This window comes from Haemaphysalis longicornis, unplaced genomic scaffold (genome assembly GCF_048455015.1).
Source record: "Haemaphysalis longicornis isolate Haplotype H1 unplaced genomic scaffold, Haemaphysalis longicornis Haplotype H1 scaffold_8, whole genome shotgun sequence".
Classification (NCBI taxonomy): Eukaryota; Metazoa; Arthropoda; class Arachnida; order Ixodida; family Ixodidae; genus Haemaphysalis; species Haemaphysalis longicornis.
Window position 1 is genome coordinate 189,575,635 of NW_027526445.1, and position 144,179 is coordinate 189,719,813.

The 144,179-nt window shown below is 48.7% G+C and overlaps 2 protein-coding genes across 2 annotated transcripts; one reads left to right on the top strand and one right to left on the bottom strand.

Annotated features, from left to right (window-relative positions):
• The first annotated feature begins 38,945 nt into the window (after positions 1 to 38,945).
• Positions 38,946 to 84,418, top strand: LOC144149731 (protein arginine N-methyltransferase 5-like). The gene is made up of 17 exons (XM_077681383.1): positions 38,946 to 39,098; positions 40,804 to 40,919; positions 44,034 to 44,119; positions 46,475 to 46,606; positions 50,337 to 50,503; positions 52,529 to 52,742; positions 56,046 to 56,129; positions 59,517 to 59,588; positions 64,129 to 64,206; positions 65,303 to 65,358; positions 66,587 to 66,709; positions 70,290 to 70,465; positions 76,255 to 76,364; positions 77,103 to 77,196; positions 78,051 to 78,167; positions 82,651 to 82,715; positions 83,823 to 84,418. The coding sequence occupies exons 1-17, from the start codon at positions 39,010 to 39,012 to the stop codon at positions 83,973 to 83,975; spliced, it is 1,932 nt and encodes a 643-aa protein (XP_077537509.1). The 5' UTR covers positions 38,946 to 39,009; the 3' UTR covers positions 83,976 to 84,418.
• A 6,255-nt stretch (positions 84,419 to 90,673) lies between these two features.
• LOC144149732 (fructose-1,6-bisphosphatase 1-like) lies at positions 90,674 to 119,148 on the bottom strand. The gene is made up of 6 exons (XM_077681384.1): positions 118,976 to 119,148; positions 116,312 to 116,567; positions 116,099 to 116,239; positions 113,876 to 114,013; positions 97,578 to 97,694; positions 90,674 to 90,865 (listed from the first exon to the last, which is right to left on the bottom strand). Exons 1-6 carry the CDS (start codon positions 119,146 to 119,148, stop codon positions 90,674 to 90,676), a joined length of 1,017 nt encoding a protein of 338 aa, XP_077537510.1.
• Positions 119,149 to 144,179: the final 25,031 nt, after the last annotated feature.

Genomic DNA, 144,179 nt, shown 5'->3' on the forward strand with positions numbered 1-144,179 from the left:
TGAAGTGAAGTAAAGTGACTGTTTAGATCCCTTATAGTCTGACTTGCACCGGCGATATTGCACTTTTTCAACGAAGATATGTGTTGGTCGAACGTTTCTTAGCCTGTCTGTCGAAAGTATTACGATCCGGACGTACATTCAGATTCAAATCGCCAGATTTTGCCTGAAAATTTATGCGGTATTAAAGCTAAATCCGCCAGATAAAACAAGCGCTGAAATGGCAACCCCTCACTTCGGGGTGGTTGCGAAACAATGGAATGAGGGCCTGGCGTGACATTTTCTAAAGCCGAAAATAGCATTTTATGAGGTCTAGTTCTTTTTTCTTGTATTTCGCGCACTGACCACATCTTTTGCCTTTATTACTTTCCCTGCCGTGTGCTCCAGCCTGCTCTGGTCAACTGCTATTGGAACCGCGGAGTAACGTAGGCCCTCAATGGTCCGGCGTATCACCGCCGTAGCCAGTGGCCTCTGGACTCACGAGACTGTGAAAAAGCCGCCTGACTACCGCCAAGCTTTTCCCTATGTGCTTCTGGCTCGCAGAGCCTATCCTAAGCCTTGTTTTCTCCGTAGCCGAAAGTGGCCGAAATTGGTTAAAGTAGCCGAAAAAGTCGCCACATTAAAGCGAATGTTTCCAAAGGAGCCATAAAAGTCGCCATTTTAAGCAACGCGATGCTAGTAAGTACCTTCTCATAATATTCGCGATAAAAAAATGAAGGAAGCTCACACAAACCGGTAGGACTTGAAGGTAGCGAAGCTGTACTCAACCCTCACAACCATTTCGAAGCTTTAAGTCCACGATTGCAGCGGATTTGCTTCTTCGTCGCTGCCGTAACGACCTTTACAACATCATTGTTGTTATAAGTTTGAGCGTCTTTCATTTTTTTGGATGTGATAATCATTGGACATCACCTTTGAAGAGCGTACCTATGACGTGTGTTTTTCGTTCTGAGTGTTGCCTCCATTACGGCGACGCTGGAGTTTTCTAGCGTGAGCTACACTGGCCGAGGTTGAGCAGATACGCGTGGCTCCTGGAAAGCCGTGCTGCGCATGCGCGAGGAGCAGTGACGTCGCATGGCGCACAGAACGTTGCCCGGCGTCTCTCACACACCCAACGCGCCCAGCGTCTTTGCCGACCTCCGTTCCGCACGTGGCGGCCCGGTCCTCTTGATGATCATACGAGGGGTGGCTGGGTGTGGAACCGATGGCTCGTGCATCGCAGCAACACCGGCGTGCGCCTGTGGAACCAGCTTAGCTCTGGGGCGATTGGTGACGCTGCGCCGCAGCCGCTTGATAAATATACATGTGTCACACAATGCGTATATCATGTGTGTGTCATTGGAGCAGCAATAAGCATGATAATCAAGCTATTCCTACACAATCAGTAAAGCTAAGAATAACCAGCTAAACCTTAGCTCACGCTACGTATGTCCTGGTATAGCCGAGCTAAGCCACTGCTAATTTTGGTATGCTTGGCTTGACAAACATGCGCCAGGGACGCTGAGCGGTCGCCGCGATGCGAGCAAACACGAGCTCTCGGCATTTTCTTGTTTTTTTTTAACTGCCTGCACGCACGCCGCAATCTTGGCCAATCTCCCTGAGTGGGTATTCTTGGCGTCACAAACGTCCGGAGGTGATGCTGGGCGGTTGTCGCGAGGCACGCACACACGAGCGCTAGACATTTTCTTGGTTTTGTTACTACCGTGCAGTCGCCGCGAGGCTCGCGCTCACCTGAGTGCGCTCGGCAACGGGCTGGTATTTTTAACTGCGGACACAAAAAATTACGATTTGCTGAACAGCTTCGCTGATAAAATGCAGGGTATGGCAAATTTTATTGCTTTGCTGTCCTGTGAAAAAGCGACAGCGGTTGACTACTGCCTAGAAAAAAATACTAACATACGAAAGTTTAAGTAAAGCATTTAAAGAATTATGATCTAAAAAGAGCGTCCGCTACAGACCACGTTTTACCATTTTCGCTGCCTCTATAAATTCCCGTGCCTGTTATCATCATCATGATAACAGGCACGGGAATGTCAAGAGGAATGTGATTCGAATCCCGGTGCCACCTGTTATGCATTGTCAAACTTATTCCACCACTATGCATGAAATCTCAAGCTCTCGTAAAGTACTGAAGCATCACATTTGAACCCACTCGGCGCTGCTTAAGAGTGCTATGACGCTATTCATACGATATCGGGTGCCCGATATTAAAAATATCAAGGGAAATTTAGATTTGTACCTGTAAGTGCACTGTACGGCAGTGTGTTTGGGCGACTGATTCGTCTAGACTTTGCCAGACCGCCGCCATTTGCCTAAAGGTTTGTTCTGTTCTGTTTGTCTCGACGGCCGCAGTGCATGCACGTAAATGTCATATACAGCACCTTTTGTGTTAAGGAGTCATCGGAAGGGCCCAAAAGTATATGAAATCGCCAATGCTCGAAGGAGCAGAAAGTAGCCAAGTCACCACCCAAAAATTGAATCGCCACGAGTCTCGGAAAGTCGCCAGTTTGGCGACAAATCTCCACACTTGGCAACCCTGGGGGTGGGGTATGACGAACATTGTTTATTTTTTTAATTTTAACACCTCTAAATATAGGCTGCGTCTAATCTCACGGCAGCCGTGACAATTACGTCATGCAAATTCTCTAGGTAGTTTCCATAGAAGCTGGCCGGCCTGAAATTGGCTGAATAATATCACCTCCCAATATAACCTACCGAAGGTAACCTAACGTAACCTAACCTACCCTACACAAAGTATTCTACCCTACCAAACGTAACATAACTTGCCCAAATCTAGCTTAACTGCAACGAACCTAACATAACCCAGCCCGACGACACAGAATACAACTTATATTAACCATAATCCTACCGATTACTGAAGTTCTGTGCGTCAAAGTGTTGATATAGTACTAACAACAATTTAGAAAAAAGCAATAACAACATTCAAATAAGCGAAAACTTGGAAAATACCCAAGGCTAAAAAAATTTCCCCGCATTTCCCCGAGGGGAAGAATGTGAAAGTGCGAATGCACGAGTTGAATTTGCGCGGTTCGGTAATGGTCGCGAAAGAGAGATCACACACACACACACAACTACAAAGAAAGAAAGATGCATTTATTCACAGACACCTATTTGTGTTGTCGTTGTACTTGATTGCTAGAGCGGATCTCAGCTTTGAAATTTCGGGTCAGTACTCCTTTAAGCGGGTGCATTAGCCCTTCTCACGCCCGATTCCTGGCCAATCCCCCACGTGGGTATGTGCCATGCAGAGACACCTACTTGTGTTGTCGTTGTACTTGATTGCTAGAGCGGATCTCAGCTTTGAAATTTCGTGTCAGTACTCCTTTAAGCGGGTGCATTAGCCCTTCTCACGCCCGATTCCTGGCCAATCCCCCACGTGGGTATGTGCCATGTCAGCGGCCAGGCAGCGCGCGCCCATCTCCCCCCGTTGCCAAGGAAGACGAGGAGATTCCTGGCCAATCCCCCACGTGGGTATGTGCCATGTCAGCGGCCAGGCAGCGCGCGCCCATCTCCCCCCGTTGCCAAGGAAGACGAGGAGCGCGCGCACCCGCAGCTGTTGCTATGTGGACGGACGGCGGTCGACGGAATTCAGGGTCGCTTATAAAGTGCATTCGCACTTAAAAAATTAGCAGCCGCTTAGCTCGGCTATGTCAGGATATCCGTAGCGTGAGCTAAGGTACAGCTGGTTATTCTTAGGTTTACTGGTTGTCTAGGATTAGCTGATTATCATGCTTACTGCTGCTAAAACGATTTACAATCCAATCCAATCCAATTTATTTAATCCAATCTAATCCAGTCGCGGTGGCGGCGGCTCCGGCGCAGAGCTGTGCGCCGTGAGATGTCACTGCTCCTCGCGCATGCGCAGCACGGCTCTCCAACAGCCAAGCGAAAATGCTCAACCTCGGCCAGTGTATGCACGCTACAAACAACTTCACCTGCCAGACTCGATGCTTAGCCTTTTCGTTTAATAGCAAGTGAAATGCCTCAGCGCCAGAGGAGCAGCTGTAGGAATGAGTTTTTAAGGAATATTTGTCACGCAGAATCTCCAGGTGGCGTGCTAGCCAATCAGAGGCGACTGCCGTGAGAAATTTCTGACCGTAATTCTCGCGGTTGCCGTGATAATAGACTCTACCTTAAATATATATTGTTGCGAGAGATTACCCTACGCGGTTAGGCTTAGCACCAAGGCCGTTTGGTGCATGACTCAGCTCCTTCAGTGCAGAGCGTAGCTCCAGAGGGCTACGTAACAATATTTGAGGCTATTGATAGGAACAAAATTGATATGGAGGCTTTATAAGGGAACCAAATTAAGGGATGGACACAATAAATATCATCAAAGGATATTTTTGTCGAAAACGATTGCGAGAATACGCGCCACGGAAAAGTTCCCGACGCAATCCAGTTCAAATGTATCGTCCGTTCGTCAAGAGCCAGCACTAATGCGTCCCGTTCCGGGTGTCTCGGCAGCGTGGACCATGTCCACAGCAAAACCGGCCCCGAAGGGCCACACAAGTGCGGTGCAGGTGTCCGTTGAGCACAGGATGGGCAGCGCCACACCCACCGTTCAACAACCGCAGCCCGTCAATGGTGAAGGCCAAGTCACTGTCCCACGGAGCGACGCTGTCGCTGTCCACGTCGACCTTAAAGGCAGCACCGACTCCGGCCTTAGCGGTGGCACCAAACAGGAGCGGGGACGCTGAAGCACGCTGCAGGCGAGGATGGCGATGAATATGAGCGTGTAGTTGTGGCTGAAGTGGTCCACCCTCGCCGTGGTCGTCTGCGTCACCTCCTGGGCCGACTTCCGGAGGGGAAGCTTGGTACGGTCGAGGAACTGCCCCCACGGCTGCGCTCTGCGCCGCTGTTCCCTCCGTCGGCAGGCGTCGGTGGGACGCTTGTGGAAGACAGCGACCTTATTTATGGGCCAGGCCAGAAGGCCCCCGCGGGTCGACGTAGCTGCTCCGGTGGGGAGGCCCGGGGGAAAAGGGGGGGGGGGGGGGCGCACTAGGCAGCAAGCGCCACCCGCCCGCTTACTTCACTCATTCGGCGCCTCCTCGCTGCCTCCTGATAGTGCCTGGCAAGTTCCGCTGCCGTTTTGTGGATGGTTGGCGGTGGTCGCAGACGACAGCGCGGTGCACTCTGGAACAACTGTTCAATGATGTGGCGTTCCAGGAAACGAACCAAGCCTGAAAGAACTGAGGCATGTCACGTGCGATGCCAGCGCGTACATGTGGATAATGATAATGATGGTGAGAAAAAGAAGGAGAAGAATAACGCGTGGCTAATCAGAGGATGAGACGACAAGCACAGGGCTTTGAAACCACCCTAAATGTGCCGATCATAAGGAGAGAATTTTTTTGTTGTTTCTGCTTATCAACGTCAGGTTTTTTTAATAATTTATTCTTGAATGCCACATAATGTGAACGGTATTCAAGCAGAATATCCACCTCACACCTTCACTAATCCCCCAAGAGAGTATTACGCACCTTCAGAATGCAATAAAAAACAACGGCATGCCGTAGCATGCGGGACACCGGCTCCGGTCTTTTCGGTACAGGACGTTTCGGTACACGGGCGTTTCGGGACACGGGCGTTTCGGGACACGGACCTTTCGAAACACGGGTGTTTCGGTACAAAGACGAATTTCAGCGAGCGCTTTAGGCTGCGCGCGTTGTTTACGGGGTGGTTACAAACAGGGAATTTGTACCTATTTATCACAAATGTTCTTGTTCGAAATTTTGCGTTATTTTAGGCCAGCAGTTGGTTATGCGGCCTTCACAAAAAACCCTCTGTTGATGTTTTAAATATTAGCTGCGATATTTGTAGCATTCAGACAACCTATAAGTGTTCATTATTTTGTTTCTTAGCGACGTATTATCACCAGAATGTTATATAACAAATCAGTGACAGTATCATCGTGTTTTTTTTCGCTCGTTTTTTGGCGACTTATTATCACCTATTTATTTTTTGGAAAACCAGTGAGGTAAATATTTTCTTTTTGCACTTTGCGGAAACCCTTCGACAACGGCTGCGGGAATGAGTCCCACCGCACGGGGAAGGAACCTCTCCCTTTATAACGTAATGACGAAGAAGTTGCAATTTCTTGTGTTTCCGCATTTGTGTGCGTTGCTTTCTTCTGATAACGCAAGTACTTGAGGTGTTATTAGCAATGCATTACGGAAGGCACCTATTGTACCTTGCCACACGCTTCCGTCCCGACTTATTCGTAGTTAGCAGGGACTGCGGCGGGTTTATTGTGTTTGTGAATCAAATTTAGAAATGCTGTGTAATGACGTTGAAAGCACTCTGCAATGTTTTATGCAGCATACATACAGTTATTCATCTTCGCAAGGACTGCTCAACCACGGCCCCTCGATCAAGCACACACGTGCGCTTGATCGAGGGGCCGTGGCTCAACTGTAATTCTTGTCGTTTTGCTATGGTCGTGACCTGAGACCAATGTCATCTGCTGCTCTCCATAATCAGTACTTTTTTGAGCCGCACACCGTTAAAATGATGTTCGCAGAAGCAGGTGTCGACACGACATTATACATGGCATATATATAAAAAAAACAAGGGCCGACTGCAACAGGCATGCTGCAGGTTAAAATGAGCCGCTGCAACGCAAATCGCGTGGGATGATGTAAGTGAAAAACCCAGTGTAACACTTTAGCGCTACTATTCCGACGGATAATGTTTCTAACGGCACTGTTAAACCATTTCATTCTTATTTATAAGATGGGTGTTTACTTAGTTTAACAGCACGGAAGAGCGCTTAGTGCGTACGAAATATTTCCCGCAGCAAACATGCACGTCAAAGCAGCGTCCCCGAATAGGAGCCACGTTGGATCGCGGCTCATTGGTACCTCTGAAGTTTACATACGGTACTTTTGTGACAAAGAACTTCGCTACTCAGAACAAAATTTGAAAGAATGTCTAAGTAATTGGATAATCGATTCAAATAACATTTATGCCAAAAGTAAACAAATGAAACAGGATCGAGGAACTATCCTCAACAAATATTTACAGGAGAAATCGCTTGAAAAGTATGCGGATTCGTAAGTAGGCGTTAAATAATCACAATATGAGCTCAGAAGCCGTCTTAAAAAAATAGATCCTAGAGATCCTGTGCAAAATCAAATCAAAACAAAAACAAAATAAAGAATTAACTGATATGTTCATGCAGCAAAAACTACTTAAACCCGTAAATTTTTTATTCTGGACCAAAATTTTGGACTGAAGGGGCTGCGGAATCCCAATGGAGGTTCCCCGTGGGGTCAGCCACCTGTCTTCCCAGAATTTCTCTGGACGCACGGGGAGTGGGGAGGAGCGTGCATGGCTTGCGGCGGAGCTTGCCTAAGACGCTCGCCCAAAGATCGGCCTCCCGCTGCCGCTAACCATTCGGGGTACCAAGGCATGGTTTTTTTCGCAGAATGCGCCGAAGCGCAAGAGATCACGCGGGCGACGACGGGATGGGAAACGCGAGGGCGCAAATAAAAAATTCAGCCCCGCCAGAGGACGAATATTCAGTATTTCTTTTTTTATTGTAGTGTTTTAACGCGCCGTCGCAACGCAGGGGTTGAGGCGCGCCGTAGAGTGAGGGCTTCGGATTAATTTTGACCTCCTGAGAAACTTTAACGTGCGCCGAAATCTCGTACACACGGGTGTTTTGGCTTTTCGCCTCCATCAGAAAAGCGGCCGTTGTGGCCGCGAATCGAACCCGCGACCTCGTGCTCAGCAGCGCAACGCCTTAGAAAATACGGCGGGTAGAAAATACATGATGATATTGTCGCTAAAGAAACGAAGTAATGAACGAGCTATACGTTTTCTGGCTACGGTTACGCAAATAGGCATTTTTTTGGCAAGGCTGCATAAATTTCTACTGGCCTAAAGTAAGGCAGAAATACAAGCAACAGTTGTAATAAACAGGTTCGATTTGCGTGCTTGCAACTCCCATGTTAACAACGCACGCGAATTTGGCCGCCTCGCCTCAAACGCTCGTTCGAATTCGTTTTCGCACCGAAGCGACCTGTACCGAACCGCCCTGTACCGAAATGTCCTGTACCGAAACGTCCGTGTCCCGAAACGCCCGTGTCCCGAAACGCCCGTGTCCCGAAACGTCCGTGCACCGAAAAGACCGTACCGAAACGCCCTGTACCGAATCGCCCTGCACCGAAAAGACCGAAAAGGGATACATTTAAGGTAGACCCCTTTCCAAGAAATGTACATCCACAATACAATGTAGGGCGCCGCATGGCTCGGTCTCCATCTCTATTGAACTTTGTCGCGGGTCCTGAGCTCGCGATTTTTGTAGACGCGGCTCAGTACGGCCACTCGGATTGCTTTGTGGTGGTCGCCGTAGACCACCGGGGCGGGATGCTCAACTCTGCCTCGGTCAGGAAGGTCTCCGTGGCGGTGGCCGAGCAGGACGCCGTCCCCTTGCCATTGAAGGACCCATTGCGTCCGAATATCCTTACGGACTCGTGGGCTGCGGTTCGAGCTTTTGTCTCGGGATCGATCTCGCGGGAGGCTGCAGCAATCATTTGTCGTGAGGGGGCCGGTGGACATCACACAATCAAATGGTTCCCGGCCAATATGGGAATCAACGTCCATCCCGACGTTTCCAACCATGCGCAAGGATTTCTGACCGCGGCGATGCCGGCGGATTCGCGCGCGGGAGGGGGGACGTCGAGAGGTTCAGGGATCCCCTTCTAACATTTCACGAGGTTGTAACTCACTATCTTTTCTCTCGGAGGATCTACCCACCCCCTCATCCAACGCTTACTCGCGTCGTCGGCCTTGAGAATGCTCCAGATGGGGTCCTTCCCTTCGCGGGGCAGGTTTAGTCATTTTGCGCCCAACACGACCCGCACTGTCTGGACTGCGGACAGGCATATTGCTAATTAGATCACATGCTCTGGCAATGCCCTGCAATACGCGACGTTGTGTTTAGGTGCCAAGAGAATCGGGAGGAAGCCCTCAAAAGCGGCGACCTCTCCGTCCAACTCCTGGCCGTCCAGAGGGCCTGCGAAAGGGCGGAGGGCCACAGCCTCCCTGTCCCTACGTGGGAGCGGCCCGCAACTAGAACCCCAACGTAGTTCCTCAGCACCAAAAATACAAGTTATCTGCCTGCCTGCCTGCCTGCCTGCCTGCCTGCCTGCCTGCCTGCAGCTGCCTGCCTGCCTGCAGCTGCCTGCAGCTGCCTGCCTGCCTGCCTGCCTGCCTGCCTGCCTGCCTGCCTGCCTGCCTGCCTGCCTGCCTGCCTGCGACAGCGCGATCACAAAGTGATTTTTACGACCATCACATTTTAAGCAGTAAAAGCTCTCTCATCTGATACTCTCATCAGTGGTTTAGCGATTTTCAATACTCTCTGGATATTATCTTTCTGGGGGCCGGGTAGTCTACTAAACATTTTTATTACCGCTGACCGCCGACGCTCCATCGGCTGTCAATGTTTTTCATCGAAGCCTGGGAACATGGATACCATAAGATATTGGGCAGACCACACACGGTGCGGTCGCATCCTTTGGCCGCTACTACTCATGTCTATGGAGGTAAAAGTACGTTCCAGTGCTCTGACCCGGGATCATATACTTGTAACGTCAGTCCAGTCACCGCATCATGCGTTCGGACATACATAATCCACTAATACTCAATAATTAACCAGTGTTACCTACTGGCTAATCACGTCGAGACACAAGGGCTGCGCTCCGAAATTGCCCTTAACCCGACCCCCATTCCCCTATGTGACATTCCTTCTATGTAGTACCCAGCTACGAAATCGCACCGTACGCCTTTTCGCATGTACCGATAAAAAGCTCATGTAAAGAGTGCAGGCAATGACGCAGGGGCTATTAGACTACCCGACATATGCATATAGGAATGGCATGAGACGGCCCACCCTCCCGCTTTCACTGTACGCCATCCTCATTCCTTCCCTTACCTTCTGTCTTGAGTGCATGGTTTTTGATTTTAGGCCCCAGTGTACAACTAGGCGGAAGCCTGGATATATGCGGAATTGCACTGTAAGCCGGAGAATAAACTTGTACGAAGAACAATCTTTACTTAATTCGGGCCACAAGGTAAGTGCTTTCAAATTCCATTTTGAGGTCGAATGAACCCTACAGAAAACGCGGTTTAGTGACAATCCGTTCTCCTTCACGATGGCACATTAAACATGTACGCGTTCTTATAGAAAATGGTCCAAATACAAGCTGCGGCTCACTGAAGAGCGCCACAGTACGGGCGAGTACGGGCGAGTGGGGCCTCTATATAGTTGAAAAGTAGTACATCCAGGGGATTTAAGAAAGCTGTCTGTAAGCTCAGCCAGCTTAAATTGCAGGGCAAGGCTTGTTTGATAGCCGCAACTTCGCCAGGCGTATTGGCCGGCGGGACATTGCAGTACTGCAGTGAACACTCCGTCCATCGCCACAGCGTCCACAAATGCCTGTACCACCACGGGTTTGGACTCAGCGGGCAGTACTTGTGCGACCGCGAAAAGCTTGCCAGTATTTCTGTTGGATCGATTGTGAAGTCTGTCACTTGATGGAATATCCAGGGTTGCTTGGTAACGACGCAGTCTGGGGATGTGGGTATGAACAGCAACAAAAGTCAGTTTGTTCAAGCATGGTCAAGCAAGGTGTTAACCTGAGCTTCAGCCTGAAGAGAAGGGATCGGTGTTATCCTAGGGTGGCAGGTAATGGTACACATGGCTGCTTTGTTAATTGCATCACGCCGGGTCCATTCCGCCTGGTTCAGGCGTCGTAATTGAGCCTGTAAAGTAGAGGCTGAAGTACAGACCGCAGCAACAGATGGGCCAATTTGGAACGGGATCGCCACCAGACTTCTGGGAGATGCGTCGGGTGAAATGAAGCATCTGGCCCCTTTTCGATTTCATAGCTATTTTACTACTTTCTCGGGCAATAACATATTTTCTGTGAGTTAATTTATTTTTATTTCTGTTTATATTCTCACTGTTTCCCCTAAACGTTTACCTGAAATTCGTTCTTCTATGTCATTCCGTTATCCCTGAGCATCGTTTATCTCTATGAGCGCCCCCTTTCCTCGCCGATCCCCGTGAGTGAGTATCAGTCCTTCCTCTGGGCACCAGCCCTACCACCACATGGAGGAAAGAAAAGCTTAGGAGAAACACTGACGTCAAATTCACTGAAGCTCACAACGGCTTTTTGTGATTGTTTTTTTTTTTTTTTTTCAAATATTTCGCGCGCAGGATAACGTACCCCACCTTCATTCACTTCGCTGTCGTGGGCCATGTTTGCGCCACTCAACCATTGGATACAGCAAAGTCCGCGCTGTGACGCAGATCATCTACGGTCTGACTTATAGAGAGGCCGTAGCAGTGGCATCCTGAGAGCTTAAAAAACCCGCCCGACTTCCGTCATAGCTTTCCCTATGTGCATATTGCTTGTGGCCCTATCCTGGGCCTACTTTCTACATGTACTATGACTAACGTGCCTATTTGGTATAAAATTTTTAGGTCTCTAAGTAAATTTTAACGTCAATTCAGGACAACAAAGATACGTAGGCTTCACAAGGATCAGAAATCTTTATTGAAAACGAATGCGGAAATACGTGCCAGGGAAGAGTGACGCCGAGCGCCTTGGCACTTGGGAAATTCCGCCACTAGGGCTTCAGCTGCTGCTGTTGCCGCTGCTCTTTTGCGGATGCTTGGCGGTGGTCGCAGGCGGCCGCTCGGCGTGCTCCGGAACACCTGCAAAACAATGCGGTGTTCTAGGAGACGAACCAAGCCTGAAGAACGCACGGGAAACACGTGCGATGCCAGCGCATGCAACTATGGCACTGACGAGAAAGAAGAAGACAAAAATAAGTAAAAACTATCATCAGCCGGTGAGTCGCCAAGGGGGAAAGTTTCAAATGGGTTAAAATGTGTCGATGTTAATGAAAGTAATTTGCTTCATTGTTTCGTGTCATTTGCTCTTTGTGCTTAATTACGTTGTTCTTAATTGTCATCAAATCAGTTGGAATCGAATTTGTTCTTAATTACCATCGAATGTAAGCAATATATATTTAATCACAATGAATCAGCTGCGACTTTAAACTTTTATCGGTTCGTCAGTATCTATGCAACATCTTGAGAAGACCCCAGAAAATAACGACGGGAAGTCCCAGCACCGGATATAAAAGAGTTCGCTTGCAGTTGCTAAAGAACACATGGGGTAATTGTAATTTTAATCATAGGGAGCTTTCCCTTTATGGAACTCGTGTTTCTGGACATAAATTAGTGTTTTATTGTCCTATCGAAGTAAAACTAGGTTATTATCCCTTGCCAATCCCCCCATTTTGGTACGTTACAAAAACATTGTGGCCATGATAATCATCATGACTTGAAATACACCCCATAATTTTGATATCGTCTTCGGAAGTCCACTATTACAGTAGATAATCTATTTTCGTATCGGTTCTTCGACAGGTTATTTCAAAACAAAGCTGAGAACTTTCGAATTGCCCATGAGCACGTCCTTTCGTTCTGTAATAAGCTGCGCCATAAATTAGCGCACATTCAATGCAGGGGCACCGAAAGGAGGTTATTAAACAGTAATAAAAAGCCTGAACAATTTTTATGGCACTTGGTATTACTTCACAGTAAGGATATTTACAACGCTCAGGAATCGCATTAGGAGTTGCAGCACCCTCTTGGAACAACAACGCTCTCATTTTTTCTCTTGGCTGAAACCTCCCTCCGAGGTGAAAAAAAAAAAAAAAAAAGAACGCAGTGTTCGGCTCCTTCAGTGCCTCTGGCCGTTTTCCAAGATGTTAACCGTTTCTACGTCGGTGTGCATGACGTCGCCGATGATATCTTCTCCCTTCATAAGCGCGCAAACTGCCGCAAAATCATATTACATATGCAATTCCAAGATTTTGCGAGCAAGAAAAAGAAAGTGCAGAAGAGATTTAAGTGCGCCTATGTGGGAGGGTGTGAAAGCGTAGATATGCTGAGCAGTGTTTTCGAGGTTCTTTGCTATATGGCAGCACAAATTCATCAATATTGCTTGGATACCATGGAGTTTCAGTGCTGAGGCAACGCGTTCTTCGAAATTCACCGTGTAATCTTCCACGTCTTCCCTGTGCATGAGACACCAGGAGTGTGGCTGTTAGCACACCACCCCGTTTCCCCCTACCGTTCCCTTCCAGCTGTTGAGCTCGCCTTTTGGTAAAAATGACGCCCTCCGTCGTGATGTTAGTCTGCCGGTGCCTACCCACGTCTTTCCCACTCTCCGTGCCGCCAGCTGATCGGCTGGCCCCTTTGATGCCGTTGTTGCTATTGGACCATATGACGCATTTTAACCAATGAGGACATCGGACGTTCGCATACACGCGTTTGCAGCCAATAGGGATTTTACAGTGACGCTCAGGTTAGCCCCTACCGGGATTTTTCTATCTGCCCATCTGCGAGAAAATACTCAAATAGTGCTAAATTTCCCCAGAGCAGCCCGACCTCGCAGGGGTGAACTGGCCAGCGGTTTCGTGTAATTTTCCTGATGTTATGCGTAACTGTAGTATTGTACGTCTAACGGCGTTATCAGGTACCTTGTACCCGTAGTAAAGGTATAAATAGTTTGGCGTACGATGAGTTCGACGGTGCTTGGAATGCCGTTAGGCTTATCGTGACATCTACCGATTGTTATGCCTAACGAGTGCCATATGAACAAAAAATGGTATGGTACGGTAATTATAACGGTAATTATAAAACGGTAAAAAACGGGGTAATTATACCGAGGATTATTTGTTTTGCGCGAGACCCGCTACTTCGGAACTGTTACATGCCAGTAGAACGATATTGCGTAATTTGTCCGAAATCTCCCGCCCTGTGTGGGTCCTATTACACGAGCAATAGGATTCACATGACACTTGATGGCAGGATGATGATGATTATTATAACGGTTATGATGATGTGGCTTTAGGTAGCTTCGAGGGTGTCCAATGCTGGTTTATCACTTGTCTCAATCACGCCAAAGCAAGACTTACTGGCTTTTTGAGTCCCCAACCACAAACTGTCCCCAAGCACAAACGCCTAGGAGGCATTGCCCCAACGTATGTCTTCTTTTGAACGTCAACTACACACAGGAAGCTCCGCAGGCGTGCGACTCCCCTGGATTCTACTTCGGCTGAACCATGTACGTTTCTCGAGTTGAAAAGCTGCAACATCTTCGCGATCGGTTGAAAGTCCCAGAAGTATAGCCACCTTGCAACTTGAAACGTACGTGCAGGACGCCACTCATTATGGGGAACTTCATTTTGTTTGTTTATTTATTGCGGGACTTCACGGCGTTCTTGTGTAAGAACACGCGCTCGACATTGGCGCGGCTGAATGGCATAGACAAAACGACAGAGCGAGCTCTTCTTTTTCCTTCAAATACGTCAAATCTAACCCATCTACCCGGAATGATCTTCGACATTTTGACGAAGAACGAGGCAGTGGACGTGGCGGGTGCTACACCATGGCCTTCACTTGCTTCTCTGTCATAAGCTCCGTCTGGGCCTTTCGATCACCAGATACAGCTAAGTCTGCGCTAAGACGTACGCCTTCGAGTCTTCCATATATCGACCGGCCGTGCCACTGGCCTCCGAGAGCTTGAAAGACCGCCTGACTTGCGCCATACGTTTCCCAACGAGAAGTACTTTAACGTCAGATCAGGATACTGAAGATACGTAGGCTTTAAAAGAGGCGTAATTACTAAATATTTACAATGATGTCAATTAAAACGATTTTTATCAAAAATGAATGCGAAATTAGACGCCAAGGGAGAGTAGTGCACTAACTGCAGTTCAAATGCATCGTCCAATCGTTGAGAGTGCCCGCTAAGACATCCGTTAAGAATTCGTTCCTGGGAGCTCGGCAGCGTGGACAATGTCCACAGCAAAACCAGCCCCCGGGTGGCCGCACGAGTGCAGTGCACACGTCCATTCCGCACAGGACGGGCAGCGTCACACCCTCCGCTTCGGCGACCGGCCGGTCATTGGTGAAGGCCACGTCACCGTCCCACGGGGCGACGCACTCGCCGTCCGCGTGCACCTTGAGCGCAGCGCCGACTCCGGCCGTAGCCGTGGCACCCACCAGGAGCGCAGGCGACGAAAGGTCACAGTAGCCGAGAATGACGGTGAATATGAGTGTGTAGTCCTGGCTGAAATGGTCACATTCACCGTGGTGGTCTGCGTCGCCATCTGGGCGGACTGCGGTAGGGAAAGCTTGGTAGGGTCGAGGAACTGTCCCCACGGCTGCACCCTGCGTCGCTGTTCCCTCCGCCGGCAGGCGTCGTTTGGGCGCCCGTGAAGGGCGGGGGCCTTCTTCTTGGGCCGGGCGAGGAGGCGCCAGCGGGTCGACATGGCTGCTCCGGTGGGGAGGCCGTGGAGCAGCGCTCGTCACCCGCTCACTTTGCACAGTTAAGCGCCTTGTCGCTGTCTCCTGATCGTGGTAAGTTCCGCAACCCGGGATACAAGTGCGGTTTTGCGGATGCTTGGCGGTGGTCGCAGGCGACAGCTCGGCGTACCCCGCAACAACTGTTAAATGAGGCGGCGGTCCAGGAGACGAACCAAGCCTGAAAGAACGCAGGGGAGGCACGTGCAATGCCAGCGCACGCAACTAGGTGATGATGGGGATGGCGAGAAGGAGGAAGAGAAAAATAAGTCGTAACTGTAATCAGACATGCATGTATCCCCGATGTCTGGCGTCTCGCCAAAATACTTCCTGCACTTAAGAGTGCTGGTCAAGGCCTCTTGATTGAAAACGTCAGGGCTATCGCATTGACACCGAACGTGGTTAAATTAATCGAACGGATCTTACAGCAGCGCATAATGCAATTGGAGTCCAGTTCTAGAATCTTTAGCCCGAGACAAATTGGTTTCTGCCCTGGGTGTTCGATGTGGAGTGCGCACATGGACCTTGAAGCCGGGTTAAACTAGCCCGTCGCACTAACCAGTTTCCAGTTCTGGTGACCCTAGATGTATCAAAAGCTTTTGATAGCGTGGAATACCCCGGGTTGTTGTCCCGGTTACAAGTCTTAAACTTCCCGCGGTACATTATAGCTTGGATTTGCGAATTTCTGAGAGACAGGCAGTTCAGTTGTGTAAAATTTAATATTACTTCCTCACAGCGGCCACTGTCTATAGGTGTACCGCAAGAGGCGGTCCTTTCCCCTGTTCTTTTTAACATCCCTGTAAGCGCTATTCCGGTGGTTTCTGGTGTCTCTACATATGTCTATGCCGACGATATTGCGTTTTTTTGCATGAGCACCTGACATTCAAGCACTTTACGCATTAATGCAGTCATATCTGAGCATTATTGCCTCCTGGTTGGACAGTATTTGTCTTTCTATGAATGTCAACAAAGTTCCTTATTAGTTTTTCCGATCTCAACCACTATTAACATTACACTCAGTTACCGACAGTGCATAATAACTCAGGTTCCTTCTTTAAAGTATATTGGCATAATATACACCAGTGAGCTTGACTGGACCCCACATACAACCCTCATAGAGGCCAAAGGTGCACGTGCTGTTGGGATGTTGAGGCGTCTCAGTCATAGAAAGACGGGTATGCGCAGAGAGACCCTCCTTATGATATACAGAATGTACGTTCGCCCCATTTTAGAGTTTGGGTGTGTGGTATTCGCGGGGTCTGCGGTGTATAAGCTACATCGTCTAGTTATTCTTGAGCGTCAGGCTCTTCGCTGCTGCATAGGGTTACCTAAGAACGCAGCTAATGCAGTAGTTCACTTCGAAGCGCGCGTTCCTCCTCTGCCTAATAGGTTCCGGGTAATTACTGTGGAAACTTTTCTGGGAGCAGTTTATCTTTATTGCTGAACCAGCTGCGTTTCTGGTGAACCAATGGCCCAGATCCTTATGTCCGCAAAGCACTTTGGTACAGAGCTTGCTTTCTCCATTGAGTGTAGCAATAAATCAGGTTATTTTATATTTTGCAGGAGTTCTCTTTCTATCAATTTCCAAAACATTTTTCCCAAAAATGCTAAACTGTTACCAGCCCGACTGCTCAATCGTCCTCTCCAAGATTATTTGGCCTCCATGAAGCCAGGCGCTATAATATATACAGATGTCTCTCAACGAGAAGAAAAATCCGGTATAGGTATATTTTCCCTTTCCCTTAAATGGTCCTTTTCGGTTCGTCTGGTTGATTTTATCCCCATATTCTTCGCGGAATTCCTGGTAATTGTCCTGGCACTACGAAAGCTGGATGCATCGATTACATCTCCAATCATAATTTCAGATTCTTTTTCTGTATGCTGCGCCCTTTCTTCCTTTAAAGACACTCCCCTTCTGCGGACGTTTCGGTCACTCCTGCCACCTCACATCACTTAAATTAACCTTCTTTGGGTTCCTGGTCATGCGTAGATCACACTCAACGAGACCGCCGACTCTTTACCAAGTATCGCACTTTCTGGCCCTGTAGTAGACGTCGTTGAGCCGACACCTTTAATAACCGCTGCTAGGTACCGTAGGATGCTGAAACTTCAAGAACAGCTAGAGTCAGTTTTATTGTCTTTAAGAGATTTTAATCATCTGAAATTTTCATAAAAACCCGAATAGTGCCTTTCACGCAACTTAGAGGTGATTATTACAGCCCTACGTTGTCGAGTACCCCAGCTAAATAGGTACTTGCACAGGTCTCGTCTGACGCCAACAGCTCTGTGCAGCTATTGCAACGAAGACGAGTCTGTAGAACACTACCTTTTGACATTTCGACGTTTTTCAAGTCTCAGACGTCAGTCCCTGGAGGCACCGCTTTGTAGTTTGGGGATATAATAGTTCGGGGCATCCGAAACGGGGTTCGGCCGCCGGGATGTATGCTCTGTTTTCCTGCGCTACATTGAAAATTCCAATAAATTCACTTTATGATTGCGATTGGTCACCCTCGCCTTGATTTTTCCAGTTTTTTTATCTCGTTAATGGTACCAAAACTCTTTCCAACCGGTCTAAGTTATCTTTTCTAAGCGTCTCGTGATTAGATAAGAATTCCATTTATTTTAACCATCCTCTGTTGATCGGCCGATCACCTGATTGGGTATGTGCCATATTTAAAGGCCAACAACAAAAAAAATCAGTGGGTGGGTCGCTGAGTAGGGAGAAGAAGAAGACGACGAAGAAGAAGAAGAAGAAGAAGAAGAAGAAGAAGGAAAGAAGAAGAAGAAGAAGAAGAGAAGAAGAAAAAGAAGAAGAAGAAGAAGAAGAAGAAGAAGAAGAAGAAGAAGAAGAAGAAGAAGAAGAAGAAGAAGAAGAAGAAGAAGAAGAAGAAGAAGAAGAAGAACAACAACAACAACAACAACAACAAGGTGATGATGATGATGATGCCCTCAACGTTTTTTTGCGCGTACCCACAAGTGGGATTGGCAGGGCTAACTCAATTGTTGAAATTCGTGAGGACCTCAAAATACTAATTTATTACCGGAAATACAGAGGCCGCAAATCGAAACTTCGTTATGATTAAAACCCGAATTACCCATTAATTAGTCTAGGATCTTTTTTGCAGTCTTTGTTGTAGATAAACGTCCGAACTGGGCCGTGCGTTGTGCCTTTTGCTATCTCCTTGACGTATTATGGACTCCTAACTTGAGGAAGAGCGGTGCGCTTATAGAATCAAACAGGCATATAGCGTTGACTTGTAGGACCTTCGTATGATGTCGTTGAGCGTACTGATTAATGCTTTGGCCGGTATTTCCCGTTTTGTGGGGGTCCTGTGTAACTTGCGCAATGGTACCCACATGGAATTCCAAAACAAACTCAGAACCTCGTGCCAAAGCACTCCGGATGGCTTAGACAAGACGATATCGTCCGTGACTTTACCGTTGACGTTTCAATGCCAAACCTGGCAAGTAAGCTTGCTCCCCGTCCATTATCAGGGATAAATTTGGACTCGCTTAATAAGACGATCCAAATCCAACAGCCACGCAGTACACTGCACATCAAGTGGAGTTTGGCGTTATAGCCAAGTACGGATGCTGATTCATCGCAGAATCCACCACGGTGTGTACCCCAGCGACCACAAAGTAATTGTTTACTTCCATTACATTTATAATAATAATAGGGGATTGCATACACCGACCACTAGTTTAGTGATTTTTAACATCGCTGGACCACCTTTGGGATGGCCGGGATGGCGACTTAGCACTTTTATTGCCGCCGACGCCGTTTTCTGGCTTCACAAGTCCTCACGAATTCGCACAAAACGTGCTAACACGGCAGCATGCCTAAGCTTCCTCCCAGTCCACGCACGGTCGTATCCTTTGGCCCCTCCTATACCAGTCTATCACGAAGGAGAGAGAAAGCGAAACTTTATTTTACTGAGGTAAAAGCTTTATTTTTCTATGGAGGGAGAAGCATGTGTACCAGTGCCCTGCCCCAAGTTGATGACTTCTAAGATCCCTCCACTCACCTCGACTGAGGCACGCACATACCTCGGCCGCCAAGCCCCAAGATTAACCTATATGTTAACTTCTGACGAATCACTTCGAGACGCACGAAATGCTCGCCAAACGTATCCTCACCATCATGCCTCCTCTTCTATATTGATTGATGGCACTCCGAATTAGTAAGCCAACCACGAAATCTCGCCCCACCCAGTCCGTCTGTACCGTTAAGAGGCGCCAATAAAGCGTGCATGCAGTGAGGCAGGCACTAGCGACAGCAACGTCCTGCATATGACATGGGACTTCCCATTCTTCGGCTCTCTCAGTATGCCGTCAAAATTCTACTCCGTACATTTTGTGTAGAGTGGCTTTAAAATCCACATACAACTATAGCCCTTACGGCCCAGCCGGAACTTGGGCTATGCGCAGTTGCACAGTAGGGCGGAGGCTGAACTACTTCTAAACATAATGTTTACTTCATTCATGAAACAAGATTACTTCTTGGGGACTGCTGTCTCGAATTCTACCTTGTTGTCGAATAAAACCTAGAAGCGCAGATCAGTGGCACTACGTTCTTTATCACGATGGGAAACTAATAATATCAAAGTTATCTCAAAAGAAAGGTTCAAACACAAGCTGCCGCTGATTGAGGTAACACGGCGGGCGAATTGCTTTGACGAGTGCTCGCAGAGGCAGAGGCAGAGGAGACGAGGGAACACTCGGGTCCCACGAGCGATGGGTCGGGCAAAGGCAAACAGGCTGGCCGTTTGTCGTGCAGAGCCAGCACGGTGCCGCACACCATGTTCGCGTGCATCACCCGGACCCAGTGCAGAAAACCCCGGGAAAGATGGAAGTAGCCGTGAGCGCCGCAGTACCGAGCCCCGGACGCGGTAGACAAGGGTCCTTTTATAGACGAAGCAGCCGCAGATGTCTTGCCTGCGGATTCTGCGTCCACCAAGGGCGAAAAGGTTGAAGCGCTTGACCCGCTGCAGGTTCGCGTCATCGCGGCGATGATCTTGGTGGTAGCCCAGCAGCGCATGTTTTCGAGTGTCTGGGAGCTGCGGGTGGTGCAGCGGTTTGTCCTGGTCGCCTTTTGTTTGGAAAGAGCAGCAAGGCTCACTTCCTTGATCAAGTAGCCTCTCTGGAAGCTTTATGAGGGGAGCGTTGGGCCCGCCCGAAGTCGACGTGCTGACCGAAGCTTGGAAGAGGGCTCTTCGTGCAGGGTTAAAAGCCGCCGGCGAGAGACGTAGCGGCGTTTCTGGCAGGAGCGGACGTCTGCGGCGCAGTGAGACGGTGCTTCCTCACTGAAATGGAACGCAAAGGAACGGGTGCACTCAGTGTTCCAGCAGGGACTGCACGCGTGCTAGCTGAATAAGCTGATGACGATATCACTGATGCCACTGATGCCCTAAAACGTAGAGCGGACCAGCAATGGCGATTGGCCAATGTTAAACTGCCTTCTGATAGGCATTTCAAGTTTGGATCACAATAAGTAATATATAAGAGGTAAAATTAAACAAGACGTGGCCTATTTCTACCTGCAGATCTAAATTTCGAGATAATTGTTGCATGTTTAGTGGTTCCAGTGGTGTAAAAGAGAAAGCAAAAATCAAGGCCCTTTGGTAAGGGAACGGTGGTTATAGCACGAAGCTTTCTCCCATGCAGCCTGAGTCAAAGTCAAAGTCTATAATCTGGACTGCTTTCACCGTGTCGGAATGGCGCATTGTATAGGCGACGGCTTCATAACGTGAGGGTATCATGAGGTGCACTTCCGACCACGTGAAGGCTTTCTTTTTTTTTCACATCTGGGCCTCATGCTCGCAAATAAAGATTTATCAATCAATCAACCAATCAATCTCGAGGCTCTTGGTGTGCCTTCACTTATCATCATCGTTTTGTGAAACCCACGCTGTAAAGTTGGCTTTCCTGCGGTGAGTTTTAGCGCGACATTGAACGCCATCTGTGAGGCACAGAAAGGTTTGCTTTAAAAAAAAGAGTGCTTAATTGCTTGCGTAAACCACCGAATATTGCGCAAAAGCAGTGTTAATTTTTTTTATATATTAACCTGGTTTATAGGCACCGGACACTGAAGGTCGCCCGCGACTGCAGCGCCGCTTCTCGCCGCCGCTTAACAACTTTGTGTCGGTGGATGTCGTGGTGACCAGCCGTTCAACGCACGTGAAAACACGCGCGCTGTGTGCGGTTCCACGCTGCGTGGCGGAAGTTTTTTTAAGAAACATAGCTATAATGGCAGGTTGCAGTGTCCGAAAGGATCAAAATGCTGCAGGAACGAATTTGTGGCAGCACCGCTACTGCTGGGTGAAGGACTGCCACAATCGCGAAGGGCAGCCTGGCATCCTTCTGTACAGGTTTCCCGGGCCGCCGTGGGAGAAGGAGCGTCGCAAGAAATAGATTTCTGCAGGATGAAGAGTCGAGTAAGTAAGAAAGCCATGACATTTTTTGTCAGTAGAAGGAGTAAAATTGTGAGTACGAGTACATTAAGTGCAGCGCAGACGCGAAGGGCCGTAAAACTAAAACGTTTGCTTTCAGTGTTTCATACACATCGCAGACTGCGATATTTGTGAATCGCATGCCGTGGTGTTTGTATAACACAAGGTATTAGTTTCAGCCACTATTGTTTTATCAGCAGAGTTAACTTTCAAAAGGTGTGACCCTCCGTTGATCGGTCGCCCGATGATCGACGAAACGACGACTGCTGATCGCTGAAACGATGACTCGCTGGCTCGTTGGCCGACGGCACATAGCCGACGACCTGCCGAACCTAACGAACCCGGCAAGTAAGCTTGCTCCCCGTCCTTTATCATGACAACTTTGGACTCGCTTAATACGACGATCCCAGTCCACCAATCACGCGATACACTGCACATCAAGTTCGATTTGTTCTTGGGGAAGTATGGATTCAAAGCCGTCGGAGAACTCACCGTGGTATTTACCCCTGCGACCAAGAAGTAATTGTTTACTACCTTTACATTTAAGCAATACAGGATTGCGTATACACCCATCACTAGTTTAACGATTTTTACAAGGGCAAATAAAGATGTTTCTCTCTCTCTCTCTCAACATCGCTGGCCATCAGCTTTCACAGGGCCGGATGGCGATTGAGTACATTTATTGTCGCCGAAGCCGTTTTTTCGCTTGAGAAGTCCTCTATATGAATTCCCACAAAACGTGCGAACAGGGGAACCATATATATATATATATATATATATATATATATATATATATATATATATATATATATATATATATATATATATATATATATATATATACACAGAAAGAAATGCCGGCAGTCTACAACGCCAAGAAGACATAGGGGAATGGTTGGAGTATTTTTTACCGTTAGTGACGTTACAATATCTTTATTTTATTAATTAGGTGAGAAAGAAAGAAAGAAAAACACGCGCCCAGAGTGGGGACCGAACCCACGCCTTTCGATTAGATCTCGAATGACTTACCAATTCGGCTATCTGGGCGACTGTGTTCTCCATCACTTTCTGGGGTATTTATACTTACTGCAACTGTATCTGAAGCTTGAGGGTGGTAGCCAGCGCCACTCAGACTACACGGGGAGAAGGGGACCTTCTTTTTAACCCCCGGGGCGTGACGCGAACGTCTACAGCCTGTCATAAGCGGGTAACTGGCGGGAAACCCTCTTATGCTACCTTGGCATCAAGGCTGCCATTACCGAGGCCCTCGCTAAGCTTTCGCACGATAATAGGTTTTTGGAAATGAGGGGCTCGTTTGGAAATGAGGGGGAAATGAGGCTGTAGACGTTCGCGTCACGCCCCGGGGGTTAAAAAGAAGGTCCCCTTCTCCCCGTGTAGTCTGAGTGGCGCTGGCTACCACCCTCAAGCTTCAGATACAGTTGCAGTAAGTATAAATACCCCAGAAAGTGAAGGAGAACACAGTCGACCAGATAGCCGAATTGGTAAGGCACTCGAGATCTAATCGAAAGGCGTGGGTTCGGTCCCCACTCTGGGCGCGTGTTTTTCTTTCTTTCTTTCTCACCTAATTAATAAAATAAATATATTGTAACGTCACTAACGGTAAAAAAATACTCCAACCATTCCCCTATGTCTTCTTGGCGTTGTAGACTGCCGGCATTTCTTTCTGTATTTCCTAACGAGCCCCTCATTTCCAAAAACCTATTATCGTGCGAAAGCTTAGCGAGGGCCTCGGTAATGGCAGCCTTGATGCTAAGGTAGCATAAGAGGGTTTCCCGCCAGTTACCCGCTTATGACAGGCTGTAGACGTTCGCGTCACGCCCCGGGGGTTAAAAAGAAGGTCCCCTTCTCCCCGTGTAGTCTGAGTGGCGCTGGCTACCACCCTCAAGCTTCAGATACAGTTGCAGTAAGTATAAATACCCCAGAAAGTGAAGGAGAACACAGTCGCCCAGATAGCCGAATTGGTAAGGCATTCGAGATCTAATCGAAAGGCGTGGGTTCGGTCCCCACTCTGGGCGCGTGTTTTTCTTTCTTTCTTTCTCACCTAATTAATCAAATAAATAAATTGTAACGTCACTAACGGTAAAAAATACTCCAACCATTCCCCTATGTCTTCTTGGCGTTGTAGACTGCCGGCATTTCTTTCTGTATTTCCTAACGAGCCCTTCATTTCCAAAAACCTATATATGTATATGTATATGTATATATATATATATATATATATATATATATATATATATATATATATATATATATATATATATATATATATATATATATATATATATATATATATATATATATATATATAAGGTTAGTAGAGACTGAGACACACGAGAAAGACGTTGAAAATAGAAATAAGTTTACTGACGTTTCAGGAAGAGGATTTCCTTTCTTCAGAGTACAGAATAAGTTCGTTTCAGTTTCTCGTGTGTCTCTGTCTCTGCTAACATTATTTCTCCGCGCTCTGTGGGAGTTTTTATCTTTCCAGACTATATATATATATATATATATATATATATATATATATATATATATATATATATATATATATATATATATATATATATAGATAGACAGAATAAGGGTTGGCAGTCAAGAACACCCCGGAAAGCAAACGGGGGAATGGGGAATGCGGTAGGTCATAGAAACAGATGAAAAATTTGTCGAGTCAGAAAGAAAGTGGTGAAAAAATGCCCGCCGGATGGGATCCGAACCCACGACCTCCAGGAGGCCGTGGAGGTCGTGGGTTCGGATCCCACCCGGCGGGCATCTTTTCACCACTTTATTTCTGACTCAAAAAATTCTTCATCTGTTTCTATGACCTACCGCATTCCCCCCTTTGCTTTCCGAGGTTTTCTTGACTGCCAACCCTTATTCTGTCTTAATTAACGGAGCCCCCCCCCTCAATTCCCATTTCTGATTCGCTATATATATATATATATATATATATATATATATAGGGTCCTGTCAAGGCAACGCATTGCCACGATCGTATCGTTTGGCGCCTACTATATATTCTATCAAGAGAGAAAGAACGCGAAATTACAGTTATGAGAGCGAAAAGCTTTTTGTATGAAAGCATGTGTACCGGTGCTCCGACCAAAGTTTGATGATTTCAAGATCACACCACTCACCGCGACTTGGGCATACACTATACCCAGGGAGTGAAGCCGCAAGCTTGACCTTTGTAAACTTCCGGCCAATCACTTCGAGATGCTCGAGGTACTCGCCATAGTTATCCTCACCGTTGTGCCGACATCACCATATGGATGGTAGCAATATCGGTCCCTATGTACCGTTAAGAGTCACCTATAAAGCGTGCATGCAGTGAGGCAGGTACAAGTGACAGCAACACCGTCCAAATTCCCCTCCATACCTTTCGTGTACAGCGGCTTAACATCTACACACAAGCATCCCTTACGTCCCAGGGCCTATGAGCAAATGCACAGTATACGGCGGAGGCTAAACTTGTTCTAAAAACAACATTTGACTCGTTGCACATTATACCTGCTGTTTTGAATTTAATCTTGCTGTCGAATAGATCCTATAAACGCCTATTAATGAACAATATATTCTTTATCTCGACGGAATATTAATCATTGAAGCGTTCTTACAGAAGAAAAGGTCTAAATATAAACCACCGCTGATTGAGGTCCAGGCGAGTTTCTTTGAGGAGCGCTCGCAGATGCATGATGTAGGGGAGACGGGGAAACACTCGAATCCAGCGATCGATGCGTTGAACGACGGCAAAGAGGTTGGCCGTGTCTTGTTCAGAAGAGTCAGCGCGGTGCCGCACACGATGTTCGCGTGCATCAACTCGACCCACTGCCAGAAACGCAGGGCAACATGTTGGTAGCCGTAATCCCCGCCAGACGAGCCCCGGACGCGGCAGGCAAGGGTCCTGTGGTAGATGACGCAGAGGCAGATCTCTTGCCTGCGGGTTCTGCTTCCGCAATGCCCGGGCAGGCTGCAGCGCTCGACCCGCTTCAGGGTCGTGTCGTCGTGGCGCCGATCTGGCTGGTAGCCCATTAGCGCGCGTCTTCGAGCGCCCGAGTGCTGCGGGTGGCGCAGCGGTTTGTCAGGGATGCCTTCTTTTGGAAGGAGCTGCAAGGCCGGCGGCTTCCGCGGGCAAAGATTCTCTCTGGAAGCTTCATGAGGTGAGCGTTGGGCCCGCCCGAAGCCGACCCGAGTTCCAGACCTGCTGACCGGAACTGGAAGAAGGGCTCTTGGAGAGGCTGCAGTGTTAAAAGCCGCCGGGGAGAGGCATAGCGGCGTACCTAGCAGGAGCGGCAGTCTGCGCAGTGAGATGGCGCTTCTTCGCTGAAATGGAACTTGAGGAAACGGGTCCGTTCAGAGTTCCAGCAGGGACTGCAAGCGTGCAAGCTGATGACGATAACACTTAAGCCCTTAACGAGTTGAGCGTATTCACAGTAGAGATTGGCCACTGTCAAAGGGTCTTCTGGTAGTCATACGGAATTACAGTGGAGATTGGCTACTTTTAATCGCCTTCTGATAGGCAGGTAATTATGAAGCAATAAATAGAATATAAAAGAAAAAAGAACACGTGACCTATTTCGACCTGATCCAAATTCCGCTATAATTGTGGCACCCTCAGTGATTAAATGGTGTGAAACAGAACAAAAATTCAAGATGGGTGAAACAAAGATGATTAAAATACGAAGCAAAAAATTCCCCCGATGCAACCTGAATCAAAGTAAAAGCCCAATATCCAAACTGCTTCGACGATGTAGGAATGGCGAAATTAGTATCACTAGTACCCTCATCTAGGGATAGGGGAAGCGGGTTGTGACGCTGCCCAAGCTCTGTTCCCCAGCTTGACCTGGAGAAAGCTTTTCATTGTGTGTCCGATAAATTGTTGTTGCTGATTTTACATCACGTGGACGTAGGAGCAGTCATCAAGGAGAGGCTGGGGTGGCTCTGGCGTACGGGAGAGGTGCAATTCGAGATTAATTGGTAGCAAGGTGCTGGGGGTCCCCATTAGCGTGGAATGGTCGATGCTCCAGGGTTTCCCTCTAAGCCCGTTTCTTTTCTGCCGGTGTATTGAGACGCTCTGCTTGAATATAACTGAAGATGAACATATTCGCGTGTTTCAGCTGTGCGAGGCAGTAGTGAAATTTCTGGCCTACGAAGACGACATTTTTGTTTTCTGTATGCAACCAAGGAAAGTGTTACAAACGCGGTGGACACTACTCAACGTTTTGGGTGAATCACATGTACTGGGGTAAACTGGGGGAAATGTTTGGGTTTCTGGTGGCAAGGGGACAGGTCATCGACACCGTAATCTTTTGCCAACGTGAGCTGGGAAACTAACCCCGTTAAGTATCTAGGAACGCCGCTGGAGTGCTACCACAACAGCGAACCGTATTGGCGTGTCCGAGCGCAGAATTTCTTGGGTTTGGGCGAGTTGGTTCATATCGACTTGTAACTCCAGCTCGTACGAAAAAAATACAGGACGTAGTAAGAAAACACGGACACAATGCTTGTGTCCGTGTTTTCTTCGTACGTCCTGTGTGTGTTTTTTTTTTTTCGTTCAAGATGAAGTTACAAGCCGAACGCAGGATGCATACGCTAGAGGACAGAAAAGTGGAAATGAGATTATCTGTCGATGTTTGCGAAGGCGACCATGTGTAATTTATTTTTTATTGCCAAAGTGTGGTACGTGATGCAAGTGTTGCGTTCCTCGCGGGTGCATGTGCAACAAAAAAATGCGTCGAGAATTCGCTGTGTTTATCTGGTCTAGTTGGGAAAAGTTCAGTAGAGATAACCTATTCCAATTGACCCGTCAAGGAGGGCGCTCTTGGATTGGCCTACCTGTTTGTTTGCCAGTTGGTGAACAGGTTCCTTTATCTTCAGGATACAAGCGATCCTTTTTGCGTGCAGTTTGCCAAATGTACTGTCACACAAGGGGCCACACATCTTGCATTGGCGGCCATTTTATTTTTATAAGTATAGGTTTTAACAAATATTCCGCGCAATGGGGTAGTCGGGGTCCTGACCCCTATGATTTACGCCGCTGGAGGAGGGACACTGCATACACAAATACGCTGCTTTGTTCGACGGGCTCACCTAATTAGTAGGATGCTTTCTGGTTCGCCTAATACGTGTTCAGTGCTGGGCGTTTACGGAAAGCCTAACCAGATGTGTTCGCACTTCTCTCATATAGTACCTGGTCCGTGCTCTCGCATGCAACGATTCATTGGTAAGGCTGACAAAATTTTGTCGGAGCCTTTGCCTCAAATGTTCGCTAATGCTCGGAACAGACTTTTCGTTTGGAAAACTATGATAGCACGCTCTTGCTTGCTGTGCATTCCGCCGAAAAGGAGGAGGGTAAACGTTTACGGAACCGTAGTCGTCCTTTGGTGGGAGGCCTCATTCCAGGAAGCTTTGGTACTTTGCTGCCCAGTGAGCCAAAAGACCAGAAGCGCGACCGCAAAAAGAAAAAGAAAAAAAAAAACTCCCACCTCCCCTCGTGGGAACCCCTGTGTAGATGTGACGCATAGGGGGTCCATGTTGCAGCGTTGGACAGCGGAGGAACGGCGCTGGAACGATGGAGCGGAGCGGCGCAGGCACCGCGTTTTATACCGCGCATAACGTTGAGGGGACTGCGTAAGCCGGTCAATCAATCAATCAATCAATCAATCTGTCGATGATGACGTTGGCATACTTGTAAAGCGACGCGGACTCTAGGTGTTTGAGCCAAGCGTGGATGTTGCTTCGCCGGAGAACGGCACACCGGTTATATGTGCAGCGCGCCCGAAGGAGAGGAAACCGCGGAAGAGAGAGTACTGCACATGCGCCGGCCAACCTCCTTGGCCGGCCCCAGCGCGTCTGCCGCGGCTATGACGCAACACAATCCACTTTAATCCAATCCAATTCAAACCAATCCAAGCCAATCCAATCCAATCCAATCCAATCCATGCCCCTCGCGAGAGAGTGTTCGCTATCGGAGAGGAGAGGGGGTGAGCGGCGGAGAGCGAGAGCGCAGCTGGCGCGGCGAGGAGAATGGGGGAGGGGCGGACAACGCCGACGACGACGCCGGAGGGACAAGGCGAGTGAATCAGATGCTCTGCATCTAAAAACAGCCACCAGACGCTGAGCACAGGCAAAGGGAGAATCAGGGCTGTAAGGAGCACTTATGGGTTTGTGGAATTATGGGTGGAAAAAAGACACGGTTGGGAGTGGCCTATCTGTGGACAGGGAATGACGCCAGAGAACAAAATAAAGAGTGAGAGAGAGAGAAAGACTTTATTGAATTGTCCTGCGGGGGGAGGTGGGCGGGAGCCACTCAGGGCCTGCCCCCTCCTTGACGTTTCCTAAGTCGTCCCCGAGACAACGCCTTGCGGGCGTCTACGAGGTCGACGCGCGGAGGGTCGTCGGGTGTGATCCCTCAGACCTCCCGTCGGCGCCTCCCTACGCTTCTGCCCTGCAAGAGCAGCCTCGAGCCGCTGGACTGCCCGGAGTTGAACATAGTGGTCAGACGAGTCCATAGCACTTGTGATATTGTGGACTGCCTCAGGAAGGACATAACGAAATTTAAAGAATCCGGCGAGGTGATATTAGTAGCCGACTTAAATGCCCACATTGAGGATCTAGATGGATATACGGACTACAGCGGCTCAATGGTTCTAGATATGTGTGAAGAACAGCAACTGGTAATAGTTAACCAGGAGCATAAATGCGACGGGCAGATAACGTGGCAAAGCGGCAATAGACAGTCTTGCATAGACTACGGCCTGGTCTCAGAGCACACGTACGAGCGGTTGAACCAAATGACGATAGATGAAGAAGGAGAACACAGCCTGGGCAGCGACCACAGGCGTATAATCCTGAAATTTGACAGCGCGCGGAGGGGCTAGGCAGGAAACACCGGAGGGTGGGCTCCCGAAATTGAGCGAAAAGCAGATAGCAGACATCGTCAATAGCATCGAAAGAGAATTAGAGGCTCAGCCCACGAAGGTGTGGGAATATGACGAGGTTGTGAGTTGTATACAGAAGGAAATATACAAAGTAAGGAAACAAAACCGCTGGAGGGGTAAAAGGAAACCACGAAGCTGGTGGGACAAGGAAATTAAACTGGCTATTGAAGAGCGACAACGGGCTTCTAGATTGCACAGAAAGGCAAAACAAATGGGATATCAGGAGGAAGAGGTGCAGTTACGGTGGAGCCGGTACCGAGAAAAGAAATTTGAGGTGCAAAAACTAGTACAAGCAAAGATTAAAACTGCGAGTGAGAAATGGGTATCAGGTATACGTAAGAAGGATAAGAGCGCCCCCCAAAAATTCTGGAATCATTTAAAAGCATTGGGAACGACGACTAAAGAGGTGCAGTCTCAGATACAGGACGGGGACGGTAACGTTCTCCTGGGGGACAGCGCATTAAAATACCTACATGGAGTCATAGCAAATACTTTCGGCCAAACACGCGAGATATCGGCTACCCGGACACATGTGGCCAATAGAAGAGCGACAGAAAAAAAATTCAATATCGAATTTTTGGATTGGAAAAAGGCAGAACACAGTGTTCCCAAAAGTACGGCAACAGGACCGGATGGTATCCCAATAGAGATTATCAACCATTTGGGACCAGCGGGAAAGACGCACTTGTATAGAGCCATCGAGCGCGCTATAAAATCCGAGAGGATTCCCACGCAATGGCGCGAAAGCAGAATGAGTTTGATTTATAAAGGCAAGGGAGAGAAGGACAAGGCGAGCTCTTACAGGCCGATTACAGTCACGTCAGTGCTCTATAGATTAGCTATACAAGCCATAAAAGTCGAGTTGTTGAAGTGGGTGGAAAGTAACGGTATTTTAGGGGAACTGCAAAATGGATTTAGGCCGGGTCGGCGCCTAGAAGACAATATTTTCGTAACAACCCAGACCATCGAAATTTCGGCAGCACAGGGCAGACCAACATGGCTACTGTTTCTGGACATAAAGGGAGCCTATGACAACGTAGATAGGGGATTGCTGTGGCATATACTGGAAGAAGAGGGGATTGGGTCAGAATTTGTGGGGCTGCTAAGGGCAATATATGAGGATAACAAGGCGCATATTACACGGGAAGGACGTACAGGCACAGAGCCCGTGTACATTCGAAGAGGTTTAAAACAGGGGTGCCCCCTTTCGCCATTGCTGTTCACACTGTACATTAGAGGAATGGAAAGACGATTGGAGGAGAGTGGATTAGGCTTTGACTTGTCGTACCGAAGTAATGGAGAGTTGGTGGAGCAATGGATTCCGGGATTGATGTACGCGGACGATATAGTGTTGCTGGAAGATAATGCGGAAGACCTTCAAAAACTGGCCGACATTTGTGGGGATGAGGCAACGTACCTAGGCCTACATTTTAACCCACAGATGGTGTTCAACGAGGAAGCTCATACAGCACCAATAAGAATACAACAGGAAGCCGTACCATTAGTAAATAAGTACAAATACTTGGGGATCTGGCTTAATGAAGGAAAAGGCTACCTGAATGCCCATGAAGAACACCTCAAACTGAAAGGGAGACGAAATGCGGCAGTAATGAAACATAGAGCACTTTGGGGATACAATAAGTACGAGGTAGTGCGAGGCATCTGGAAAGGGGTAATGGTGCCGGCGCTCACGTTCTCTAATGCCGTATTATGCTTAAAGTCCGATATCCGGTCGGGACTGGAGGTTAACCAAAAGGCAGTCGGCAGATTAGCACTGGGAGCTCACAGTGTGACAAGTGTGTGGCGCCCCCCATCCCTGATATTCGTTGGCCGCTAAGTTCAGTGGCCCCACTAGGCTCGGTGGGCAACATTGTGGGTGGCCGGGCAATAAACACCGCCGAGCACGGCTGCTCAGGGGTCAGTCACCGTCACCACCAGCACGCTGCATGTCGTCTCTCGGCTGGAGGGTACCCCTACCCTCACAGGTTCACGAACGCGGGTCTAAATCGTGACACTGGCGACGAGGGAAGAAGCCCTCGGAGCGGCCGAAGCCACCGTGAACGCCGCCACCGAGAACGCCGAGACACCGCCTCCTCAAGCCAGCCGCCATTACGCCATGCCGCTGTACGGGAGGCTCGAGCCGTTCGAGGGTGAAGGGTCCGCCTGGCCGGTCTACGAGGAGCAAGTCGGCGTGTTTTTCCGGGCGAACGATACACCCGAGGCAAAACAGCGCGACATCTTCCTGGCCAGCTGCGGGACCCGCGTCTTCGCTCTCCTGCTCGACCTGCTCAAGCCGGCCACGCCGCACGACAAGTCGCTGGGTGAGCTGCTCGCGACGCTACGCTCGCACTACAGCCCGGCTCCGTCGACGTTAATGGAGCGTTTTCGCTTCAATAACCGGAGCCGCCGAGACGGAGAGGCGCTCGGGCAGTTCGTCGCAGCGCTGCGAGGGTTGGCGAGCGGCTGCGCCTTCGTGGAGCAGCTCGACTCGCTGCTCCGGGACCGTTTCGTCTGCGGCATTAACAACCCCGCCATGCAGGCGCGACTCCTGGAGCTTCCCGACCCCTCGCTGGACGACGCCGTGAAGGCAGCGCTGGCGATGGAGGCTGCGGCCAAGGACGCGGGCGAGCTAGCACGTGCGGCCGGCTCACCGTCGACGGCGGCGGCGGTGAACAAGATGGCGGCACGGCATGGCAGGTGCGTTCGCTGTGGTGGTGACCACCCCCCATCACAGTGCCAGTTCGCGCAAGCGGAGTGCTTTGCGTGCGGAAGAACTGGGCACATTGCTCGGGCGTGCCGAGGGGGGACGACGGCGGACGGACGGAAGCAGCAGCCGGCGTCGAGCACAGGTTCCGCGCCAGCCCACGGCCGAGGGAGTCGGCGCAAGGGTAGGCGGCGGCGGCGTGCGTCAGCAGCTTCGGGTGCAACAGCTAGGCTTCACGTCGTGGCCGACGACCTGCAGATTTTCGACATGTGGCACGCGGCCACAGTGCAGCTGCCGGTGCCACCATACTGGCTGACCGTCGAAGTCTGCGGGCGCCCCATCTCCATGGAGCTGGACACAGGGGCCAGTGTGTCGGTCATGGCCGGGAAAGCCTTCAAGCGCACCTTTCCTGGCGTGGCCGTCGAGGCGTCGGGCGTCATGCTGCGCAGCTACTCCGGACAGCTCGCCCAAGTCGAGGGTCAAGCCCAGGTCAGCGTCCGCCTTGGCGACAGGGAGGCCACCCTGCCCCTGTACTTGACCAAGGGATCGTCACCGACGCTGCTGGGCCGGAGCTGGATCCAGGCGTTGGGAGTGAGGCTGCCGGAGTACCAGGAAGCAGTGCATGCAGTGGCAGACGTCCCCGGCCTCCTGACCAAGTTCGAGGCCCTGTTCCAGCCCGAGGTGGGGACATTCACAGGCATGGCGGCAAGCATTCAGGTGCCAGAGGGAGCACTGCCCCGTCCAACCCGACTGCATGGACGGCGTCATCGAGCAGCTGCTGCACCGGCGAGAAGCCGGCACCAACGGCGGCGGGGTGCTGGGCACCAGCGGCCGCCTGCTGCACCTGGTGGAGCTGGGTGCCAGGGCCAGCGCCCAGCAGGTGGCGCAGGCTATGCGGCAGGCGCTCCCACAGGGCTTCCGGCTCGACAAGGCCCAGGACGCGCTGGATTTCAGGATCATCGACGGCGACGTGGGCCTGCCGCAGAACTCGTTCCGCACGGAGCCCCTGCCCCAGGGCTGCCTGTGCGTGTACGCCAGCCAGCCGGGGCTGGAGTACATCCGCGAGAGCCTCGAGAAGACCCTGCTGGCCAACCTGGAGCAGGAGGACCGGCTGCCCTTCCACGGCCTGCTCCTGGTCATGGTGTTTGCGGGCCAGGGGGACTTCCTGCGCGAGGAGGTCATCAACCGGGCCAAGAGCCTGCAGTGCCCCTTCGTGGACGGCGGCGGCGGCCTGGACCCCGTGCGGCTGGAGCAGGCGCTGTGCGCGCTGGTGGAGAGCATCGAGCGGCTGCACATCTACCAGGCGCTGCCCGCGGTCGCGGGGCCCCGGCCAGACCTGCGGCTGATGCTGTGCATGCTGTGCGGGGACCCGTACGCGCAGGTGCTGGCGCCCCTGCTGGCGCAGCCGGGCTGCCTGGCCACGGGCCCGCTGCACTGCCTCAGCCTGGAGTCCTTCAAGGGGAGCCAGCTTCACCGACCGCTGCCAGCACAGCACCAGGGGCTGGTGCTACTCGCGCCACTGTGGCGCCACGCGCAAGTCCTTCGACACCGGGAAGGCTGACAGCTGGTGCGAGTGTGACACAGGCAGCACCCAATGCTGCCACAACGGCCTCGACACCTGTGCTCCGGCGGAGTGAGAGACTGCGGAGACCTCCGGACCGGTACTCGCCGGGGGGACAGGTGTTTTGTGTTTGTGTAGGACAAGCAAACTTGGGGGTGAGGGGTGTGACAAGTGTGTGGCGCCCCCCATCCCTGATATTCGTTGGCCGCTAAGTTCAGTGGCCCCACTAGGCTCGGTGGGCAACATTGTGGGTGGCCGGGCAATAAACACCGCCGAGCACGGCTGCTCGGGGGTCAGTCACCGTCACCACCAGCACGCTGCATGTCGTCTCTCGGCTGGAGGGTACCCCTACCTTCACAGGTTCACGAACGCGGGTCTAAATCGTGACACACAGTAAGACTACAAATGAGGCGGTACAAGGCGATATGGGTTGGGCTTCATTTGAGGCGAGGGAAGCGCAAAGTAAGATACGTTTTGAGGAGCGGCTTAGACATTCAGATGAGAAGAACTGGGCAGCCAGAGTGCACAGGTACATGTACCTTAAAAGTGTGGACACCCAATGGCGGAAGAGGACGCGAAAGCTGGCGACTAAATATACCTTGACCGCGGCAAATAAACAAGGGGGGGGGGGGGGGCAGTTAAACAGCAAATGAAGGAAACAGAGACGCTCATGTGGAAAGAGAGGATGGAAAAGAAGGGATCGCTGGGAATCTACAAAGCAAGCAAAAAAGAGATCCGGAAAGAGAACTTTTATGACAACAATAAAGGTAGTGCGTTGCTCTTTGAGGCGCGGGCTGGCTGCTTGAGAACTCGAACCTACATGAGCAAATATTCGTCCCAGGATGAGACATGTGTTGTATGTGGCAGGGATAAAGAAACAATCGACCACATAGTAATAGGATGCCAAAAGATTCAGCCGGATAGAATTGGGGGGAAAGTCCTACTTCCTGAGGCACTGGGCTTCGCAATCATTAACTGGTCAGCAGTAGGTATTACTAAGCAGCGGCTAGAGTATTGGTGGAAAAAAAGCAGGGAAGTCGATAAAATAACATCCCAGCCAGGGGTAGCGGCAGGGCAGAATTAAAAAGAAATCCGAGTTGAGGGACTAAATTTAAATTCAAACTACCAAGATAGGCTAGATGGCGCACGCCGTTACCTCGATTCAAAGGGGAGGCCTTTAATCATCATCATCATCATCATCATCGTAAGGCTTTTCGTCATTTCCGTTTTACTTGCTACCTTTCAGTTTACTGATATCCGCCAAACGACAACAAATGCCACGGTGGCCAGAAGTATGTCAGCGCGAGCGTTCGACCATTGCTATGGTTCGACTGAGGTGCTGTAGAACAAAAATATCTGCCCAGTACAGTTTTGTACTTCTATATATGTAGCAGCATCAAACTCTGTGATCTATGCCCTGGCTACAATAAACGTTTAGTTCGCTCTCCCTACTGTACCCTAGTTGAGCCCCAGTGAACGATGCTCGCTGACAGACAGACAGACAGACAGACAGACAGACAGACAGAGAACTTTATTGAGGTCCAGAAAATCCGTGGCAGTCTTAGTGACTGCGTCCTGCGGATGCGGGCCGCACTTGCGCAGGGGGCGGAAGTCCTTGTTCCTCCGCTCTCTCGCAAGCAATCTGGACAGCCCGGAGTTGAGTCATGTACTCTTCACTTTGTAGGGCTTCTTCCCACTCTTCTTCTGTTATAAAGTCACCGCGCGGTAACGCAGGGCATTGCCAAAGCATGTGGTTTAACGAGCAGGTGGTGCTACTACATTTTGTGCAGTGTGGTTGGATGTCGTGCGCGAAGTGGCTAAATACGCTTCTCGAGGGGAATGTACCCGTTTGGAGCATTCTAAAGGCAGTGGATTGTGATCGCTGAAGCTTGGTGTGCGGGGATGGATATTTCTTTCTCTCTAGCTTGTAGTGTGCCGTGATCTCGTTGAAAGTTTGTAGCGGATCTCTATACTCTTCCCAGTCGCTGGTCGTCGAGCGTCCTACGCTGCCGCGGCGGGTGATTTCACGCGCGCAGTCGTGGGCCATCTCGTTGGCGTTGGGAATGTTCTCATGTATTTCATGTCCCATGTGGGCAGGGAACCACGTAATGCAGTGATAGCAGTCCTCGCTTCTGTTGTTAATGATTCGCGCTGCTTCCTTGGCTATCGTTCCTTTGAGGAACGCACGGACTGCTGCCCTTGAGTCCGAGTATATGTTCGGTCTCGAAGGGTCGGCCATAGCCAGGGCAATCGCCACTTGTTCCGCGATAGCGGGTTTGTGGGTAACTACGGATGTTGCGTTCAGCAGTTTGCCAGCAGGGTCGGTCACGACCGCCACGTATTTGCTGGAACGGCCGTATCGTGCTGCATCCACGAACGTCGACGTTCGCCGCCCTTGTTGTGCAATTTTCAGTAGCGCCTTGGCCCTGGCCGCCCTCCTGCCTTCGTTGAATTGCGGGTGTATGTTGCGAGGGATGGGCCTGGTTTCGAAGGTCTCCCTGGTTTTCCCATCGAGTTTTACTTGGTATGCTTCGAAATCTTCGGGGATGTGCCCCGTGGTGAGGAGTATGGCTCTCCCTGCTCTCGTAGTTAAGAGTCTTTGCTTTTGGGCTTCTCTTTGTGCCTCGATGATCTCTGTTAGTTTATTGTGTACACCCGGTCTTTCAACCTTTTCAGTGCTGGCACTAATAGGGAGACCAAGTACCCTCTTGACGCATTTCCTAATGAGCGTGTCGACTTTGACCACCTCGGTTTTGGCCCAGTCTACCGCTGCTGCGACGTAGTGTACGTGACTCATTAGGAAGGCGTTGTAAAGTCTTAGGAGGTTGTCTTCCGTTAAGCCCCCTCGTCTGTTCGATACTCGTGCGATGAGTCGGATTGTGTCTTCCGATTTCTTGGCGAGCTTTTCTATAGTTCTCGTATTCTGTCCTCGGGATTGTATCATTAACCCGAGGACCCTCAGTGTGTCTACTATGGGGATGGTTTGCCCGTATTGTGTTTCGATTCTTATGTTCGGTTGGTTAGGGGGTGGTTGACCTCTACCGCCCTTCCTGTTAGACCTGTACAGGAGCAGTTCCGATTTCGCCGGCGACAGGTGGAGACCCGAGTCACGGATGTAGCTCTCCGTTGTCTCGAGCGCAGTCTGCAGGGCGTGTTCGGTTTCTGCTTCCGATCCTCCAAGACTCCATACCGTGATGTCGTCTGCATAGACGGCGTGGTTGATTCCTTTAATTGTACTTAATCTGTCTGACAGTCCTTTCATGGTGAGGTTAAATAGCAAGGGAGACAAGACGGCTCCTTGGGGTGTTCCTTGCGGCCCCAGCTTGAATACTCGTGATTGGAGGAGTTCGATCTTGATCGTTGCTTTCCGGTCTCTGAGGAACGACTTAATGTACGAATGGAATTTCGCCCCCAGGTTCTCTTTGGAAATGGCTTCAAGTATGAATTTGTGCTTAACAGTGTCGAATGCCTTGGTTACGTCGAGTGCTAGGACGCCTCTCACGTCTTTGGAGTAGTTGTTCAGTATCTGGTGGCGCAGCATTAGCATCACGTCCTGGGTCGATAACCCAGGCCGGAAACCCACCATGTTGTGCTTGAAGACATCGTGTTTCTCGATGTAGTCCGATACTCTGTTTTGTACGACGTGCTCGAGTACCTTTCCAATGCAGGAAGTGAGCGATATGGGTCGCATGTTGTTGGGGCCCAGAGGTTTGCCGGGTTTGGGGATCAGTATAACTGATGCCGTTTTCCACTCATCAGGAACTTGTCCAGTTTCCCAGGCCTGATTGGCCGCATTCGTCAGCGTTCTTACTGACTTAGCATCCAGGTTGTGGAGGAGCGTGTTGGTGATCCCATCGGGTCCCGGAGCCGATCTACAGTTTAGGTTTTGCAGGGCTTCCCAAACCTCTTGTTCCGAGATCGGCTCGTCCAGACCGGGGTTCGCTTCGCCCTTGTACTCCGGGTAGTCCTCTTCTCCGCTCGTCCCAAGGGGGAGGTAGGTATTCGCTAGTTCTTCTAGGATGTCGTCGTCTGTTAGACCTTTCTCGCGCTGTTGATGTAGGATCCTGTCGATCGATATCTGTTGATTGCTCTTGGTTTGCGTACCGTCGATGAGAAGTTTGAGGAGATTCCATCTCCCCCCCGCTCTCATACGGCCGTCCAATTGTGTGCATATTTCGTTCCACTTCTGCTGGTTAAGTTCCCTGGCATACTTTTCTAGTTTGTTGAGGAGCGCGATTTTCTTGCGAAGTCTCCTATTGAGCTTCTGCGTTTCCCACCTCTTTCTGAGCGCGTTTTTGGCTTCTAGCAGGTGCGCTAATTTATTGTCCATTGCTTCGTACTCCGCCGGTGCTTCAATTTCTTTAGTGACCGGTTTGACATCGTCTTTTATGATCCTGGTGAATTCGGTGAAGGTATCGACCTCCCGCTTGTCATCTTTGCGTCTTTTTCTGAAGGCATCCCAGTCTATGATTTCGTGCTTCCTGGTACCGGGGTTGGCAGTTTCTGCTTCTATCTTTGTTTGGAGTATTATGTGGTCACTGCCCAGATTCTCCTGCAGGTTAACCCATGTGGCATTCCGGCTGTTCCGGACAAATGGTAAGTCCGGGGTCGTGTTGCACTCTACCGAGTTACCTAGCCTAGTCGGGAAGTTGGCGTCAGTGATTAGAGTTAGTGAGTGGTTGATTGTGGCGGAACACATGCTTTTGCTTGGGCGCGGCCATATTTCGCTCTTTGTTGTCATAGCAACGGAGCAACGATCGGAGTTGGTCATACGTATGATAAATTATTAAAAACTATGTGGGTATAGTAATACTTGAAGATTTTGAACATTAAACTTTATTTCGTTTAAAATTGTCTCCGGAGCGAGGCTAGTGTATGCCCTCCTCCACCTCCTCCTCCACTCTTTCCCGGCGAGTTCGAACATGGCGGGCCGCAAGTCAGTCTCGTGTGGAATTGACCTGCATTTTGTGAAAGACCTCTCTCAAGCACTTATTTCTGCTGGACAAGATGGGTTTGTGCATCACAATTTTTGTCAAAGTCATTGACAGTTGGTGTTGAAATGCCTGTTTTGTCTTGCCAGTTTTGTTCGCTTAATTTTTGTAGTTCGCGTCTGAAGTCGCGTGCATTGTTGGTCGTTCTAGCTCGCGTTCTAATTCGCATTCATTGTTGTGGCGGATCTACATTCGCGACGCGATGTCGTAGGAATAAATGTAGTGCAAGTAATTCATAAATAACGTTATCATGCGCTCTGCTTATCTACGTTCATACGCTGCGCGCTTGACATGTGCGTGCTTTGAACGCACATCAACGTTAGTCATTCATTTGGAATTTGTAACATTTTAGCTTTAGAATTATTTCTGTCGTATCTTATTCAATCTTGTTGCAGTTTTGTTGAGTGCGAGGCCCCTGACAATGCTGCGTATACCTGTTGAATCTTGCAGACTATCTTGAACGACTTGCCACGTTGAGGGAATAGTTTGTTGGTCAAATAATAATTTCATCGATCAGTACGAAATAACTCTTTCAGCAATGTTAACTAAAAAAAAAAAACACAGGTCTTCATTGCAGTCAAACGCCAGATTTCAGTTTGCAAAGGTTGGTTCAGGGTATATTGGTTGTCATAAACATGCTAACATGAGTGAAATGCCACGAAGACGATTCCGATTCCGTGCCTTGGTTTCTTTGTTAATGTGTGTGCATACATTTGATAGTAGCATTCCACCACAAATAGATTGTTTAGATTAACTTTGGAGCATCGCTCTTTTTTTTTCATTATGCTTGAAATTTTGTACCCACTATAATAACAACGATTTCATTCACGGATGCAGGAGGCTAGGTTTGCTTAACCAAGGCACTAAACACGGTTCTGGCAGGATAGCCGTTCATTCTGATATTGTAATTCTCAAAGCACAAACGATTGTCCAGTGCGGCAGCAATTTTTCAGCCATTTCTAGAACCATACCTGAAGACATAACTCAGTGCAAACCTTTCAAGTTGGGCCAATCAAAGCACATTCGAAAAGGGCTCTGTGGCACTGTTCAAACTGTCACAGTGACTCCACCATCGACTCATTATCGGACCGTCACCCAAGCACCTTCATTTCATTGGCAGGCACGAGGGCAAGTGACTAAGCTTCATTGAGCTTCGGTTCCCACAAGATGGAGAGGAAACAACAGGGCGAACTGTTTCTAAACAAGATGTTTATGCTTTCTTTTGTGCTGTCACTTTTCCTTGCTATGTCATTTTCCACCTCCTTGACCGTTGCTGTGCTCCAAGAACAGGTTGCCATCAGGTTGCATAGGTCACAGTTTAAAAAAAGGTTTACTGGCAGCACAAGAACGATCGTGAACAGGTGGAAACGTGTACCTGCATAAGCTGAACTTATCAATACTGCTGGTTGTTTGTGCAGCAGAAGGGCTTGGCTTGTGTCACTAGAGACGACACTGTAATGTCATGTCAAATGGATGTGGAGTCACGTGTGTTGGCAGTAATTTCATAGTTGCGGGCTAAAAATGGGATTGTTTCTATTGCGAAAGGTGCACTCACTTTTTTTCAGGATGCTTGCCAAAATGTCTTTCATGTTCCCCCCATAAATACGTATATGCACACATGCATGCTGTAACCGGGCTGGTAAGTTTACTGTTTTGCTAGATGAGGTTGAAAACGGGGATCCATTTGCATTGTTTGAATTCTTGTACCACCCGTTCCATTCGTAGGTTCAAGTTTGTGGCGGTCCATGTCAGCCACCCACGGGCGAGGCGAGGGGTCCTCGATTCCAATGACAAGACCGAAATATCGTCGTTGCGACCTGACCTGGTGCTCCCCTCTCAGGGTGGGTTGCTCGGTTTACAAGTTATGGGTAAGCGCAGGGTAGTTTGGCCAACAGCTGGCGTTCAAGTTGGATTGCTTTAATTCAAATTAGGGGGGGGGGGCTAACGTGCCAAAGCTACCCTTGGGCTATGAGGCTCTGAGCGAAGGCCTCCGGATTAATTTTGACCACCTGGGTATCTGTAATGTGTGCTGAAATCTCGACACGCAGGTGCTTTCGCTTTTCACCTCAATCTTTTGAAAAGCAGCCAGTGCGGCTGGTATTGAACCCGTGTCTCTGGGCTCAGCAGCACAACGCTTTAGCCACTGAGCCACCGTGGCAAGTAATGCTGAATTCCTCGCAGTAAAGTCTGCGATGATTGTCTTCAAGATGAAGAGGGTGCCTTGCCAAATTGCATTATAACATTGCATTATAATCACTTTATTATTATTATCACTTATTATTGCATTATAATCACTTTATGAGTTTAAATTTTATCTTGTATAGTTGATCTTAGTTGATTTGATTGATTGATGTGCATCTTTCGTGAGAAAAGTGCATTCTGGAGGGCCCGTACTTTTGTACTGTTTGCTCCTTGCCAACTTGGCGACTACGACTGTGATAGCACATTGGCATGCCCGCAGGGTGGAATACAGCAAATTGCTATCACATTTAACCCACGTGAACCATGCATATAGAGACAGAGGGTCGCAGTCGACCACAAACTAGGTCGGAATCGTAATTTTGACGACTGGGGTAGCGTTGTACCACAGTGGAAACCCGAATTACATCACTGCAGAGGGCCGTGACGTACCTCTGCCTTTTTTCCTCTAGATCTTGCAAGTAGGGTGGGATGGTAGGCTTTCGCTGAATGATGAAATATCAGATTACAAGGCCACATTGTCCATCATTATTCTGGTTGAAAATTTAACTGCTTCACACATCTGTACACGTTAGCACCTGATAGACTGATCTACACAACTGAAGGGCAGAGTGCTACGGCCATGTTCATTTTAGCTCCAAGTTTCACAGAATGGCCGCTAACTAGGGGATGGATATAGTAAAACGGTTTCTTGGCTTATTTTGCTAAAGGCAGGAGCATGGGGTACGAAAGTGATGTTAGAAAAACATATGTAGGTAGATGTGGACATTAACTCCTTCGTGACTGTGAAAAAATGGCTGATTTTGAATGCGTCCAGAAAACTTTTTTTCTCGTGAGCTACTGGACACATTTAGCATTGCTATGCCTGAAATTGTAGCTTATAGGTTTCTCTTTCAAACACAAACCAGCAGTTTTGTGAAAGGTGTAGTTATTGAGAGTTTATTGGCCAACAAAACGAAAAAAAAAAAAATCTGCAAAGAAAGTATACTGAAAACACAGGGGTTTTACTGAGCCTAAAAATTATTTTGGGAATACTAAGATACGCGAAAGGTTTCTACATTCCTAAGCTATGATTCAATATATACATCAACGCTGTACACCAAGTTCTAGATTTTTGCGGGCCCACCAACCTAACGGCCCTGACGGCTGTGCCACTTCGTGAAGCCACTCGAGAGTCAGTCAGTCTCTCTAAAATACGCATCCAAGCGTGCTTGTTTCTGGCCTCACTCAAAATCCTTATCACTGCAGTGGCAAAAAGCAAGAAAAAAAAATGAGCGCTCTTGAGAAGCAGCGTGCATCGCTCTGCAGCGCTAATTTTACGCGAGCGCCAGGCTATCTTGAAGGTGATAACGCGATACGGCGCGGTGCATTTGGCAGAATATCCCCCCCGCGCATTGTCCAGACCTTACACGTGAAAGTAATACCGCTGTCGTCAAATATTAGGCACGTTTTGCTTATAAATACAGCGCGAAGTCAAAAACGAATTTTCCCTGGCAGCATCTGCAGAAGTCTGAGGCTGTTGAATGGGACAGTCTTCAATCAGAACTGAAATGTGAAGAATTCACATAGATACCGCTGTCCACCTTTCCAGAGCGCGCAGTGAAACAGGACGCCATTTTCGCCCAACTTGCGGGTACCTTGGGTTCAAATTCCGCTCCCGACACCGTCTACCCACGTGAAATGTAAACAACCGTCAATGAAACTGAAAAAGGGGTTTCCAATGAACGCGCCAGATGGCTTCGGTTGTCCAAATAGCACCGCTTTTACTTTATGTGGGAGGTTTGAAAATCATCGCTCACCTGCGAGCGATGGCCTATATGGCGTGGTCACGAAAGAGCTGACCAGCTGATGTATGCCGGAAGGAACAATTATAAACGCAATGTTGAGTGGGAGGGTAGCAAAAAAAGGTAGAACTAAAATTAGTTACCTGACAACAGTGTTCTGATGGTACCACTGATTTAAATTTACCCCAGAAAGGTCCTTTTTATCGGGATGATGAACATGCTATCAGAGGAGTAATGGCAGTGATGTATTAAATTCAGCCGCTTGGTACGTATATGTAAAGGATACAGTGTGGAGAGAGGACTAAGCAATAGAATGTAAATGAGAATTGTTGGGGACAAGTCGCGAGAAGGGTCTTTCTCTTGTGCAAAAGCAGTAGTAACTTCTAGTGTTGTCGGCAGTCTGTATGCCGCTGTTTTCACTTTTTTTTTTGTGCGTAGGGAAACAGCGATGTTTTTATTGGTGTTTTTATTGGTACTTGCGTCCGATTTCATCTGGTAGAAATTATATGTTACCCAGCATAGTAGCTTAGTGCTGTTACTGAGCATCTCGGATTTCCAACCGGGCGGGTCAGTTTACTGACAAAGATAGTATGGATCAAAGTTTCAGTGTATACAAGATATTGCCATACATTGACTATTTCCAGGTAGCCAGTAAATTGATCCGCAGCCCTCCACTATGGCTTCACTTATAATAAGCCCAGGTGTACCAGCAGCACATAAAACCTGAATTGAGATTTCAAAGTTTTAGCAATTCAGTAAAAATTTGGCAGAGCGTGTGCCAAATTTTGAATTTTATGACACAAAGTCCACACTTCTTTTGCGTAAATTCTACAAATGTCCGTGTTGCCAGTTTCGATATTGTGTTTCACTGCAAAGCCGGGGTCGCGTTCTTCACGAGACACAACAAATCTTGGCGCTGGTGTGTTGGTGGCAGATTCCCTCTGTTGAAGAGCACCTCTACTTCAACTGCAGATTGGGGCAGCCTGGTGACGCTCAAGATATCGGAATGGATTGACGTGGACTCGCCGGCCGAGAATTTCCGAAAAATGTCTGAGAAGGTACGCTCGATTTCTTTTGTATGTTGTAGCCATTATTGGGTTGTAGTTGGCTCTCGTGGAGCACACTTCAGTAGCGAGGTTTTCATTTTGAGGGTTGTCGTCACCATGTCGACTTACTATAGGAAAACGAATTCCTAAAAATTTAAAGCCTGTGGCCTATCATGTCAAAGATTGGTTGATTGATTTATTGATTGATTGTAGGGTTTAACGCGCTGACGCAACCCAGGTGATGAGGCGCGCCGTAGTGGAGGGCTCCGGATTAATTTTGACCACCTGGAGATTTTTAATGTGTGCCGAAATCGCGAACACACGGGCGTTTTTGCTTTTCGCCTCCATCAGAAAAGTGGCTGCCGCGGCCGCGGATCGAACCCACGACCTCGTGCTCAGCAGTGCAACGCCTTAAACACTGAGTCACCGCGGCGGGTAAACATGTAAAAGAAACTCCTAGCCTGTAAGGTGCATTGTAATGGAAGGTCGCTGAATTAGTTTCCACTGCAAAAGTTTTTCGAAGAACACATTTTAAGCGATCATTGATGATGTAGGCATACTCTGGGTCCCATGGAAACTTTGTAGCAATGCTTTCAGAAATTTTTGCACGTTCCACGTTGGTTTGGCTTCTCTTTTTTCCACATTTTCTCGCTATAGTTTTTTTTTCTGGTCCCTGTAAAGGAGAACTAAGCATTGAACTCGGAGACTTGGCTGTACTCTTTCTCGTGTTAGATGCTCGTTACAAGAGGCCTCTCTTAATTTGTCCTTTTGGACAGCTCCGAACGGCCTTATAGCAGCTTCGTACTTTATTTTTCAATAGAATTCCTATGGCAGGAGCAGCTTTGGGCTGCCCAGGAACTGCTCAAAGCTGCTCTGGGCAGGCAAATAAAAGCTCCAAAGGGACAGACAGCTGATTTTTGCCGAGTACTTTTTCTTTATCCTATCCCAAATGAAAGAACATCGCCTAAAACACCTTAACCTGAAGTGGTTTGCCTGACGACTCCCTAGAACTTTTCAAATCACAATTTTTGGATCTACCACCCATGCATATAACTGCTAAGAATGCTATCAACTGTGACAGTGAGCCATGCGGCAACATACTTTTAACTGTACGTTAGATTAAAAGGAGGGGTTTAAAAGCTTGTTCCTGGCTAAATCGATAATAATGTGCAACCTTGCCTGTTTTTTCCTGTGGTTTTTAAATTGTGTGTTAAAATTGACGAAGGTGTTTGGGCACGTAGACACTACGTGTCGCCACCTTTCGGACTTGAGAAATTTTAGGGCCAAATTGAAGTTATTTTTTCCTGTTTACTTGGAAATTTTTTGCGGTTATACCCCACTGTATAAAACTTTGGCTTTCACACAAGCTAGGTGACGTGCGCTCCACAAAAATCGGTTGTCTGTCCCTTTAATGCTGGCCTTGCCAAGGTGGCAGTGCTTGCGAAAATGAATGAGAGAGAAGTGGGGAATTCGGTGTACACAACATATTTCCCGTCGTGCTCCGCATGGGAGCGGATGTTTCTAGGCCCGTGCGAATAGTGATGTTTTAGTTCGAAGCGAATAGTCCTCGGGGCTGAATACTTTCAAAGTGAATTAGAATAGTTGTCAAATGTCCGAAGAACAGAACTGAACAGTTTCAAGTTGCTCTATGCAAAAATTTTTTATTTCTGAGGTTACAGCATACAAAGGCATCACGAGAACTTATGATAACATATCTTAACCCGTAAAAAAATTTTCTTTATAAAGACAAGTTGTAGAAGGTGCTCCCTTCTACACAGATAACACCCTACAACACACACGTGCATAAAACATCACAGAAAATCGTTTGGTTACATATTTTGTAGTTTCATGCCGGGTTGGCACCCGTGGTTGCATTGGCCGTGTCACTTGACTGATTGAAGCAACTGATGCACTCTGAAGTTCAAGCGCAGAGTGCAATCAACACCTGCTCACCGCGTACATGCCACACGAGTTACCGTTTCATTGTTTGGAACAGTGAAACGAGAGCCTTGACTACCTTGACGAACGTGCGCGCATAAGGTGGCTGCGACCACGCTCCCAATGTGAATTAGCTTTTCTTGGCTCCGCATGTAGTCAATATGTAAGCCTGATGCCAGTGACACTGTGGCTTGCCTAACGAAATCGAAACACCTCATAGTAGGTGAACGAACGCAGTTTTGATATTCATTCGCCCCCAAATACTTTGAAATGTCGGGAATTTTAAATTCGGGGTGAAGCGAATTTGAATACTGTAATACTCATTCGAATGTTCACTGTAATACTCGTTCGAATGTTCGAAGTGGCCGAACATTCGCACAACCGTAGACGTTTCAAGACGTTCCGTGTGCTGGCTGGCCCCTTTCCCAGGTGTTCCTGCAGGAGCTGTCGTACGCGGCCCACCTGGGCGTGCCGGCCGTCCTGCTGAAGGTGGAGAGCCGCCGCTGCGTCAACATGGCCCGCATGCTGGCCGACTACCTCGTCAACGCCAGCGGCTACCAGGTGGGGGAGGGGGGGACGTCTTCCGACAGAGGAAACGCAGACTCCAGTGGCTGCTGGGGGAGAGCAAGGAGAACCATGCACGTAGTGCATTGAAACATTTGAGGGGCACTTTTAAGGATATTTTTCTCTGAACACGACCTCATCACTTTTATCCCTTTGCGACACGCATCAGGATGTCGCCGTCAGAAAAATTTGTAACTCCCTGTGTATGCTTTCGATGACCAAAACTCCACTTAAAAACCATAAACAACTTGATCTCATGAGTAAAGCCCATTCTACATGTTGCGATTTTCCCTGCGAATTCACAGATGCGGCGCCGCTCGTGCGGCGAAACAAGCTTTTTTTGTTGCTGCAGCAAAGTGCCAAATGTTTGGAACGGTTGAGCATCCCCCGCGAACGCCGCTTGTGCGGCGTAGAGGGGCCAGACCTGCGGCCCATGGGAACACAGCTAGGGGAACGTCACAGCATCACCATCTGCACGCTTAGCAACCAGATGGCGTTGCTTGTATATGCGCGGCGTAAGCAAGGGTGCACAGAAACAAACACACTCGCGTTCACAACACGATAACTAGGGGTGTGCGAATATTCGAAACTTCGAATATTCGATTCGAATTTTTTGGTATTCGATTCGATTCGAACGGCACTTTTATTGTTCGAAATATTCGAACCACCCAAAACTAAAAAAAAAAATAATAATAGTTTCAGAGTGTGTCTCAGCAGCAAAGTCGCGAAGCATATACACGGCGAACGGTATACGTTCTTTCGCAGACTGTATCCGTGTTTATTCGTAGTTACAGTGGACTCTCGATGATACGATTCTGGGGGTGCGAATTTCGGGATGATACGAATTTCCGGAAAGTCCCGGCGAAATTGCATTGTTTGCAATGGGAAAAATTTCGGCTGTTACGAACGGACCTGCGCGGCCCGGCGGAAGATACGAACGAGCCGGCGAGGCACCCGACTGCCGAACGAGCAAGTGACGGCTCTCGCTCCCCTGTTTGTCACTCTTTCTCCAGAACCGGCCGGGCTGTTGTTTTCTGCTCGCGAAAACGCTCTGCGCACGCCCAACGCGCGCTGACACCGCCGCGAAACCATTCCCACGCTGCGCGCGGCGCAGCCGGCGGCATCAACATGGCGTCGGCTCCAGCTGCGAAGTGGCGCGGGCGCTCGAGCGACCGCTTCTAACCGCTCTTTAAAATGCGGCTCAATGGAGACACGAAGTTGATTGTGCGGTAAAGGAGTTGATAATGCATGCGAAAACGGTACTATAAAACATCATCCACGCCGCTAGTGAAAGCGCCCATAAAATATTTGCCGGGGTGCTAAGCCTAACCATCTCCGGCGGAGCCAAGCCGGCTGTCTTGATCTCATCGCAAGTAGTCAGCCTCCTCCATTCTGCCGCGCGCGTCGTGCGTCATTTTCTGACCGAGGTAGGCGCTACCGCGGGCGCGAAATCGTCGATGCGGGCGTCAAAATACAGCGCTCGCCGAGCCGAGGCGAGCGAATCGCGTGCAAAAACGCACCATGCGGTTCACGCTTGACTGTTGCGGCGTGTAGCGAGCTTGGGCACAGCGAGTGAGGAGACAAGCGCGAAGCCACTCCAGAAAGGGCTGCTTTGCGACATGGAGGTTAAAAAAAGCAGAAAAAAATCACAAATTTCTTCACGCAAAAGTAAGAAAAGAAAACTTTTTTCAGCGCCCAATTTTTTGGTCTGTGTGAACGTTGGTTCATACGAATTTAGGATGATACGAATATTTTTCGCGGTCCCGCGAGATTAGTATCATCGAGATTTTACTGTATCAGCGCGCGGCAATGTGCACGGGCTCGGGCATGCCTCGCTGCGCGTCGATGAATGCGAGCAGAACAATGAATGAATGAAACTTTATTAATGATACGGGGGGCTTGTTAGCCTAGTTGGGGAAGAGGGGAAAGGGAGTGGGGTAGCCGTACACTGCTCCCTGAACATGTCTAGCAGTTAACCTTTCTCCATATTAACATTTAAGGTAGTGCAGACCTTAACCTGCTGAGTGCAGTGGCATTGTGTAATTCCTAATTTCACTTTGTGTGATTTGTTGTGCAATAAAGTTGCAGTTTTTGTGTCTCTAGATGTTGAAAACTTTAATTTTACAAAAAACAATAAGTATTCGTATTCGAAAAATATTCGAAAAATATTCGATTCGATTCGAACGTTGTTTTTATTATTCGAATTCGCTTCGAAATTAAAAAATTGATATTCGCACACCCCTAACGATAACCCTTATCTTCCTCCTTCTGGCATTTCAAGCTCAATGAACCAGAACATGAAATGAACCAGAACATTCAAACAGAACAAAGTTCATTTGACAAAACAGGCCTGCATTCCTATTTTTTAGAGGAAGGATGTGATCTTTGTCTGGTGGCTATTCACAGCACTGAGCAGGATGGAGTTTTCCACGGTGACATTAATTAAAGGGACATTTTCTACTTCTGTAGTTTCGGACGCCAGTAGTTTTTCCAAGTTGCTTCTCAGCCTACTAGCCACATATTTCTTCTTTTGTATCGGATAGCGCGCGCGGATCTCGCAGTTTCACTTTCGTTATAAAAGAATAGTGCCGTTGAAATGAAGCGTGAGCAACCAAACTTTGTATTGAGTTCGCTATAGCCAATGATTCGCTGTATGAGTGTTCGTTATATAGGGGTTCAACTGTATTGATGTTACCAGAAATATTAGCACTCTGGATAAGAAATGCATGAAAAGCAAACACCATGGCATTTCATTTGCCGATGCCCAACTGTGCATGTCACTTCATTGACTGCTTCTTCGTCGCTTGTCCTGTCTTCTTGTTTATTGCAGAGCACAACTTCGCTCCAGTGAATGTTAGCTTTGCTTTGTTCTACACTGCATGACAATACAGTCCTACCCATTTATAACAATACCGGTTATAACAAATATATATATTGGATATAACAGTGAACAGTCGTGGCACCACCAACTTTGCTATATGTTGCATGGTAAAATAAAGCGCTTGTAACAATGGTCATTTTCCTTATTGTTGGTTATAACAATTGAGTCTGACGGTGCGAGCCTACGTAAAGTGCAGTATTTGGAGATCTGAGAGATCACGGGTGCATTGTGTGTGACCGAGCATGACTTTTTAAGCGTGAAATAAGTTGCGGCATTTTCTTCTATCTTTCCAACACTCGGAAAAAGTTGGTGCCTTTTATGCAGCCATATGCCATCCCTGAAGGAGGAGACCTCCTGACTGCCCCTCTGATCTCCTCCTGTCAGCCCTGGCCCAGGCAGTGAGAGAGGCAGGGGGCAGCCCTTTAACACTGTCCAGATTAGAGTAAAGCTACGGGGGGGCAAAGGCCACTGTTGATCACCGATGTTAAAAAAGGCAGGAAACAATGCCACTTCAGTAACATGCAATCTGCCAACCAGAAAGAAAGGAATGGTCAAAGATTTGATGCGGAGACTTCCTCCTGATGTGAAAGACTGTGGTCTTTTCTAGGGGCACCCGCTTGGCTAAGTCTGGGTGCTCGGCCGTGCAGTTCCATTTCCGTTTTGTAAATTCTGGGTGAAAACCTGTAATGCTTGCAGAAGCAACTTTTTCTGCTCAACACTGTTATAACAAATACTGGTTGTAACAGTGGCTTTTCGGTGGCACTTCAATGTTGTTAGTATACCCAAGTGGGTTAGGCTGCATGTTCCGAACGGGCGCGTTCTGAACCAGCTGTGGCTGCCTCGCAGCTGATGTTCCAGCCGTGGATCCTGGTGCCCATGGACTCGGGCAGCGCACAGACCCGCAGTTACCTGTGCCAGCCTTCCTCTGCGGAACAGGGACAAGGGGATCGTTCGGAAGACACCATTGACGAGAAGGACAACGACCCCACCGGCGTCGACGACCCTTGGGAATGGTATATGCCCCACCGTTCTGGAGTTTCGGGCGTGCTGCGAGCATGTTAAAGGTTGGCCAATATGCCCCCTGTTGACGCATGGGACTTGTGCATCCCGTTTAAGGGGGCACATGGGTCTTTGATGTCCAAGAGCTGTATTTTTACAGTTATGATGATGGAAATTGAAAAACGTATGTAGTTCTTCATTCTGATTGTAAATATGAATGAATGAAAAGTCTTTATTGTGGAATGGCTCTTTGGCCTAATAGGGGGGGAAGAAGGGTGTCGGAGAAGAGACAGAAACAAAGAAAGAAGTGCGTACACACATGCGTGTACATGGTATACATTTGCAATCACATGCGGCGATCGATGCCTGCCTCGTGAGCGAACGCCCAGAGGGAGAGCAGGGTGTCGCGGCTGTTGTTGTTGGGAGTGGTCCATTGATGCAGAGTGCTGATGTGCGGTGGCAGGTACTGGGCACGGAGGTCCCGGTAGCCAGGGCACTCCCACAGCATGTGGGTCACTGTTGGGCACACTTCCATGGTGCATGTGGAGCAGCTCACTATGGGGCCCTGTTCGTGGTCGTCGTCGTCGCTGTCGTCGTCGGCAGCCCCGGGCCTGCATCGGTGGTGGGCCCGCCATTTGGCGAGCACGTCTGCTGTTAGTGCGGCCCCCGCACGTGTCTTGTGGATGAGGACCTGAGCCCCCCGTGGCAGTCCTCGGGGCAGTGGGTGGTGGTTGGTGGGGATGTGCTGCCAAAGGGCGCACCTTCGCTCCCTCTTGGCTGCCAGAATTTTGGCTCTTGGGTCAGGGTCGTCTGGTGCGGGCATAGTCTGGGTCACCAGGGCGGAGCGGTCGTCCATTAGCTCGCTCGCCAACGCCTGTGCGGCTCCATCGCCAATGCCACCGGCGTGACCTGGTACCCAGTCCACCCTCACCTCCACTCCATATTGCTGGTACAGCACTGTGCTTGCCATTTTGATCCTGTGAGCAAGCGTGCCAGTCCTGGGGCTGCGGCCAAGGATTTTTATGGCCTCTCTACTGTCTGTGTAGACCACCACAATCTCCCCTGTTTTTGTGTAAAATGTTTTTTGTGTAAATTTGTTTTTGTGTAAAACGACTACATTCAAATTTATTCGAACTTTTGTATTTGATTTTTGGACAGCCTTTGTAAAATAACTGCTGGAGGGATGCAGCTGAACAAGGTACCCGTGAACTGTGCACAAATCAAGTGCAGTAAGACTGACATCATCATTCTACCAGGCTTGTACCAGAAGTTATGACCATTCGAAGTTTGGGCCTGGAAGGCAAAACCAGTTTTTCTAGTTCCCACATTCCAGGCCCAAACTTCAAATGGTCGTAACTTCTGGTACAAGCCTGGTACAATTGTAAAATTTTAAAATTGTACAATTGTTTGTAGCTTTTAAATCACGTAATGTTTGTAATAATAACGGTAATACTATTTACGAAATCGGCGAGATTACGTGATTTAAAAATTAAACAAAGTCATCTTCACCACTAGTAATAAATTATACTGCGTATTTCAATAAAGGAAAAGGGGCTTTTGTTCCAACATTAACACGCAAAAACGTGGTGCTAGCGTCGCTTATTAGTTTGGACAGGAAGGTCGCCTGCATCGTTGCTGACTTTCATGCCGTCTCCTCAAAGCAGTCTTCATTGACTGCTTCGTTCGAATTGAAATGGGGCTTAAAGGAGCACTGACACGAAAATTTTATGTTACACTTTTATTGCTTTTATCGATGCTTAATGGTCTGGCCAACCTGAAACAGCACTTCAAATACTTCAGCACGCGATAGTTAATTACATTGAACTGCCTGAAAATCGTTTGTTTCAAATTCCCGCACTTTCATCCCGAACGGCGCATATGACAGACTCCCTGCCTGACCTCACCGCTTTGTGCGGACGCCGAAAATTGGTGTCAGTGCTCCTTTAACATGGCGGGCTGCCCGCGAAGGTGGCAACGAAGCTGGCTAAAGGGGAGATGATCTCAGCTTCCGAAAATCCGACCGCGTTCTCTCGATCCAGGTGGAACGTGTTCCGGGGCGTGTGCGGAGCGGACAAGCGCATCGGCCTGGTGCTCCGGCTGACGGCGGACCTCCCGTCGGAGCGTCGGCTGCTGCGCTGGCTCGGGGAGCCCGTGCGCTGCGTGGTGGTCAGCACCACCCTGTTCCTGACCAACAAGAAGGGCTTCCCCGTGCTGTCCAGGCCGCACCAGGAGGTGCTGCTGCGCTTCTTCAAGGTACCGACCGCCACTCGGTGGAAAAACACCCTCGGGCTGCTTACCTGCTTTGTAGGCGAAAGCGTTGCAGGGCTTCCTCGATTATGAGTCCCGGATCATCCGCGGACTGCCTGAGATGTGATCCGGCGCTCGATTTTCCCATGTATTCCTGTGAGACTTCCGGTCCGAACGCCGTCCTTGGACTCCCCGCGGACTGTCCAGGACTTGTAAATCGAGGATGCCCACAGCGTTACTTGCCGATGCTTATCGTAGACTTCCTTACTGCTGTATCGTGTTTGCGTCCCTTTCTTCGTTTTCGTTGGTTCATCTTCTGGGACGTGGTGTTACTCTGACGGGCAGAATGGCGACGCGTCACGCCACGGCTTTCTCAGAATCAGAGTTCTCTGTGACTGGCATGCGACGTGTTTAGCTTGCACGGTGGTAACTCACTGGACTCCTGCTGTGGATTCCCGGGTTTGATTCCTATGCGAACTAAGGTGTTTTTTAAGAGCAGAGCCGTTTAGGCCGAGCTTTTTCCCTTCGTCGCACCAAAAAAGCCCAAGCCTCAAGAAAAAAATGTGTTCAGGGAGGTCCCAGGAACCGAACCCAGGACCTGTATGCCGTGAAACCAGCAGCGTAACCACAACCACCCCAAAGGCTTGACGGGTTCAGGGTTGGCAGCAGCGGGGCAAAATAACATGTACAGACAATTTGGAAAAAAAAAAGCTTACCGTGGTCGCAATCAAACCTGGTTCCCTCATGCTATCAAACCGATGTCTCTCCGAATGAGCTGTCGTCACATTCCAGGCACACAGCATTTCCTTTGGGTTTGTAGTGCAGGCGTTAGGCTTTGGACTTGGCCGCAGGTTTTAGTGCATGCTAGCGCGGTGCACTTTGGGAGAGATCTGAAAGCCTGCGGACGAAACGATCCGGGTCTGCCAGTCATGGAGAACTTTCAGCGGCAAGTTCGGAAGTCCATGGGAGGTGCAACAGCTGGGTATTCGACGAAGGGAGAGGGGCCGCCAGCTACGCCGTTTCTCCAGCTGCGCCAATTTTTATTTACAGTAACAGTGGTGGTCATCTTCTGTAGTGGATGGGGCACTTGAGGCTCTAATTTCAAAGGGGGCTGGCAACCCTTGAGCAGAGTTTCACAAGGGGCGACTGGTGAGACGTTTGAACTTACTGGCGCTCACTACTTAGTTGATTATTCTCGCCACTTCTGTGTTATTTCTGGCGACTTCAATGCTTTCGATAGCAGGTAAATTTTGTGTACATGTATTCAAAAGGGATTTTTAGCAGATATTTGGACAGCTGGTTTGTGAACGGGCTCCAGAAAAGAAGAAAAAGGACGTATTTGGGCACTGTTTCAAAAGATTCTATTATTGCTGGAGCCGGGAAGGCCAGTTTAGCCCTTTGAGGGGCGAATTTTTTCGTCGAATGCGACCCCCCCCCCCCCCCCCCCCCCCCAGGATCGATTTTTTTATTGCTGATTTAAATTCTTCCAACGAATCTATTTCGAGAAAAAGTTATCGTAATTTCTTAATGGTGACCATAAAGGGACAAAAAAATCGTTAGTGTTGTTACGTACATGTGGTTAATTCATGAGTAACACAAAAAAAATTCTAAATAAAAATGAGAGAGTAACAAGCCGGCACCTTTTGAGTGAATCGAAATCAAATAGACATCAGTTTCGCGGGTGCAAAAAGCGGGAAGCGCCCCATACAAGCGATGACGTACATGTACGTTATTGACCATTTTGAAGGTGTTTGCAGAGGACGTGCATGTACGTCCGTGACCCTGAAAGGGTTAGATACCAGATTTGTCCGTGGACAGATTTATAGTGCAGTCAAATCCAGCTACAATGAAATTGACGAGATGAACAAAAAATTTAATTAAAGCGGAAATTCGTTGAGGCAAAGTGTGCCCCAACACACCACAGAAGGGCGAGAAAAGCCGCCCCATGTATTATCCACATCATTGACCCCATCATGCTATCTTTAGGGTAAGGTGTAACGCACAGTCATGTTGTGTTTATTCAGATAACCAAAGTACCAGTGGTTATCCGTTTTTTACCGTGACGTAGAGGGCATGATACGAGGGGGGAAGCAGTCGCAAAACATATCGCTGTATAACAAAGCACGTCTACCTAGCAGGTAACTGCTGCCCTGTCAGAAGCCCCCCTCTCCCTTGTGGCAGGAGCAGCACCCGTTATCTTATCCTCTGACTGGGCACGGTGGCATCTGGCCTTGGAAGGCAAGCCACGCGCGCTTGCATTTATAACGAATGTACGCTTGCCATTAAAGGAGCCATGAAGAAAAAATACAACTTCGTTTAATTTGAAAGAAGTAGGATTCAGTATCTCACTCAGCTCCATTACAGCCACAAAAGATGTTTTTTTAACGAAAATAAAACAACAAGTATTTAAAAACTTTCAAATTTTGCGCCACAGTGACGTGTTATGAGCAAGAATGACGTCATACGGGCCAACAATAAAACGTAATTTTCAGCGCGTTAACTGCACGTTAGCATTCAAGTGATGCGGTCAAATGGAACTAGAGGCCCCATTACAGCCGTCCAGTCAAGTGTCGTCGCGACAGGTCAGTGAGGCGGCCACCAATCGCACAAACAAGGTTCCGTGACGTCATAGAAAAGTTGCGGGAAATTGGCTAGGGGGTCGCGACTGCTTTCTTCAATATCTCCGTCATTTGTTCGAATATTGCGATGATATTGGTTATCGGGACTAAGCAGTCTTTCTATTAAACCCAACTTGTATTTTGTCTTCATGGCTCCTTTAAGGTAGGATGATGCGGGTTCAAGACTGAACATGAATTGGTAGAAGGAAAATTGTAACTACAGCTGCTCACTACGGATGTGTGACACTGCAGCGCAAGCAAGGCACATTTGTGTGATTTCAAATGGATACCGATTGGCTGTAGCTGCGGCTAGGCAAACCGGGCCTGTGCCTCTTGTAAAAATGGCCAGCCACATCGTTATCACCAGCAAACATATGCGTTTTTTGTTTGTGGTTGGTGGTGTGGGTCCCCTGAAGGTATAAAAAGCTACAGATGAATAGCGTTATGCTCATTTTATCGTAAAAATCAATGTCCAAACCCAGCCCCATTGAGCGAAAATGTCGTTGAAGTGGGAACAAGACAGACTAATAGTTTGTCGTGGGAAATACTTTATTGCATTGACTTCTATGGCTAGCTGGAAGGCAGTTGGAAATATTTCGTTGGAGCAGAGTTTGTTGTAGTGGAGTTGGACTCTGTGTGCATAGTATTGATTGTGCTGCTTTTTCTTTTTTTTTTCCATTTCACCACGCAGCTCAACTGCCAGGTGATGGTGGAAGGCAACTGCCACCATGAGCACAGGCGGCTCTACTACCAGTACCTCGACCACCTGTACACGGTGAGTGCTGCCGCTGGCGCTGCACCGAGTGGTGTGCTCGCTGCGGAAACAATGTGTCGCTTACGGGAAAACGATACAGTTAAAGTTCTCTGCTTTGCGCTCCGACATCGTTGGCTTTTCGCGTCATCTCTGATGTTCTAGAGCGGATGTTCTGCGCACGCTGGGATAAGGTTTTTAGACAATTTTTTGGCACTGCTGTGCGCTGCAGTGTTTAGGGGGGGGGGGGGGCACTGGTATTAAAACAGCTTCCTTTTTAATTTTTAAGTAAGCCCTGTGAAACTTTTCAGTCTTGCTACTTCTTTCCCCACTGATTTCAAATGTTCCATTATTTTTTTCAGCTGGTCAATTAGTTCCCAAGATAATTAGAGATAATTAGCCATTTTCAGGGGAACAACAGGCAGAACAGTGTTAGTCATAGAACTGCAATCTTTATATTTTGCAATACTATGAGCCCTGGTGAGTGCAATAAGAGAATCGGTTTTTTGATGCACCGCTTGGAACTAATTTCACAGCTCATTAAACTTTGGTGGCACCAGTGGCAAGGAACCATTTTGAACGCCCATTCCAGGCACGAAAGTTTAATGAGCTGTAAAATTAGTTCCAAGTGATGCATCAAAAAACCGATTCTCTTATTGCACTCACCAGGGCTCATAGTATTGCAAAATATAAAGATTGCAATTTTATGACTGGCACTGTTCTGCCTGTTGTTCCCCCGAAAATGGCTAATTGTCTCTAATTATCTTGGGAACTAATTGACCAGCTGAAAAAAATAATGGCACATTTGAAATCAGTGGGGAAAGAAAGAGCAAGGCTGGCAAGTACGAAAGAAGCAAGGTTATGGTTGGCCTCGGCAGTGAGCACGGACTGCCAAAAGCTTCTTTGTGCAATTTTCCCATGCAAATTATGTAAAGAAGGAAAGATGAGAGGTGAAAAGCAGGCACGAAGTAAAGAGAAAAAGGAGGAGTGAAAAATCAAGGGTGGTGAGGAAAGCAGGATTAGTGGTAGGGCAAGTCCATGTGAATGCATGTACTCCAGTTTTGAGTTTTGTGCAAGAATTTGTGGGGACCAGGGTTCTGACAGCGGCCTAGCTCGATCCTCGAGATCCGGCCGCAAGGCTAGCTCCACTGAACACCGCCACGGATCGCCAACTTGGCGTAGCGGCAGCGAACAGCAAGGAACACAGGACACAGAATTCGCCCACTCCGACGTTTATTGCAATGCAATAAAGGAGACGTCGGGCACGTCGTTCTACACCGCCAAGACCACCTTAGCCAGGGCGGGAGAGACAGGCGCGAGGGCGGACAAAGGCAGGCCAAAAAGGGGCGAGTCGTACTTACGGCCGCTCCGGACGATGGTTCGCATCCAAAGAGGCCCTCTCCTTGTGGCCCGTCCTGGACCAGGCCGCCGGAACTTCCGGGCAAAACCTGTCACGTGAGGGGTTCGGCAGCGCCCCCCGCTCTCACGGGCATCCTCCCAAAGGGGGAAGCGCGCGACCGCGGAGAGAGAGGTACCACCCCTCTCACCTCCGCGGCGGGCCGAGAGGGATAGGAAAGATGGCGGAGCTCCGCAATTCCCACAAATTGCACTGAAGGCTTTGTGGACCGGTGAAAGGGCTTTGAACTGAACAGCAGCAGTGGGCCCAGAGCAGCTCGGTGCCGCTGTGTGTGTGCTTGACAGGCGCGCGGTACGAAATGGAGCACCAGCTTTGAAGTAGTATGGATGTTTGAAGTGCTTAACTATCAAAAGCAACATTAGCGCTCTGTGCATTAGTCACTATTTTATGCACCGCTATCCCAGCAGTTAACGCAGGAAAATGAAAAACTCGTCTTTGTTGAGACTTGGCGGTTTAATTTGGGCATTCTGAAAGTGCGGGAAAAATTCAATGCATTACAAAAGGGGTAGTATTTGAAGGTGAAAGGGTGGGCTTAGCTGATAAGGGATAGAGGCGGAGGAAAGTGACTGGAGGAGGCTTTCAGGCTGCTGTGGGCGTCCAGCAGGTGACGGTGATGAGGACGGTGGCGACAGTGATTAAAATTAGATGTGCTCTGCTGTGGTGTGTCTAATAAGCCAGTTGCTTCTCCGAGCAGCAAAGGCAGTAGTGTCAAATTTGAAGTCTACTAGAAGGAGACTCAGCACTGCCCGTACTTTTTTCACAAAGGGACGTAGCACTGTATCTGCTTTCTGCATACCGGGTGCGCGAGGTATTTGAGGACACTATTCCTTATCGCCATAGGCTCCAGCAGGCTCATCATATATGTTTAGGCATACGGCTTCTTATTCGTCGAGCCCTTATGCTTCATGCTGCGCAGTGTGTTCAGAGGTGGAAGTGTACAAGTTGAAGCGGGAAATAAAACGCCATGCAGTCCTCGTCGCCCTGGCCGCGCACCACAGCGACTTGGAAATTGCTACCTTCCTGAAAGGAGCGAAGTCTTTCGTTTACAAAGTGCGGACGGAGGGGGTGTGTAATGGCGGTGATGTGGCATGTGTAGCAAAAGGAAAAAGCACAGTCAGCGTTCAGACATCGTCAGAACCCCTTAATTTCTCCGGCGTTGGTGTTATCCGTTGTCCGCAATGAGGGTGACGGCATGCTGGCACACTTTTTTTGGAGGACTCCGCATTAATGCTGCCGGTTACATGGATGTGCTTGTTACCGTTGTAAAGCTATGGATAGAGAGTGTTTCGAAAGAAAGATATGTCTTTCAGCAAGATTCAGCTCTTGCCGACACCGCCTGCATCACCCATTATTGAGTGCCCGGCTGACAATGTCTGCGACCTCGTCACTCCCAACTTGTGGCCTCCTAGCTCTCCAGATTTAAATCCTCTTTACTACTATGTCTGGGGCGTCGTTGAGGGAGAGGCCAACAAAGGACCGCATAATACAAAATACTGGCTGAGGGCTGCCATTTCTAACTCAATGGCCGACATCTCTAAGGAGCACCAGCTCCGTGCATGCAGCCGTTTGCGAAGCCGAATTGAATCACTTATAGCTGCTGATGGCAGATTCATTGTGTAGTTATGGAATTAAACTATAACAGAAGTACTTCGTAAGTTTGTTCAAAAAATGTCTGATTTTGCTGGAGATATTCTGTTGTGCCTGACGCCAACGTTCTGTTCTCAAATACCTCGTGCACCCGGTATACCATTTGAAGCATTTGATGAATTGGGCAAGTAGATTTTCTCCCTGCTGTTACGAGGCTTGTGTCTTGGCATTTGTGCCAAAGGCAGGGCGCAACATATTATAAGAAAAGTTTGTGGCACATTTCCAGCTTTATGTTAGTTTTGCTGTTGTTGCCGTCCAGTTTAAAAGCTGAAGGCTTAGACCTGCACGGTTAATGTTGCACCTCGTGTTTGCTGTCCTGTTCTGCTTACATTTGGTGCCTACTGCAGACTATGCCGCACGACGACCCGCTGGGGAGCTTTGTCAGGGGCTTCGAAGACTACCTCCAAACTCCACTGCAGGTGAGTTCTGTGTCATGCTTGCTGCTTCCCATTTCAGGTAGACGCCTCATTGCTGTGTTTAAAAGGCTACAGTTTTTAAGGGGGGACACTTCACTTCTCTTAAAACAGCAACTTGAATTGTTAAGTAAACCGTGAAACTTGTTAGCCCTGCTGCTTTTTTTCTACTGATTTCAAATACGGCCTTATTTTTTTAGTCAGTCAAGTAGTTACCAAGATAATTAGAGATAATTAGTCATTTTTGGAGCAGCAATAGACGAAACAGTGTTAGCCATAAAACTGCAATCTTTATATTGTCCAATACTCTGAACCCTGGTGAGTACAATAAGAGAATTGGTTTTTGGATGCACTGCTTGGAACTAATTTACAGCTCATTAAACTTTGGTGGCACCAGTGGCAAGGAACCATTTTGAGTGCCCATTTCAAACACCAAAGTTTAATGAGCTGTAAAATTAGTTCCAGGCGGTGCATCAAAAAACGGATTCTCTTACTGCACTCACCAGGGTTCGTGGTATTAGAAAATATAAAGATTACAGTTTTATGACGATTGCTGTTTTGTCTATTGTTCCTCCAGAAATGGCTAATTATCTCCAATTATCTTGGGAACTAATTGACTTGCTCAAAAAATAATACCATATCTAAAGTCAGGGGGGGAAAAGCAGCAAGACTGACAAGTTTCACAGAGTTTACTTAACGAATAAAAGAAATTGTTGTAAGAGCCATGTCCCCCCTGAAAGTGTATGTGCTCCTGCTGTTAGAGCACTGGATTTCATTGACAGCACTGTGTTTCTTGTAAAAGAAGTTATTTGGAACGCTTATAGACTATGGTTCGTACATTACTGCATTCAGTTGCACGCCAGATAGAAGGGTTCATGCGCGCAACTAGTGGGAAGGAAATTTTTGGCTAGCTGCTTGGTTCGGGTCTTTCTCTTCATTCCTGCGCTCTGGTTTCTTTCCAAAGGGAGTTCGCATCATCACCCCTAGATTGCACGTAAGTATTTGAGAAACTTTTTTTTTTTTTTCTTCACGGGTGACGTCAACTCTGTGCTGCCTGCATGCTGTGGGGCTCAGTTCTGTGTCTGCTGTGTTGTTGTCATTGTCTTTTGTTGGAAATGAAAGCCCAGAAGCCAAGAAGGCTGGAGGGGATTTCTGGACGGGAAAAATAGCTCTCCTACAAGTCTTAAGGGGGGACGCTGGTCTTAAAACAGCTTCTTTTAATTTTCAAGTAAACTTTGTGAAACTTGTCTGACTTGCTGCCTTTTTCCCCACTGATTTCAAATATGCCATTATTTTTTCAGCTGGTAGATTAGTTCCCAAGATAATTGGAGATAATTAACCATTTTTGGTCAAACAGCAGGCAAAACATTGTTGGTCATAAAACTGTAATCCTTGTGTTTTCCAGTTCTACAAACCCTCGTGAAGGCAATAGTCGAAGCAGTTTTTTGATGCATCGCTTGGAACTAATTTTACAGCTCATTAAACTTCGGTGTTTGAAATGGGCACTCAAAATGGTTCCTTGCCACTGGTGCCACCAAATATTAATGAGCTATAAAATTAGTTCCAATTGGTGCATCAAAAAACTGCTTTGGTTATTGCATTCGCCAGGGTTCATAGTACAGTGTAGACTGCTCATAACGTATGTCGCGGGAGCCGCAAAAACCCGCACTGTAACCAAAACATAAGAGGCAAATACACCAACCAAGGGCGTTTATTCAAAGCGGTCCCAACGTTTTGGAGCCAACTCGGCTCCTTCATCAGGGGTGACTATGTACGACAAGAAGCAGCGGTTATATAGGTGTCTTCTTCTTTTTCTTTTTTCTTACTGTATTCTTTCCCTTGCGCGTCGGAGGCCGTGGGCGTAGATGGTGGGAAGGGCTCCGAGGGATCTGTTCAGGCCTTGCCGGTTCCCTTGTATGTGCCAAGACTCAAGCAGTAATCTTTGTGAGTAATTCGTTTCGGTGCCAATCACCTGCGCGCCGTCAAAGTTAATCCGGTGGTCAGCTTTTTCGCAGTGCTCGGCCAATGCACTGCGCTGAGTGTCGGACTTGCGAACGTCGTTTTTGTGTTGGCGGAGGCGTTCCGGGAAGTTCATGGTCTCCCCAACATAACTAGCGGGGCATTGTGCACAAGCAATTTTGTAGACGACCCCTTATGATTTTTCTTTTGGCGGCCGCTCTTTAGGTCGAGGTATGAGCCGTCCAAGAGTTGACACTGGCTTGTGGGAGATGACAATGCCTTCCTTGCGAAGAATGCGGGATAATGTTTCACTCGTTCCTTTAACATAGGGGACGGAAATACGGGTGGGTCGGCGTGCAGAGGGGGTGGGGGGGCAGACGGCGGAGACAGGAGAGGGGTTGTTGACCGGCGGCGTCAGTGCAGAGGAATTTCCTTGGTTGCAGCCCGGCTGGGGGAGACGGCGTTTGACGCGTCGTATGAAGTTGCTCGTGTATCCATTTTTCTTCAGGTCGGCGATTACGGCTTTTTCTTCTTTCTTGCGGTCCTCTTCTGTTGAGCATATAGTTCTGGCTCTAAGTAAGAGAGCTGAGACCACAGAAGATTTGTGGGAATTTGGGTGGCAGGAATCGAATTGCAGGTAGCGGCCGGTGTGGGTGGGTTTCCTGTATACTGTGAAATTTAGTCCGTCTGGCTGTCTTTTTATCAAAACGTCGAGGAATGGTAAGGTGCTGTTCGTTTCTTTTTCCATGGTGAATTGGATGGCTGGTTCAATCGAATTTAGCTGCGACAGGAAGTTGTCTGCTGTTGTTTCTTTGATGACACAAAAGCAGTCGTCCACGTACCGGAGAAACACCTTGGGCTTTTCGTTGAAATTTTCCAGAGCGGTCCTTTCAATTTTTTCCATTACAAGGTTGGCTGTGCTTCTAACTGCTCGCTGAAATGCCGCACGAGGCGCAAGCGAGGATGCTCATGCAAGAAAAGAGCTGATAATATGAGCGAAAAGAGGCATATAAACTGCCATCCACGTTGCTTGTGAAAGCGCCCATCAAAAACCACCGCGATGGTGGGCCTAAGCATCTCTGGCGCGGCCAGCCAGCTGGTCTCAGCGTTTCGGATCTCCCGCCATTAGGTGCGCATCTCCCCATTGGTGCAAATCGCGAGGCTCCTCCCACCGCGAGTGCAAAATCATCGGCACGAGCGTGAAAAAAAAAAAAAAAAAAAAAAAACGCACGCGAAAATCGACATGCATGAATCGTGTGCGAAAATGGGCCATTGCTGTGCGTGGACTTGGACGGGGGTCGCTGTCTTCCGAGGTGCGTCAAGCAAGGTCAGTTGTGGTTATCACGTACGCGTGAATTAAAGGGTGCCTATTCTTTTCTTGTGTATCCAAGTTAGAGGAGAGCAAGGGGTGCGCGCTGCGTCAGATGGCCGATTTCATCCTTTATTTTTTCTTTTGCTACCCTAAGTTAATGCCCCAGCTGTGCCGGTCGATCAGCAGTCCCGCCAGAAAACCGCACTATAAAAGGTATTGTGCTTCGGCCAACCGCATTCTAAGCTGTATGCTTATGCATTGAGTTCTATGGGAGGTGAACCAGGGGTCACAAAAACCCGCGTTTTAACCAGTCCCGCACTATACGCAGTTACGTTATAAGTGGTCTACACTGTATTGGAAAATACAAAGATTGCAGTTTTATGACCAACACTGTTCTGTCTATTGTTCCTTCAAAAATGGCTAATTATCTCTAATTATCTTGGGAACTAATTGACCAACTGAAAAAATAATGGCATATTCAAAATCAGTAGGAAAAAAGCAGCAAGGCTGACAAGTTTCACAAAGTTTACTTGAAAATTAAAAAAAAGCTGTTCGAAGACCAGTGTCCTACCTTTGAGTCTAAAAGGATGTCTTTTTTTTCCCATCTCAAGCCTGATGTTTCTGGTAATGGGAAGTCACGTTTATGCCACGGACAAAGCTCAGCTACTGACACACCTTGCTGCACAGAATATGCTGTTAAAGTGAATGCATCAGAACCGCAAAATTTATTACGTAAGTCGTTAGCCGTGACCTAAACTAAGGAAATGTTGAAACGGAGTTCTTTTGCCATGTGTGGAGTCCTATCAGATGCAGTGTTGTCTTCTGCCTCCAATCGTCGATAGCATTGCTCTTGCTATTTAAAAATCAGGCACTGCCTTTCTATGATGCAAAGAAGAGAGAGAGAGAGAGAAACAACATCTTTATTGCCTGCGAGATGTTACCTCTGTCGCCGGCCTCCTGGGGGGGGAGGCAGCGTGTTCGGCCGCTGGCGTTCAAGGGCCGCCAGCGCAAGCTGAACGGCCTCCCGCTGTAGGTTGCAGTCTGTGCTGGCCACCGAGAAGAAATTATTGCTTCTGATGCTGCTCTGTTGTGATGAGGTTAGACTCACAAAATGACGAGTTTTGACTGGCAGTCATCACCCACGAACGAGAGAGTAACAAAAGTGTGTCTTGTCTGGTAGTGTGAGCCAGTTGACTGTGTAGCTGAGTTTCTCCATGCACTTATCTGAACAGTTCTCATTTTCCTTTTCTTCTTCTTCGTCTTCTCCTCCTCTAGCCGCTGGGTGACAATCTGGAGTCGGTGACGTACGAAACCTTTGAGAAGGACCCCGTCAAGTACACAGAGTACCAGCAGGTGAGGGCGTGGCGTTCCTGATGCAGTGTTTAACACTGTCAATACTCTACAAGTAGGGGCTCTTGTTGCACATTGAAAACACGCTGCCTGCGGTGTGGGAGCTCAAGCCCGTTCTACGTGGCGCGAATTTACCGGTGAATTTGCAGCTGTGGCTCTGCTCGTGAAGCAAAATGGCCTACCGTAAAAGCCCGCGTATAGTGCAAGTTTTCTTCTAAATTTTACCATGTAAAATTTCTGCCCTGTGTTATATACCCACCAAAGTTTTCAGCCGAAAATTTGCAGTTTTGGGTTTCTTTGAAAGTGCCATTGTCAAGACTCGTCGTGGAGGATGATGCGCCATCTTGCGGTGGTTTCAGCGGTCTGCTGCTTCTTTCAAGTGGTGCCATCTGGACTACACCAAGAATCGGCACGCTCATTGAAAGTCTATCTATCATGATGTTGGGACTGCAAAAGCGCTACTCAGCTGCCTTTGAGGGGGCGTATTGGTCTTAGAGGTTTTTTTTTTTATTTACTAACCAATATTAATGAAACTGCGCAGTATTATGCAGTTCTTTGTGCTGATTTCAAATCTGCAATTAGATTTCTGAAATTTGATCTTTTTTTTTTAGATAATTAATGATTGATTGCCATTATTTTGGGTCGCAATTACAGAATAACCATTCCATAAAGTGGAGCTGACTACAGCTGAACAGTAACTGCAATGCAAATAAATGATCTCTCTCAGCTTTTTTCCTCGTATTATATGCAGATTTGAAATTACTTTATTAATGTTGTTGTTGTTTTTATTGTTATTATTATTATTATTATTATTCATGTTTGCTTTCCTCAAATTACACCTGGTATTATATGCGGGTTTTTACGGTATTTTCGTGTCCCAAAGCTACGAAAATGAGTTGTTTTGCCGCACGAGTGGCGCTGTAGCTGCGAACTCGCAGGTAAACTCACACCCTGTTGAACGGGCTGCAACAACAAAAACCAGATATGCATGTACACAAATACTGTATGAAACGGAAATATTGGTTGAGGTTTTTTCCCCCGAAACTGCAAGCTTTTTAGAGCAGCTGACTGGATTTTATTTGCTCCCTCTCTACCACAGGCCATATACCTTGCACTCATCGACAAGGGGGAAGAGCTGGGCAAGGACAAGGAGATGTGAGTGGTATCTCCCTCTTTTCATTTTTTTTTTTTCCTTGTCGCATTTATCTGTGCTCGGTGATTTGCCTCCCTGCGTCACAAGCAGTTAATCGAGAGCTTGGAGTCTGTGGTTTGGCAGATGCATTCATCTGCCTTCTCCCTCTTCTCAACACTGTTCTTAAATTTGACCCATGGGTGATGCTTTGAGAGAGTTGAAAGCTGGTCATTTATCTGGTTGGTGGTTACTAGAGGTGTGCGAATACCGAAAAGTAACTTTCGAAGCGAATATCGATTCGAATTTGGAAAGAAAGCCGAATATTAAATCGGATATCGAATATCAATTTTTTTTTTTTTTTTCAGGCCTTGATTTTTTATACAAGTTTTTGCTCCAAAGTAGAAGCTACTTTGCATGTTTGGGAGACATCACTTTCTTTTTTCTTTTTTTCAACCTGGAGAATGCATTTTTTAACTCGCATTGGTGCTACTCCAAGAATCCGGAGTGGGCACGATACACATTTGAAAAGAAAAAAAAAAACTACTTGCACTGGAGTTGCTGTACTGCAATCATGGGCAAAGACTATACAGCGTCTCGTAACTCAGAAGCGAGCACTTTGCAGGCATGAACAGTAGGATGCGAAAACACGGCATAACCACAATCATGGATCACGATGAGGTACTTCTTTGGAAGCACATGGGCAGCATGGAGCGGGAATAATATGTTGTGGACGGAAAGCTCGCACTATGGTCGCTGTGGACAAGACTATCGACTGTGGTCTAAAAAACAAGTAAACACGCAGTAACCATACACCAACCACGTTCAAAACAGCCACAATTGCTGTCGAAACAAAACAGCGGCAGTCTTTACCGGAAGCTGCCCGGTCGCAAAATTCAAAATGGCGGCCAGAGTTGACGGCAACGGCACGAAAGAAGGATCGTATCGACGCAATCGCAGATTACTTCGTGCAGTGGGATAAAATTTACGGCCTCTGCAAGGTGCGCTTGTCGAAAGCGTGATTTAGATGAAACTTGCTCAGCAGACTGAGTAGCAGCAGTGTTCTCTCTCTTTGCCACATGTCAGTAAGAGGCATTTGAAAAGTTTGAACAGGCATTTCGGCGGCAGCCTAGGCACTGAATGGTGACGCTGCTCGGAATAATAATTAGTGCCGGCTGCAAAACGCGAGCTAATCTCGCCAAAGGCGAAATTAATTCCTTTCTGCCTCCTTCCTCTTTGACATGCAACTTGCAGCGTCGTCATGGTTGTCGGAGCTGGCAGGGGTCCCCTGGTGACGGCAACGCTGAATGCTGCTCGGCGCGCCGACCGAAAGGTTCGCGTCTACGCCGTCGAGAAGAACCCCAACGCGGTGGTCTCGTGAGTGTTCACTCTTCACCTCTTGACTGACCCTCTGCCTTCCACCTACCTGTCTCCCTGCCTCTCTCTAGAAACATGCGTAGATGCTTCCCTCACGCTCGCAGACATGCCTTTTGTCTGTAATTTTGCGCCATTGGTCTAATGCATGTTCTGATGACCACACTGCTTTAATTTGCGGTAAACGAGTGTCATGGTCGTTTTGAGTGGGCTTGACTGCATAACCACAATGAGTACTATGTTCGTGATATTACGACTGATGTTTCACAGTTATTGAATAAGTGGGAAATTTTGTCCATCCAGACCTTTTTTATTATTGCTATTTTCTTCTTGAAAATTAACAATCTTTTTTTAGGGGGAAAGTACATTTATAATCATTTTTGTAGCTGTCGTACACCTGCGGAGCTAAAAAATTTAAGATGTGACATTCCAACGCTGCCCCGAAATTTAATGCTTCTAAGAAAGTTCCACTGAACTGCATCTTAACAACATTCTTTCTCTGTTACTATTTTTCCAGTTCTTTTTATAGTATTGGCTCCAATCAATGTTCTTTCATCCCCCAAGCCCCCCTTCTAAACCCGTCTTGCTATTCAATGTATCATACCCTCAGTTCATTTCAACCCTACTTGTGCTTTGTGTTTATGTTTTGAGGGATGTGCATTTCTCGGCGTCCAGAAGAACGGTGGCTGCAGAAAAGGAAGCAGTCCGGCCTATGCCGGCGAGACAACGCAAGCGCGTTTTTTTTTTACCCCACATTGCTTTTGTGATGCCGAAGGGGGTTGCTTATTGTAATAAGCACAACGTGCAGGTCGTGGAAACCTCTGGTGCTGCGGCTTGGCTCACTATCTCCAGATGTTCGAAAAAAAGGAAAAGGGTGGCTGCTTATCTGCACAAGGTTCTAATCGCAACAATTACTGCACCCACAGTGCAATGCTGGGCTCCTTTCTAATCTTCAGAGGTGTGCTGAAAGCAAAAGCAGTTGTGGTCAGCATGCAGGTGCAGACAGAACATACGAACTAAACGGTGCCTAATTTTTTTATTTTGTGTGTATCAAAGTCTCTAAGTAAGAGGAGAGAAGGAGTGGGGGCTGCCTGGGACGGCCGAGTCCATATTTTTTCTTTTTTTTGTTGCGATTGTAAAGTGGTGCCCCCGCTGCACTGGTCGATCAGAGGACCTGCCAAAAAATTGGCTGGCGATTACGATACTACCTAAGCGATATTTGGGCGCAGCAGCAGTGTGCTGAGGCAGCACTCCCTCGTGGGTTTTCTAGACGGCAGTGGTGATGAGCCTCTGCGTCGGCGGAGCAAAGTTCCTCTCAGGAAGGGACCGCGAACTGCGTCTTAGCAGGGAATGCACATCATCGTCACACGCACGCCCCCTCACGTCTTCCCTGAGCGTCGCGCCGTCGAGCGCCTCGTGCAGGGCACAGCATACTGCCCCCTCCCCTCCCCCACCGCACACTTTGGGAGAGGGCTGGCTCGCGCCGCCGTGGCGAACCGCCCTCCCCTCCCAATTTCGCGACACTCTCCTCCTTCGCTTGCTTTGCTTTGATCGCTTGCTTTTTCTTTCACTCGTCGGTCCAGCCATCGTCCGCTCGGTCACATGATGGCGACATGGCTCAGCCCACGAACAGGCGACAAAGGGCTGCGCCCTAAAAACTGCACTATGAACAGCCTTGTGCTTCGGGCGACCGCATTATGAGTGGTACGCTTATGCATTTTGTTCTGTGGGAGGCCTACCGGTGGCCAGGAAAACCTACATTATATCCGGTCCTGTGCTATAAGTGGTTACGTTATAAATGGTCTACACTTACAGGCAATATTCTGGAGATCTTATAAGATACCCATGTGGGCATAGTTGATCTGTAGCTCCTCATTGCACTGCACATCGTGTGTTTCTTTGGCAAGTAAAAAGCAACTGGTGCATCGTACAGTTAGTCCTAAGAGTGCATTTCAGTGAAACCTGTGTATAAACCGTGCATAGGTTGACCCTCATTTTGACATGAAAACAGCTGAGGAAACACACGGAAAAGATCATTGGAAGTGTTGTTTTATTCATTTTTGGTCCTGGTCTGTTGTCTATGTGCCTGTCTGCTCAGGACACTCATGAGACCTGTCTGAACATGCTTGCCCTTTGAGAAAATGTGGCCCTGTCGTTGAGGCACGGGTGACGAGCATACCAGTAGTAGAATTCTTGTTCTGTTATGGTTGCCAGACTAATAGTGACATTCTGCCAAAGACCAGTATAGCCTGTATTCAATAGCGAGGCACGCATGCAGGCAACCATGTGAGTGCGCCGTCACTGGTTACGTCATTCTCCGCAGGATGGCGGTACTTGTCCGTGCTAAGCGAATGATATGGGTTGGACATTCGAAGCTCTAGCCCGCCGAACGCAAATTAATGTCTCGACTCCAATGTGAGTGTGATTAATAACATCTCAGTTGACACCACTGTTGCGAATTGGGTTGAAATGGAGCAGACGATGCACGCCAGTGTTATTTTTTTCTTCGGCCTGCGGTCACAGTGGCACAAGCCGCTCCATGTTCGTGGCGCTTCAGCCATGTCTGTGGCCGTTTCCAGTGTTGCCAAGTGAAGAAATTGGCAGCTAGTATTTTCAGTGAATACCACCTATAGGGACAAGTGGATACTTTCATGCACATTAGGGAAGAGAGGCAGGAACTCAACTTATATTCCAGTTTACTGGGCGTTTCTCGCTTAGAATGACATTTTCAGGTGTTGATTTCATTGATATTCCTTCAGTTTTAAAGACAATAGTCTTTCTTGGGCTACTTAAACCCAGAAATTTTGGTCTGTCTGTATGTGTCTGTCTGTCTGTCTGTCTGTGATTCGATTCAACCAGCCGGCCAAAGTGAAACGAAGTCTGTGCGATAGTCTTATATACTCACAGCCAAATGTTCATACTTGTCAACATTGTTCAACAAGAACAAGACATTGCGCAAATATAGGACAGAAAATTAATACACAAGGGATATTTACAGTGTTCCTTCATAAAAAAATTCATGCATGCTTGATTTTTGCGAAATCAAATACTATATCCAGTTCAGAAAAAAAAAAAAATTTAACCTGTGGCCTGCTGTCGCCCGCGCCAGTACAGCTTCTGGCGGCATTTTAAGAAATCAAGCGGACACAGTTACCAAAGGTTCCACTGGATAGGTTCTACGTTCTGCTTGGAACGCATGTGGACTAGGGCAACGCGGCGCTATAAACGTTAAAAGTGGGTGCCTCGATTCACGCACGTCTCCGCCGTACGGCAGGCACCCAAACTGGAGCAGTGGAACGCGGTAAATTTAAAATGATTTAAGCAAACGTTTAGCGTGTTTACCTTGGCAGGAGCGCAACGCAAGAGGGACAACATGAGAGGATAGCGGGATAACGAAGGGAGGCATTTACTTGGCAAATGTCGACAAAGACTATCGTCTTTTGTTGACATTTGCAACGAAAGGAACAGATACGCGGCCAATTTTTAGTTACCAATACTCGCCCGCCTTGATGGTGCCGTAGCAGTGGGGGAGGTGTTCATTTCCTCTTCCTCCTCCACTTTTTCTGTCTATACACACTTGCAGCCTGCTGTGCCAGAAAGAGGAGAAGTGGAAGGATCAGGTGACGGTGGTGTCCTGCGACATGCGTGACTTCCGGGCCCCCGAGAAGGCGGACGTCCTGGTGTCCGAGCTGCTCGGCTCGTTTGGGGACAACGAGGTGTCGCCCGAATGCCTGGACGGCGCCCAGCGGTTCCTCAAAGGTCTCCCTCTTTCTCCGCTGCTTTTCATTTTTTTTCTTTGGTGTCCGCACACGAGAATTCCCCACACTTTACCTTTGGTGCACAAGGCGTTCCATAGCACTCGCTCTAACTTGGCAGTAGCAAAAGGGAACGAGCAGCTGGGCAGTGCTTTGGAGACGGATTAAGTTTATTCCAGGGTGCAATGCGGGAGCCCTGCCTGAAGTGACGCACAAGTCCGTGTTCCTAGTCGGTGATTGCAGTGCGGATGTATTGGAGAAGACTTGGTATCTGTGAGTGAGGAAAACTGCATGAGGGAGGAATTTAACTGTGAGTGAATTTAGCTTATTTCTTTGCAGTACATGGCCCGAGCACACCTTTTAGGGAGCTCCTGTGATATGTAATTTAATAGCTATCGCTTGCTCTACGTGAGGTTCGTGTGTGAAATACCTTTTCAGTTTGTGATCTCGCTTGCAGCGGCCATCGTTAGCTGCTTGGTTAGCTGCTCCTGTCTTTGGCCTGCAAGAACTTGCTGAAGATAGGGAGATAAGAGCATTGCCTTGTACACAATTGGCATTACGAACGGCGTAGCTGGTACCCAGTTAGCGTTGCCTTTCATGCAGGAGAGACCTGCTTCAGCCTTTCCCAACCATGGATGCTGCATTCATTTAGTCTCCTCTTCAGCCGGCAGAGTTTCCGGGGCTTTTGACGGCTGACGTAGAAAACTGGGCGTGTTGTTACACGATCGAGGGAAAAAAAACAGTGCAAGAACGAGACAAGGACTGCACTGCACTTCCAGCTTTATTGCGAATGAATAGATAGCTGCCCAACCGGTGACTCATCTGTGCTTGCGTAGAAATTTTAGTTCTTTTTCAGACAGCATGATAGAGGCCGTGCTGACGCATGCCTCACCAAGTGTTAATGGAGTACTGACACGAAATTTTCGTGTTACGTTTCTTTCACTGCCATGGGTGCCTATTAGCCCACTAATCATAGAGTGGCACGTTAGACGGTTGATTGCAGCGTAAAAAATCATTTACGGCATCGTTTTTTTGTGTCAGTTTCGGTTTTGACCAAACGAGCACCGAGCGGCTGCCATGACAGGAGGGTGATTGTGACGTCACCATTCTTGTTGCACCGCTGACGGTCTGGACGTGCGCGCAAGTGAGCTCACTGTCCCCACGCACCGGGGCAGCATGACGGCAGTTCCAAAACCATGATGTGTACACTTGGTGTAGCAGCACGTGCCAATTGCAGCCAGCGCGTTGGCTACGTCACAGGCGCCCGACGTCGGCAGTTTGGGGCAAGTAGCAGGTGATGTCGTGTGAGCCCGCTCTGGGCTTTCTCGGGCGGGCAGTGATTAAAATGGATTTGAAATATGTTATGCTGAATGGCTACTGTTGAAACTTGCTTGGAGATATCTCCTGATAAAAAGGAAGCATTGTACATACTAGTTATCCAGGCTTACTAGTTATCCTGTAAAATTCGTCCCGATTCCACAATTTCACGTGACAGCCATGTTTTGCACTTCCTGATGATGGGAGTGTTTTGCCGATCTGGCGAACAGTCTTTGCAGTTCAAGCAATGGCTTGCCAAAAAGCCTTCCACATCTTTCTCCTCCTGCACGTTTTTTACATTGTTCGCATGCTCCGACAGCCTATCGTTGACGCATCTCCAGGTTGGGTGGCTATCTGTATAATATTGTGCTCAGGGTGTCTACCAACCTGGAAAACGGGGAAAACCTGGAATTTTCAAGGAATCTGGACACATCTGGAAAAGTCAGGGAATTGTCAAGGAATTCTTCAAAAATGTGGCTCGGACGTGGAAACTGAGATGGTTGATTACTTCTATCTCTCAGCTGACTGCCAACAGCTGGCACATCCCTACGCGCGAGCTAGACGATGCTACAAATTCTCTGGGTGCTCTAAAGGACCTATTGTCCATAGTGCTAACATCAGATGGAAGAATGACTTGAACAGGAAGTCGGGACATGGAGGTGGTAGCCAAGGTTCGGAGCAGCTATCATAGTATGGTTAGGTGCATAACAAGGCTGAATATCAAAGGAGAAAGAGGGGAAAGTTGCAGAGCGTGGGGAACCCACCGTGGGTTCGGGTGGAGCCAGGATGCAGGAGCTGAAATGACCCTTCAGAACAAAGACAGTGTTGGCACGCTAAATAACAATCTAACAACGGCAGCAGCTGTGGGTGGAGCAGCATGCAGAAAAAAACTGGAAAACTAACACTGAAAGCAAAGGAGCTTATTGCCAAACGTAAGAACATGAAATTGTGAGTACAGTGGATCAAATTGAGTTAGCAGGTGTAAAACTACATTTGTGCGTACAACATGGTAGTGATTGAGGAAGCACTGGAAATAGGAGGAAGCTTAAGAGCAACTAAGAGGAAGCTGGCTATCAGCGAAGTCAGTGCACGCACTGAAATACGAGTAGGGTAGCATTACGCACAACATGGACGAGATAATAAAAGTAGCGGCTATGTATCCATGTGACGCTACACCAGGGGAAACAACTTAGAGTACAGGCTTAGCTCACAAAGTCCCACTAATAACCAAAAATGAAGTTGAAAAGGCTCTCAAGAGCATGAAAAGAGGAAAAGCTGCAGGTGACAACGACATAACCATTTGCCTTTTAAAGGAGGGAGAATATGGCGTTGTGGAAAAGCTTGCTAAACTAATCTTGGAATGCTTAAGGCCTCTAAACTGCCCATAGTCTGGAAAAACGCCAACATAGTTCTGATTCACAAAAAGGGGGACACCAAAGACCTTGAGAATTGCCGAACAAGCAGCCTGTCAGTTGTACACAAGCTGCTTACCAAAGTAATAGTTAACTGCATAACTGCCAGCCTAGATTTCCAACAACCCAGGGATCAGGCTGGGTTTAGAAAAGGTTACTCTACAATGAATTGCATCGTGTCATCAATCAAGTAATAGAAAAATCTGCAGGGTATAATAAACCTTTTGACATGACATTTATATTCTATGAAAAAGCATTTGATTCAATAGACACCACAACAGTATTAGGAGCATTAAAGAACCAAGGAATGGAGGAAACCAACGTAAGGCTCCTAGACGAAATATATGAGGGATGTACAGGCAGGATAGTCCTTCACAAGCAAACCAAAATGTTCCCGAACCTAAAAGGAACTGCGACAGGGAGATCCTGTCTCGCCAGAATTGTTCACAGCATGTCTGGCGGGGCTGTTTAGCAAGCTTGACTGGGAAAATGCAAGTCTATGGATAAATAGGGAATACTTGAGCCATTTCAGGTTTGCAGACATGCTTTTTTGTTCAATGAATCTGCAGAACACGTGCAAAAATGCTTGAACTACAATCGGAAAGTGTGGCCGTCGGGCTAAAAGTAAATATGAATAAATCTGAAGTAAGGATGCGACAAACATGCTGAATGTGCCCTGCTCAGCATAGGTAACAAAACACCTGAACAAGTTGAAGAATATAACTACCTCGGACAGGTGGCCAGTGCTGATTCCAACCACGAGAAAGAAATCCGACGCAGAATAGGAATGGGTTGAGGTGCACTCGGCAATCACTCACAAATAATGAAAAGTAAGCTACCTCTATCCCTAAAAAGAAAGTTCAACGAATGCATTTTACCGGTGATGTCAAACGGAACACTGTCCAACGGGCCATGAAGCGAATAATGATAGGAGTAACACTTAGGGTACTGGACAGGGTAATGACAGAGTAACACTTCGCATCCTAGATCAGGGAGCAAACTCGAGTAGGAGGTATCGCTGTTACAATAAAGAAAAATAAATGGACTTGGGCTAGCCATGTAGTGAAACAAACTGACATCAGGTGGACCAAGAGTTTAACGGAATATGTACCCAGCGACGGAAGGGGAAGGCCAATAACACGATGGAGGGATGAAATAACGAAATTCGGGGCAAAGAATGGACTCTGGAAGCGCAGGACAGGATCGGGTAGAGGTCAGTGGGAGAGGCCTTCGTCCTGCAGTGAACCTAAACAGGCTGTTGATGATTATGGTGGTGGTGAGGGAATGGTTGTATTTGTGGGACATCGAAGAAAGAAGAGAACCGCTGCTCTTGTAAGAGAACTTGCATTGAAAATGCAAAGGCTCAGGAAAAATGCAGTACTTCAGACTTTCCTGCTGCAGCAAGAAATCAAGTCTCTGGAAGAGTGGAAGGTGTTCCATTTGTTATCAGTTATTGTGATTCTTTAGTACTGCATTTTCTGCTAAAGAATCCTCATTAGCAACAGATTGTAATCAAGTAGTGTGTTCATGATTGACAATCCAGCGCGCGAAAACACGGCACAAAAAAGAACGAGAGTTAGACAGGACAGCGCTGCTGTCCTGCTCTAACTCTCGTTCTTTTTTGTGCCGTGTTTTCGCGCGCTGGATTGTCAATCATGAACATTCACCAACTCGCCCAAATCACAGTCCTCTTGAAGTAGTGTGTGTTCTGCAGTTAATGCAAGTGCCCTGTCCTTTTTTCACCGCTGGATGGCTCGCTTTCTGCATTTAAAGTGTTTGTTGAACAGGCATATCAGTCGGGGATTATGCTTAGAATTGTCAGGGGAAACCTGGAAAAGTCAGGGAATTTTAAAATGTAGAATTGGTAGACACCCTGTGTGCTTCATTCGCAATAAAGCCAGTTGGGAGTTCAGCGCAGTCCTTGTCATTGTTTCTGTTATGCGCTGTTCTTTCTTCGTTTGACGGCTGAGCTAGCTTTGCTTGTGAAGGCAACTGAACATTTCTGTCTCAGCCCCAACATTGTATTTGGTGCACTCTTGTGGCCCTGTGGCAGCAGCAACGACCCAAGAAACCCGCCGCATGGCTGGAAAGAGAAACCTCTGCGCTAGAATACCTCGCAGAGGATGGCTTCTCTGTTGCACTGAAACTGGAACTATGCAGGTCTACGTTTAACTGCGCCCGATTTGAGCAGAGAAAATCGGTCGCATCCTGTGCATACTTTCAGTGTGCAAATTTAAAATTGCAAAGTTTGGAGGAAAGGAAACAAGAAACGCGGTTTGTATGCCAGTGCTTGCGGTACTGTTTTTAATTTTGAAGACGAACGCTTCCCATAACCTTCTTCTTGCACCCTGCATTTTGGTACAGTAAAAGCTTGTTAATTTGAACTCGAAAGGGACCGTGAAACTGTTCGAATTAGCGGGCGCGTGGTAGAATGAATGTACATCGCGCCACACCGCACGAGCAGAACGCCAAGAGGCCACCTCTGGACTTGTTATCACTAATTAGGCGGTACTGCACGTTTGTGGCAGGTGATTTTGTAAATAAGGTTCGTGGAGCTCCAACAGTGAACATAATTAATTGATCAGTCAGTTATACGCCACAGAAACAAACACCGACATGCATTCATGTCAGCAGCGAGCCATAATGTCGAAATAATGATGCTGAAAACACGTTTATTTACATGGAAGGGTCGAGGAAATCAAAGTTAAAAGTAATCGGTCAATTACTTTTAGTTTTGGGCGGACTTATTCTGCGAGGAGCGAAGGAAACCAGGGGATCCCACTTTGAATTGACTGTCGTGGACACCGACGCCTTTGAATTATTGGGAGATTTTCCCCCATTGAAATATACAGGGCTGTGCCGGGACCGGGGCATCAGTTCGAATTAACAGGAAGTTCAAAATAACTGAGTTCGAATTAACGAGCTTTTAGTGTATTTAGAAAAAGAAAAAGAACACCTTTCAAATCAGTTCCGGAGCGTGTTTTGCCCCGATGTTTCGCCAAGCAGCTGTTTGTAATTCTGTACTCTTGTTTTGCGTGTTGTCCCCTCCCCCCCTGGTGGCCAGATGACGGCATCAGCATTCCGCGCGAGTACACCTCCTACCTGGCCCCCCTGCAGTCCCACAAGCTGTACTCGGAGGCCGTGGCCCAGCGGGAGAAGGACAAGCACCCGCTGGTGAGACGCATAGGCTGCTTGCTGCCCATCCTTGAGGAGAGACCATCGTGAAATGAACGAATGAAGTTAAGGGGGACACTGATTTGAAAACAACTTCTTTTAATTTTCAAGTAAACTCTGTGAAACTTGTCAGCCTCGCTGCTTTTCCCCCACTGATTTCAAATATTGCATTATTTTTTTAACAAGTCAATTAGTTACCGAGATAGTTAGGGATGATTAGTCATTTTTGGAGGAACAATGGACAAAACAGTGTTAGCCGTAAAACTGTAATCTTTATATTTTCCAATACTATGAACGCTGGTGAGTGCAATAAAAGAATGGTGCTTGGATGCATCACTTGGAACTAATTTTACAGCTTGTTAAACTTTGGTGTTTGAAATGGGAACTCAAAATGGTTCCTGGCCACTGGTGCCACCAAAGTTTAATGTTCTGAGTAATGTTCGCAGGGTTCGTAGTATTTTAAAATATAAAGATTGCAGTTTTATGACCGACACTGTTTCGTCTACTGTTCCTCGAAAAATGGCTAATCATCTCCAATTATCTCAATAACTAATTGACTTGCTACAAAAATGATGGCATTTCTGAAATCAGTGGGGCAAAAGCAGTGAGGCTGACAAGTTTCACAGAGCTTACTTGAAAATTAAAAAAAAGTTGGTTTAAGAGCAGCATCCGCCCCTTCCCTTAACACGTATAAATGACTGCGCGGTGAAGTTTCCCGTCTCTCTTGTGTGCTTTCAGCATTCTGTGGAGACGCCCTACGTGGTTCGCCTGCACAATGTGACCATCCTGACGGAAGTCCAGCCCTTGTTCACCTTCGTGCATCCAAACAGAGGTCAGTGGAATAGATGCTCTCCCCGGCAACCTTATTTTGGACTCCCTTTGTTTTGGAGACTCGGGAAAGAGTTTTCAAGGTCTCAGGCCTCTGCGCTTACATCCAAGTAGTCACTAGCACCTTATGGCGCATTTCTAGTTTGCTGGGCCTTGCTTTCGCCTGTGCCGACATTGTGGGTTGTTGGGCAGGAGCTGTCAAAATGGAACTGTGCAACACAGCAAACAAACCGGTCCTGTTTTTTCTTTCTTTCCTTTAAATGGGAACACGAGCCTTGGGAACATTATTTTTCTTTTTTAACCTATGTACTTGAGATTTATACTCCTCAAGAGTGTTTTAACATCCTGAGCGCAAACATGCACTCTTTTTTGTCTGTGGTGATAGTTTAGAGTTGTGCAACATGTTATGACATTTCGTTTCGGGCAATTTTTTCGATGTGTACCTATGATATACTTTAATACTTCTTATCCTGTTGGGCTTTAGAAACACCATGAAGTGCAACTGTACCACAGCAGTAATTTTACCATTGTTTCTGCAGACGATGTAAACTCGTTAAATTTAAACATTTAGCTTTACACTGCAAAAGAAATGATCTTTCTAGCCGCTTTACATGCTGGGATGTACCTCTAAATGATTTCCTACCACTGCAGTACCGCTTGAGGTGAAAAAGGTGGAAATTATGGAAGGATTGTTATTCTTTTCATTGAAATCGGGCCTCTACAGCTTTTACAGGTACCTGGTACTGTTCAAGTGCCAACTTTTCAGGGGAAATATTGTGCGCACTAAGAGAAAAGTGCTTTTTTGGGCAATTTCCGGCCCTTCGGGAGTAGTGTCAGCCGTTCCTTGACTCCTTCCAGATACTCCGATTGACAACAGCCGTTACAAGGTCCTGCACTTTGACATCGAGGACAACTACTACCTGCACGGATTCGCAGGCTACTTCGACACGGTGCTCTACAAGGACGTCAAGCTCAGTGAGACCATCCCGTTTGAAGCTCTCACTTCCAGTGCATGCCCGGATTGCTGTTGGCGCAGAATGGGGCATTTCTCATTTGTGGTTTAGAGCCACTGAGACGGTTAAGGGGGCACGAGTCTTTGGCACGTACCAGTACTTAAAAAAGGAAATAATCTCCTCATAACCAATTACTTAAGCAAGAACCGCATGGAGCATTTTCTGCTTGCGAAAACGCGCCGCGCATGGCACAAGCGTGCTAAACGCTACCTCGGAACCACCCGCATTGTGTGCGCGGTGAGGCCGGCGGCAGCAACGTGGCAGTGGCTTCGGCCGTGAAGTGGTGCCGGGAGCTCGAGCGACTGCTTCTAAGCACTCTCTAAAATGCCGCTCAAGGCACGCATGAAGTTGCTTGTGCGGTAAAGGAGCTTATAATGTGGGCGAAAACGGTACTATAAAACATCATCCGCGCCGCTAGTGAAAGCGCCCATTCAATATCTGCCGGGGTGGTAAGCCTAAACATCCCCGGCAGAGCCAGCCAGCTGTCGCGAGCGCTTCGAAATCGCCGTTATGAGGTGTCCGCCTCCCCATTGGCGCAAGGCGCCAGGCTCCTCCCACTGCCGCGCGCGACACGCGTCATTTCTGAGTGAGGAAGAAGCTGCCGCTCGGACTGAATCGCCGACGCGGGCGTCAAAAAATTGCACGCACAACGCTGACGCGCCCAAATTGCGTGCAATAACGCGCCATGCGGTTCACGCTTTACAAGCACATGTTGTAAACTGCTGCAACACATCATCTCAAATTACATTATCAAATTTTTAGACGCGCGGAATGTTCTATCGCCATTCCAACACGGCTTCCGTGAAGGTCTTTCTACAACTACCCAATTAATTTCTTGTGTCCATTCATTCTCCTTGGTACTAGATAAATCAGGCCAAACCGATGTAATTTTTCTTGACTTCAGCAAGGCATTTGATTCGATACCGCACTCCAAACTAATTCCCAAACTTAATTTGATAGGTTTTCCCTCTACAATTGTTAAATGTTTTGCATCATATTTAAGTTCACGTACACAGTTTGTTGACATAAACGGTGTTTGTTCTAACCCTCTCCCTGTTAACTCCAGTGTTCACCAGGGAAGTGTCCTTGGGCCTCTGCTTTTCCTTATTTATATTAATGATGTTACAACATGTGCTAAACAAGGTGTAGAAATCTGCCTATTTGCTGATGATTGTTTTCTATTCCATTCAATTAACTCCTTAAATGACCAGGTAATGCTGCACCAATCTGCCAACGTGGTGTGACCGCTGGGGAACGAATGTAAACCCTGATAAAACTATGTTCATGCGCATCACTAACAGGAAACAGCCATTTATTTACCCGTACAGTATAAAAGGAACCCCCATTTTACTAACAGAAAGTTGCAAATATCTTGGCGTAACAATAACTAGCAAACTAACTTGGTCTTCTTACATGGAAAAGATTTGTTCATCCGCACGTAGGAAATTAGGCATGCTAGGCATAAACTCAATAGTTCTCCCCCCAGTACTAAACTGCTAGCATACAATACAATAATCAGGTCTGGTTTGGAATATGCATGTGAGGTGTGGGATCCGCATACTAAAAAAGATATTAACAATCTAGAGAAAATCCAAAGGTTAGCCATCCGTTTTATTTTCAACCGATTTCACCAGTCTGATTCCATGACTGAACTAATGAATGATAACAAAATTCAAACTTTAGAATGTCGCAGGAAAACAACAAGACTAAAATTTCTATTCTATCTATCCAGCAAAAAAAAAGTGTACTAGACCTATAAAACATACTTGCTCCGTTATCTTCGCGTCCAACTAGATGATATCATTTAGAAAACTTATCGTTGCTCGAACTAACAATTTCAAATACTCTTTCTTTCCTCGCACAATAACAGAATGGAACAAACTGCCACATCACATTTTTTAATCTGGAAGCATGTTAAGGTGTATTGAAAATTTTTTGTGAAGTGACTTAGATCTTGTACCGTAATATGTTGTATATTGGCTGTTAGTTTGTGCCACCTGTATTGTTTCCTTTTTTGGTCATGTTCTCATTATGTACCACCCCCACTCCTGCCTGGGCTCTTCTTAGCGTGCAGTATTTTCTAAATAAACAATTAATTAAAACAACATCTTTTAATTTTCAAGTAAACTTTGCAAAACCTGTCAATCTGGCTGCTTCTTTCCCACTGATTTCAAATGTGCCTTTATTTTTTCAGCTGGTCAATTAGTTCCCAAGATAATTGGAGATAATTAGTCATTTTTCGAGGAACAATAGACGAAACAGTTTCAGTCACAAAACTGTAATCTCATGTGTACTTTGCTGTACTATGAACCCTGCTGAGTGCAGTAAGAGAATCCGTTTTTTATTTTAATAGAGCGCTTGGAACTAATGTTGCAGCTCATTAATCTTCGGTTTTTGAAATGAGCACCAAAGTTTAATGAGCTGTGAAATTAGTTCCAAGCGATGCATCGAAAAATTGCTTTGATTATTGCATTCACCAGGGTTCATGGTATTGGAAAATATAAAGATTACAGTTTTATGACCAACACTGTTTTGTCTATTTTTTGACCAAAAATGGTAATTATCTCCAATTATCTTGGGAACTAATTGACCAGCTGAAAAAATTATGGCATATTTGAAACCAGTGGGAAAAAAGCAGTAAGGCTGATAAGTTTCACAAAGTTTACTTGAAAATTAGAAAAAGTTGTATGAAGACCCTTCACTTTCGACGGCCCCACGCGGCAGCAGAACATAAACGCGCCGACCAGTGGACCACCAATTTGAAGCTCCCGTCTTAGCCGACGAATGTGCGAACTCCCACTTTCTTTGCCCGCTCGATCCAAGTGTCTTCTTTTAACGATGCTCTCTCTTGCCCTGTTCGTTTTTATAAATGCCAACCGTCCCTTCTTTCTGCATTTTACCGCTTTTACCGTCTTATCTCTGCTTATCAGTGTCTTTCAAAGCCGCGTTGTCGCTTTGTTTCCTTCTTTCCCGCCCTTTCTTTCCTTGCCGTATCTTCGTATTATTTATTTTACCTCCCCTTTGGTCACCACTAAATTGGTTGCCATCTCTTCCCGCATTTACAGTAGCCGACCGTTTTTTCGGACTCCAAAAATTTGGACTTGCTGGATATTCCGGACTTTCCCGAGGAACCGCCAGTTGTCCCATAGGAGTAATGTCCCACGGATTTTTTAGATGCTCTTTTATTCGGACTATTTTTCGTTCCCCTCCAGGTCTGAAAAATCGGTCGGACGCTGTAACTGCTTCGGTTTTTGCCAGGGATGGTTTTCCCTCCCCTGTATGACTTGCTTGCAGCATTGCCAGCTCTGCACTCTCGCCTCTTCCGGCCTTCCCCACTTTACCTTGCATGCAGCGTGGCGCTCGGCTGTGAAGCTAGCAGAAATGGCATGGGGAGAGGGGCACAAAATGGGTGTTCCTTTTTTAGATGCGACGCATCTCTTGTCGGCGGCCCTGTCCTTCCTGCGTGCGTCTGTCGTCGTCGTCGGCGTCCGCACTCTCCTCCGCTCACCCCCTCTCCTCTCCGATAGCGAACACTCTCTCGCGAGGGGCATTGGATTGGATTCGATTAGATTAGATTAGATTGGCTTGGATTGCATTTGGATTGGAAAAAAGTGGATTGTGTTGGATTGTGTTGCGTCATAGCAGCGGTAGACGCACTGGCGCCGGCGCGTGCCCAGGTGAGAGCGAACACTCTCCCTCAACATCTGCGGGTGTGCGGCCCAGCGCGCTCTCACTCCGCCGGTGGGCGGCGCGGTGCTGCGCATGTGCAGTACTCTCTCTCTCCGCGGTCTCCTCTCCTTCGGGCGCGCTGCGCATATAACCGGTGTGCCGCTCTCCGGCGGCCTTTCGGTCGACGGTTGCTCTCCGCTTGCGCTTGAACCCCCCTCAGCGTCGCATCACACCAGGGTTCCCGCGAGGGGAGGTGGGCGTAATTTTTTATTTTTAAAGAAATTTGGGATTTCAGTTAGGGGTCTGCAAATTGTGTGAGACTGCAGCAGCTGTAGTAGTTTTAATAGGTTATTAGCCCACCTGTCGCGTGAGAACGCCTACTAGGGCATCATTTACCTGTACCGCGGTCGTACGACATGCCGTTCATACGACTTTTTTGTGCAGTCCCTTGAAAGTCATGTTATCAGGGTTCCACTGTATAATAAGATACACACGCCACTGTGGCCTTGGGCTAAATCGTCTGCTGCCCACCAGGCCTCTAGTTAGCTGCATCAAAAGTTTCACCGCGTGGAAAACTGTTTTCTTCGAGTGTCTCTAATAGTACCCGTTCACGATGTGGGCACTGAAAGCTTGCTTAGGTGAACAACCCAGTGGAAACTAGTTCACTGAAGATTTTTTGTTTTTCCTGTTAGATGCACCAAACCTTGTGGAAAAGGATATTCCCCATAATGTTGCATGTGACATTAGTTGTTTTTTTCTTCTCACCTTTTTTCCAGGTATCTGCCCCAACTCCCACTCTCCGGGGATGTTCAGCTGGTTCCCCATGTATTTTCCCATCAAGGTAAGATGGGAAGCCCTCCAACGCCTCCAGCCTTCAAGGTTCTGTTTGCAAGCAGCTGTGCCTAATACGAGTCTTTGGCGTGGGCACTGTTCAGGTGTCAAGGGAGGCACTCCTATTATCACTGGCACTGTTATGGCAGCAATACACACATACATTTCGTAACTACAAGCGTATAAAACAGGGAAGAGAACTGGATCGCACGAGCACTAACAACACATGGTTGATTGAAGAAAACAGCATCCTGTTCACACAACTGAGCCAGAACACCTAAAATTGAGCCTGGAATCCCTGTTGAAGATAAACTTGATAACTAAACAAAAGTATGGTCATGGTAGTATAGCCGGTATTCATTGAAAAGTTTAGCTGTCAATTTCTTCATTTGGCAACACGGAAATGGCCACGGACATGGCCGAAGCGCCACAAACATGGCGCGCCTTATGCCACTGCGGCCGCAAGCCGAAGAACAATAACACCAGCGTGCGTCGTCGTCTGCTCCGTTTCAGCCCGATTCTCAACGGTGGTGCCAACAGAGTTGTATATTGCACTCTCATTTCAGTCGAGGCATTAATTTGCGTTCGGTGGGCTAGAGGTTGCAATGTCCAACCCGTATCATGCGCTTAGCACGGACACGGACAAGTACCGCCATCTCGCGGAGCCCGACGTAACCAGTGAACGGTGCATTCACATGGTTGCCTGCATGAGCGCCTCGCTATTGAATACCGGCCATACTTCAGAGCTGCTTCAATCGCATGATGACGTGTCTGAAGCACTAAAGCCCCTTCCTGAAGCACTAAAGCGCCATCTTGAAATGGCGATGGCGATGGGTGGGACGAAATTTCCGCTGTTTCGGCAGTTTCGGTTTTGTATCCGATTCTAACGCGCATGCGTTTTTTCGACATATTTTTTCGGAAAAAAAGTGCGCGTTAGAATCAGGTAAATACGGTAACAGATGCATTCAAATTATCGGGAGTTTTCCCCCATGGAAATATACAGGGCTGTACCGAGACCGGGGAGTCAGTTCTAATTAACTGTAAGTTCAAATTAACAGAGTTTGAACTAACGAGCTTTTACCGTTAACGAACTACCCGTGCCCTGATCCCTTTGCAGGAACCCGTGCGTCTGCCCAAAGGCTGCAAGCTGGAGGTGCACTTCTGGCGGTGTGTGTCACCGCGCAAGGTCTGGTACGAGTGGCTGGTAGCCAGTCCGGATGCCGGCACCGTCCACAACTCGTGCGGCCGGTCGTACACCATCGGACTGTAGTCAGTGCCTCGGAGGGAGCGGCCACTCGAAGACCGTGCAACGACAGGTTGTTCATGCAGTGTACAGAACCACATTGCTCGCTTTTCACAACCGAAGATCAGGTTCATTCACCTCAACGCTCAGCACAGGTTGTTTTGAGTTCATCATGCAATGTACGGGGTCCATCAGAAGTGGCTGTAACGAGGGGTTCCTAATTTAAAATATGAATTGTAGCAGCTTCAGCAACTCAATTTGAAACGCACACAGCTAAAGCGCGTGCTTTGTGGTGTGGAGAAATTTTGCTAAAATCTGCGACCCTCTGTTGCGCCTGCTTTCGAAGGAATCTCGACAGTACTGCTGCCTTCTTTGTATGAGCGGAGACATCGGTGAGTTGCTGGTGCTAGTCTGAATGCTTTGCGTTGATTGTACATCATTGTGAGGTTAATAAACTGTTCACTGTTGCATCCTTCGTGACTGTTCCTCTGCTGTAAAAGAGGGAACAGAGGTTGCTAGTTTTTTCTTTGTGTATAGGGAGAAGAGGGCACACATTTTTTTGTTCATGGTGTATCCGCTTTTGGGCATTGCTGGCTGCAAGGCCACAGAAGCGGGAAAAATTCAGGCTTACGTCCTCCTTTGAAGAGGTTTTGGCTGTATTCGTGCATGTGCAAGAACAGCAGTTTTCCTTAATTTGCTCCTCACTTATGCGAGGAGGAGATGATGGCCTATTCTCCGACTTCTGAGATCTTGGCCCAGTTCCTAACTTCGGCCGTCGGTTTACAAAATTGCGTGTCCTCAGAATCTCAGGGTCAGTACCCATTCAATTCATGCATGCATTTTAGAGTGTGTAATTAGTTTTTTTTTTCAACGCATTTCTAATTCATCTACCTTTTTAAGCACACTCGCTATCTCAAGCTGCTGTGAACATCGGCTATTGTCCTCGGACAAGCCTGCCAGAGGAGAGAAGGGCAAGTGAGGGCTATTCACTTGGGAATTTCAGTCGCGTTAGCCAGCTTCTAATTGCCGCTAATGTTAGGATGGAGGCAAAAAGCAAAAACGCCCGTGTGTATGAGATTTCGGCGAACGTTAAAGATCCCCAGGTGGTCCAGATTAACCAAAGCCCTCCACTACAGCTCAGCTCATCGCCTGTGTAGCATCGATGTGTTAAACCCCACAATCAATCAATCAGTATTTGCCACTAATGGCGCCTTTGCTTGGGAAAAGAGTTCTGGGAAATCATTGGCTTAATCCTTTGGAATAATGAACCACAAGCTACCTCTGTTGCTACAGGGAATAGTGAGGACCTCGTGTGTGAGGACCCCAGGGTTGAATTTGTGAGGCAAAACATTGGGGTTAAGTATGCGCCTCAAAATAAAACTTGGGTCACTCCAATGAGCTGTGTCAAAGAAGGAAAGCAAAAGTGACGATTGGGGATTTGAAACAAACTCTGGTAGAGAACATCGTGGCGTAGGTGTTTTTGTAGTTCCAGGATAGGTGCTCCTCTTAAAGGCCAACTGCACTCAAAATTTCGACCTCTTGAAAACACTATTTTTGTATAGTGTGCCTAAAGAAAGCAAGGGGCAAAATATAACAGCTGAAATATGCGCATAGACACCGCTCATCGGCAAAAATCAGCGATTTTGAAACCGAAACTGAGGAGAGCGCGGCCATTGAAGTGACGTTGCAGCCGACCAGCGAGCGGCCATACGGCCAACAGGTCGGGAGCAAGCCTGCGCGCAAGCTCTACGCGCGCACGAGGCAGCAAATGGGTGAAGCATTCACAGCAGAGCTCGACCGGCTCTCCGGCTGCGTAGCTGGCCAGAGGAAAAGGTTCCGATCAGCTGGAGCGTCCCAGGCGCATCATGGCTGTTAACACGATCCGCTGGCAGGTGTAGCGTGGTCTGCGGCGGAGCTTTCTTAATTAACCGCTTCTGACTGATTAATGGGGCTTTTCACGGGGCTGCCACTCTTGTCCTAGCTGATTTGGTGGCACATATTACAGGTTCAATATAAATTTCATCGAGGTGAAATTTGAGGGCAGTTGGCCTTTAATGGATGATTTCGTTCCCTCCTTCAGCAAGAGCGCAGTTTTTGACTGAGAACGGGGCATCCGGTGGCAGCGATGCATGCGTAGCTGTCTCGTCAACCAAAATAGAGAAGATTTCGGTTTTTGGCATCCTCTTCCAGTGAAGATAACATGATTCAGATATTGTTTTCTTTTTTTTTTTTATTGTTAACGGAAATAAAGAGGACTGGGATGACGCAGAGTGGAGCAGTTCTCCTGGGGATGATAAGGGATCTCTGAAGTGAACACTGCGAGTGCTGGTCAGCCACTGTACACCATTCTCTGCATTGAAATTTGCAATGTGATCAAAAACTTTAAAAGTGAAATCACCTAAGTTTATTACCCTACACACACGAAGAATAACCAGGCATGCACAATGTTTTTTTTCATGTGGTTTGGATTTTTATTAGCAGAGGCAGCTCCTTTCTTATGTATAGTACAGATACAAACTGTATTCAGCTGATTTGACTTGTTATCTAGAGTGAATATTTTTTAACATTGAATAGTTGTTTTTGTGCTACAATAGGTGTCGAAATTAGAACTACGGAAATAGGGACTTGTGATGGGGAAATTTTCAAAAAACACTTAAAGGGGTCCCCGCAGCACTTACCAACAACTATTCGGAATGCATTTTGAGATGAAGCCTATGGTAATCTCCTCCTCCCGCAAGAACAATACATTCAGTATATCATGGAGCTATGCGACATAAAAAATCGCTCATAATCTTTTCTCTCAACTTTACCTTGGACTATGTGATGAAGGCTGCGCACTATGTCGGAGAAAGGGGTGACTCGGGAGTAAACTGGGGAGTTTACTCTTTTTCTCCTCAGCGTGGAGTAGTTTATGTCCGGTGTGGCGCAGTACAATGCAGGCATTGGTGCCTGCTCACAAGCAAGTGTGCTCAAGCTGGTAGGGTGTTTTTGAAGCAATAAACACTTGTTGTCGAGTTGTCTGGTTGAAAGGGAAAGTACTGAGTTTGTCACTCCAACTCCTTTGGCGCACTCAAAATACGAAAACTAGGTACAGGTTCAGGCATGGAAGAGGTTGGTGTGCAGCACTGATGACGCCGGATCGTCACCGGAAACGCGAGAACTAAACAGTGGCAGTGATGAGCAACAGCCAATAGGACAGCCACTGCTGTAATGACGCAATTAAAGCAGTGCATAATGAGGTAAGTTGAAGAGAGCGTGGTTGGTTTTCCCGCATCTTTCAGAGATTTGGAAGCTTGCCGCTTCATGTGCGCATGTAATGTTTGGTTCAGGTATTCCTGGCAGTGTAATTCAAACTTCGCACAGGTTTATTTGCACTGCTGAAAGTGTGCTACGGGGTTCTTTTACGGGGTTCTTTAGAGAGCTTTGGCATACCGGCTAGCACACGCTGTACTAGCGACTTTCGGTACAGGGACCCGACTGCTCGGGGGCGCGCGGCACGGCAACTAGGGCCGCCCGTCACCGGAACTAATGCGCACATGCCCAGTCCGGTCCCGGTTCTCGACGTCGCTAACGTACCATGCGCTAGGCGCTGTGCTAAAACTTTCTAAGAAGTAATGCAGCGATGTCACAGTTTTGAGGGGTGCTGCCGAGAAGAACGAGTTGTCGAGTGTGCTGAGAAGACAAATCCATTGACTCTACAGATCATCAGTGATGTGGGGGTGGCCGTCTGGTGTGCGGCTGGCGTCGGCATCAGCGGGGAGAACGAGGCAGACCCTGGTATTCTGAATCATTCCTCCCCTGGAGTCTCCAGTTTCCCCATGCATAAGCATTGCAGAATCCTTCCCTCAGCTGACTGGAGGGATCAAATGGAGTGGAGGAGGGCTTCAGAATAGAGCCCTGAATCCAAAAGCAGAGAGAGGTTTATATTTAAAAAGAACAAGGCCTCGTACAAGCACGAGAACATGAACGTATGCGAAAGGTAACTCAAACTACGTCAAATATGAGCAAGGCAAACGATACAGAAGTAGTATACAAGCTAGGAGAGTTAAAGCGGATGTTACAAAGTAAAAAAAAGTTAACCAGAACCAAAACAGTGCAATGCATATGTAAGATGTCTCCCAATATTTACCAACTGCGCCAATAAGGGGTCGCCATCTTGGTGGTGAAAGTGGCCACCTTCCAAGGGTTTCTTCCACAAAAGGTGAAAATGCAGCAATTCAGGAACCCAGCAGCACGTTGAAGCCCATACTGAAGCGGACAGTTAAGGCCGACCCATGATCACATATAAACAAAAAATCAAATCCCCTCCACCTAATGACGAAGATAGTTGAAACACGAAGCTTTCTTGCGTGCGATAATCAAATGGGGAAGTGCGAAGTCAAAGCTGCTGCAATCAAACCTCAAAGCGTCAACGATCGAAGTAGAAACCACCTGCAAGTCAGACGAAAGCATCATTGATCATGCCGGAATGGCGCATTGGGATAGACGTCGGCTCCATATTTGCGGGGGACCCAGATTCAGTTCTCACTACGAGAAGTGTTATTTCTTGCGTCATATCATCCCATTGTGTAAAGTTGACTTACCTGCAGTGCGTTTTAGATGACGGCACCGCCATGAATGAGACTAAGAAAGCTTCGCTTTAAAATCATGGCATCACGGCATCCCCATGAGACTACTTGGTGTCCCCAGGGACGCGCTTTTATAGCCGCGCTAACAAGGGAGAAAAACAACAAAACAAAACGTCCGCCGCAGTCGGACAGTCGGTCTTCCTTCTCTCCCCGCGCTCGAATCACCTGTTGCTTGAAGGACACTGACGACAGAATGGGCCTCTTCGATTTACAGTCTCGGGCTCACCGCGGACTCCCCGAGAAGCAGTCCAACATTCGATTTTCCCGTGTATTCCTATGGCTTCGGGGAATCCTCGGACTACCCGCGGGCAGCCCGCGGGGAGCCAGAAGTGGAAAATCGAAGAGGCCCAATGCCAGTTAGTTTCAAAGTGCGACCTTCCCATAGCCATTTTGACGTTGACTCAGGGCCCAAAGGTGCTTTGATTGCTGAGACAACGCTAATAAATCAAAGAATTTCCCTTCCTCATTTCCAACGCAGTGATTTCATGGCGCAAGCAGTCTATATGCATCCAACAATAAGATAACGTGTAGTCGTGGCACGAGCGGGTAGCGCCGGTTACCAGTTTTTTTTTTTTTTAAATAAAGTGCACATGAGCGGCAGTGATCTGTACTCGGCAAAAAGCAAAATCATGCACCCCTCCGTCTAACGACGATGGTAGTTTAAGGCGAAGCTTTCCCGCGGTGGATCCTTTGGTTGGCCGCATGCGCAGTAGAGTGCGGACGACGGACAAGGGAGGGAGGGACACGGCCCCGAGCATGCGATGCTCCGCATCTAAAAGCGTGCGTGTGTGTGTGTGTGTGTGTGTGAGAGAGAGAGAGAGAAACATTCGAACTGCGTTGTATCCTGATAAGGAAGGACAGCGTTGTACTTTTACTTTTCGTAATTTCTTGCTCGTGTTGTCGATGAACTGTGTTATCTTTTATGTGCGACAGCAACTGAGTGGAAAGCAAGCGAGGGAAGCGGCGCAGCCTTTTCTTTGTATAGCATTTGAAACTCGCTGATATTCTGTACCACTTTGCGCTGCGACTGACAACCGTGAGTTGTGAAATTCGAAGAGCATATGACGCATATGTTTTTCCATTTTCTTTTTTTCCGCTCCTTGTGTGAACGGATGTTCTTTTTTTTTGGTTATCAATGCAACTAGTTGATGTATCTCTTTATGTTATCCCCCCCCCCCCCCCCTACCCCACTGTAATGACAACAGGAGCTGTGGGTACCAAAAAAAAGAAGAAAAGCTGTGGTTGATTCCTCTCTCATAAGAATCGGTAAAGCACGAAAGTGAAATGTGCAACGAAATCTGCAGCGAAATCAGCATGATTCGCGGGTCGGCGGATGTCTTGTGGGTGTGCTTGGCGAGCGACGTCTTGCTGTCTGGCCGCTTCGGAAAAGGTGTACTGGCGTCATTTCCGTGATGGATATGACGTCAGTGAAATCTTGATATATCCTGGCATAAAACATTTTCGTGTTAAAATATAACACCCGAAAATGAACCCTACGTATAAAGTTCTCTTTAGAACTAAAGGTTGCTTCCCCACAAGAAGACCCTGTGTGCAGGGGTGCACCCTTTACAGGCCGCTTGCTTTGTTGCACTGGCGTCACTTCATGGCGCCACGCCATGAAAATCTTTGTGTATACCGGAATAAAACACTTTCGTGTTAAAAGAAGAAATTTACTCAGAGGACACCCCCCCCCCCCCTCTAATGATAATCAAATGCAATCACGCAAGAAATTAATCCTTCTTCGGAAGGCCCGGAATGTCTCCCGTGTTAGCCGAGCAAGGAGAAGAAATGGCTTCTGCGTGTTAATAAGTAAGGGCCATGCCCCTTGAGGCGCGGCACAAACGTATGGTGGAAATTTCGGAACGTACTTGTTACGTACTCGTCAGCACCACATTTCTGGACTGCATTTTACCAACGAATCAGATTGGCTCCACATCTGATCCCCGCAAGACACCTTACCCACTGAGATAAGGACAACGCCAAAGGAAGTGACAAGATCGCGAAGTCCTCAACGTGCGAAAATGTAATCAGAAATAGAGACAGCCCACAGATGCAGGCCGCAATTTAGCGCAGCATGCCAGCAGCAGCAGTGATGGATCAGGCCAGGTGGTGCTTCTTGTAGAGCTCGACCACTTCGGCCACGTCGTCCCGGGAGCCGAGGAAGATGGGGCAGCGGCAGTGCAGGGACTCCGGCTGCACGTCCAGCACGGGCTGCTTGCCCGTGTGCGCCATGCCGCCCGCGCGCTCGCACAGGAACGCCATCGGGATGCCCTCGTACAGCAGCCGCAACTGCATGCAGCGACCATTGCCGAAACACTCGCCCCGTTAATCGTCCCGAAGTTTATTGAGGGGAAAAGTGGTTAAAACTCGAAGCTTGCTCTCGCGCAATCGCAGTCAAAGTCCGAAATGCCAACTTCTTCGACCCTATCGGAATGGCGCAACCGGGAAGACGTCGGCTTCGATTCCCACCACGGGATGCGTTTTTTTTTAAATTTTGAGTCGCTTGATAAGCCTTTGTGGAAACCCACTGTGTAAGTGGGTTTTCCTGCGTCGCGTTTTGGGCGTAACGATCGATGGCACCACTGAGGCGCAGAAAGCTTCGCTTTAACGATTCCCCCTTAAAAAATCCGCCAATTCCGTCGAAAATGATCGCCTTTTGCCACCGGAGCACTTTGTGCTCACTAGCCCTATGGTACGGTTCGGTAGCATTTCGGCTAGCGTACCCGCCATGGAGGAAAGAAAAGCTTAGGAGAGGCCCTGACGTCACACCCAGCGCAGCCGGAAACGCCATTTCTGTAAGTCGAATGGCGGACCATTGGCCCTCCATGCCATTGGCGGACTCTTTTTGCCTCTCTCTCTCGGTGCACCTTCTCCGCCTCCTCCGTTCTGTATCGCCTCTCTTGTCGTCTGCATCTGCCAGCGCCGAGCCGGCGGAAATCAGCTGATAGGCAGGTAGAAGGCCGTTTTGCAGCGCGTGACCGTGAACCTAAACGCGCGGTTACACTGTTACACGTCTTCAGTGTGGCCGCAGCAGGTTTGCGAAGCGGCTCGCTCTAACAATGCCGCAATGCTCGGTGCCAGGCTGCAAGTCGCGATCGGTACCCAAGGAATTAGGCGTCACTTTCCACCGGTTAGTGCATCATTCCGCTGACAAGTATTGCTGTACATTGGTGTGCATTCATCCTTTGTTTGCAATCGCCGCCGTTTATAGGTTCCCAAGCGATGGAGAACGCCGCAAACAGTGGGCGAACGCCGTGCGGCTACCGGACTGGAAAGTGCCCAAGTTTGCGTTGCAGTTTCACTGGCAATCCCAGAGATGACTAGTCAATTAAACGGCCGTTCTATATATATAGGTAAGCGTACTTCATGCAGATTTCACGCTAAAAAATTGTGGAATGTTTTTACCGTTGTTCGCGTGCCTTCGATAGAATTTTTTGCGGAGGAGGAGGAGCAGGAGGAGGAGGCAAAACGTTTTATTGAGTAAAAAAAAATGAGAGGGTGGGTGGCGTCAATAAACTTTTTTTCGCCAAGTTTCAACTTGTCTCAGTGTCAATAAATTCAAGGTGATATCAGTTGAAAACGTTCATACACTAACCTCGCAGTATGAAGCGTTGAAAAGCGAAATCCAGAGCGAGACCACAAAAAGATCCAGATTCCAGATCCAGCACTCTTCCAGTCAACAGACGGACACCTACTAAGGTAATAGGACGATGGAATTATATCAACTGGGAATCTACCTTGTAACAGTTGCAAAAGCACTGCCGCGCATTGCCGGCCTAGCAAACTATATATTGCAGCGGCGATAACCAAACAATTGAGTTGCGAATCGTTCGGTTGCAAGTCGCCTACGTACTGCACACCGTGTATCACTTCCCGAAAATCTACCAGACGGGTGTCCGCGCGTACGACGGGACGGCGCGTTCACGATATCTGCACTTCAATAGGCGCGTCGTGATCGCGACCGGAGCAAAAGCTTGACGCTGTACAAGGTGCACTTGCAAGTAGAAATTAAATTACATATTCACATCGGCGCAGCTGTCGCAACTCGCAGCATCCTTTTCGAGTTCCGCAAGACCACAGCGCAGCAAAGCGAAGCAGCAATCTTCGCAATCGGACGACAAGGCAGGCACTGCCTTTCCTCCATGACTGGCGAACGGCGGGCGGGCCGTTGCTAGGACGCCGTTGCTACGCGACTTCCAATGGCCGCCGAAAACACGTGACTTCCTCCACACTTTTGCCAATGCGCGGGGATAGCTGGGGGCCTCTCCTAAGCTTTTTTTTCCTCCATGGTACCCGCAAATTTTCCCGCCATTTTTTTTTTGCGGGGCTACCATGGTTGCCAGACCAGGAATGCCCTCCCCGCTAAAAGAGCGGCTGCAGGTCAAAGAAAACCTAAACCAAAGTTGGGGAAAAGCCCGCGCACCAGCAAGCTATCGCGGGCATTCTGATTTAAAATAAATGAACAGCGGCACCGGCGCCCAAGTAAATTTGTTGAAAAGAAAAAAATACCTACGGAAAAGATAGAGAAAATTTAAAGAATAGAATGCATACACATTTGCGGGTGATAAACCCATGCAAGTTTAACACCGTCCGTTCCAATGGAGTCATCTCAAACATTTCTCCGTGCGGCCATTCCTCTCTGCATTTCTCCCGCTCTTCCATTCCCCTCTTGAACCATCTATGATAAATATAATGCAGACTTCTCAGTTCAATTGAATCCTCCCGCGTTCGCAGTGCTCGCGCACCATGTGCTGGTACCTACCGTTTCTTTCGTACTGTGCTTTCTTTTATCTCGCCTCTGCTCGACGCGGTTCTCCAACGCGCTGTTCCTGCGCCTACCGCGGTAAAAAATGCAATGCGTGGTCTTATGATGAACGCGATGAAGGCTTGTCAAATTCAATTTATCTAGGCTTTGCCTGATTCGGTGGCTCAGTGCATGGCTAAGGCGTTGTGCTACTGAACACGAGGGCGCGGGTTCGATTCCCGGCCGCGGCAGCCGCTGATGGAGCCGAAAAGCAAAAACGCCCGTGTGTACCAGATTTCGGCGCACGTTAAAGATCCCCAGGTGGTCAAGATTAACCCGGAGCCCTCCAATACGGCCCCGCCTCATCGCCTGCGTTTCGTCGGCGCGTTAAACCGTACAACCAATCAAACGGATTCGATGCAATCTTCCCACGTTCGCAAGGCTTGTGGGTCGTCTGTTGAAACCTATATATAAATTTTCTTTCTGTTGTGCTCGAAGCCGCTAGAGCCGAGATGTTTTGTTTCAGTGTCTCATTTTATTTCGCTTTTCTCGTAGACATTTTTAATGCGTTGTTTCTTAATTCAACGGGTAGTCGTAATTAGTCTGGTACTGTCGGCTATGTAGTTATACCGTGCCCCAAATACGTCTCAGGTTTCCTTAGCGCTGAATAAAGTGGGAATACATAACCCGTGTACACAGCTTTAGTATTTTTGAACGGTTCTTTCCTAAACATACTACGTCTTCAAGCATCGCATACGTATATTTTAAGCTTGGGTGGTTTGATGGAGTGAAAGACGACCTCAAACAAACATTTTCGTGTTTTGGCAGCCCGACGGAGGATATCGCCTCCGAAATGCGTCTATTTTCCATCGGTACACTCATTAGGTCCAAGTCACCCTACTTGCAACGCAGGATTCCAGTAGCGAGACTCTTGAGTGGTTACTATTGACAGCAGAAAAGAACTTGGAACGCACAATGAGAGGGATTAATGGCGCCGCTCTTAAAGGGACTACTAATGAGGCAAATTACAAGTTTAGTTTATGGAAAACATTGCGCAGTCCAAATAACGATCGTGACGATTTTTAACGGGGGCTTTGAAGAATGAATCAGTAAGTTATTAATGCGTGAGTCCCTCCTCCTCTTCCCCCTCCCTTGATCAGCCCAGTGCGCACTGCTTTTTGCGGCTTTCTTTACCGCGGCGTTTCTCGCACGCCCCTCCATGCACAGTGTTGAGCGTGCCCAGCTGTCGCTCTCGCCGTCTACTCAGTGGTTAGGCTTGCTCGCGTATATATCAGCGGCACTGGCTGCCTCCCTGCACTGGCTGCGCCCTCCGCTCTACAACGCCTCCAAGCAGTGGCGGGAGTCGCGGGGTTTGTCTAGACGGAGTAGGGGCAGGGGTTGAGCCGCGCTTCGACTTGACGTTACCATGGCAACGCCAGGGGCGTTTCCAAGGCAGCCATCTCGTAGCCAGCCTTTTATACGCGTTCTATGCCGTCTCTCGATTGGTCTCTCCCGCCTCCGGGTGGATCGACGCGTGTCTGCTGAGGGACCGTCGCGAAAATTTTGCCCACGTTGTCCGCGCATTTATCAAAAGAAAAAAACGTAAGAAGTAGCGGTAACTGATTGGCCTCTTTCTTTCGCTGCCTCTACGGCTTCCGTCAAAGTCCGCGCCAAGTAAGGATTGTGCATCGATTGCACCACTTGAACACAAACAGTGAGCTAGCTCACTGTAAAGCCTGTTTTGGGTATCAACCTTGTGACACCACCGCTGATTTTTTGTAGCGCGAAATTTGCAAGATTCTAATTTTTTTCTTGTCTTTTTTTTTTTAAAGCAGCGTAGTTCTGGACGGCGAAAGAACACTTACGAACAGTTACGAAAGAACACTTTTGTTAAACAATGTAACATTTTCTGTTCATGTCCACTTAAGCAGCACAGTTACACTGCCGGCTGTCTCAATTGTGGCTGGCGCGGGGTAAGCACTCGGCAGCAGCGTAATTCACGCTAGCGTGCACCAAACAAGACGACGACGGCTTCTCGCTCTGTCTAAATACCTGTATTTGCGAGTAGGTAAGTGGGGTTCCTGTGTTTGAATGTGCAACATGTAATGTGGACTCAATAAAGAAGGGCCTAATGGCCTTCTTGTTAAGAAAAGGCACTTACGTCGCCCCTAGAAAGTGCCTTGGGGCCAACCCATTTGGGCATAGCAGTAAGGCCGACTTTAGAGGAAATTGGTGTACAGAGCACCCTAGACACAATAAGTTGGTTATTTTAACAATGTTCAACACGCAGAAAAGTCTGTTAAGACCGGGTGTTTCTAGCAGAAGGAGTTTTGTTTTCTATTTGTATTGCCAGATAGCTTTAGAGTTATGAGCTTCATCAATTACGGAAGGATGGCTGTTACAGAGAGATATTTTAAAAACAGCTCAGGGCCTTAGCGCTTTCCTATGGTCACTTATACTTAAAAAACGTCTTCTTAGGAATTCATATTTGTGTGAAGTTGTGACGCTGGCATTGTGGGGACTCGGTGTATTGCGCTTCATACCTTCATGAAGGTACGTGTTTAATAAAAGCCGTTCAGGTGACCATAGCCTGTTCCCATGCTTCTGATACTGACTCTACAAAAATTTCCTTCCCATCAATGCGGTTGCGCTTAGAAGCGAAGTCTACTGTGCGTGCTCGGTGTACAGCAGACAAGATTAAGAATTTATCCGACAATTCTGACTTGACAGCTTTTTCAATCTTTACCTGTCTTCTCGACCACTCCAGATAAGCATACCAAGAAGAAAACGTGGTCACAATGGCGAGAAAGAAGTGTTTGCTCTTTTCTCTGCCTCCTATTCACCTTCAAAACTTCTTCCTCCCTGGCACATCCATTGTATCAGTGGGCTGTGGTAGCAGCGCTGTAACTGGTGGAGTTGACGGAAAAAATTTAGCTGCGCATGTGCAACACAGGCAGCAACATGACGTGCTCTTATCAGAAGTCACTAGTCGTTTTTAACCGTGAGCTAGGGCTTGTAAGAGTGATGAGGTACCCCACGATGATTTGTGTTCATTCGTGTCACAATGTCAAACAGTTTTCACTTGCAGATAACGTCGCCTACATGCACATTCGTTGCCCGACTTTTGCGTGGGACTTTCATGGTGAGGCATGTCATATTGTCACAAAAGTTGCTTTTGCAGCCAAAAGCTACCGAAACACCTATATACTGCCCTTTGTATGTCTGGCTTTTTCGCAAACCTCGAGTGCTGTGCAAAAAGCCAATGCTGCACGACTTGCAGCGAAGCCACCGCTTTTGCATTGCCAGTAAGAGGTTTGTAAAACACGATAAATGGATGGGGGAGAGGTTCGGAGAGGGCGTTACGGTTCCTCTGACTATGTACTGAACAATTCTTCTCTCAGCAAAGTTACGTCTTACAAATATCTTGGTGTTACAATTTCTGACGACCTTTCCTGGCAGACTCACATTGACAATATTAAAAATAATGCTAACCGTACGCTCGGCTACTTACGACGTAACTTCTCTCTTGCACCGATGCAGTTGAAACTTCTTCTTTATAAAACGTTAGTGAGGCCTAAGCTCGAATATTCGTCATCTGTATGGGATCCACAGGTTAACATTCATGTCATAAGCTTAGAATCCATTCAAAATCGAGCCGGCAAGCGTAACTCACATGAAATCAACTTTGAATTTACCCAGCTTATCACATCGCCGCAAAATTTCACGCCTGTGCTTCTTCCACAAGATTTATCGTTCTATGCCTTCGCTAAGTAGCTCGCTATTTTCGCCGCCATCCTACATTTCATCCCGCAGCGATCACCACTTCAAAGTTGGAATTCCAAGCAGCCGGACAAATCTTCATTTTAACTCATTCGTGCCCACTACAAGCTCGGATTGGAACCACCTCCCTGCTTCCGTCGCAACAATCACCGACACTACTAACTTCAAGATGACCTTACACGCGTACCCGTTTCTATGATGCTCCATTTTGTTCTATTATTTGTAAAACGTTTTCCACCACTCCTCTCTGTAATGCATTGCCTTGAGAGTAAATAAATAAATAAATAAATAAATAAATAAATAAATAAATAAATAAATAAATAAATACGGTTCCCTGAAATGGCCTCGGGGACCTCCCCGGACTCCCTTTGAGAACCACTGGTCTATACGAACACCCGGAATAGGCGTCTGAGGGAATGCCAGACGCAAAGGAGTGCCTTCGCGCACACCACAACCCTGAAGGCGCAGGCGTCCTACCTTCCCGGTGGGGGCGTTCTTGGTGGCAGGGTACAAGAATATGCCGCCGTTCTTGAGCGTCCGGTGGACGTCGGCAACCATGGCACCAGTGTAGCGGGCAGCGTACGGCTTCCCAGACTGCGGAGAATTGAGAACACTCACGGTTTCCGTCACAACAGGCACTGCATGGGGATTATATACAAGGTGCTCCGCCTGGTATAACCGCTTAAAGGGGCCGTGCAGACGTGCAGACGTATACAAGCTCGCTCAATTTGAAAGATCGAGCCTTTTATAACTCACTAAGCTCCACTCTTTAGACGCGGAAAATGTCTTTTAACATCGAAGCTGTTTAGCAGTTCGTTGATTCAGGCGTTTCACAAAACTTAGTATAACAGTATGAAGGAAAGAAATCACCGGCAGCGGCAGGATTCGAACCTGTGTCTGGTAAATCAACGAAGTTATAGTCAGTCCTCTAACCCACTCGGCTGCGACCATTTTTTTAAATATTGCCGTTTTTTACATACTCAGCAACATTACAATGCAGGGCAAACCGACACGCGTACAGCGCCAGCATGCGGATATGTTGCCGGACTTTGGCATAGGAACAAAAGCAACAACGCTAAGCAGTGGAACAGAAAAAATGATGATGATGATGATGCTTAGCGGCTTCCCCTTTGTAACGGGGTGGCGTTGTACAGCGGCCTTAGTCGCAACGCCACTGTACAATCACCTCGCAAAAATACAAACAAACAAAATAAACAAAAATAATATACAAATACAAAGAAAATACTTTTACGAAATTTTTGTGTTAGTCTGACTTCTTTGTTTGCATGTCTTCACAGATTGCTGTCTGCTCTTTTCCCACCAACATTATAACCTTCTTTTACTAACCTCTACTGCTGTCCAATTCACTTTTCGGCTAACCTTAAAGCCAAGGGCCTCCGAAAGCTGGATGGCTTCCTCACTGAGGACAGGACGGAAGAAAGTACAGTGCCACCATGTGGTTCCCCCGGCTGGCTTTGTTATAACATTATTTCATCATTGCCAATGGTTCAACACGTGCCACCCAATCAGGTACCGAGCCTTGAATTTTAATCCCCTCAATAAACAGCGCAACACACTCGCGGAACGCCTGCCTCGCCGGCCTAGCTTTCACGTCGCCATGGAGCCAGGCCGTGTGCGCTCTCCACATACTATGGAGGCCCAGGAGCATCAGTAAATCGTACGGTACTCCATTCTCTTGTTAAATAAGGAGGTAACGAATGCCGTGTGGGTCTAATGGAAAGTCGTTATGCAGAGTTCGCTGTATAGCACATCTCAGAAGTGGACCGCAATCCAGCAGTGTATGAACACACGATCAATGGTTTCTGCAGTGCTTACATACAGTGCAATCCGTGCCCCACAATACCTCTGACCCCTTGTTGAGCCACGTTTTAACTGTAAGTGTCTCGGTATGCAACTTAAAAAAAGAAAGACTTTGCCCCCGCTGGAACAGGCATTCTTTTGACTCTTTACGACCGTGAGTTAGTACCCGAGAGTGAAACGGTTCACTCACTCTGCTGTGACTGTGGGGAGAGGAACCACGCCACCTGTTCGATACAGAACACGTGATAGGGCACACGTCGCACCCGCGGGCGCCTTGTTTTTAAGTATGCGCGCTTCGTTCGTTCATGCTGCTTCTTCGATTTGCTTCTTGTTCACCGTTGTAGCAACAAAGATGTAGCAACACACAAATTATCAACTACCTGGAGGATCATAACATCATACATAAGTACCAACACGGATTTCGCAGAGGATATTCTTGTGACACACAGCTCGAAGGTTTCATTCATGACATTCATTCATGTCTCGATGATGGTTCCCAAGTTGACGCCATTTTTCTTGACTCTCGACCGTGTTCCTCATCACAGGCTCATCACAAAACTTTCTCGGCTTAACATTCACTCTAAGATTTTATCATTGGTAAAATATTTCCTTCCATCACGCCTGCGGTTCACGTCAATAACACTTGTGCCTCTTCTTTCAAACCTGTTACTTCCGGAGTCCCCCAGAGCAGCGTACCAGGACCACTACTGTTTTTAATCTATATTAATGACTTACCATCCTGTGTCTCTTCCCGAATAATAATTTTTGCTGATGACTGTATGATTTACCGAATAATTTCTTGCGATAATGACCGTGAAGCTTTGCAAACTGATATTAACGCTATCAGTGCATGGTGCTCATCTTGGCTAATGACCCTAAACCATTCTAAAACTAAGTATATGTTCTTCACTAATCGCGCCTTCCGCTTTCCTACCTGCTACGTGCTCAATAACCGTGAAATTGACCTCGTATCCACTTATAAATATCTGGGAATTCACCTACAACCCGATCTGTCATGGCATTATCACATAAAACACACCCTGGCTTCCGCTAATCGCTCTTTCGATTTTCTAAAACGTGACTTTAAACATGCTCCTTCTGAAATTCGCAAACTTGCCTTTACTACACTAATACGTCCTAAAATTGATTATGCATCAGCCATTTGGGATTCCCATCAGGTATACATCGTAACATATATTGAATCTCTGCAAAACTGGGCTGCTCGCTTCATATATTCAGACTACTCCCCTCATTCTAGCGTGACACCACTAAAACGTCGCGCCGAACTACCTGGTCTAGCACATCGCCGCCAACTTTCCCGCCTATCACTGTTACATAAGCTGTATCACCACGCGTCACTTCACGATGATTTTTTCGAGCCACATCCAGTCATTTTCCCTCGCCGAGACCACTCCTACAAAGTTAAACGCGCAAATTGCCACTCATCTGCCTTTGCCCGGCCTTTCATTCCACGTACCATAGTCGAATGGAATAATCTACCATCTCATATCGCTTCTCAAAAAAAAACAACAACACGAAATTCCAGGAAATAATTCAACAGCTAACCTACCACTTTCCTCTTCTTTTTGGGTTTTTCTTTTCCGTCCTTCAAAATGTGCACTGAACATTTTTATTTTTGCTCTGTATTTTATTTTAAATGCAGAGCATTTCTTTAACCCGTTCTAGGCGTCCGTAGTAGTCCGCATCGCTCACAGGTGCGCCCTCTCCCCCGCTCCTCCTCGCCTACTCTCCGCTCGCATCGCGCGCTCTCTCCGCGGTCGGTTCGCGCCCACCAGGTGGGGGCGCGCGCGTCGCGGGATCAACATCTGTGGCGTGATCGTGACGTCAGCATCGCGCGCGCGTGGCGCGATCGTGGCGTGATAAAGGCGGGTGTCGGCGAGGCTGGAACGCACTCATCGCCGCGCTCTCTAGTCAGCAGTTGCCAAAAGTGCAACAACATTAACGTAACGCAAACTACTTAACGTCGTGCGCCCCCGGAAATGCTCTGCATTTGATCGTGCCCCTCGCGAGGGGGATGTTTTAATGCGTCGCCATGCGAACAGTTTGCCACGCTTTAGTTTTTTGTTGTTGTTGTTATGATTGGTTGTACATCGTGTCGTGCGGAAAATTGAGAACACGCATGGTTTCCGTCACAACAGGCACTGCATGGGGATTATACGTATACAGGGTTCTCCGCCGAGTATCATCGCTTAAAGGGGCCCTGAAGACATATACCAGCTTGCTCAATTTAAAAGATCAAGCCTTTTATAACTTACTAAGCTCCACTCTTTGGACACGGAAGACGTCTTTTAACATCGAAGCTGTTAGCAGTTCGTTGATTCAGGCGTTTCACAAAACTTAGTAGAACAGTATGAAGAAAAGAAATAACCGGCAGCGGCAGGATTCGAACCTGTGTCTGGTAAATCAACGAAGTTATAGTCAGTACTCTAACCCACTCGGCAACGACCATTTTTTGATTACTGCGTTATCACTTTTTAGGGGCGAAGCTTCTTAAGTCATGGGTCCGTCCATCCCTTGTGTCTCGTGGTACGTGACCGCCGCATTCTTTCGGAGATGTCGCAAAGTGGGCCGCGTTGCACGCGCAAGAACCGGCTGCAACCGGCAGCGCAAACTCGGCACCGGGAGCGCGAGCTTGTCTGTGTTCGCCAACGGAGGCGCGAGCGCACGTGCACTGCGAGGGGGAGATCACGCAAGAGATCACGCCACGAACGCAGGCAGTCGTTCTCGGAGATCGAACGAGACGCAAGGACCTTTGCTCGTTTCCTCTCGTCTTGTTCGGGCACAAGTTCGCCCTAAATAAAAGTTCTTTCTTTACCGTTGTGTCCCATCCTACGTGACAAATTGTGGTGGAGGTGCGGGGTAGTCCTCGATGGCGCGGGGTCTTTCACCAGGTCTGGGCCTGGGAGCATTGACTCCAAAGCCCCGTAGCCCGAGTTCCCTGTAGGGACACCGACGGTACATGTGTCCTGCCTCGCCACAGTGGTAACAGAGGGGGAGTGCGTCACAAAGAGGGACTTCACAAACGAGGCACCTGCGCGGCAGCGAGCAGCAGCAACAACCGTGGGAAGGCGTGAGCTGGGCCGACGCCGCCAGCGGGAACGGGCACAAGAGAGGCAACCAATGCTGCGAACAGCTGAGAGCGGCCAACGAGACTATGTCAAGGAAGCTCGCAGATATGGAGAAGAAACTCTGGAGCATGCAAGCGCTAATACAACAACAGCAGCAACAACAGAGATACCACCAAGGAGAAGAGCTTCAAGAAAACAAAGCGGACCAGACGAGCGCGCCACAAACGCAACAGCTACAGCAGCAAAAGCAACCGGCCCAGCAGAAGCAGGTACAACCGCGACAACAACAGCAGCAAAAGCAACATCAGCAAGAGGAGCAGCCAAAGAACGACACGGCGATGGAAATTGCGAAAGATGAGGATGAAGACGAAGAGGCGCCAAAGAAACGAGCGAGACCGTCGACCAAGAAGAATTACGACGCCCAAATCTAAAAGCTGACGACCACGGTGGGCGACTTAAAGGGGCCCTGAAAGGCATTTTGAGCACACTAAATGAACTAGCGCAATCGCTAGATTGGGTCGCCAACGTCACCTGTGCCAAGTATTACTCTTTTACGCGCAGCGGAAAGCTCACACTTTTGTTGCAAAGTTTGTCGCTTTTTTCTCACCCTTTCCTTCGTGTTTTTGGACGCCGCCATCTTCACATGTCTACATCATCGATTCCCAGATGTTCGTCATGAGCTAGACATCCTGCTATTGGGCGGCTTTTTCACGCACTTCCGGCAAAGAGATGAGTCGTCTGCTCAGCGTCGGCTCGCCGGCTGATCTGCCAGCGGAGTGCCGGAGTGCTTTGACATTTTACGACAAACGAAACAAGTGTAAACAAACGCCTAACCGTTTGTATTGAATGCAACACGGCCATAACACGACGTGGATTTTATCTTACGTGAGTACGTACCATAAAGAAAGTCCCGTGGCACTTCTTTGGTGCAATCGCAGAGAACGCCCTGAGCCGAATGCCCGGGTTTGACGCGTACATTTTATTCAACTTCAAAACAATCCAGAGATGCGTTTCGAACGAACGCAACGTCACAACATGCGTTGCAAGTCTGAACCGCGATTGACAGACGATGAGTTGCCTCCTCCTGCCCGTCGTAAATACGGCACTCACCTCACACCCGGTTTGCGGGGACGAGCAGCAAGTCACAACTCTGGCGCGCAAGCGAGAAGGCTTTTAGCCAGGCACACTGCACATACCCCATGCGAGGTTGAGTGGTACGTCGTTCGAGAAAGATAATCCAGACCATGGGAAGCACTATCCACCCGCAGAAGTACAATGTCGCATTTCATCGCGAAACGAACGCGTCCACAACACACAGGAGGCGATGCACACACACACACACAGCTTCGGTCGCTGCATTGGCTTAGCTGCAAGCTTCGTTCGGACAATCAGCGATGCTACGACGTTACAGAGCTGCGTGAGGACGACGTGCTAACCACTTCACGTATTTAAAAACACAGGGGCAAAGAACTAGGTTCATCGGAAGCAAAAAATCTTTCCTCCATTATAGTGCCTGAAATATACTGGCTAGTGTGCCGAGGGCGGGCTCCAGGCGGGCGCCGGGAGCGATGTACGCGGCCGTCTGCCGCTTGGGGCGCTGCCGTGCGGGAGTGTGCGCGTTCATCCGGCCCCAGCAGATCGCGCGGTTACCTCCGAGCTGCGTAGCAGACGGCAGCGGCAGAACTTTCCATTCCCGCTTGCGACGAAAGCGAGCGAAAGCGACGGGAATTCTGTCGCGCAACCAAAATTTGTCCCGACCATTCGACAAAAACGATCGTCGCGCGACAAAGCGACGGAATTCCTGCCGCTCTCACTCGATTTCGTCGCAAGTGCGAACGGGCCTTTATGCGCAATCTCCGCCCCACATAAAACAAGCTCTTGCTTGTCGCCTGAGCATACGGTTGATATCTGACTACGTTACACTGTGCTTGCCAGTGTATTTAAACGATGTCACTAGGTTTGAAACGTACGCGCTCGGCGTGCAGCTTTGTAAACGCAAGCGGTTTCACATACGCACGCTATTTTGCTGCTAATAGAGTTTTAGTACAGCGTTTGTGGCCTTTGCATACGCTAAACGCTAAATTTTTGCGTCCCGCTACGTGACACCGCGATGGGAGTTTTAGTAGAGCGTCTCATCAGTTTTGCGTAGCGACACACTGATGCATACGGCGCCATCTGTCAAATGTTTTCCGAAATGTCTCGCCGGCTGATCTGCAAGCGGAGTGCCGGAGTGTTTGGACATTTTACGACTATCCAAACAAGTGCAAACAAACGCTTTCCCGCCAGTGTTGAATGCAACACATGGGTGCAGCTTGTCAGAACACGGGTTCTCGCTGATCGAGTGCAGCGTTGGTTTGCTCTTCGCCTTCACGTTCATCGCCGCTGATAAAGCGATCCGATCCGGCGCGTTTTGTGCACGGGTTCTGTGTCGGTTGAAAATGTCTTTTTTCACATGCCGCCGGTAGTAGGAATTACAACCACCGCAAAATAACACCCGGCACCAGCGGGGCCACATCTGAGACCGCGCTTTTTGGATAAACAGTGAGCGGTGCACCAAAGGGAACGAGCGCACGATTCTCCCCACGCGGCTGCGAGTTCGCCGCCGATACCAACTGCAGCCCTGCAGCTACGTACACCGCGAAAGGGCAAGGCCAGGCCGCACACATGCGGCCAGGTCATTCGTTCGCTTTTCCAGCCTGTCTCCATGGTGTCTACAGAGATGAAAAAGCCGAAAGAGCTGGCCCGTAGCAGACGGCAGTCTGTGGGAGCGCAATAGCGGAAGTACGTCACCGCTGAGGAGCGGAGCATCATGGGAGGGGAGGCCAACAGCGAAGAAACAGTTGAAAGGAGGAGGAAATACGGCGCGACGATAATTCGCGGTTTTTGATTTACGATTTCTCAGCTAATACTCATCGCTTTAACAAAATTCTTGCAGGAGGAGATTGCTAATACATTGCTTTATTTGGTTACATGTACATCCATGCATCGGCGGAAGGCATTTCAGGACCCCTTTAACGGCCACGGTGGGCAACCTAACGACCACAGTCAAAAACCTGGCGACGGCAACGGAACAGCGCCTCGCAAGGCTGGAAGAGATGCTCTCCACCCTGACGGCGTCCCACAGGAACCTGTGCGAGCGCTTCGAGATCGTCGAACAGACGCAGAAGATAATGATACGCAACCCGATATTCGCGGCGCAGTTCGCCAATCATCCCGACATCCAAGAACAGGTGCAGCAACCCACCATGCAATAACAACAATGCCAAGACAACGCACAGGAAAGCTGGAAACCGAACCGTTTATCATCTGGCAATGGAATTGTCAAAGCTTCGGAAACAAGAAGGCGGCGCTGCAGCAACACATTCGGAGCTCGCCAAAAAAGCCGGACATCATCATGCTGCAGGAGACAGTGGTGCAGGACCCGAAACTCATGGGGTACAGAGCACACGCCGACACGACCGGTCGACGAGGCGTCTGCATCTTCGTACGAAAGGGCCTGACCGCAATAGAAAAAAAAAAAACTGAGTAAAAAAACCAAGTGCGAACTCGTCTGCATCGAAATCGCCCCGGGAAAAGGTTGTAAGCGGGGACTCTACATAACGAACGTCTACAGCAACCCAAAGGACTACTGCCAAAAGTTCAAGATCATTCTGAGAGCGACGAACAACTTGGCCAGAGGAGCCGCACCGATGGTGGTGGGAGGCGATTTCAACGCACCGCACCAGGCGTGGGGCTACAGCAGAGACACGGCCAAGGGCAGAGACCTAATGCACGAGGCAACGGAGCAAGGGTACACCCTAAGCACGAACCACAAACAGCCTACGAGAACGGCCCCGACGTCGACCCAGCGGGACTCCACACCGGACCTGACTTTCGTCAAAAACGTAGGGGAAGTCACGTGGCGCAACACCAGGGAAGACCTGGGGAGCGACCACTACATACTGGAGATCGAGCTGAAGAACGAAGGGGGACGCACAATCGAACACAAATGGACCGACTGGGACGCCTTCCGTCTGCAGAGAAGAAACGGCCCGGGACAGACGGACATCGAAGACATCGAAGCTTGGACGACCGAGCTAAGGAAGGGGATACAAGAGGCGACCAAAAAGATAGCGACGAACGAGAGCGTCCCGTGCGTGGACAGTCGCTTGGCGCACCTAATCGACGCAAGGAAATCAATCAAGGAGCGCTGGAAAAAGCAGCGGTGGAACCGCAAACTACGCAAGAAGGTAACCGAGCTGAACCGGTCCATCGAGAAGCACAGTGCGCTGCTATGCAGGCAGCAATGGGACGAAGTATGCAACCGCATCGACGGCAGCCTGCACCAGAGCAAAGCCTGGTCCCTGATCAGACACCTACTAGACGAAACAAAAACTAAGTCGTATCAGCAGAACCGCATGGCCCAAGTCATGCACGAAGCTGAAAAGTCCCTAGGCAAGGAAGAGCTAATCAAGAAGCTCAAAACCAAGTACATGCCGCAAACGGAGACCGAGAAACACCCGGGATACGCAGGAGCCCCGAATGAAAAACTGGACAGAGAGATCACGACGCCGGAAGTAACGCAAGCCATACGAGAGCTGAACAGCAGATCGGCGGCGGGTCCAGACGGGATCTCTAACAAGGCCCTGAGGAATCTCGACGACTCATCGATAGAAGCACTGACGAAATACTACAACAAGTGCTGGCAGAGCGGCAAACTACCGATGCAGTGGAAAACGGCTAGAACGGTGCTCATCCCGAAACCGGGCAAACCACCGAGCATCGAAAACCTGCGACCCATATCGCTGACATCGTGCGTGGGGAAAGTCTTCGAGCACGTGCTGGCGAACAGGTGGCAGGATTATTTAGAAGAAGAGGGGCTGTACCCGGACTCAATGATTGGATTCCGAAGAGGCTTAAGCACCCAAGATGCCATGCTGCAGCTGAAACAGGAAATCATCGAAAACGAAACCAGAGACACTAAAGTGATACTGGGACTGGACATACAAAGCGCCTTTGACCGAGTAAAACACTCGGCCATACTGGCGCAAGTTTCGAGGCTCAATATGGGAGAGCGCAGCTACAAGTACATAGAAGACTTCCTGACGGGCCGCAAGATCGAGCTCCGCGCGGGAGAAATTTTAATACCAGAACAGGACGCGAGCGGCGTGGGAACCCCCCAGGGGTCGGTAATCTCGCCGCTACTTTTCAACATCGTAAAGATCCGCGTAGCCAAAGCAGTGGCGGAAGTCAAGGGCGTCCGACACACCGTCTATGCAGACGATATTACCCTATGGACTGCCGGTGGTACGGACGCGGGCATCGAAAGAAGAATTCAGAAGGCGATCACGGCCATCGAGAACAGCTTGGAAGGGACGGGCTTAGAGTGCTCACCGGCCAAGTCAGAGCTCCTGACGTACTCCCCCCGCAAGCCGGGCAAACAACCACCGCCCCCGAGGGAATGTGACCGCCTAGAAATAATCACAAAGACGGGCCAACGAATCCCAGAAGTGCAGGAGATCAGGGTGCTGGGCATGTTCATCAACGGCAAAGGCAACAAGGAAAACCTCATGAGAAAGCTGGCAACCAAGACGGCCAGCACGATGCGACTGCTACAGCGAGTGTCCACCAAGAATACGGGCATGCGTGAGGAGGCGTTGTCGAGACTGGTGCAGTCCTTCGCAATAAGCCACGTCGCCTACACGGTCGCGTACCACCAGTGGACACAGACTGAAAAGGCCAAAATCGACGTCATGATACGGAGGATGCACAAGCGAGCGCTGGGTTTGAGCGAGTCAACGAGTACAAGAAGACTTTTGCAACTAGGCACCCACAACACGGTCGATGAGCTCATCGAGGCGCAACTGGAGGCGCAGCGAGAGCGGCTATCGTCAACCAAGACAGGCAGAACCATTCTTGAGACACTGGGCCAAGGACACCGAGCCATGGGAAGACAACTGCAAGAACTCGACCCAGATACGCGCGCAAACATACGCTTGAGCCCCATACCGACGAATGTACACCCAGAATACAACCGAGAAAGGAGAAGGGCGAGGGCCAAGTACATCGTCGAACAACACGGCGACGACCCGAGAACGAGATACGTCGACGCGGCGGACTACGGCAAAGGCAGATACGTCGCGGTCACGATCAATGCAAGAACAGGAAGAATAGCCACGGCAGCGAGCGCAAGGTGCGAGAACGCCACGGAGGCCGAGGAAATCGCCATAGCTCTGGCAATGACCGAAACCGACTGCGACACAATATTGAGTGACTCCCAAGAAGCCGTCCGAAACCTGGCGAACGGACGCGTAAGCAGCAAAGCAATCAAGATCATCAAGAATTCGGGTACCCGAGAAGGCCGGCGAGTGGAAGTCAGGTGGATTCCGGCGCACGCGGGCGAATGCTCGTCGCACGCACCGAACCACAACGAGACGGCCCACAGGGAGGCGCGCGCACTAACACACCGCGCCCCCAGAGTGGAAAGCCGCCCCGAGTGGGAATGGTGGACAGAGACCAAAGATAGGGCCCGAGGTTACGGTGAAGTATTAAAAAACGCGCGACTGTCCAGAAGAGAATATCCCCCGCCCCATCGGGCCCTGAGCCGCGAAGAGGCGACGATTCTCAGACAGCTACAGACGGCGTCGGTCACGTCGCCGGCGGCACTACACCGCATGTACCCAGAGGAGTACACAAGCAGCCTATGCGAGGTATGCGAAAAGGGGCCGGCCAACCGGTGGCACATCATGTGGGACTGCGCCACCGACCCAGAAGGCGCCAGCTTCGAAGATTACCCGGCACAACTACAGGAAGCCATCGAATCAAGAGACAAGACGAAGCAAGAGTGGGCCATCCAGCAGGTCTTCACTGCACTCGAAAAGCACGGACTCCGTAAAGGGGCCTGCGCCTATTAGGGTAGCGAAGAAGATGCGACGACCGGCCACGTCGGGACGAGGGTCATAACAAACCCCCGCCCACTGCAGGATCGATGTGAATAAAGTCCTTTCCAGTCCAGTCCAGTCCAGTTCGCCCTAAATAAAAGTTATTTCTTTACCGTTGTGTCCCATCCTACGTGACAAATTGTGGTAGAGGTGCGGGGTAGTCCTCGATGGCGCGGGGTCTTTCACCAGGTCTGGGTCTGGGAGCATTGACTCCGAAAATAAAAGTTGATTTGTACAATGCACGCACACAGTCTTACGTCTTTCTTAATGATGTAATGGGAGAACTTTCACGGGAGAGTTACGGTTACCGATGATCTCCCCCTCTCGAGCTTCGCCCCACTTATCATCATTCATTCCGTGGATATGGCGTGAATTTTTTCAAGTTTACAATGTGTATTTATTTGCGTTTGCAGAGTGAACATTCCTGCTCCCTTTTGTTTATTTTTTCCGCTTTACTGCGCTAATACAACACGTGTGCTATGTAAACCCCCTATGTAATACCCCCTCACGGGGGCCTTCAGGGATATTGTGAATAAATAAATAAATAAATAAATAAATAAATAAATAAATAAATAAATAAATAAATAAATAAATAAATAAATAAATAAATAAATAAATAAATAAATAAATAAATAAATAAATAAATAAATAAATAAATAAAGGTCATGGCGGCAGTTCGCTAACTTCAAGTCTTGCGCGTTAGTGTGAGCTTCCTTCATTTTTTAACCGATAAAATGCGAAACATTCAAATCTTTGAAGTTCGCGCTACACAAATGTTAGCAATGATACAAAGAGGGGACACTCCAAACATAGGTATTAGTTTGTGAACCGCTCGTTAGCATTCAAGTGGCATTCAGGTGATGCGATCAAACGGAACCTTAGCACCTCTACAACCACACAGTCACGTTTTTTTTTTTTTTTTTTTGCTGTTACTTAGGTTGGGGGCGGCCAGTCGCACAAACAAGGTTCTGGGACGTCATACAGTGTTCGCCACAAAGTGGCCAGGAAGTCACCACTGCTTCCTCTGTTTTTCTTAATGCTTCCATTATTTGCTTAAAGTTCGCGATAGAATTGCTATTATTCTTATAGGAATAAAGCAGTCTTATTATTGAACCGAGCCTGTATTTTGTCTTCATGGCATTTCTAGAGCATACGTGCGTTTTCGGACAAGTTTGTAATCAACGAATGAGGGTATGTCCAAAGGTTGCAGGCGTGGAGGCTTGTTGCCACTGAAAATGTGGCCGTCCACGGGCGTTGGAGAAGGCGTGAGTTTATCAAGCCGGTTTAATTGCGAACACAAATACGAGTCACTCGGCATGGTCTTACTTGGCGTCTTTAAATGTTTTTTGAGTAAATGCAGTCGGCGTAACAAAAGGTGTTGGGCTAGTTGGTACCGGGGCACCGGGGCATGAGACATTCCCGCCAGCCACGTCGACTGCAACGATCACGGGTGAACCGACTTGCATCAAACGAGCGCCGCAATCCATGGAGGCCCTGGTCAACCGCCGCCCGAGGTGGCCATGCCGACCAGCCGGGCAGCGACGCGTGAGTCCGTACCGGAAGCACACATAGGTGACCGGTAAAAAGCGCGAAGGCTCATGGTTGCATTGTCTGTTCCTGCAGAGCCCAGCCACTTCCGGTTCGAGAGCTCTCCTCGCCTCCCGTAGGCCGGCGGCTTTCATGCGCGCGTACGCATGTTGTTTATCTGTTTCTACCGAAAAAACAAACGCTCATGCATCGCACATTCAATGAATAACAACTATTGACCCTACCAGGGGTTTATCTGACAGGTAAGCACCCTGTGACAAATAAACAACACGCACACACGCGCCTGAAATCCGCCGTCGTACGCAGGCGTACGGGAGGCCAGGCGAGGTCTCGAATCGGAAGTGGCTGGAGCAGACGACGTACCCATGAGCCTTTGCGCTTTTTACCGGTCACCTATTGATTGCATATGCCACTGGTTTTGCAACCTATGTGTACAACCAATAGGTGTGCCGGGGACTACTCTCGTGCTTGGAAAAGTGACTAGGGACCCCGCGATGATTTATGTTACTCCGCGTCATAACGTCAAAATTTTTGACAAAATTTTGAGCTAAATCCGGCCGTATACTTCTTCGCCGCCCGAATTTCGTGTCTGACTGTTATGCTGAAGGGTGTCATATAGCTAAACAATTTGCTCTTGCAGATCAAAGTTACCCAAACACCTATACACTGCCGTTTGTGCGGCTGGCTTTTGCACGTAGCTGTCGTACTGTGTTAAAAGCCACCATAAAAAAATTACGCCCACCTCCCCTCGCGGGAACCCTGGTGTGATGCGACGCTGAGGGGGGTTCAAGCGCAAGCGGAGAGCAACCGTCGACCGAAAGGCCGCCGGAGAGCGGCACACCGGTTATATGCGCAGCGCGCCCGAAGGAGAGGAGACCGCGGAGAGAGAGTGCCGCGGCTATGACGCAACACAATCCAACACAATCCACTTTAATCCAATCCAATCAAAATCCAATCCAATCCAATCCAAGCCAAGCCAAGCCAAGCCAATCCAATCGAATCCACTCCAATGCCCTTTGCGAGAGAGTGTTCGCTATCGGAGAGGAGAGGGGAGAGTGGCTGCGGGCAACAACGGACGCACGCGGGCAACAACGGACGCACGCAGGAAGGACAGGGCCGCCGACAAGAGATGCTCTGAGCGTCGCATCTAAAACTTGCGCTCAGCGGATAAGCTGCGGATAAGCGTGGATAAGCGTGGATAAGCGTGGATAAGCTGCGGATCAGCGGATAAGCGTGAGCGAAGCCAGCTTTTTGCATTGCCAGCAAGGTTTGGCAAAAGGAGAAAAGAATGGGCGGAGAGAGAGAGAGAGCTTCGCAGAGGGCTTCGCGGACCCCTGAAATGCCCTCGGGGGCCCCCACTTGAGAAACACTAGCATATACCGTATTTTTGCGCGTATAACCCGCACCAAATATGCGAAAATTTTAGCGGCAAAGTACGGTGCGAATAATACGCGAAGTTTTTCTTTCGTGCAGCTCCACGGCAATGCGCGCTGTGCAGTGAAGCTGCACTGCGCGTTGTGCCGTGAAGACGACCTTGTGTACAACAGTGAGGACTATGGCTCAAGTGATAGCTCTCGCGAGAGCAGCGAAACTGAGTGAATTGTAACTTTTGTCTTGCAGTCAGTGTATTCTCCTGGCTAAATATACGTTTTCTAAATATACAGTAGCTAAATATACAGTAGCTTTCTTGCAGCCTTTCCTGTATCAAATGTGTGGGCAATACGCGAGAATTTTTTATTGATGGAAATGAAATCGCGCTAAAAGGACAGGACTACAGAAGAAGACACACTACACAGCGTCCCGCCCTTTTACGCAATTTTATTTGCACCATGTCAGATCAACTAGCCCGTCAGATTGCTTTGATTTTTTTTTCTTTTCCGGCGGGATGAAAGTGGGGTGCGAGTTGTACGTGCGAAAATACGGTACCATACTTTCAGGCAGCCTCCGGCTTAGGATTTCAAAATATTTACCGAATGCAATTTACCCCACACTTATTACGCGTTTATTTTATTTTCCTTATGCATAGTGTGTATTAGCAGTAATATTACTTGCCCAATATATAGATAAAATCACTTACTTTTCCATTATTTCGCTACGTATCCTGATGGCACGTATCTTCGCATGTTTATTAGACACAACTTTTTATTTCTTCGTGTTAAATTCTGCAACGAAACTTTCCAAGAACAGTTGATGAAGCATGTTCTCTAAATTCATACCGGACCGAATGCAGCAAGGCGATGTCATCTGAATACCTTAGAGGGCTCGAGTGTTTTCCAGGCGTTCGCAAAACTGATTTCCCCCATTCAGCTTCCGAAATACCCATTGTAGACATGTTAGGCCGGCACCTGGTTATATATTCGATACCCTCCTGTGTGCGTCCTGCGCATTTCAGACTGCGCTCTCCACTGTCGCATACAGCTGTTCCTAGCATACCGGACGCCCCTGGACGTTGCTTGGCAGCGTTGTATCTTGCCCGCGCGGCGTTCTTTCTCTTGATTGCCAGGCTTCACACTTCGACAGAACGGAATTCAGCGAGACGCGAGCACATAGCGCGACTTCGCAAGAACGATATAATGATTCAAAGTTCAAGGCCCATGAAACGCGGCGCTGATCAGAGAAATTCGGCTGCCTTTTCCGGCTTTAGCGCAGGTGAGGCTAAACCATGCAATACATTGGTTCAACACACGCGTGAGTGGCAATCTGCGGCACAACCACCTGCGGCTGGTACACCAAGATGCACGATTCTGCATGCGATGCGCACGTTATGAGCAAATACCGTGTCAACACCCTATAGTGCCCGCGCAATTGAAAAAGAAAATCATCAGAAGTTCAGAGAATTATTTACTAATGCCAGAGTCCTTCAACGCGTAGCATTCTTATGCCGCTTGTCTTAAGTGGGAGTGTTTTACAGACAATTTTTTTTGTTTTTATAAATCCTGTCTAACGAATTATCTCCATTTACGTTATTATAACGATTACATTTGGAACGTTTGGGAAATCTGCATTATTGTGGAAATGCAGGGCGTTACACGGTTCGCCGTTTCCCGTAATTATTTCATATTTTTGTTATTTTTTTAGTGTTTCAAAATTTCGTCCGACCAATTATCTCCATTTAGGTTATTATAACGATTACATTGAGAACGTTTGGGAAATATGCATTATTGCGGAAATGCAGGGTGTTACACGGTTCTCCATTTTCCGTAATTATTTTATATTTTTCTTATTTTTCTAGTTTTTCAAGATTTCGTTCGACCAATCATCTCCACTTACGCTATTATTGTGGAACAGAGATCGCTCTGTCGCAGGGTTGGTGCAGGGAGCACTGAATGTCGTACAGGCTGGCCAGAAGTCCGGCAGCGACTACCGCGCCCGCATACGACGAGAGAGCAGCGCTCACCGGGGGGAACTTCTTCGAGTGGACGTACTCGGTGACCGCGGGGTCCCATGCAGCGGCGTATCCTTCGTTGATGCTGTAGATGCTGCCACGAGGCTTGATCTTCATGTCACGCTCCGTCAGGATGAATTCGCCCAAGGCCTGCAGGCGGCACGCGCGAAACGCGACTCTACACACAAGGTGCAGCGGGGGCAACACAGAGCCCATGCGCAGAATGCACACGTAAAGCAGGTTCTCCAGCACTGGGGGAAGAATAGCCCCAGGAAAGGTTATGGTTTGTTCATGCTAAAGCTTGAATTCCCAAATGAATGTCTGAGGCGTGTTGCTTCCGCCTCGCGTGGGCGCAGCCTTGCCGCTTGAGACGCTTTGCTTCTCGATCCGCCTCAAAGGGGGACGTAAATTTTACCCACTTGAAAGATTTGCTCGTTAAAATAACACTGACACCACTTTTAACTCAAACTTCACTCAAATAATCTGTATAATGAGGAAAACAGAGAATGGGCATGCGACACCCTAGGTACTTTTCCGCACTGAATTGACGACGTATTATGGGCGACTCCTTGCGATTGGCTGAAGCCGACGAAATCCAATTCAAATGAAGCAGCTGATTATAAGCTTGCAGAAAAACCTATTTGCGCGTAAATTTAGTGCACGTTCTTTTTATAGAAGAAATAATAATTGGGTAAGCAATGGAAGTTACGAACGAACACGTAACCCAAAAAATTGTGGTCGATTCCTCTGTCAGAAGAGTCGGTGAAACACGAAGGTGAAATGTGCAGCGAAATCTACAGCTGAGCATGATTTGCGGGCGGGCGGCAGTCTTGTGGGTATGCTTAGCGAGCGACGTCCTGCTGGCAGGTTGCTTCGGCAAAGATGTACTGGCGTCATTTCCGCGAGGGATATGACGTTAGTGAAATCTTGGTGTAACCGGCAAAAAACACTTTCGTGCTAAAATATAAAACCTTAACACAACCTTTTCGTACTCTATATTTCTAAAGGTGGCTTCCCCGCAAGAAGATACTTTGTGCAGGGGTGCACCCTTTACAGGCTCTTGCTTCGCTGTACTGGCGTCAATTCCGTGACAGGTATGACGTCACTCAAATGGTTGGGAATCCGGGAAGAAACGCTTTCGTGTAAAAGGACCACAAGTTAGTCTTCTGGGGGACTAAGCGACTTTGTCACTATCATTACTCCCTTTGGGGACAATGTAAGCGGATGCCACCCGGTTGGTCCGTTCCGATACTCCCCGAGGACCAAATGCTGGGAGGGAGTCGCAGGAGAAGAGAAAAAAAAAAAAAAAAAAACAGCATCAGCAAGGATCGAACCACCTACTACCTCAACAGTACTCACAAAAGCGAATACGCTACTACTAGGCCACGCGGCCAGACAGGAGGTGTGGTAGCAAATGTGTATTGCAGTATAAAGCGTGCAGTACTTTGCACAAAAAGACGATTCATTGCAGCTGGTGTCCGAATTTCTGTCCGTGCAAGTGATCGTGACCGCGCTTTGCGCTTTGCTTACGCTAGGGTCGATTGCTTAGCTCGATTCTAAGTAGACTGCGATGTGGCGCGGTGGGACAATAGGGGTTAGTGTGGCATACAGAACTGACAGAGCTTCCATCATTTTGACAATTCAGGCTACGCAATACCCTTAAGAGTGTTGTGCGCATTTCTATTAAACCGAAGACTGTTGTTTTCGCAAGATTCGCATTGTTTCAAGAAGAGAGGCTATTTCATAAGATGTACCATAACGGATGCGTTAAAATGTTTATAAGCAGTTCACTGATGCCTGGAACACTAGGTAAATAAAACTTCAAAAACGAAACCCAGCGTTTACGGATCGAAGGTACACCTATGACAAATTGTAGTGCTGTACGGTTCCGGGGTTAACTTGTGACCAAATGGGGATATTGAGGATCTCCGACATCTCATAAAGGAGTTTGGCTCTCACTTCAATCCCCAAAACAACCGAGGCCGCCTAAAGCACTGCCCACGGCAATGTGCTCAGAGGCTGCAGCCTTAGCCACTGGCGATTGGCGACAGATAAAATTTACTACCTGCATGGTACGTGCAATTCAGACAAATCTTCTCTTTACTTGCAGTTTTCTCGTAGCCGGCCGTAAGCTTTGATATGACAACTTTTGTTTGAGTTTGAGCTCACTTCACCTAAAGGAAGCTTTGAGGACTAAATGAACGGAGTATGAGGAGTGAACAAAGGCTTACTTACAGGGTCAAGCATGAATCCGTTCACTCCCTTTCCCAAGCCCAGGACAACCATGGTCGCGCTCCCATACAGAGCGTATCCCGCGCAGACAACGTTCCGTCCGGTCTGCAGTGCATCTTTCGGGCTTGGTTTATCTGTGCCTGTCTACAAAAAAAGAACAGCATGCTCGCGAGGCACCTCAAAGTGTGCGGGACCCGCGAGGGAGAGAATGACTACCTTGCGGAATATGGCGAAGATGGAGCCGATGGCCCCGAGGCAGTCGATGTTGGAGGAGCCGTCCAGCGGATCGAAGCAGACAATGTACTTGCCCTGGCGGTCAGCCTCTACCTCGACGACAGTGTCGTTCTCCTCGGAGATCAAAAGGCAGGTGGTGTACGAAGCCTTGAGCAGGTTGATGAAGAGGTCGTTGGCTATTACGTCCAGGGTCTTCTGCTCCTCGCCCTGAACGTTCGTGTGGCCCACCATGCCGTACCTGCGCCCACCAGACTCTGTATTCGCCAACTCTTGCCGTCGCGTTTCCCCACAGCCTTGAGATGACTTGGAAATTAATTGCTGTGCTATGAGGACACTGATAAGACTCTTGCATGGGTGCAGCAATGCGATCTCACTAGGGTGGTGCAGGGTGGCTCATTTTCGTGCACTTGCTTTGGTACCGCGTTGAGGAACCGCGTAGAAACGCACATTTATCATATTTTATTAGGGCCGCGTTTGTTTTTCGATTCGTAGAGATGGCCATTGTGTGAATGGAATATAATCTGCTGCAGCAGAATGGCGAGTTGGGCTAGTATGTGAAATTGCATGTCGAAACGTTAGCGCTCGTCCTGTGTTACTTTCGTTTGCGTCGCGTTTTTTCAGTGTTGCGCTTTCTGAAGCTTTCGAAATGGAATGAAACACCTGAATTGATATCGCAAAACTAATGAAGATTGTCTTAACCTTGAGAAACGCCAATGCATGAATTTTATCGCACTGAGGAAATGTTTGATACAGACGTTCGGTCACCTTGATTGTAGGTGACCTCATGCTTGCTCTAAAGCATACAGCCGTTTTAGCGACACACCCAGGGTTCCAGCGTCAAATTATGCGACAGGCCTCCCTTTAAAACCGATATGGCTTGTAGCCCACGTAAGTTTTTAACAACGGAGCTGTTACGCTTGAGCTCTGCCCGTGCGGAGCGTTAACAGAAAATTATCACCTTCGGCGAAATGGAGAGGGGGAAAATGCTAGCACAAGAAGTGTGAGGAAACGCGGCGAGGAGGCGAGGAGCCCACGAGCAGGTGTTGGGAGGGCGCGCCTAAAAAAAAATGTGGTTACGGAGGTCTCGAGAATCGAACCCGGGGCCTTTACGCCACAAAACCGAAACCGGCAGCCTAACTACTGGGCCACTCCAAAGGCCCGACGGATGCGCGGTTGTCAGTGGCGGGGAACAATAACATGTGCAGCCAATCGGAAAAAAAAAATAGCAGTGCCTTAGCTCGGCTATGCCAGGATATACGTAGCATGAGCTAAGATTCAGCAATCCAATCCAATCCAATCCAGTCCAGTCCAGTACGGTCCAGTCACTGCTTCTCGCGCATGCGCAGCACGGCTCTCCAGGAGCCACGCGAAACGGCTGCCAAGCGGCTCCGGCGCAGTGTCAGACTTGGCTACTGCGCAACGGAGGCGCACAGCTTGGCACGCGCCGGCGCCAGTCCGTCTGCCGCAGCTCTGAAGGTCACTCCTCTGGAATGCGCCGACCGGCAAATGGGCAGACCAAATTCTCTACACACCCGTACTCCAATTGGATTGAATTTCTAGTTCAATCCAATACAATCCAATTTAATCCAATCCAATTCAATACAATACAATGCTGCTCGCGCTTACTCAGCACGGCCCTTCAGGGTCCACGCGAAACTGATCAACCTCGGCCAGTGTAGCTTACGCTGCAAAAATGGCTGCGGCTTAGGTCGGTTAACCCTGGATATGCAAAGCAAACCGAACGGACCGCTCTAACTCAGACTCCGACACTAGCTTCGCGCGCTTGGCATTCCGGGCCCCTTTCCAGCGAAGCAGCTCGCCTGGCGATATCCTCGGGGAGCGAAGACGCCGCATGCCGACGACGGCTCTGAGCCTGCCGCTCCCGCGCAGAGCTTAAAGACGGCCGGGCCTCGCTCTCATCCATGGCCAAGCTCGCACTGACTAGGCGAGCGCAGTGCCCCTATCAGCCAGGCGCGAGGCGGGTCACGTGGCCAGGCTACGGAGTGCGCACGCGCCAAGCCGGCAGCGAAGGTGGACTTCGGCGCTGAGAATCACGTGATGGTCTGCCAAGGCTATGGCGCAACGACGCTCAAATGAAGGCAAAATTGCTGGCGACGGCAAAACTCGGCTCAACTGGGCGAAGCATTAGCAAAATCACGGTGACCGTAAAAATTCGGAAAGTTAAAAAAGCTTCCGTAATGTCGGACTCGAACCTGAGCCTTCTCGTTGAATAGCAAGGGCTATACGTCAACGCCACAGGACCAAAGAGTTTCTAGGGAATATTTCTCCCATGGAATCTCCGGGTGGCGGGCTTAGCCAATCAGAGGAGTTGGCCAATCAGAGGAGACTGCCGTGAGAAATTTATTACGGTAATTGTCACGGTTGCCGGGATAATAGACACTACCATTACGTTTGTCGCAGTTCGGCTGGATTTGGGCAGGTTATGAAGCGTTCGGTTAGGTTACGCTGGGTTCGGTGAGGTTATGTTATGTTAAGTTACGTTTGTAAGTAATGTTATTCAGCAAATTTTAGGCCAGCCAGCTTTTATGGAAACTGCGATGAGAATTTCCCAAAGGTAGTTCTCACGGCTGCCGTAAGATTAGACGCAGCCACCATGAAATTGACGGAGGAGTGTTTGCCACTCACAGGTTGGCGATGCCCGCTCGCCGCACCGCCGCCGCGACGCCCTTGATGGCGCACTGGATGCTGGTGAGAAGCTGCGTCAGGTCGCCCGTGGCGCCGGGCACCTTCCTCTGTTCGGCCAGCACGAAGCGGGTCAGGGTCATCACGTTGGTGTCGACCGCTTGGCCCGAAGCCATGTCACTCTCCCCAGGTGCGAGCGGTTCTCTGGAGAGGCAGTCGGCAGAGCGGCTGGCAAGCGAAGGAGGGACTCGTCGCAGGGATGCCCGCGCGAAGGTCCCTCACGAAGGTCCTGGCAGATACGGCGCCTCCTCGTGACCGCAGGGCAGCCGAAGGCCGTGAGGGCGCAGCGGAGCTGTGCCGCCGTTCTGTCCTCCTGCCCTTTCTTCCGGAGAGCCCCGCACGAATCGCGATAGGCCCGACGCCAGGAATCCCGAAGCGACCAAGGCCCAAGCAGCCCGAACTGGCTCGGTGCACGCGTGGTCTGCCATGCACGCGCGCCACGCCCACAAGGCAAGCTACTGGATTGGATTGAACCGGCACGGCTTGACGGAACCATGGAACTAAGCCGAAGCTAGGCGGTTGTTTTGACTTTTATGCGTTTTGTAAAAAAACAAGTTAAAACCTAAATTTTCCTAATATGCTTTTAGACGCGCAAAGAGTTTGTAGCGTGCAGCTACACTGGCCGAGGTTGAGCAGTGCCGCGTGGCTCCTGGAGAGCTGTGCTGCGCATGCGCAAGGAGCAGTGACGTCACAAGGCGCACAGAACGTTGCTCGCTGCCCGGGGTCTCTCACACACCCCACGCGCCCAGCGTCTTCGCCGACCTCCGTTCCGGGTGGCCGGGTGTGGAGCCGATGGCTCGTGCGTCGTAGCAACACCGGCGTGCGCCTGTGGAACCAGCTTAGCTCTAGGGCGAGTGGTGACGCTGCGCCGGAGCCGCTTGATAAATATACATGTGTCACATAATGCGTATACCCGGTGTGTTTCATTGAAGCAGCAGTAAACATGATAATCAAGCTATCCTAGTCAACCAGGAAAGCTAAGCATAACCTGCTGAACCTTAACTCACCTTACGTATACCCTGAAATAGCCGAGCTAAGCCACTGGTAATTTTTATTAACTATTTTTCAATTAAGTTGCAACTCGTCACAACAGGGGAAGAGGAATCTGTACGGTAGTACCTGCGCGAAGATGACTGCAGTACCTGCGCGAAGATGACTGCAGACACTGTCATGATGACAAAGAGGCCAAACTTGTTTGCGCCTTGACCAGTGTCCGCATTTCGCCACTGTATGCCGATAAGACAAAGCGTCGGCTCAGAAGCAGCTGGCGCAGTATAGTTTCCCCTTTTTAACAGCGAAGCTGTTTAGCAAATCGTAATTTTTTGGGTCCGAAGTTAAAAGTACGAAAAAATTGCCGAGCGCCCGTGTGTACATGCCTCGCAACGATCGCCCAGCGTCCCCTGCGCATGTGTGTCAAGCCAAGCATACCCACTTAGGGAGATTAGCTAATATTGGTAAAAAAAAAAAAAAAAAAAACTCCAGCGGTCGGGCAACACTTGCTCCGAACGAGAAAGACACGTCATAGCGTACGTCCCTACAAGGTGATCACTTCCAAAAAAATGAAAAAGCTCACATTCATAGCAACAGTGATGTGGTAAAGGTGGTTGCGGCAGCGAAGAAGCAGCAAGTCGGCTGCAATCACGGACGTAAACCGTCGTGATGGTCGTGAAGGTTGCGTAGAGCTTCGCAACAGCCAAGCCTTAAAGGGACCCTAAATAGGTTTCTGAAGGTCGCTATTTTAATCGCGCAATCGCTAGAGTACCCCTTCACGACAATGTATACCAAATATTACACCTCTGCGTAAAGCAGGGGCCGCACAAACACGCAACAAAGGTGCCTTCTTTCTTCCTTGCCGCGACACTGCACCGCTCTGACGTGCGGCAGAGCGCTTGTGACGCACCCGTGTGACGCGCGAAGCTCTCAACAGTATGGCTGCGCTATTGGTGGGCCCCGTTAAATGCTGTAGCCAATCAGCGTACCCGGCTCTGGGAGAAAACGCGGTCGCGCGGCGCTCCTGCACCGGCGGCACGACGTATGCACCGGCGGTACGGCACGGACGAATGTAGATCGTCGCCATCGGTTACACGAGCTTAGCCGAGTTTGTAGATATAGCGCGTCGTTTACGAGGTATGAATAACGTTGAAAAACACGGAGCATCTCTGCGGGCACAAACGCCCGCTACACGCGCGACCGCGGCAAGCATCTGCCTGCACGGTAGACAAGCAGCCCACTGTGCGGTGTATGCACGATAGGCATACACCGCGGCAGCTAAAACTTGTCACCGCCCGCCAGAGCGGGACTATAGCTGAAAATCAGTTTGCAAATACGTGAAAGGGGGTGATAGTGCAGTGAAAAATTGCGCGGGGGATAGTCGTCGTCGCGGCCTCGCAAAGCACTGTCTGGATAACTGCGGCGATGCTAAGCCTTTTCCCCGACCTCGGTGGGACGAGATCACCGCGACAGGCGCGTGCCGCATGCCGAAACGCTAGCGAGCCGCTATAGTCGTCGGTGGCAATCTTCAATTATTATCGTAAACGAGTATGTTGAGTTTGGAAGCCCCCTATCTTGCCTTCGAACGCTCGTTTCCGCCGACGCGAGCACGGCCGGCGCGAGGAGCCGTTCGATGCGGGCCGGCCACCGACCGACCCCGCTGAGCGGTAGCGGATGTAGTAGGCGGAGCTTGGCCGTCGTCTGCTACAAGAAGCGTGACGTACCGCCGAGCGGAGCCAATGGCTGCGCGATTCTCGACGCAACCCTGTTTCTCTTGGTGTCACCTACCAGGTCTTGCGCCTGCACGGTGGCGTCTCCGCTTCCACAGTGCTTTGGAGGCGCGGTGAAAGGGGCAATGCGCCAGGTCTTGTTGCGGGCCCTCTTTAATGAACGATAACTCGGCTAATACTGAACGCTTTTAAACCATTTTTGCGACAGGACGTTCTTTGTATAGTACTCCAACGATAGCGCACATAAAATCTCAACCTTTGGAACCCTGTTTAGGGCCCCTTTAAGCCCGTTCTACATGGTGCGTTTTTCGCCTGCGAATTTGGTGGAACGAACATTCGCACTTGCGAAGTTCGCAATGCCTGGAAATGTCGTCTACATGGCCTGCGAACGTCGCGATTTTCGCACTTCAGAAATACATTGTTTGCAGACCGAATTAGGTCTGCCACGAGCAAAGCTTGTTGGGATGTTGTTGTTGTAATCCTTTATTTCGAAGGGAAGGCCATGCGGCCATAATAAGGGAGGAGGGGGAAGAGGCAAGGAGGAGTAGCCGAGTAGCACAAATGGTGGGTCCTTGAACGCCTTAGAAGAGTTCACTGCCCTCAGCAGAGCCAGGCTAGGGTTACTGGGATCATGTGAGTGCAGTCAAGTCAACTTTTACGACCGGGGTAGGCCCCGGTTTACACTAATCTCGAGAGACCACTCTCTAGGCCGAACACCCCGAGGGCTGAGAGAAAATTAGCGTCTTCGAAGGGGGGCTCGTCTTGAGAGGAATCACGTGGCAAAGCGTTGACGAGTATTGGGCGGTACAAAGAAAATGCGGCGCAGTGCCAGATTAAGTGGTTGAGGGTGGCGAACACTAACGTTTGACAGTAGGGGCAGTAAGGCGGTGGAGATTTTGCCGGGTGAATCCATTTTCTCATGATGTGGGGTGTGAGGGCTGCGTTAGCAATAGTTTTGTTGATGAAGATTTCCGCAGAGCGAGACATCGGAGGACCCACAGCCAGGTAGCCAGCGGGAGTAACGGACGCAAGGCCTACTTTCCGAGCATGGCGTGCGCGGTCAAGTTGAAGGCGAGGGTGAGGAGAGGGGCGCGACGCGTCGTCGTCCAGGGGAGGGGTACTAGTGAGACACTCCCTTGCTGCATCGTGTGCAGCCTGGTTGCCCCCATCCGAGTCCGTGTGACCCGGCACCCATGCCAATCGGGCAGTGGTCCCATTGCGAGCCAAAATGGCGATCACGTGTTGGATTTCGTGAACAGTTGGGTGACCACTGAAGGGCTTGCAGAGTTCTTGTAGTGCCTGATGGGAGTCCGTGAGGATCCGAAAATGTGGAGGGGGTGGCGTTGCAATATTGTAGGTGTTACTCCTTCACTTGTGAGCATACCCAAGTGGGGGATAGGCCAAGAAACGGAGCTGCTTTTTGGGTCTAACACACCCCCTTCATAGCAATATAAAGTCAGCTTGTAGAATTGGATTGGGAAAACGGCTACAGAAGTATATAATAGAATTACTGCACGGGCTTGAGAAGCTAGCTAGGCTCGCGACCCCCGCACTCGTGCCATCCTCTTGTTTCACTATCATCAACACCGGGGGTATTTTTCAGTAGACGCAAGACCGCTATTAACACTAGAAACGTTTCTCGTAATAGTATTGTGACGACAAATAATCCTCTGATCAGAGGTACTTTTAAACACAACTCACCCTTCATCCCTGTAGGGGGATGAAGGGGGGATAGAAGCATGAAGCTGGATAAGGAGCGATACTGAAGTTACAGATGAGAAAGCCAGAAGCACATACGATCAACAAAATATATAGAGAACCTCAAAGGGACATTGCACATAGCTTTTATAAAAAATCGTGCACCCCTCCGTCCAACAACAAGGATGGCTGAACGCGAAGCTTTCTCGTTATAGTAACTCGAGCGCGCACGTAGCAGCAGCATAGGCGAGGGTCGGGCAAAGAACAACAACGTTTATTGCGACAAGCGCGTATTTAACTCTTGGCATCCAGAGAGGGTTACAAAGGTGTAGGAGAGGGGGGAAAGCGCCGAGGCGCACGGGCCAAACGAAATGGGTGCGCGTGCAGCTGGTTGTGCTGGCCGCCGCCAACAAAACAAATACAACACTCGTGATGAATTCTTTGGTTGGCCAACCCCACACTGCGACTATGTGCTGCTCTGGAGGTACGTACCACTTTTCTGGAATATCCACAGCCACAGAGTTTCATACTAATGTATACTAGAGATAAATCTGGCGCTGCAATCGCGGGCCGTCGTGGGCGCCGCCTTTGCAGCTAGACGTTTTAAACTTCGGTAAACAGCTTCTAAACAACCGAGAGTAGGCTGATGGGTGTGCAATTCTTGAGGTACTTGGGATCTCCCTTCTTATGAATCAGAATAACGTTGCTGTTTTTCCAGGCTATGGGCACATTTTGATCCCTTAAGCATCCCGAAAATAGTACAGCAAGCTTTTCCAGTACGATTATTCCTACCTTCTTCAAAAGATACACGGTTATGCCGTCGTCACCTGTAGCTTTTGCTCTTTTCATGTCCTTGAGAGCCTTTTCTACTTCCTGTTTAGTTACAAGCGAGACATCGCAAGTCAAGCTTGTACTTTGTTTCCCCTGATTTAACGTAGCTGGCATACAGTTTTGTGTAGAATCGTTCTGCTATATTTTTGTTATGTCGTCTATGTTGTGCATAATGTTACCCTGCTTGTCTCTGAATGCGTACATCTTCTCTTTACCGCTGGTTAGCTTTATCTTAGTTTCTTTCAAGCTTTTCCCTATTTGCAGCCTTTCCTCAATCACTGCCATGTTATATGCACGAATGTAGTTTGTTTTACTTCTGTTAATCACTTTCGACAGCTCGGCTAATTCAATCCGATCCGCCGTACTTGACTCTTTCATGTTCTTACGTTTGGCAATTAGTTCCTTTGTTTTCTTATTTTCCTAGTTTGGTCCCTACATGTTGCCTCTCCCCCAGCTGCTGGTGATTCACCGAGGGCCGATGTAATGTTGTCATTTAGCTTGTCTACAGTGACATCGTTCTGCTCCTTCACAATTGAGAATTTGTTTTGAAGAGATATTTTGAACTCCTGCGATCTGACTTTAAATGACTCTATGCGGGGTTTCTCAGTTTTTATGAGTTTCGTTCTGTCTTTTCTGATATTCAGCCTTCTATGATCGCTGCTCCTAATCTTAGCGAGCAACTCTACGTCTTGCACGATACCGGGGTTGTCGCTCAAATTGAAGTCAATTTAGTTTTTGGTTTTACCAGCGGGGCCTTTCCAGGTCCATTTCCTACTATTTTATTTGTAGAAGAATGTGTTCATCAACCTCAGGGTTTTTCTCTCTGTAAATCCCACCAGTGTATCTCCTCGATTATTGAGATTGTCTATTCCGAAGAGTCCCACTGACCTTTCTCGCACTTGCTTGTTACCGACATTTGCGTTAAAGTCTCCCATCACAATAGTGAACTGCGTTGTTGCCTGCTTCATTGCTGATTCGACGTCCTCGTAGTCGCTAGCTACGGCTTCATCCTCATAGCCGGGTGTTGGTGCACAGGCCTGTACTATGTTTAACGTCTACCGTTTGTTTAGCTTGATCACAACAGTCGCGACTCTCGCAAATGCGGAAAAACTGGAGCACGTTTCCTGCTATTTCCTTCTGGATTAAAAATCTGAACCCGTGTTCTTTTTGTCTTCGGGTTCACTGTAGGACAGAATATGCCCGCTAGTGAGCTCCGTGAAGCATTCTCCAGTCTTTCAAACATCGCTTAACTCTATAATATCCCCTAATGCCCGAGAGCTCGTCTAGTTGAACAGCCAAGAATCTCTTCCTAGACAAGGTGGGTACGTTGAACGTTTCCAGGGTCAATTTCCAAAGGCGCTGAGGTCCGGACCCAGAGATTATTAGCATACTCGGCTCTATCGCTGTTCCGACCGCCGCCTCGGACAGCTGTATTGCTGCAGGGGACTGAGGGGCGAGAGTTGAGTTGGTTAATCATCGGAGTTGGCGGCGAACTACTATCTCAGGGTGGCCAGATTCTTTTCTGGTGAAGGACGGCTGTTTATGTCCCTAAGGAGCCTTGCTAGCATGGTTGAACCTTTCTAGTGTGGCCCCTTGGGTATCTGGGATGATGGTTACTTCCGGAGCAGGCAGCACTCCCTACCTGAATTATCTGTATTATCAATCACAATGCACTGTACCTTTGTTATCGGTTACAATAAACTGAAACTGAAACTGAATGGGTTGGGCATAGAGAGCCAGAAAAAAAAAAAAGCAAACGAGCAAGAGAAGTTTTCCGCAGACAACGTTGCCGCGCACGCCTGTAGTCATATTGAGCCAGCGTTTGTCGGTTTTGCTTTTTATTGCTTGTATTCACTGGCGAGGCACGCATGCAGGCAACAATGCAAGTGCGCCGCCACTCGTTACGTCGGGCTCCACAGGATTGCGGTATTTGTCCGTGCTAAGCACTTGTTTATACTGGATGCTCCAAACTCTACCCCCTGAACTCAATGTAATACCTCGAGTCCAATGTGAGTGCGATTAATAACATCTCTGTCGACACCCCCGTTAAGAATCGAATTGAATCGGGGCAGACGACGCACGCCACTGTTTTTTTTCTTCTTCGGCGTACGGGCGCAGTGGCCCAAGCCGCGCCATGTCTGTGGAGCAGCGGCCATGTCCGTGGCCGTTTCCAGTGTTGCCCAGTGAAGAAATTGACAGCTCAACTTTTAAGTGCGAATGCACCTCTTAAGCGAGCCTGAATCGTCCGCCGCCGTCGTCCGCATAGCAACAGCTGCGGGTGCGCGCGCTCCTCGTCTTCCTCCTCGTCTTCCCTAGCAACGGGGGGAGATGGGCGCGCGCTACTCTCCTCCTCCTCTCTCCGCTCAGTGACTGCGGGTGTTGGGCGCCTCCTCTCCACTTCGGGCGGGAGAGCTCTCGCTCGCGTAGCGGGCGCTCCGCATTCCGACGCGTGAGGGCGCTCGTGTAGCCCTCGCCGTCACGGCGGGCGCTACTCTCCTCCTCCTCTCTCCGCTCAGTGACTGCGGGTGTTGGGCGCCTCCTCTCCACTCCAAGATCACGATATCCACTGTAATCGCGCAATCAACAACCGTGCATTCGCACTTGCACACTCTCCCCCTCGGGGAAGTGCGAGGGAATTTTTCAATGAATACCACCTATACGCGCGGTTCTGAAGCAATAAGCTGACATGTTGGCTTATTAATGAGATTTGCTGACGTCTGGCCGTTAGAAAGGTGAGACACTGCTATGTTCATGTGCATAGTTACGAGAAAATGACTAGTTTGAAGCTCAGCTGCCCAAAAAGGCCGCTGAAGTTGTAATAGAGTCCTTCCTCGCCTTTTTAATACTACTTTAAGCCGAAAAACTGTTTGTTGTGCTCTCAGCCTCCAGCGGTGACTTGGCAGGGATGCGGAAAATCTTGGCAACCCAGTCCTCTAAAGTTAGAAAACATTGGGACCACGACAGGGGTGCAAAGAATATATTTCCGTATATTCTACACACACAAAAAAAACTCCCCCCACCTCCCCGAAGGGGATCGTGCGGAAATGCGAATGCATTGGGTGCACCGATGAGTGCGCTGCGGCAAGCAATAACGGAGAGAGGCGTGCGCTCCACTGCATTTATATACATTTTCCGAGCGCAGCGAGCGCAGAGAGGGTACGCGGAGAGGAGAGAGAGACCCGCGCAACACGCCCGCCCCGCGCGCGAGCTCTCTCTCCCGCCGAGCACCGCGATGCGAGCGCCCTCACACGCCCGAGCGCGCTCCTCCTCTCCACTCACTCTCCGCTACTCCGCCCGAGCTCCGCGATGCGAGCGCCCTCACACGCCCGAGCGCGCTCCTCCTCTCCCCTTGCCCTCCGCTACTCCTGCCCGAGCTACCACCTGCTCCGGTTGCTAGGCGCGCCACAGCTGTTGCTAGGGGCGCAGAGGAGCGCGGAGAGATAACACCTGCGGGCGCACGCCGACGGAGCACGACAACCCCCGACTAAGAAATGCATTCGCATTTACGACGACGACGACGACGAAGGCAGAACTACGAGGCGCGCGCTCACGTGCGCTCGCGCTGGAGGAATGCAGGCGCACGCCGGCCAACGGAGCAAGACAACCCCCGGCTAATAAATGCATTCGCATTTAAAATCGATTACATAACTAGGCATCCCTTCCTCGGGCGGTCGCGGCAAGTGGTTGCACTTTTGTGTGGGCCCAGGGGTTGTCCAGTCATTCAAATTTTAGCGATGCTACCTGTGTCACCCGGTTCGTCGTCCTAATCCTAACCCTGTATGTGCACGGTGTTTCTGCAATAGTGCTGAACCTACTTAGAGTTTTTCCCTTCTTAGCTCAGTGTACGATGCTGCGGAAGGTCTTTTTCAGCTATGCCAACAATCTTTGACTCCTTCCTTGTGAATGATTTTCTTTTTTGTCATATTTAATCCCGCTTGCTGGGCCGGTTAGGCTTGCGGTTGCTGCGGGTTGTTTATATCGGGTTTCTACGAGCGTGTCATTATACGGCCTTTCCTTGTTTCTAGGTGCCGGCGCGATGCAGCGTTGTAGTTGCGGTCATTATATTTATGCAGTAAACTCCTTAATTCAAACTTCAAAAGGACGCCATCTCAGTTCAAGTTTGAACTAACGAACGTGGAGTACAAAAGCCGCACGATGTGATTGTGCATCAACAGAACAGATTGTGCAGCAACAAAGGCTCACAATCGCTACTGATGACCTCGCCTCATCTGCATCTTATGTCATATCATAACGTTCAGTTGTACAGTAAAACCCGGTTATAGCAAACTGGAACATGCGGCGCTATTAGTTTGATATATCCAATAGTTCGATATAGCGAAACCCGCCGATAAGGAGTTTTTTGTAGCTCGCAATACGCAAGACACTGCTGTTCCCTGTTGTCGGCTGTTTCAATGTTCCTCGTAGGTTTTTCTTATTTAGCGCTGATACTGCGCTAGGTGAATTAGAGATATAAAGCAACCGACTCCACTGTTTGGCATACGGAGCAACCAAACCTCTAAACAGTTTGCTGCTTCTGCCTGGGCGATTGCTTTTTCGGTACCATTTTTTTTAAAGGTTTGAAAGGTTTAGCCACTATCTTCTTCGCTTTCTTGAAGGAAGATTTCTTCTTTTTCTTTCCACAAGAGGAGGGACCACCTATTGAAACAGAGAGATAAAAGAAGGCAATAGCGTTATACCAGAAACGTGAGCTCATACAAGATGCTGCGCGCTGTTGTTTCAAAGTTCTAAAGACGTCATTTATAAACAAAATGGAGGGATATACTTTGTAACTGCGCTGCTACTGTATTTATTTCAGTCATTTGGTGTGCCTTCTGAAATTTATATGCAACGACGAATGAAAAAGTGCACAAGGAGTTACATCAGCAGTTGTCACTCAGTCCAGAAGGTCAAGACACATTTCTTCCAAAAATAACTAAGGTAAAGTCACAATTGGGAACAAAATAACAACTTGTAAGGCCTAGTTGCAATGCTTTCAGATTCTTATGATACTGTCAGTATCGTCCATATTGCTCGGAAAAATTACTCGTAAAAATTCCAACTGAAACGTATGGTGATGTGAGAAATAGAAGTTTTCGGCAGTGCGCATCCTCCGGGCAGAACAGAGTCCCTTTGTTCGTTCCTTGTGGATAACTAATTCCCGCCGTAGTGAAAATGTGGTAAGGCAATGCGCTGATGAGCTCAAGGCGACTTGGCTCGGTCCCGACAGCCCCAGCCGTTGCTACGAAGAAGGACTAAACTGCCCGTGTAACTACACTTAGGCGCAGGGCCACGAATGGAAGATACATGCCTCATTCAATAAAAAAAGCCCTGTGTCCCTATATCTATACCACCACATTTATAGCATACTTCAAACTAATTGAGAAACCATGAAGCAAACAGTAGCAACTCCCCAGCTACGTTTTGGCGAAGTCTCTACGACGTTACAAAATCGCGCTCGTGTAACGCCATCCACACACTATCACGTGGTCCCCGGCACATCTCGACTCCCAGCTCGATCTTCTCGCTAACCTCAATGACATCGCACACGCCATTAGCGCGCGCACTAACCCACCTCGCGGACGCGAATGCGAGGTTGGTTAGTCTAGTTACGAGACATTCTTTACACCTTTAATGTGGTAACTAAGCACTACTACCTTGACAGGAGAGTCTACTCGCCTCCCCACGGTAAACTAAACAGACCACAGGATATCACACAGTGGATGCTTCAGACAGGATCGTATCTAAACTTGGCTTTATTTCACTCCATCAATCCAGGCAGCTATAGTCCGGACTGCCCGAGATGTGGACAGAAAAGTAATTTAGATCACGTGCTCTGGGGATGCCCCTCGTTAGAGAGAGGCCCGAATAGCTGCACCGAAGACGAGTGGAGCTCTGCGCTACGAAGCTCCGAGTTCTCACGTCAGTTATGGGCTTTCCAGAGAGACCACGATGAGGCGGTGAAGCTTGGACTTCCTGTCCCAACGTAGGAGCGGCCCGTGGCTTCATCACCCCCCTGAAAAGGCGGGCATCGGAGTCTCCCAGGACCACCAATAAAGTTCCTTGTCTATCTGTCTGTGTAATTGGCGGCTGCTGATTAAAGCCACCGCCGAGAAACGGAACTTGGCGGTTGCAGGGCGGCCTCTAGTTCCGTTTGGTCGCATCACTGTCCCCTTCAAAGCTGTGTGCAGCACCGTGGAAGCTGCATTATTGTCAACAGCCGCCCGCTAAGAGCGCCTAAGTCACCGTGAAGGAAAGAAAAACTAGGGGGGGGGGAGGCGAAAATGTCCTTTCGAGGACCCCTTTACGGTGAGTTCAGGGGGCGGCTGTTGACAACAATGTAGCCTCTACGGTTCTGCTCGCAGCTTCTGAAGTGGACCGTGCTAACGCGCAGTTAATACATCAAAACTATGACATGGTGTTTCCGTTTGTTGCGTAAGCGCTCTCTTTATTGAGTCACTGATGATACTGTGTAACTCAAATTTTAATACTTTTTCGACATTTCTGGCGTTTTTTTGTTAAAAAACGTCTTTCATGACTGAAATAGCGTTAATTGAGTTAGTTACAGCGAGCTTCGAGGCGACAAGGTGAGCCCCTAAAGTGCTTAAAATTAAACCAATTCCATTGAACATGAAAGCAGTTCGTAAGTGTGGAGCCAGCCAAGAGGGGCTGTAGTGCCCTCTCTTGACTGGTTTCAGTATTAGAGTGGCGTAATCATCGAAAGTACTGAAAAGAAGGACGCCACAGCCCCTGAAAACGTCTATAAAGAGACGCCAGATTGAGTATTCATCAATTTAGGGAAATTACTGCGTTGATTCATGACGCTTTTCTTATTTTAGGTTATTTTGTACTTACTTGCGGCCAAGCTACGGCCGCGTCTGTGGAAACGGCGCATCGCAAAGATCACGCCCACCGCTTTGCATATGAGTAACCCGTGTCTCTGTAGCGTAATGGGATTGATAACAGCTTCGTAACGCGATGGACCCAGGTTAGATCACGACCAGGGGAAGCGGATTTCTTTACGACGCCTCTGTTTGGCTGCTTGACCCAGGACGAGCCCCGACGACAAGACTGGCTCCTAAAGTGCTCCGCACTCAAAGTGAAGTCCTTCAACGTGACGTTTAACGCCCGTTCTGTGTGCACCATTCTAAGCGTGTTTAGCGCTCTATCTAACCGTCTCAGTGGTGACGTTTGATCTCGTTAGTAGCTCCGCTGCCCCACCTTTTGCTGCCCACCAGTGTAGGCGTTGCGTAACCGTCATTTCCCTTAGTTTCCTCTTGCCACCCTCACTGGCTACAGACTCGACATTAAACGCGTACGGGCCGCAGGAGTCGCAAGACCTTCCGAGGCAGCGGCAGCTGCAGGCGCTCTGCGCTTCTACTTATTTCGATGGTAACTTTGCTAGCTTTAGGGTAGCTTCCCGCACGCCGTCTCCACTCTGCCGATCTTTGCTGCTCTACCGCTCTTTCTGGCCACAAAGCGACACAAAAACAAAAGGAGCGCCGTGAAAATTTTGCGAAGATGCCTTATCTATTTCTTAAGCTCTTAAGCAATAGTACCTCTAAAGACCCCATGAATTTTAATGATATGTAATACGTACATACAGCCTCCCACCTCCATAAAACCGGCCTCACTGCTATACAAATTGCATTGATGTGAAGACATTCCTTGGGGCAACACGGAGAGTGATGGGAATGTATGAAACGCGAGAGGCGAAATAAGTTCAGTCGTCCGCTAAAAAGTATGTTCAAGTCGTGTCGTCTGCTCAAAAGTCTGCTCAAAGTTCACATTCCGCTTGGACACGCGGCGCCATCTCTGAGTTCCTGTTGGAACAGGTACTGCAAGCAAAGTACTGAATATTCTGGCAGTGAACGTTCATAGGCCTACTTGGTTAAGGTAGCTCTAATAAATCTTGAATGTAATAACTTAGTTCACAGTTTTTTGCAATTTTATTGTTTCGAGCTTCCTTGCGCCCTACTTTCCCCGTCGCAAGAAGCGCCCTGTTACGCTTTTCATCCTTGGCAGCGTTGCGCACAGTGTGGGAACGGAGTACAGTTCGGAACGGAGTACAACGAACGTCTATGTAACGAATTCCTAGATTGAACAAAGTTTTTCAATTACCCATTTCCAACCCCATTGAAACCCATATAGCTGCTACCTCTATATGTAACGGATTTTCCACTCTAATGAGCCTCTGTTTTTTGCCTTTTTTTTTTTTGAAAAATCGGCGGGAGAAATTCACTAACTTAGCAAACTTCGCGAGCACCGCAAACTACCGTGCGTTTCCGCCACGTGTGAGTGTGGTGTCGGTTTGGCGCTAGGCCTGCCGGTCGTCGTGTAGCCGCGCGTCTCCACTGCCATCTGCGGTGTCGGTTCGTCGGTGATGAGTTCTGCTGCCAGAAAATGAAAAGTTTTGTACTTTCAAGTCAAGCTCGCAATTTTATAGGCCGTCCCCGCCGGCGAGAACGAAGAACGTCGCGGCCCGGTACAATATCCCAACTAGCAGCCTCTCAACAATTTTGAGGGGGGCAAAAAGCATCAAGTTCACAAAAAGGCGCCTGTTCAGCATAAGTTTGTCCTTGAAATGAGCTAAATTAAGGCACCTAAAAGCGCCAAAAGGTCAAAGGGATACTTAAGCTACGCTCGTGTAAACGGGGGTTAGTGACCTCGCTTGTTTGGTGTGCCGAGTAGTGACTAAGTTCGTGGGAAGGCAGCAGACGCAAATCGCGCAGTTTTTCACCGCAAAATATTGCATTAAAAAGTGAGTTCACCACTACTCATTTATAACTTCTTGGAATCGTTTCTGCTTCATTCACGCGAGCCGTATATGAAAGCCTGCATGTAACGAAAAATTGGGAATTTCTCTCAGCCTCGTTATATCCAGGTTTACCTGTATCAACGTTCGTAGATGGGAATTTAATTTACTGAAGACGAGGTTAAACACACATTTGGATGAAATTCCGTCCATGGCTATGACAGCTGCAAGTCTTCGACGATAACTGTTGTACACCGGTATATAAACATGACGCTGAAAGGGCGTAATGTCTACCTTGTCAGTTATTATACATTTAGATCACTTCCTGGGCGAGATGGCACTCTGGCTTCGTTCAAGGACATTTGAGTGTAATGTATCGACATTGGCTTATCGTTTCGAGCTTGGCAGTTCAGCCTAGGACTGAGTAGCCGGTGCCCGGTGGGAAGTGTTCTCCAGCCATCGCGTTAAATTCTATTAGAGCATTTAGGGAAACTTCTGAAGTCTAGGGCTTTTAGTACCAGCTTAAACTTTACGTCTCACCTTGAAAGCACGTTTTGGCATAAATACATGACCAGCGCCTGTTTTCGAATGTTTGTTTGCAGGACACCATGGCTGATAATGGCGAGACGTTATAAATTTAAGTGAGAGGTGATGTTTCGTTGTATACTAGGATGTTCGGAGCGAGCGTGGAAGGAGCCAACGGCGGCAACCAAGGCCAGATAAAATATTCGGTCATAGTGCGGAAAAATCCAAAACAATTGTGGTATTTACTGGGCGCCTTCCCACCAAGGTCATCGCTGCGCAGCACGAATGACGCCGTCTTCGCTGAGAACGATGAAGACTACGCAAAAGAGAAGCGTGTTTAGAGAGTGTAATTCTCTGTGGAACATGCAGAGACAATAAAACATTGCTGCTGACATGGTGAATACTTTCTGTGGACTTTAGTTAGTTCTTCCAGCTTCACCTGCGGGAACTTTTTTTTGCTCTCTGAGGTGCATTCTCAACACCACCTTGAGTGAAAACGTCGACACAATGTTCCGTGGGTAGGGAATATCATCAATTCTCCCCATAATAGCTTGCCCTGCACAGGTACCACTCAAGCGTCGACAACGTTACCAAGTAACACCAAATGAGACCCAACTGCACGTGACGTCACCGTTGATATAATCCTAGGCATGAAATGGGAGTACGACTGCTTGTACCTCGAAGTCATATGCTCGGCAATGACGTCTTTAGGCCTTGAAGGCCGCAGGTATGCATTTGAGCAGGGAAGGGTGAGGTGAGGTGACTGTGAGAGGGAAAGAGGTTCCCAACCTGCACCACATATGTATCGCAGGGAGGGTGAACTTTATTGGGGAAGAAAAAGAGTTGTACGTGGTCGGAATTATTACGGCAGCTTGCCGCATTTCCCCCCTTCGTTAAATTTCGCGGCTGTGACTGGGAAGTACTATATCTCATCGCTCATGGGAATGGGAGGTTGAGGGTTGGATTCTGCGTGAAGTTCTAATGGCCGTATTCTGAGCCTTTCGTCCACTCCATGCGTTTCCTTCACTTGGCTAAGGAGAAGATACCGCAATGCAGTTACATGCGAAAATCGCTTTCAGAGATCTCCTGCACTGGAGTCTCGCGGGGAAGAGGAATTCAGAATACCAGGGCGAGCTTCCCTGGTCGGCCCATGAAATGTAGTATGGGGAATAGAGCTCGCAACAGTTTTGGCAGGTGGGGGCATATAGGGTGAAATTGAAGTTTCGATAGCTTGGGTAACGTGTTCGTTTGTAAAAGCCTCAGTTTATGCTTCTGGTTGTTGGTGGGTGACAGGTGGGCAGGACAAAAATGTTGCTTTCCCAACTTGTAGTGTTGTGTGATGCTGTGACACGTATCTAGAAGGCCAGTCACTCGTAGCCAAACGGCCCGCGGTGCCCAGTTGGCTAATACTTTGACTCTTGTGTTGCCCATGGTATCGCCGCGAGGGTATGAATATGACCTACTCACAGAACGCTGCAAGGCAGACGTAGCAGCCCGACTGGCAGCATCCGTTCCATCTCCGACTTCCCCGTTAGAGCTGGATGATGCCACTCTCCTGGCGACGAGAAAAGAACACCTCCGGCGCCGCACACGTGCTCTCATTTCACTGTGTGCTGCCACCCTCCCCCCGGGTCTTACCCGTGCAGAGGAGGTTGCGCTCAGGAGGATTCGGGTGGGGGTGGCCTTAACTCCCACCGTGACCCGCCACTGGCCTCAATACCGAGGCTCCTTTACAAACCCTGGTTGCCCAGTGTGCCACCGCAGCGACGCGATTGCCGAGCTTCACCACTTGCTGTGGTCCTGCCTCGCCTTGAGGCCGACGAGACTGCGGCACCTTGCGGCGACGGGCCTCCGCGTAGACGACGCCTCCGCATACACCGCATGGATACATGGGCGCCATCATCGTTCACTCCTTGACTTCATCCGCGAAGCGAACATTTTCATTTTCATCTAATCACCATCACCTTATAATCCCATATATATGCCCTGTGGCAAAATAAACGTTCATAAAAAAAAAATCTGCGATCGCCTAATTGGTGCGCACTCATGTCAACGAACGGCGTTTACACACCGCAAACGACAGACGCGGTATTCCTGCCTGATGCTTTTTTTTCAATTTCGCTGTTATGGGTCCCAAAGAAAAACCCGTTGCAGTCTATAGAAATCTGTTTGTCGGCAGACCACATCTGCTTACGAAACTCTGGACGTAGGAGGTGTGTACTGCGCGCGAGACTACAGAGTTCAACCCCGGGTTTGCATTAACCGGTACGCAAATTCGCTGCGATTCTTTGCACAAAGCGCGATCTTTCATATGACAGGCTGCAGGCTGCAGCCCCGTTGCAGGCTGCACTGATAAGTCCCGAAAAAGAAATTAATGGGTGTAACATTTGACGTTTCTCTCACATTCAAGACGTGCTGCTTCATCGCCTCAAGGCAGACTGTCACATGCAGAAGGCTGTCAGAGTACGGGATATCCCGAAATACATTACAGACGATGCTTTAAGCTTGCTGGTTTTCAAGGGCCTCGCAGCAATCGACGCAATTATTGCGGACAGCCGGCGCTTTGAGCCGCCAGCATTCGGCCACCGGATAGCCCACAACATCGTGCGAATCCATAAAACAGCCGTTACATCGTCCTGTGAAGACGTACTCTTTCAGGCGCACGAGTCATAGGCTCCCGAACCTCATGCCAACTGGCATGATACTAACGGTTTTGTGTATGCTATAGCCGACCTGCAGATCATCAGCCATGAAGAGCGTAGCGGTGCGTACATCCGGCACATCATGGAAAGTCTTGACTCGAGGTCTTCCGACCGTTCGCTCAGCTTATACAATCTTTAAAATGGTATTCGGTACAGCCAAAACCCTCGGCCTGATCTGAACAGGCTTCTCGTTGTCGTCTCAAAGCACCTGCGCGTAGACGTTCTCTCGATGTTCACGATGACTATACTGTTGGCCCTCTCGGCACATCCCGTATGTGTGACCACATTTGGCGCCAGATTTTCTGGCCCAATCTGTACCGCTGCGCGCAGCGTGACGTTGCTGACTGTGACCGCTGTCAACGACTCGAGAAGCCAGCCGCCCTACGTTCTGGTGAACTGCCACCAGTGAGCACACCCAGCAAGCTGGTCTATTGCCTTGGGTTGGACCGACTCGGACCATATCTGACGTCCCAATCTGGCAACAAGCGGGTCGTCGTCGCCACCGGCTATGCGGCTCGCTACGCAATGGAAATAGCCAATGTGTGTCTTTTTTGTTGGCTGGTGACGCCACGCAGTGCATAAAACACATTATCGCAGTTGCGTTCCGGCCGTGCAACGCTCCACTGATCATTCATCTTCATTGGGTGGGATGGCACTATTTTTTATTTACATAATATTTCGAGTGCAGAGCACGTTATGGGCTCGCCTTGTCGTCGTAGGTCGCTAACGGTCGATGCGACTGCCGGAATCAGGCGGCGCGACACAGGTAGAGTCTGGTGTACCGTCGTCGGAGAGTCACGCTGAGGTTTCGAAAACCACGCGGTCTAAACAGTCATAACCGTTCAAACCTCGTGAACCGCTGGCGCATACATCTCCCAGTTGTTTAGCGCAAAAAAAAACTGCAGGTACATTTCAGGCAAAATCTGTGTGTATAACCGGCACCCCCGCGTTGATTTAGTTGGGAACGTTCGTTGGGTTGGCTTTTACGGAAGTAAGCGAAAAAATCGGCCGCTCAAGAAAAAAATGGCGCGTTCGAAATACCGCAGAGAGGCTCCAGCCGCTCAAGGAAAAAATGGCGCGTTCGAAATGCCGCAGAGAGGCCACAGCCGCCAAAGAAAAAAAAAATGCCGCGTTCGAAATGACGTAGAAAGGCTCCAGCCGCGCAGGAAAAAAAAAAATTACACGCTCGAAATGACGCAAAACAGCTACAGCTACAGCATACGCAATTAAAGCAAGCACATAAACAACAGAACACCCGCTGGCAGTTTCAGGCAGGGGGCGCGCGAGCACTGCGAAAGCGGGAAATTTGAAATGTATTGGGTGGCAGCAGTGAGCGGATAACGACGCTGCAGCCCATTATGGCGAATCACTGCTCTTCACTTCCGACAGCTTTCACATTGAGTTGAAGGGCTTTATTTTTTATTAAGATTGAGCAACCGAACTCTCGGCCCTCAGTCCGCAGCACCTGGCCACGGCCGCGGTCAGGCAAGCGATACAGCAGCGGGTGCTAAGATTCTCTGGAAACGTTCAACGCGCGAACTTTGTCCAGCGAGGAAAACTTAGTTGCACTGTTAGAGGAGCTGTTGGACAATAACTGGCATGTCATAGGACCAAGCATGGTTCGAAGAACAGGAGAAAGCTTCACGGGGTTGAGTAGCGGGCGCATTCTGTGCTACCGAGGACTCCAAGAAAGAAAAGAGAACGGAGTGCGTTTCCTAATCCAGAGAGGAATATCGGGTAACGTGGAAGAATTCTTCCGCATTGTGGCAACAGTCGCAGCCATTGTGATCAAGCTAAAGAAGCGATACAGGTAAAAGATAGTACTAGTCTATGGTAACTACAAGCAGGGGAAACTACTGAAAGTACAAGATTATCTTGCGGTGTCACACTAGTAACCAAAGAGGGAAAGAGGGAGTTGGAAAGGCTCTCGAGGGAAAAAAAGAGGAAAAGCTGCAGGTGATGGCGGCATAACGGTGGAAATTGTAAAAGTGGAAGATATGATTGTATAAAAAATCATGCTGACCTATTTCCGAAATGCTTAAGGAGTTTAAACACGCCCATAACCTGGAAAATGCCAACATAATTCTGGTTCACAAGAAGGGAGATATCAAAGATCTTAAGAATTATAGACCAATTACCGTACGCTCAGTTGTATACAAGCTGCTCACCAAGGTAATAGTTAACCACATAAGCGACAGCCTAGAGTTCCAACCAACCGGGGAACAGGCTGGGTTTCGAAAAGAATACTCTAAAATAGATCGCATCCATGCCATAAATCAAGCCCTAGAAAAACTCTGGGATTATAATAAGCACCTTTATATGGTATCTATAGATTACGAGAAAGCGTTTCTTTCAGTACGCACCGTAGCTGCGCTTGAAGCACTGAGGACCAAGGAGTAGAGTGGGCCTACACAAGACCGCTAGACGACGTGTATACGACATGTACGGCTAGGATAATCCTCCAAAAGAAGAGCGAAAAGTTCCAGATCAGAAAATGAGTGCGACAGGGAGGCACCATTTCGTCAAAGCTGTTCACAGCGTGTCTGAAGGGAGTATTTAGGAAGCTTGATTGGAACAGCGCAGGATTACTGATAGACGTGGAATACTTGAGTCATTTGAGGTTTACACACGACATAGTCTTGCTGAGTGAGTCGGGAGAACAGCTGCAAGAAATGCTCGAGAAACTACAATCACAAAACTTGGCCGTGGGGCTACAGATAAATGTGAATAAATCTAAAGTTATGCTAAACAAGCATGCTAAAAACGCCCTCTTCACTTTGAGTAACGCAATGCTAGAACAAGCAGTAGGATATAACTACCTCGGACAAGCTGCCAGTGCTGATTCAAACCACGAGAAAGAAATAAGACGCCGAATAGGTACGGGGTGTGTTTGCAAGCACTCCCAAACAATGAAAAGTAAGCTTCCTCTGTCAGTGCAAGGAATAGGGTGCAACCAACGCGTGTTGCCGGTTATGGCATATGAAGCGGAATCTTGGTGGCCCATGGAACGAATACTGATAGGAGTGACACTTGGAGACAGGAAACGAGCTTGTTTTATCAGGGAGAAGACTGGAGTAGAAGATATTGAGAGAGACGGGTTGTTCCTGGAGACCGCGTTTATTAGCTTGCTGACTCCGAACGTTCCGAGGAGGCCGAACGCACGATGATGATGATTATCCCCCGATGATAATGACGATGGGCGGCTGGCTATGAGTGATCGAGGAGCATACCCCTTGATGACCAGAATGGATGATGATGATGCCAGGTTCACGGGGAATATTCTCAATGCACATCCCTGATGCTCACACTTTTCCCCCGGCGGCTGAAAGCGGGCGCCTGCCCGCAGAAGGTTACGTTTGGCGACGGTTGAACGGTTTCAAACGCGAGACGCGCACTATCTCTGTCCCACGACAGCGACGGTCTGAAGAAGGATTAACTGGTGACACGCAATAATTGACTGGAGAATTCTGGTCGATGACAACGTATGGACGAATGTACCGGTGCAGGAACTTCTCGCAGAGTCCTGGTGTTCGAGCAGGTGTCCAAAGCAGGACCTCTTCGCCTTTTGAGAACTGAACGGTGCGGTGGGTGTCGTCATATCTGCCGTTTCGGTCTTGCTGGCTCACATCTGTGTTATGTTTCGCCATACGTCGACAATGGGTGATCCGATCGACGAACTGTTCATGAAGTGGCGAATTAGCGGGGACTGGGGCAGAGAAAAAACGGTGTCGAGGGCGAAAGAGGGTAGGCGGCCGAAAACCAGAAAGAAGGGCGAATAACCGGTGGTGCGCTGGACAGCGGTATTATAAGCAAATGTAACGAAGGGATGAATGATGTCCCAATTTCGGTGGTCGGGGCTGACAGGGCTGAGGCGCTCCATGTCGCAGGATGATGTTGCGCAGGAAGAAGTCGGCGACTTCGTGAGCACACCCAGACTGTAGAGGAGCGGTCTCTGCGTACCTGGTCAAGTGATCGACAGCAGTCACTATCCAGCGGTATCTAGTCGATGTTAAAGGTAACGGCCCGTACAGGTCAATGCCTGCTGTGTCAAATGGAACAGAAGGGCAAGGAACCGGTTGCAGCAAACCGGCAGGAGGTGTTGTTTGTCGCTTCCGGTGTTGACACAACGCGCAAGAGGCGACGTACTTGGCGACGCTCGTGGAGAGGCCGGGCCAGAAAAATCGACTCCGAACACGGTCATAAGTCTTCTGGAAGCCAAGGTGCCCGGCTGTTGCGTCATCGTGAAAAGCTTCGAGTATGCGAAGGCGGAGCTGACGAGGAACAAAAGGCACCCATTTATGACCCGAAGGATGATGATTGTCGCGGTAGAGCACGCCATCCATAACCCGAAAGTTGTTCAGTTGGCGTCGCAACCGGCTATTGGGTGGTCGCGCCGAGCCACTCAGGCGGTCCATTAAAGTTCGGCAATATGTATCGGCCCGCTGAAGCGAAGGCAGCTCGGTGGCCGTCTCTACTGGGGCATGGTTGAGGGGTGCCATGGGTAAATGGGGCGTCCGTGGCTCGGAAGACGCAGCTTGCCACGGGGAGGATAACGGGCATCGCGAAAGAGCATCCGCGTCCGAATGCTTTTTGCCGGACTTGAATGTAACGGTGAAGTCAAACTGCTGCAAACGCAGTATCTATCGGCCGAGGCACCCAGATGAGTTTTTCATCGTGGATAGCCAACAGAGGGCGTGGTGATCTGTAACGATGGTGAAATGACGACCGTAGAGGTACGGGCGAAACTTTTGTATAGACCAGACGACAACTAGGCATTCCTGTTCCGTGATGGTGTAGTTCTTCTCAGCGGGTGAGCGTGAGCGACTAGCATACGCTATGACTCTTTCTCGAAGCTGAGCATCGCGCTGGAAAAGAACGGAACCAATGCCACATCCACTGGCATCAGTGTGTAATATACTAGGCGCTGAGTCATCAAAATGACACAGGACGGAGTCAGAGGTAAGTGCATCTTTCAGAGCTTGAAATGCGGCTTGGCAATCATCCGTCCATGTAAAAGGCACGTTGGCGCGCAAGAGCTGATGCAGGGGAGATGCAAGGGTGGCGAAGTTGCGTATAAAACGCCGAAAATATGATGCCAGGCCAAGGAAGCTTCGCAGGTCTTTTTGTTGGAGGGGTCGAGGCAAGTTAATAACGGCAGCTGTTTTGTCAGGATCCGGGCGTATTCCATCTCTGGAGACGATGTGTCCGAACACCTTAATACTTTTGCTGGCAAAATGGCATTTTTTTGTGTTCAGTTGAAGTCCCGCGTTGGACAGGCAAGTAAGTACCTCGTCAAGGCGCTCAAGGTGCTTTGAAAATGTGGACCAAAAGATAACAACATCGTCGAGATAGCATAAAGTTTTCCATTTTAGGCCACGAAGCACAGTGTCCATCATCCGTTCCAATCAAGCCGGGGCATCGCAAAGGCCAAATGGCATTACATTACGCGAACGCGAACAGGAACGCGAACAATCATGTTGGAGGCGAATAGACTGCAGGTGGTCCAAACGCTGGCAGATCGTGCGTACATCCGCAATGGTAATATGGTTCTGAACCGCCAGGGCATTAAAGGCGAAAGAGGCGACCCCTTTCATGATGTGCTGCACTTGGTCAGTTTCCGACATGTTACTGTCAGCCCGACGGCACAGTGCGATGAGATCTTCGATGTACGACGCGTACGCCTCGTTCGGGAGCTGCACACGGAACGCCAGTTGCCTTTTGGCTTCATTCGACCGGTTTGAGGACGTCCGAAAAATACGACGCAGCTCTTCGACAAAGTAGGCCCAATCAGACATGTCTTTCTCATTATTGCGGAACCAGGCCTTCGCCGCATCGATCAGAGAAAATGAGACATTCTGAAGTTTGAATTTGTCGTCCCATCGGTTGAACGCGCTTACCCGGTTGAACTGATCAAGCCAGTCTTCAACATCGTCACCGCGGAGACCACGGAGGTTCGCGCTCGCGGCCGGTGAGGGCAAAAACTGGCTGGACCGGGGCGGCAGCGGTGCTGCCCGACTGGCTGCTCTCGTGCTGCATGGGGGTGGTGGGCAGAAGCAACCTCCGACCTGAACGGAGCTCCAGTGGTGCGACTGCGAGAGGTAGACAGCGGGACGAAAAGCACCCTCCACCACTTGAGAGAGACGGGTTGTTCCTGGAGACCGTGTTTATTAGCTTGCTGACTCCGAACGTTCCGAGGAGTCCGAACGCACGATGATGATGATTATCCCCCGATGATAAAGACGATGGGCGGCTGGCTATGAGTGATCGAGGAGCATACCCCTTGATGACCAGAATGAATGATGATGATGCCAGGTTCACGGGGAATATTCTCAAGGCACATCCCTGATGCTCACACTTTCACAGTTCAAATAAAGAAAAAGAAATGGACTTAAGCTGGCCTCGTGGTTAGGCGATATGACAACCGGGCGAGCACGAGGCTAAGAGAGCGGATACCGCGAAACGGGACTAGAAGAAGGGGAAGGCCATCAACTCGATGGAGAGACCAAGTAAGGAATTTCGGAGGTAAAGAATGGACTCGAGGAGCGTAGGACAGGATCAGATGGAGGTCAATGGGAGAGCCCTTCATCCTGCAGTCGACCGAAATAGGCTGGTGTTGATAAAGCGGCGAAAGTGTGACGTACAGACGGGCTTTTTCGTTCCGCCCGCATAGAAATTCCTTGCATTTAATAACAGCTTATTTGTCTTCATATGCTCCTACTGCTACTTCTTCGCTTGATGATGAGGACCAAAGTTCTCAAAACTTGTTGCTGAGCTAGTTGTTACATACGTAAAGAAAGAACTAAACGTGAACGAATAAGATAAGAAGACAACATATGGCACCTGTATCTGTCTTGTATTGTTCGTCCACGTCTAGTTTGCGCCACGTTTTGTGCTTTCTTCAAATTTATCACCACACACAAACTTGCAATGCCGCTTCTTGAAGCGTTTCCGAAAGCAGTTGTTAGCATTGCATCACTTGAGATTTGTTTTCTAGAAAGCGCGGGAGTAGCTCCGACAAAACCTTTCAAGGACACTATTGCTTATGTGGAGTAACGTTTGAGTGCAAAACAATAAAGCCTGAAACAACTGCGGATTTAATTTGCAAATTAGCGGGAAAAGAAGTCGTTGCTTTATATTTACGGTAACACATTGCTTTCAAGCCGTCGTAGCGAGTAGCGTGCTGAGCTATTTTTGGAATGAATAATCGCCTTCAGTTACTTGTTCTTTGGGTAGCGTGTATGTATGATTATCAATCAGAGGTTGCAGCTACGAATTCAAGGGCATTTTTAGTGGGCAGGTGCAAATAGGCGGTCATTTATATTGTTTTTCGTCTGCAGAACGTCAGTATGGGGTTCTTTTTCTGTGACGAGGATGGATTATTCTACACATAACATTGTCACCAAAAAAAGGAAAAAGAAACCCACCGCTTGTATTTCATAGGTTCCCAATCGGAAGACGAAACGGCTCAGCTGAAACAGAGAAGAAAGGATGGTGTGGATGCAGAAGTATAAAGTATGTAGCGCATTCCGCCTCCCAAAGTTATTTCTCTTTCTTATGACAGTACTGCTTGAAGGTAAATTAAGCTGATTATAATGCTACAACTTATTCGCGCCAAGTGAAATAGCAGATGTGGAATATGTCTGGCGTTACAGTCAACGAAATTGCCAGTTTGGCAAGCGGTTACTGATCAGCAGATACAAAACATCGCCTAAGCCAGAGCGGTAAGTTTGGCAGGTTGGTTCTGGATGAACGAATGCATATTTACGCGCGCAAAAAGGACTAGAAAGCAAGAGAAGGATGCGGAGTCCTGTCCGCATTATAATCCTGTGTCCCAGTCTTTTTTTTTGCACTAGAAAATATGCGCAAGTAATTGCATTAGCCACAATGTTATAACATTCTGTCAGATAACGTGGTATAAA

What these genes read in the sequence shown, in the direction of transcription:
- LOC144149731 (XM_077681383.1), top strand. Translation starts at nt 39,010, where the DNA reads ATGGCGGGCCGCAAGTCAGTCTCGTGTGGAATTGACCTGCATTTTGTG. An exon ending in ACCTCGACCACCTGTACACG is followed by an intron (nt 56,130 to 59,516) that starts GTGAGTGCTGCC and finishes TGCCTACTGCAG; the next exon opens with ACTATGCCGCACGACGACCC. An exon ending in CTACAAGGACGTCAAGCTCA is followed by an intron (nt 78,168 to 82,650) that starts GTGAGACCATCC and finishes CCTTTTTTCCAG; the next exon opens with GTATCTGCCCCAACTCCCAC.
- LOC144149732 (XM_077681384.1), bottom strand. Translation starts at nt 119,148, where the DNA reads ATGGCTTCGGGCCAAGCGGTCGACACCAACGTGATGACCCTGACCCGC. An exon ending in ACGGATTCATGCTTGACCCT is followed by an intron (nt 114,014 to 116,098) that starts GTAAGTAAGCCT and finishes TGCCGCCTGCAG; the next exon opens with GCCTTGGGCGAATTCATCCT. An exon ending in AGAACGCCCCCACCGGGAAG is followed by an intron (nt 90,866 to 97,577) that starts GTAGGACGCCTG and finishes CGCTGCATGCAG; the next exon opens with TTGCGGCTGCTGTACGAGGG.